Source organism: Prionailurus viverrinus, unplaced genomic scaffold, assembly GCF_022837055.1.
Source record: "Prionailurus viverrinus isolate Anna unplaced genomic scaffold, UM_Priviv_1.0 scaffold_40, whole genome shotgun sequence".
NCBI classification, from domain to species: domain Eukaryota; kingdom Metazoa; phylum Chordata; class Mammalia; order Carnivora; family Felidae; genus Prionailurus; species Prionailurus viverrinus.
This window is the reverse complement of record NW_025927608.1, coordinates 4370712-4513999: the sequence shown is the minus strand read 5'-3', so window position 1 is coordinate 4513999 and position 143288 is coordinate 4370712. Positions and strand designations below refer to the sequence as shown.

General features: G+C 48.4%; 3 protein-coding genes across 9 annotated transcripts; 2 read left to right on the top strand and 1 right to left on the bottom strand.

The window, feature by feature from the left end:
• The first annotated feature begins 45567 nt into the window (after positions 1–45567).
• Positions 45568–63820, top strand: CHRNB4 (cholinergic receptor nicotinic beta 4 subunit). Of its 3 annotated transcripts, none has more exons than XR_007149639.1 (6): positions 45568–45726; positions 49871–50019; positions 56299–56343; positions 56446–56555; positions 58871–60692; positions 62711–62836. XR_007149639.1 is itself a non-coding variant. In XM_047846760.1 (6 exons), the coding sequence occupies exons 1-6, from the start codon at positions 45672–45674 to the stop codon at positions 62849–62851; spliced, it is 1449 nt and encodes a 482-aa protein (XP_047702716.1). In that variant the 5' UTR covers positions 45568–45671; the 3' UTR covers positions 62852–63820. The 3 variants fall into 3 exon arrangements, 2 of the variants coding, with proteins under 2 accessions (XP_047702716.1, XP_047702717.1); XM_047846760.1 differs by having other exon boundaries at positions 58871–59819; positions 62711–63820; XM_047846761.1 differs by lacking the exon at positions 45568–45726 and adding an exon at positions 46941–47156 and having other exon boundaries at positions 58871–59819; positions 62711–63820.
• Positions 63821–65536: 1716 nt separating this feature from the next.
• On the top strand, positions 65537–80806 carry CHRNA3 (cholinergic receptor nicotinic alpha 3 subunit). The gene is made up of 6 exons (XM_047846699.1): positions 65537–65694; positions 67109–67248; positions 67362–67406; positions 68511–68620; positions 73617–74628; positions 80383–80806. Exons 1-6 carry the CDS (start codon positions 65598–65600, stop codon positions 80509–80511), a joined length of 1533 nt encoding a protein of 510 aa, XP_047702655.1. The 5' UTR covers positions 65537–65597; the 3' UTR covers positions 80512–80806.
• Positions 80807–82088: 1282 nt separating this feature from the next.
• CHRNA5 (cholinergic receptor nicotinic alpha 5 subunit) lies at positions 82089–137760 on the bottom strand. 5 transcript variants are annotated; one of them, XR_007149626.1, is made up of 7 exons: positions 134084–137760; positions 96120–96271; positions 90602–90646; positions 89389–89498; positions 86715–87546; positions 83874–84413; positions 82089–83323 (listed from the first exon to the last, which is right to left on the bottom strand). XR_007149626.1 is itself a non-coding variant. In XM_047846701.1 (7 exons), exons 1-7 carry the CDS (start codon positions 134208–134210, stop codon positions 84070–84072), a joined length of 1329 nt encoding a protein of 442 aa, XP_047702657.1. In that variant the 5' UTR covers positions 134211–137760; the 3' UTR covers positions 82089–84069. The 5 variants fall into 5 exon arrangements, 4 of the variants coding, with proteins under 4 accessions (XP_047702657.1, XP_047702659.1, XP_047702656.1 ...); XM_047846701.1 differs by having other exon boundaries at positions 82089–84102; positions 84384–84413; XM_047846703.1 differs by lacking the exon at positions 134084–137760 and adding exons at positions 131699–131791; positions 133422–134072 and having other exon boundaries at positions 82089–84413.
• Between the last annotated feature and the right edge of the window lie 5528 nt (positions 137761–143288).

Below are 143288 nucleotides of genomic sequence, written 5' to 3'. Positions count from 1 at the left end.
TTCTTCTTCTTCTTCTTCTTCTTCTCTCTCTCTCTCTCTCTCTCTCTCTCTCTCTCTCTCTGGATGGAGCTAAACAGATAATAAATGCCATGAGAGATCAGAGGAGAGGACCCACTCCTGGTGTCCATGGTGATGGAAATCCTTGAAGACAGGGAGGGTCAGAACAGGCAGAGGAGGGATTAGAAAGATCCCAAGGGTGCCTGGGTGGTTCAGTAGGTTGAGCGTCCAACTCTTGATTTTGGTTCAGGTTATGATTCCAAGGTCATGGGATTGAGCCCCACATCAGGCTCCATGCTGAGCATGGGGCCTGCTTAGGATTCTCTCTCTCTCTTCCCCTCTCCCCCACTCGTGCTCTCTCTCTCTAAATATAAAAAATTAAACAGAGAGAAAGAAAGAAAGAAAGAAAGAAAGAAAGAAAGAAAGAAAGAAAGAAAGAAAGAAAAGATCCCAGAAGTGAGATCATAAAGGCATGTTGGGGGTGATGAGAAAGCCAGTCTGGCCAAAGCAGAGGTTCCCCAGAAAAACAAGAAAAGACCATATTTGCAAACTGGAGAGAAGATTTGCTGTTGCCAGTCCCAAAGGCAGAGGATGGTCTTGGTAACCTTTTGACATAATGATTCAAAACTGATAGTAAGCACCAAGCCTTTACAACGAAACCTCCGGGGCAGCTCCATGGGTCAAAAAGCATGATGGGACACAAGGAGTCACGTGAGTCATGTATATTACTGAACCCTTAAGACACTGTCACGAAGTACAGATGATTATTGTCAGCCCTACAACTCATTAACATCAACAACTTAGGCAACAATAGATATTGGCGAAGATGCAGAGAAACGGGATCTTTTGCACTGCTGGTGGGAATGCAAGCTGGTGCAGCCGCTCTGGAAAACAGTATGGAGTTTCCTCAAAAAATTAAAAATAGAACTAACCTACGACCCAGCAATTGCACTACTAGGTATTTATCCAAGAGATACAGGTATACTGTTTTGAACAGGCACATGCACCCCAATGTTTATAGCAGCACTATCAACAATAGCCAAAATATGGAAAGAGCCCAAATGTCCATCGATGGATGAATGAATAAAGAAAATGTGGTGTATGTATATATATACATATATATATACATATATATACATACGTATATATACATACACATATACATATATACACACACACACACAATGAAGTATTACTCAGCAATCAAAAAGAATGAAATCTTGCCATTTGCAACTATATGGATGGAAATAGAGGATATTATGCTAAGCGAAATTAGTCAGTCAGAGAAAGACATATCCTATGACTTCACTCATATGAGGACTTTAAGATACAAAACAGATGAACACAAGGGAAGGGAAACAAAAAGAAAACAGGGAGCAAATAAAAACAGGGAGGGAGACAAAAACATAAGAGACTCTTAAATATGGAGAACAAACTGAGGGTAGCTGGAGGGGTTGTGGGAGAGGGGATGGGCTAAATGGGTAAGGGGCATTAAGGAATCTACTCCTGAAATCATTGTTGCACTATATGCTAACTAACTTGGATGTAAATTAAAAAATAAATGCATTAAAAATGTTTTTAAAAAGGAAATAAGACAGAAAGAAAAGTGTGCTTATGGCATGTGAATCATATCTCAATAAAGCTATTATTTAGGGGCGCTTGGGTGGCTCAGTCGGTTGAGCGTCCGACTTTGGCTCAGGTCATGGTCTCACAGCTCGTGAGTTTGAGCCCTGTGTTGGGCTCTGTGCTGACAGCTCGGAGCCTGGAGCCCGCTTCGGATTCTGTGTCTCCCTCTCTCTCTGCCCCTAACCCACTCACATTCTGTCTCTGTCTCTCAAAAATAAATAAACATTTTTTAAAAAGCTATTATTTAAAAAAAATAAAGGAAAAATTAAAATGAAATACAGTACACTACAATACAACACAACACAACACAAGACAATGTGAAGTGATCTGGTCCAACCACCTTGTCTGGCATAAGGAGCAACTGAGGCCAAGAGAAGGGAAGGCAACTGAACAGCGGAGGAAGGACCAGGGCTCAGAGCTCCTGAGACACATGCCTCCCTGCTAACTGCTTTGTCTGGGGACGGCCGGGGGCAGGACCGGCTTCCTTGGTCTTTTCCCACAGGGTCATGACACAAACCCCACAGTCCCGACAAACACTTGAGGTGGTTTCAGCTACATTCTGTCCATCTCGAGTGTATCTGACCCACGGTCACAGTGGGCATCATAGAATCCTTGAATGCCTGCCGGGAGCCGGACCTGAGACAGAGGGAAGTCTTTGGAGAGAAGAGGAGGGCCGGGCCTGGAGAAGCTCCAGCTGCTGGTGAGGGAGCTGGCCTGTGGCAGGTGGCCGAGGAGAGGGCCTCCTTCCCACATCCGGGTGGGCTGAGAGGACCACCTCCCATCAGGCCTTTTCCGAGGAGACTTTGACTTCCTCTCCCAGCTCTGAGCTTGTCTCTGCCTTTACAAACGATAAAACTGCATTCCTCTCACAGTGATCAGCCAGCAGAGAGAAACAGCAGTTTACGAAGGAAAGGCTGGCAGAGGGGATGTAGCACTGACCCATGCAAAGACCGAGGTCCTTTTTGAGGCCTTGGAGGTCCCTGGTGTCTGACTGACAGAGACAGTGCAAAGATTTAGGAATGAAGGGCTGTGTTCCCGTGGCGACACCACCACCATGCTGCTGTGTGACTCTGGGCAAACCATTCAACCTCTCTGAACCTCAGTTTCCTCATGTATAAATTGGAGAGAAGGCCACCATCCTCTCTGGGCTTGGGGGAGGGTCGTATGAAAGTCCAACTCTAGAAAGTTCCACTTACTGCCTCTCAGCTCCTCAGCTCCTGGGGCCAGAGATGAAAGAACAACCAGGAAGCAGCTGGGGCCTGGGTCGCAGAATTATGGGCCATGAACAACAGCTAGGGTTCTCAGTAATGGAGGAGAAGGACAGGAAGGAGGGGAAAGAAGGAACGGAGGAGGGCGGAATCCACTCGTTCGGCTCTGGTTAATGGGGCCTACTGTGTACCCAGCACCACAGCGGGCCCTGGGACTCAGGTGAACAGGAGTCTCATCGCTGCTTAAGCAAACAGTGGTTGAAGGACGTATGTGAAGATGCCAGGCCCTGAGATGGCCCAGGATGGAGGGGCGCAGGTGGGCGACAAGCGACTGGACACAGGGACGGGATTTCACGGGGTGCCCTGGGTGCAGAGGGAGGCAAAGGGCATTACAGACAGAGGCCTCCTGCTCTGGGGCTGCAAGGAATTCTGTGAACCCAGAGGGGAGGCAGAAAAGGCCGAGAAAAACCCTGAGAGCCTCCAACACTCCGGGCTCCACGGACACAGGGAGCCACTGAGTGCCTTTGCAGAAAGGAAAGATCAACTTGGTTGCTACGTGGCACGTGGCCTGGACTGGGGGTAAAACGAAGAACGAGGGAGGAAGGGAGGGAGCAGACAGCTATGGCAGTGAGTGTTCACTGAAATGTGCAGAGGGGCCTGGGCAGGGCGGGGGGCGGATGGGGGCAACCCAACATGCACAGCACATGGACATGCACAGCAGGCCGACCAAAACCTGAGACACCAACCGGAAATCCCCAGCACATAATCCACATTTCTCGGTCCGGGCTGCCTGTTCCAGCCTCTCGGGGGAGCTTATTAAGCACACAGGCTCCCTGCATCAGAACACCTGGGAGTGGGGCCCACCAGTGAATATGCTGTAGTCGGTATTTCCAGCTTTGGGGGTCGTGTTGGGGTCCCCGAGACCAGCCACAGGTTCAGTGATTTGCCAGCATGATTCAAAGGACTCAGAAAAGCTATAATCCCCATGGTCACGGCTTATTACAATAAAAACATACAGATTGAAAGCAGCCACGGGGAAGGCAGCATGGGACGAAAGGAGAAACCAGGTACCCCTTCCTCCCAGCACAATCGCAAGGACGAGAATTCTTCTCCCAGCAGTGATGCACAGGCTAAGCGCTGTTGACAGCCAGGGTAGGGGGCGGGGGTCATGTGAGCACGAGGCTCCTGGGTGACTAACGTTAACTACTCCACCTCCAGCCCCTGGACAAGTCCGACTGGTCCAGCACGGCCCAGGGCCCCAGCCATACAAGCACCCTTAACAAGCAGGATATTCCAAGGCTCAGAGAGGCTTCCTCCCCAGAGGTGGTCAAGGGCCAGGCCTTTCTTTGGAATGTGCAGTCTGAGCACCCCAGACCCGCTGAGCCCTTCCTGCCCAGTGGCCTATATTAGAATGTCCTAGAGGGCTCTCAGAATGCTCACTGCTCAGGCTGTGCCCCAGACCAATTACTCAAAATCTCTGCAGGGTCCTGCCGAGGTTGAGACCCATTGCCACAGACAGGAACAGGCACCAAAGGAGGGAAAAAGCTTATTCCAGGGGATATGAGGAGAAAGAACAAGATGGCCAAGGAGAGGGGGCTGAGAGCTTGCAGACCACAGGGAGAAAGGCTCACAAGGGCAGGAGCAGCTGGAGAGACAGGCAGAGAACCAGGACCCCCAGTGTCTGCACAGCCAGCACAGAGAGCCAGTCGCTGAGTCACACAGGTGGTCTGGGAGGGACCGGTCAGGCCCAGGGGGAGGGGTCATGGCTCCAGGAGGGGCTGAAAGTTCCCTGGGCCTGGCCATCCACTCACCCCCTCCCTCTTCTTCAAGCTCAGGCTCTCCACCCCCCTCTTTGAGGCTTTCCCTACAGATCAGAAGGGGGTACCTGAGTTGGCCTGGATTGTCCAGACTGTGGGGCCGTGGGGTGGGGGGAAGGGGTCACCTCTGCAGGCCCTCCCAGCTCTGCCTTTCCACGTTCTATAGTTGTGACTGGATCTCCAGGCTGAATTTCAACCTTCAGTGGTCCAAAGACTGAAGGTATTATGGTACTTCTCTCCAGGAAGGAATTAAAAAAAACAAAAAAAACAAAAAAAACAACTATAAACCATAAAACACACAATTTATATGTGTGCTGAAAACAAAATGGCTTCCTTCTAAATTTTCCAACTGCAAAAGTCTGAAGAAATAGTTGAAAGCTAAACGTCTTTGCCCTTTCTTGGAGGGTTTACTGGTTTTGCAGTTACCCTAAGCCTGCCTTGGTTCAACCGTTTACTGGGTCACACCGCCCTGTGGACCGTTGGGCCCCAAGCCCTCCAGGACCCCCATGCATACCCAGGGTTGGGAAAGCCTGTAGGAGTCTCTGATGCCCTTCCTGGAACACACTGATTCCTCTGCCCCCTCAACAGATCCATCCTCTGAGAAGGGCTTCGATGTATTATTCAGAGCTCGCCGGGCCGGCCCTCAGCTGAGCACAGGGGGACACCCAGGTGAACGGAAGCCATCCTGGCGGGGACTGGGAGCAGGGGAAGGGGAGACCCTCCCAACTGCGGTCTTGTGGCTGGCCATCCCAGGGACTCCAGGACTCTCCAAATGGGCCACCAACGCCAGCGCAGCCCAAGCCAAGGGCCCCAGACACACAGACCACACAGCACACGGTGGCAGCTGGGGACAGGGAGGGACATCAGGACAGGGCTGTACCTGGCATGTGGGAAGAGATCAAAAATCAACAGTGGAACCAAATTCCTACCAGCAGACCCCACTGGGGTCACTAAAGAGCCTCCTGTCATACTGATGCTGAAGATCTGAAGCCAACACACAGAGCATCGGCGGTTGGTGCCCTCCTTCCTGGGCCTTCCTGGCCTGGCGTCCCGCAGCACCCCCGGGAAGCCCTCGGCGTTTGCGTAATCCAGCTTCCTCTGCTTTCAGTGTGGGCCTGGGGGCTGCACTGGCCCCACAGTGTGAGCTTGGCCAGGGAAGCTGCTTGCCTGGACTCTGACTCCAGGTCTCGGTACAGCACAAACCATGAGTCTCGGGCCCAGCTACTTAATCCCTCTGAGCCCCAATTTCCTCATCCACAAAATGGGGACTAATAATAGCGCCTATTGTTAGATCATAAAGAGCCACTGCGAGGTGCTAGCGAGGAGAGAAGTGCCTGGCTCGTGAAGAGCACTAACTCTACACAAACTGGATGAGTGAATGAACGAACGAACGCAGTGAACGAACGCAGTGGGGCCTTCCTAGGCACTGCCTAGGGAAGCGTCTCCTGGTTCCTCAGCAGAAGGGTCTGGGCCAAACCCTCCCCACCACTCAGAAGGCAGCAGGGCCCGTGGGTGAGGGCACAGGGGACAGTGACAGCGAGGCGAACCCCTCCAGGCCGGGAGGGGTCTGTGGGGGGTTTGCTGGCTCCAGGCAGTGCGAGAGAAGTGGGTTAAAGGCGGAGCCATCCCAGGACTAGATGAGTCATCACAAGATGGAATTGCAGGCGCCCAATTTACATGATAAAGCTGCTTTTGGAAGGACCGGGAATAACTTTGGTTTTACCAAATGATTTAGCCATGAAGGAAAACGTGGAGAGACAAAAATAAATGTGAATGCCCGTCCAAATTCACTCCCCTCAGAAAAGGGCCCAACTCCCTGGCAGCTGGTGCTTTAGAAGGCTCTTCCCTGACTCCCACCCAGACCCTGCCCCAGAGGGTCTCGCGGCCCCAGGAGAGGAGAGGTGGCCAGTTCCAAGTGCTGCCCAAGCAACCCCGAAAGGGAAGTTCTTTGGCTTAACCTTCATTATCGGGTCTCTCCGCCCCAGCTCTTCCAGACTCCGTGGTCCCATGGCCAGGGGGTTACATCGAGAAAGCAGAAACTGGCTTGGGGGACCCTAGGAGATTTTACTGACATGGTGGGATATGGACTGCTCTCATGGCAGAGGCCAGCCTGATTTGACCCACTGTTATCTGCCAGCCTCCGTTCTACGGTTCTTAGTTCCTTCGTTTGTAAGTTGGAGACAATAACTGTACCTACCTGATAGGGTTGTTGTGGGAGTTAAGTGGGTTACTGTGTCACGTGCCTTACCCATAATAAGCAGCCCGTGTTCGTTGTGGTCGATGTGGTTGTTCAGATAAGAATGCAGAAGGAGCTCACATTAACTTAGCACCTACTATGCACACAGTAGGGCTGGGTCTTTAAAGGACAAGACATCATTTTGTTATTTTTATTAATCACTTAACAAATATATCTCATGTTGGCGTAGAGTTTTGTGCATTTGGCCCATTAGCTCATTTCATGCTCGTGATGACTCTCTGGGGCGAGTGTTCCAGATCAGGAAGCCAGGCCTAAGTTCAGTGTGCCAGGGGGAGCAGAGGCAAGACTTGGCCATCTTATTCCAAAAGCTGTGTTCTCATCCAGGTACTGCCCACCCCTTCCCCAGTCCTCACTCCTACCTGGGAGATTTGAAATGTCTGGGGGGTGTCGAGGGGGTGACATTACTGAATGGACAGACACCACAGCAGTTTAGGGTCCTGCGGTGGGCAGGGCAGCCAATAAAAGAGAAGATGATCAATGCGAACATCAGTAGTGACCCATGGGGCAGCCCTGCTCTACATCCTGCCTCCCAGACCAGCCCACGGTCCTACGGGGGAGAGGGGTGAGTGGTAAGGCAGCAGGGGGCGCATTCAGAGCTTCTGGGGGAGGAGAGGACAGGCGGTGTGACATGTGACATTTTAAGCCGGGTAGATTCTTTTAGGCTCCCCCTGACTCTGAGCCCCCCCCCCCCCCCCCGTAGCCTCACGGCTATAAAATGAGTAGCAGGAGGACACTTGGTTGTCAGGGGCCGAGAGCACTGGTGTGACCACAGGCCGGCTGTGTGCCAAGGCTACTGACCTCACCTCTCTGCGCTTCATGTCCTCAGTGTGAGATGAAAAGCATGGCCAGTGTCCGTCCCCAGGCAGGGCCGTAGACAGGACCAGATGAACAAGAGAGGGAAAGTGCAAAGCTCTGTACAAAGGGAAAGCATTTTATTAAGTGGATCCTAAAGCAATTGTCAACAACATTTAGCTCTTGCCTTTTAAGATGTGAATTTGGCTTCCAAAGTCCCTGTGGGGGGTTATCTAACAGCCCAGATGCAGGCTGGCCACCAGCTGCCCCTCCTGCCCAACAAATAGAGATTTAACTCCGATTGCATCTCCAGCAAAAGCAGCCAGCATGAAAAATGAGCCCAGGAAAGACCAACTGTGCTTTCCGTTGGCCGTAACTCCCAGAATCACGGAGAAGCCGTCCGTCCATACCCCCACCAGATGTTGAGCCAGAGAACGGGCTGGGACAGCCTGACGGGGTCACCTGCCGGTCAGGCTCCACAAGCTGTTCTCCCCTGGGGGGCGGGGGTGGTTAATAGTTCCTTTGGTCAAAATGTCAAGTTAGAATTAGTCTATATAAATGTCAAGCCTGCTCTGTAAGCAACAATGAGGAAGTTCATCATTGCAGAAAGCCTGTCCCCGTGACAAGGTGCAGACGTCTCATCTACAAAGCTCAGAGCCCATCTGGGCCCCCTGCCTCTTCAGCTCTAGCCAGGCGTGGTTCCGGCCCTGCACCCGCACACCCTCCAAAGCCTTTCCCAAGCGGTCTACAGAGGTCTGACGGCTGCAGCTCATGGCCTCTCCTCCTAAAACCTGCCTCCCCTTTGGGTTTGGTCAATTAGCTGAGAGACTCAACTCTTCTCTACTTCTAGGGGGAAAAAAAAAAAAAAGGCCAGAAAAACAGCTCCAAAAGGATCCCAGAGAGGGAGAGAGAAGTTGAGAACATTTCCCCTGTCAGCACAGCAGTCAACCTTGTTTTGCAGAAAAGAGGTTTTGGACTCAACCTTCTTGAGCTGGAACACAAACTCCCTCACTTGCTAATGGGGTGACCGCAGGAACTCACTCAACCATTGGGTCCATTACTTTCGTCTGTAAAGTGGGGCTACAATTCTGAATGGTAAAGGGTTGCTGTGGGTACGAAGTTAGTCATGTAAATGGCAGGCACAAAATGCCTGCCCATTTCAGTGAGAACTCTTTTGTCCATAAATAGGTTTAAGTAAAAGGAATGTGTAGGCTGACAGAATGGCAAAGTCTGGCGATCAGGCAGACTTCAGGCAGAGTTTGATCAGGGTCCTGGCACTGTCTCTTGGCGTTCCCCGGGCTCTGCTCTCATCTGTGTGATTCCCTTTTCTGTCCATCATCCCTCATGGCTATAAAATGCTTGTGTCCCAGATCTCACAGCTACCCTCACAGCCTCCAGAGGAAGAAAGTTTCTCTTTCTTTGACCATCAAACAAGAGTCCTATATTTTACTCTGAGGATAACACTTGGGATCAAACACCCACTTCCGAATAATCGCTGTGGCTAGAGACTCTGCCCTGACTGGCCTGGGCCCAGGTGGCACAAGGGTGTGATTCCCTTCAGTACCCTAAGGTCTAGGCTCATTCATGTCGGATCCTGCCTTCTTCATACTTACGTCCCCAAAGCCTGGTACATTTGACACAAGGGGTGCTCAGTGAGAGCTTGTGGAGGGAAGAGGACGGCTGAGTGAGGTTATAAAACCTGAGAGAGTTGTGTGTGGTTAAAACGGGTCAGGGGCGCCTGGGTGGCTCAGTGGGTTAAGCGTCCGACTTCGGCTGAGGTCATGATCTCACGGTTCATGAGTTCGAGCCCCATATCGGGCTCTGTGCTGACAGCTCGGAGCCTGGAGCCTGTTCCAGATTCTGTGTCCCCCTCTGTCTGTGCCCCTCCCCCGCTCTCTTTCTCAAAAATAAACATTTTTTTTAAAAAAGGGTCACCGTTCTCTGAATGGTTGCCCAGGAAGTGGTAATTTCCCAGATTCTCCCTCCAGTAAAATCACAAATTACAGATGTTGGCCTGCACCTTTCCCAGAGAACAGCTTGCTTCTGCCAGGAACGCCGGTGAAAGCCTGAAGGCCGCCCCCCACTCTGCACCACACTCTGCACAACTCACGTCCGCAGGGAGCATGAAAATCAAAAGCCCAGTTCCATTTTTTACCAACTGGCTTCAATAAAGAATATTAAATTTACCTTTAAATGACTTTTGTTTTGCTTAATGGAAATGAGGAAGAAATTGAAATTTGAAAGTATTGGGCTTTTTTTTTTTTTTTTATGAGAATGTAGAGACCAAACCCCCTGAGGGATACTCTCTGCAGCTCAGAGAGCCCCTGGCTGGGTGAGAGCACAGAGTCTCAGGGAACACAGCAACAGTGCCAGGCCCTGGCGGGTGACAGAGTAGGGTGAGAGCTGGGCCCACCCCTCAGACATCCCCTGCCTCCTGCCTAGCCCACCCCACACCCAGCACGGGAGGCAAGGGGAAGGAGTCCAGCCAGGGGACGCAGCTTTCAGACCGGGCTGCCCCGGTGCCTCCCGGGCCAAGACCACGGAGCAGCATGCCCACTCCCCAGCACCTGCCCTCTAGGAAGGTGGGGGCTCGAACAGGTGACAGAGCAGCTCCACTCTACGCCTTCTGACCCCGCGTCCAGGGCCGTTTCTCCTCCACTTCCTTGGCAAGGCAGCTCCGAGTGGTGAACCCTCTGGAAACACATCTGTCCTCTGCTTTACTGGAAGGGTCCTTGAGTCCAAAGCCAGAGGGCAGAGCACACACCTGGGATCGCTGATCCGCGCTTGTCCATCACGCCCAGCCCCTGCCTTCCCCGTGCCCACTGGGAACAGGGCCCGGGTTCACGAGTCAGCAGGTCTACATAATTTCCTGAATGTCACCAACGGCATCTGTCGCCCCCAGCTTCCCAAAGGGCACCCAGGGAGGCTCTGAGCCATCTGGCCGGGGAGCCCCGCTGTGGAATCCCATTACCCCATTCAGCTAATTGGCTTCAAGGCAGCAAAGTAATTAGGGAGGGGGCCGCACACCTGTGTCCTCACGGGGACATGGGAGCACACTGGGCAGACGGGCTCTGATGGTGCCCTCATCTCTCTCCCCACGGGGAACTCCTCTCTTTCTAAATGCCTCCGGCCTCCTGCGGACTCGGCTGCCGTGGCCGAAGGGCAGCACCAGGAAGGATCCACACGCAGACGCACAGACAACTGTGGCAGGGAGCACATTTCGAGATGTTGACTCATGTTTCTGTCTCCCCTATTCCCCCATCATCCATGGGAGGGGTCTGGCAGAGTGGAGGACGAGCCCCCAACTTGCCTCTTCCACGGCCACACTGGGCTTGCCACGCACAGAAACGATGGACAGGTCTCGGTGGCAAACCGGGCGGAAAGGTGACTAAGGATAGATAGGTGTCTCCCCACCCAAGCCCCCTGACCTCACAACAGACCTCAAGACAGGGATGGGAAGTTGAGCTGTAGAACTCAAAGGCTGCCTTTGCGAAGATAAAGGCCAGTGATACTCTTGAGCACCTGAGACCTGGACTGGGATTCAAGGCCCATTGGGGAGCACCTACTGGGACCAGGGCCTTGTGTGAAGAGCTTCACATCCATTCTTAGTCCTCCCAGCAGCCCCCATGGCACTGATGGGTCCAAGGCCACAGTGAAGTGACGATGACGAAGGAGAAGCAGGCACCTGGAGCTGGAGGCTGGGCTGGGATCAGGCCAAGGACCTGTTCTGAGAGCCTCCCTCCCTCCCTCCTCCAAGGGCAGCACCAACCAGCATCCAAGAAGCCACCGCTGGCCATGGGCCAGAGCTGGAAGAGTGGACACACAATCACACGCCCTCCCCGGGTTCTGCGCCCTTGCCGGAAACTTCCCTTTGGAGGGAATTTTGTACCAAGTGCTTCTCCCGCGCTGGGCCTGACAGCACTTTCACTGGCCGTACCCTGCGATCATCACACCGGCTTCAAGGATCAGGCCCACTTTCCAGTGTGTGCAGGGCAGACTTCGAGAAGATGTAGGAGCTCAGGCCCCGCGGAGCCCAAGGGGAGGGGTGTGAGGAGAGCCTCTGTTGAAGGCTGGCTGCCTCAGCGGGAGGATCAGGACCCAACTTCAAACAGGACCCTCTGAATGGGGCCACCCATCCAGGAGACCCCAGGGCTAGGAGAACAGAGCTGCAGGTCAGAGAGGTGATTTGAGAGCCTCCCACTGTAGAAGGTCTTACAAAATGGTCAAGTCAACCCACAAAACAGGAAACCCAATACTCAGCTAATAAAGCAGAGACGAAACGTGCCAAAGACGTCTGTCCCTGAGTAATTCAAATGGAGCCAGGCCAACACATTACTTAAAAAAAAAGACAAAATCTCACTGCAAAAGCCCTGAAATGGAACATGAACCATCAGTGGTGGTATCTCGGGGCTGTGGAGAAGGGGCTTTCGCAGCCCTTACATAATGGGACAAATGTCCCCACGCACCCTCCAAGCACTTGTCCCTCCAATGTGTCCCTCCTGTCCTTGCCCAAATCCCTGTTCCAGTTTTCTCTTGCTCCTTCCACACCCTGAGGCTGAAGCCCGCCCTTCCCCTCTCCCTCCCAGGGAGCCCCCTCCTCCCTCCAGGGGCTTCCCCATCCTTCCCCACGTGCATCCATGACTCTGCCTCTCGACCCTTCTCCCTTCATTACACAACTTTCCCAGGTGACCAAAAGCCCACAAGGGACCCTCCCTTTAGAGAGGGGCTGGAGGCAGTAGGGGGGGGGGGGGGTGACTATAGATACATGGTTGTAACTGTCTTCCTTGACAATCCTTTTTACACAGGCAGCACCGAGCCCCGCCTCGTCCTGCAAAGATCCAGGGCCGGCTCCTGGGGGGAGAGCACAGGGACAAGCAAGGAGGGCCAGGGAGCCTTTGATGAGGACCTTGGCACCCCATTCTGCAGCCCAGCCATGCCCTGACCACTGTGCCTCCCTGTGCCCCCTCAGGCATTCCCTGTGTTGGCCTGCCCAGGGAGTGAAAAGAACAGCTTTAAATCCAAATGACAGCCCTGCCTTAGTTTAAAGCTAAAGTTCTCTTTTCTGCTTATTATGGATCTTTGATAAGAAATACAATTGCTGAGAAGTCTGTTTTGCTTGCTGTTTGCTACGAGCATTGTGAGGCCTTTCCTGAATGTAACCCGCTGTGTAGTAGAATGGGTTGTAAACCTTCCTAAATGTGGTCCGATATGTGATGGAATGAGTGATTGTACATAAACTAACCGGCATTTCTCGCTTCTGTAAACCTGCTTGCTTAGCACATTCCTCACCTACCCCCTTCCCCCTTCCCCCTTTTTCCTCCCACCACAAGTAACGGACAAAGCCTTCCCACCAAAGGACAGACAAAGGACAAAGGACGCCCAAAGGACGTCCTTACTTTAAAATCAACTAATCAGGCCCCTCATAATTTGAAACCTCCCCTGTGCTATTTGTCTCTGTCTATAAAAACGCTGTACCAACCCTGATCGTGGCCTCTTGCGTCACCGGCGACGAGTGCGCAGAGGACCAGGTTCGAACCTGCAATAAACGACCCTTGCCGCTTGGCTTTGACTTACGACTCTGGTGGACTTTTGTGGGAGGTTTCGGAACTTCGGGCATTACAGGAGACCACTGCTGGAGGCCCCCGGAAGGCTCATCCGGAGCAGGCCTTACGACAGGAGATGGCTGGGCTTTGGGACCAGCCAGGAAGCTGATGTGGATGGGGTTGGCTCAGGGCTGAACGGTGGCCAAGCAGGCCGGGCCTGGAGCCCTCAGCGGTTCCCGCTCCCCATTCCTGCTTCCTCCTAGCATCTGGCCCCTAGGATCCCCCCTGCACAGGGCTGGGTCAATGGACTTCCGTGAGGGCGCTAGATGAGAGGTGCAGGGGCCTGGAGGTCATTGATGGGGTCCAACTTCTGTGCCTCAAGATGGAGATGCGGAGGCCCAAAGAGAGTCAGGGACTCTCAGAAGTCACAGAGCTTCTGACGGAAGGAGCTAGAACCTAGGTCTCCTGGCTGCCGGGCTTAGTGGTTTCTGCACAACACAAAGGTATTCCGTGATTTCTACACTGGAGGGCGATGGGGAGCCGGTGTGTTGGAATGAATGAAGTTGAAAATGGAATTGCAGGTTCTCTTACAGTTATGTGCATTTTAAGTGGAACTCCAAGATGGGCAGACCCTTGGGGACTGAGCCAGGACAGTGGTCGCCAGGGCCTCGGGGAAGGCGGCGGTGGCTCAGGACACGGCGAAGGTATGTAATGCCACGAAACTGTACATGTTAAAATGGCTAAGATGGTCAATTTTATGCGGCGTGTATTTTACTATAATTAACAAAATCTCTACTTGGCAGCGATAAACAGAACCTAAGGCGAGGACAGCCAGGACCTTGTCTGGCTTCCTCCCTTCCCTTCTCCAGCCCTCCGGCGCCCGCCCTGTGCTGGGAGCCTCCCAGGCTGAGGGGCCACCGCGGTAAACAAAGGGAATTTCCCCGAGGATCCTACGCTAAGAAACAAACGGAAGGAAATGACAAAAGGAGGTGTTCCAGAAAAACCAGGAACAGGGGAGACGGCAGAAGTCAGACAAGCGGAGGGGGCCTGTGAGCCCCTGACGGCCAAGTGGGGACCGTGGCTCAGTGTGGAGACCAGCAAGGACTGCCCCACAGCCTCACAGCTACCCGGGAGCAGGCCACTCTGCCTGCGCCCCCTGGCCCTCCCCTGCTCACCCCTGTACTTCCCAGCCATTCCCCTCTCTCCTCACCTCCTGAAGGCACTGCTTCCTCCTTCCTCACCAGCCCCGAAATAGAAAAACACCAGGAGCACGAAGCCTTTCACACATCTACTTGTTCTCTGTAAAGGTTTTCCTGGCAATTTCCCTCATCTTCTCAACTCCTTTAAATGGCAAATATTCCTGTGGAGCCGGGGAGGGTGGGAGGGGTGCTTTTCTATTTAATCCCCTCACCGAACTGCCCACAGCGCCCAGACCGTGTCCCGCACAAGCCGGGTGTGGGGGCTCTGAACCCCGCCCAGCCTGCTGAAATTGAGGCACCAGTGCAGGCAGAGGCCCCTCGTCACCCCCAAGCCGACCTCAGGGAAGCTCTGAAAATACCCCACAGGAAGGACTCCATCTGGGGGAAGGAGGGCATGGGGTGATAGGTTTAATCCTTCCAGCTACGCTGGCCATCAGCTCTGGAGATCGGGGCCCTGAAGGCACGGGCAGGGCAGGGAGGCGGGGTGTGCACATCACCCCCAAAGCTACTATTTATTGGCTTTGCCAAGTCCTGGCCTCAAAGGCACTGATGTCCCCCCACCCCAGTCGGTGGGGCATTTTCTCCCTGAGACTCAGAGACGCACAGCATACGAAGTTGGGGGAGGGGTCTGAGGCCCAAGAGGGGAAGGAACAGGCCGCGGCCCCCCCAGCAAGCAGCCTGGCCCCCAAGGGTCTGTTTGCAGGACCGGTTCAGGGCAGTGCTGAGCCACCAAGGCCCCTCTGCTGCCCTGTGCACCTGCTGTCGAGGTCTGGGGATTCTGCAGCCAACAACTCTCAGCCCTGGAGATGGTGTATGAGTGTCCTGTGGGTGCTGTAACAAATTAGCACAAACTTGAAACAACAGAAACTTGCTTACCATTCTGGAGGCCAGAGTCTGAAATCAAGGTGTCAGGACCACATTCCCTCCTGTGAGATAATAGGAAACATACGTGTCGGTTTCTGCCCCCAGCTCCCCACACAGGACTCCTGGAACCCTTGTGCTGTCCTGGGTGACAGGAGTGCCTTTTATTCTAGCGAGATGACCCTGCTGGGCTCTGGATGGCTCCCGGTCACCGGAAATAGCGAGCCTTGGTCACAAGTTGGGAATTTTCCGTCCTTCCTCCAAAAGGCTGGAAATGAAGGCTCCATAAAAAAAATCCCACTAGGGTGGCGTTCGGAGCACTTCCAGGTTGGTGAACACACCCGTGTACCATGTACACCCCAAGTCCACAGGGATGGAAGCTCCTGTGCCCGGGACCCTCCCAGACCCCGCCCTCTGCCCTCCACCTCTCTGCATCTGGCAGTTCACCTGCACCCTTCGGCACACCCCTTAATAAACTGGTGAAAGTAAGTGTGGGAGCCGACCTAGCGAATAACCGAATTGAGGAGCAGGAGGCTATGGGAACACCCGATCTGCAGCGAGACAACAGCAGTTGTGGGGAACCTGGGGACCGCTGCTTGGACTGGTGTCTGAAGTGGGGACTGTGGCAGGAATGAGCCTCGGCCTGCGGGGGTGGTGCTCTCTCCAGGTAGGCGGTGTCAGGGGTTACTTGCAGGCCACCTGGCGGGCGGAAACTCCCCACATATGGTGACCAGAAATGGAATGCTCTGCATGCAAGTACAGGAGGGAAAGGAGAGTCTCCCCCAATACGCCCTGAAGGACTTCTGGCTTCGGGCCGCCCTTGGCTTGTGGCTACATTACTCATGGTCATGTCGGTCATCTCGCTTTCCCTGTGTCTCTCAGGAGACTTTGGATTTAGGGCCCGCCTGGATAACCGAGGATGATTCCATGGGGAGATCCTCAACTACCTGTGCAAAGCCCCCCTTTCCAAATAAGGTCACATTCACAGGCTCTGGGGCTGGGGAGGGGACGTGTCTCTGGGAGCCACCACGGAACCCACTACATGTGCCACTGGGTTACCCGGTCCCCAAACTGCCAACCGGCCCCTGCTGTTTGCTCACTTTCAGTAGTAACAGCAATACTAACAGATAACATTTACTGAGGGCTGACTAAGTTCCGGGCACCATGACACTAACTCTTAATTGTCACTGCAACCTTTTGAAGCACGTGCTATCATCTTGAATTACAGATGGGAAGACTGAGGGTCTTCTAGGAGCACGCCGTAGATGACAGGCTGATCCAGCACGCAACCCCGGGGCTCCCTGAGGCCAGAGCGGACACAGAGAAGGGTAACAGAGTGGCTGCCCCCCTGTGCCGGACAGGGTGGGGAGCAGAGCAGGGTGTGGAGGGACTCTGGCAGACAATGTTCGGTCCCTCCAGCTGTGCTATCCCAGGCGGGGTCCTGGCTGACTTTGTGACCTTGAGAGTGGCTCTCCCTCGCTCAGCCAGCCATGGCTCAAGGACACTGGTCTTAACCCTAGATGCACATTAGGATCCCTTGGGACCTTTTAAAACTCCTGAGGTCCAGACCGCCCCCGGCCAAGTACTGCAGCGTCTCTTGGAGGTGGGATCCAGGCATGGGTGGCCTTCACAGCCAAGGTGATTCCACCAGGCATCCGGGTTCAGAACCACTCCTCCAGTCTGTTCTGTCTCTGGTTCACCACGTCCACCAGGGACAAAGCTCCCCGTGACCTAGAAGTTCCGGGTGCAGGCGAGGGACACTTGGAAGCAGTAGAATGGATGGGGTGGGGAGGGAGAATGTGAAATGGGTCCCTTGGGGTGGCGATGGATGCCTGTCAGACCCCTGGTGTGAGCTCAGTTCCTATGGGCTTTTTGGGCTAGTCCCAGGAAGGGAAGCCTGAAGGCCTCACACATGACAAGTGTGAGGTCTCAGAGGGCAGGCAGGACACAGGACTCCCACCATGTGACCTCTGTGGTGAGGGGCAGACAGGAAACCCTGGGAGGATTCATGCTGATCGAGACCAGCCCTGACTGACCTGATCACTCAGGGCCACAGGGACACCAGCCTGTCCACAGAAGCTCTGACAGGTCTGCAGGCCGACTCCCAGAAAACGCTGGCCCTGAGAATCTGTGTTGGGACTCGGTGGTGGGGGGGGGGGGGGGGAGGTGCAGCCTCACCAGACACAACTGACCCCCCAGCTCCATCCAGGACTGGACTTCTATGCCCAGTGATGAGGTTTTGGGGGTGATAGTGGGCTTTGTGGGGTCTGGAACGGACGGCCAAGAATTCTTGAAGAGGTCTTTGGTACGAAAAGGTGATTTTTTTAAGCATGGGGATAGGACCCGTGGGCAGGAAATGCTGCCCCAGGACCATGAGGAGAGCCTGGGGGAGGCAAAGTCCAGGGGAAGTTTCCAGTGAGATTTTCATGTGCTACAGAAGATTCCCAGGATACTGGAGGCCTGGCCGTTGTCAAGGGAAGGTTGTTTTCCCTCCAGCAAAGCATTAGCACTAGCATCAACATTAGCAGGGAGTTCCTGGAGGAAGTTGACCCTGCCAGCCTCAAGTATCTGTTAATGGGCTGCAGGGTATAAGGAAACTTAATTCTATCTGCCATTTCCTTCTGCCTTGTTCCTCACATCACTACGGAGGGTGATGGAGACTCATGTCCTGGAGACTTAAATGCTGCGGGACTATGATCTCTAGCAGTTAACCATTTGGGTTTTTTGCCCCCTTTCCTTGTTTTTGGGCGGCCAGGAGTGCCTGAGGAATATCACACATAACCCACCTGGGGGTGGGGGTGGGTGTTTGTGGCCCGTCAGCTTGCCTTGTGCTCCGTCATCACCTGGGTTCCACTCTTCTCCAGAGGAAGTGCGGGCCCCCTCTGACTGGCTGGGAGCTGGGTTTGAGCCCAGGTTAGGGACTCTCTGTGAGAAAACAGAATGAAGGTTCTGATGCCGACAGTCACTAAAAGATAATAAAATTCAACACAGAAGGAAAGAAAGGCGCTCCTCGTCCTCCACCTGAGAGCCTCTACCCAGCTGTCCTCTCAAGGACATGCTCGACCTTCCCCTCCCCAGCCACTGGCTGCACATCTGCCCTCCCCTGGTCCCTGTGACTGCCTCCACCTCTCTGGGGGACCTGTCTGCCTCCCCCTGCCCTCCATCTCTGTGTGCCCACCTCTTACGGGCTCCTTTTCTGTTCTCCTTCCCCGTCTCCCGTCTGAATCTCCTCTCCCCTCTTCAGATACCACTTTGCAGTGAATCTGTGGCTTCAGTGTCTCTCTCTCAGTCTCTCCGTCTTTCTTCCTGTTTCCCTAAGTTTGTCTATTTGGCTCACCGCCCTGCTCTGTCTCACTGTCTCTCTCTCTGCTGTTCCTCTGTGTTTCTGTTTTCTCTGTGTCTCTCGGCCTCACTCTCTGACTCCGTGTCACTGTGTCTGGCACCAAACTGCCACCCATTGCTGGAGGTCAGGATCATCGGTGCCCCCTCTGGCCGGCAGAGGCCCAGCGCCACGCGGTGCGCTGCCCTTCCAGCCAGGGTCACAGCCTCCAGGCCCTCGGCTCCGCCCTTCCAAGTCTTGTTTCTGGGAAGCCAGATTGAATTAGCTGCTAGACCCATCTGGCCAGCCCTTGGCCTAATACCATTTGGCAGATCATACCTCAATGCCAAACCCAGCCCGTGGCCTCACGGCCAGAAATCCAATTTGCCACAGCTTAATTGAGCCCTGGACTCCCGGAGGCACTGGTCCTCGGGAGCAGCAGATTTCCCGGTGATTAGAAGGAGGAAAAAAAAAACCAGCAGGAGCCAATCTAATTTCAATTACCCTCATTTTTCCCCTGGAGCAGCACAGACCCCTGGCTAAGTGCGTGTTTTTGTCCGCTGCAGTGGATGCTGGTAAGTGTTAAGTATTTTGAGCACTCGGGGTGCCCCAGACACCTCGCATTTACCTGCTAACTCTGTTCAGAGAGCTGACTGTGTCCCACCTGTTGACCCTCAGTATTTGGTCCCATTCTACAGAGCCCAGAGAAGCGAGCTCAGAGATGCCATCGACGCCCAAGCTGCTCTAGACCCGGGTTTGCCACAGTCGCAGGCCTGTGTCTGCTCCTGGTGGAACCAAAGACTGGGCTCCGGTAAGATTTTCCGACTCTGCTGCGAATCACCCCTCTCCCCCCACCCCACCCCCACCCTCCTGGGAGCTCGGCCAGAACAGCCACCTCTCCCAAGCTGGTCTCTTAGAAAGGAACGAGCTTGGCAGGAGACAGCCGCCTTTCCTATGCCTGGAGATGCCTAGGTCCACACTGGGTCCCAAACTGTGCCCAGAGCTGCACTCTGTCAGTCCAACACTGAGGCCCAGAGACTGGAGGCCAGTTGTCCGAGGTCACACAGCAAGTCGGCGTGATTCCAGTGTTACTCCCCGTCTGACTGGGGAGCTAGCTGCTCCTGGGTGGGTCCCGCCCTCTCCGTGTGCTCACTCGCCAGTCTCTGGGAGGAGTGGGCTCCAATGAGGGGCAACCTCCGTGTCAGACCAGGTCCACATATCCTAGCAGGTGGCTGCTTCCTGAACTCAGGAGCTAACAGGAACCTCCACGTGCAGCTGTGGGGCCTCAGCGTCCACGCAGACACTCGCCATCTGCCAGGGTGGCCACTGGGCTCTGAGCACAACGACAAACACCAGGAGCCTCAATCGGGAGTCCAGGAGGGTTCCAGAAGTGCAGCCCACGAGATTTTGAGGCCAAACCAATGGAGAGAGGGAGCTGCCCGCAGGGCGGCAGCACGCGGACCAGAGGCCCAAGTCGCCAGCTGCCGGGTCCCCGGGGCTCCCGCCCCTTCCAGCCCAGAATGGATGGGGGCAGATTGGGATGACTGTCCATCCTGGGCCTGGGGAGAGGGGCTCTGTCAGCATCTGGTCCAGGGCCCGGGAAAGGAAGTAGGGCCTGAGAACAACATCAGGACAAGAGGAGGAGACAGGGGACACTTTGGCCACAGGTGCCACCTGACTCCTACCCACTGAGAGCGCTGGTGGGAGGCTGAAGAAGGTAATGAAATCTACCCTGTGTCTGAACCTGCCAGGACTGGCCCAGACCCCAGCTTCATCAGGCTGCCTCTGGTCTGACAGTGGGCCAGGGGGCCTGGATCTTCAACAACAGGTGGGCCTGGCTGGAGCATCCTCCCCCACCCACAGCGGGTCCCCTGACCACCACCTCTGAGAGACCCCAAGGCAGCTGTCTCTCCCACAGGAAGACAGGCCAGCCCCAGGCGGCAGTGGTGCACTAAAAAATTACCGAGGATTTCACATGTGGAATCTAAAAAAGCCAAACTCAGAGAAACAGTCAGTAGAGTGGTGGCCACCAGGGGTGGAGGGTGGGAGACGTGGGTCAAAGGGTACCAACCTCCAGGTACAAGACTAAGGAGTTTTGTGTATCTGATGTACAGCAAGGTAACTGTAGCTAATAATACTGTATCATCTACTTGAATGTTGCTAAGAGAGTAGATGCTAAATGTTCTCCCCACGAAAAAGAATGGTAATGATGTGACAGGATGGAGACATTGGCCAATGCTACAGTGATAATCACTTTGTAATATACAAATGTATCAAATCAATACGTTGTATACCTTAAACTTATACAATATTATATGTCAATTATATATCAAAAAATCTGGGGGAAAAAACAATCGATTACAAAGAGGTTTTGTTTCTAAGGGATATTTCTGTTGATATTTACCATTTTCAATATTAAAACTGGTAAGTATTTGGGGCAGCTCAGTCAGTTGAGCATTGGACTCTTGGTTTCAGCTCAGGTCATGATCTCATAGCTGTGAGATTGAGCCCGGCATGGAGACTACTTGGGATTTTCTCTCTCTCCTTCTACCCCTCTCCCCCACCTTCACTCTCTCTAAAATTAAAAAAAAAAAAAACTAGGGGCACCTGGGTGGCCCAGTCAGTTAACTCTTCAATTTTGGCTCAGGTCACGATCTCGCGGTTCGTGAGTTCGAGCGCCAAGTTGGGCTCTGTGCTGACGGCTCAGAGCCTGGAGCCTGCTTCGGATCCTGTGTCTCTGTCTCTGTCTGCCCAACTCCTGCTCACTCACTCTCTCTCAAAAGTAAATAAACGTTAAAACATTAAAAAAAATAACAAACCACTATATGTGAATATAAAACGTATTCTTATGCAAGCGTATTTTCCAAAACAAGGACTGCCAGCTGTTTCCTGGAAAACAGTGGAGGCCACCCAACTTAAGCGCGGGCAGCCCTGAAGCACACGGCACATGGAGGCACCCAGCGTTGCCCCCGGCCCAGCCTGTGGCAGACGTATTTCGGACACGGACCCAACGCAGGGAGATGCCGTCCCATATGCAGCCTGTTTTTCGGGTGTTTTTAGCACATCCACACAAATGGGTTCTCTGCGCCTTTCTACGAGGTACGTGTGCAATTCTGGGCACACAGAGCAGGTCACCAAGATGTCCTGGTGGGAGACAATCCATCTGGCTTCTAGGACAGGATCAGTTACAGGGGACCAGGGAGACCCCTCCTCTGGTGATAGGACTATAGGCATCTGGAGTCTTGGGAACAAAGGCCCACCTGAGAGGGGAGGGAGGGAGGAGGACCGCCTGCTAACCAGCCTTCCTTGGCCCCGAGCAGGTGGGGGGGGGGGGGGGGGGCGGGGAGCCAAGAGGATGAAGGACTTGCCAGCTGCCTGGGGACCAGCACTGCTGCCTCCAGGCCAGGAGGGAGCTTGGACACCCGGCCTGCTGGAAGGGCTGAACGTGGGCTGTGCAGAAAGGAGCACGTACAGCCTGGGCTTGTTCTGACCTGTCCCTCCGCAGGCTCTGTGTGTTATCGGAGTGGGGTTGGGGGCTGGGGTGGCCCAGGAAACTGTGACACCATCCACGGACATTCTATGCCAGGTACGAGGGGACTTCCCGAATCATAGCTCATGAAACAAGAAAAGACTGTGCTAAGGGTACAGGTGATCATGGAGGACAGAGGAGGGAGCAAACCCAGCCTGGCCGGCACTAAACGCTTTCCAGAAGAGGTGACCCCACGGGGAAGAGCTCCCAGAAGAGCTGCCCCGGGGAAGTGGGTCATGAGGAGATGAGAGTCCTTCCACATTGAAGGAAGCACCAAGAGGGGACAGGAGTGTCCCTCCCCCAGCAGACGAATTTGAACCCTCTGGGAATAGAAGGGGCGAGACCGCACGGCTCACTGAGAAGCTGCAAAGACGTGAGGCTGGAGACACAGCGGAGTCCAGCTCACAAGGGCCTTGAGTGTCCCCTAAGCATCGCAGATTTGATCCTGCTGGCCCTAAAGGTCAACTGAGGAGTTCACGCAGGGAAGCGCCACGTTCAGATCCCTTTGGGAAGGTCACTCTGGCTGTGGCAGCGTGTGGTGGGGGAGGAGGGGCTGGGGGACAGAGCAGTGAGGCTGAGTGAGGGCAGTGGCTGTGGGAACGGGGGTGGGGGGCGGGGAGGCTAGAGGGCCCAACAGGTGGAGTCCCAGGAGGTACACAGGGAGTGGCCTCATGGAGCGGCCTGGTGATTGGCTGCTCAGGGGTTCAAAGCCGAGGCTAGTGTGGATCCCACCCCCGTGACAACTGGACGAGAGGTGGATAAGGTCTCAGGACAGTCAGGGTCCAGTTCCAGGCACTGAGAAGTCACCTCATTCAAATGATGGATCAATGACCAAAAGGTTTAAACCCACAGCAACCAAAAGGACAGGAGGGGGCCAGAAGCCCACAAGTGATCTCAGCACGGTTCTGGAAGATGGAGAGTAGGTGGGGGCCTTTGGGACAGAGGACGGGGAGCAGAAGTCCAGAAGCAGAGCCTCCGAGACCAGCATCACAGAGGGCCAGGAGGGAAGCAGGCTGGGCCAGACAGAGCTCATGAAGCTCCAAGAGCGGAGCTAATGCTGCCCCCACCCCCACTCGTGACACAGCCAGGTACTTACCCCCGAGGAAGAAATTCCCAGCTTCCTCTCTAAATAATTGAATAGGCTGCCTGGTGAGAGTGGGTATAGTGCTCTGGAAAACGTCCTCTGCGTGCTAGCATTTAGGGGCTCCCGGGTGTAACAACTGCCTCCCATCTGCTCACACTACCCCTGCCCACACGCACTAAACCCCAGGCCTCCCTGTTCAAATAAGAAGGGACACCTGATAGCCCCACACATTTGACAAAAGCTTCCAACATGAAGGAGAAAGGAAAAGGAGTCCTCAGAAAAAACTCAGGGAATAAAAGATAACTTTAAAAAGAAAGAAAGGAAATCAGTGCCCCCAGGAGAGCTCAAGAAAATACTGCATCGGAGAAAAAACAGGAGCTTAAGAAAAAAGGGAGCAATTAGAGAAATAACTTTTTAAAAACTGTGGTAAAATATTCATACTACCAAATTTACCATCTTAGCCATTTTTAAGCACACAGTTCAGTGGCATTACATACTTTCCTACTGCTGTAAAACCATCACCCCCACCCCCCACCAGAACTCTTTCCATCTTGCAAAATGCAACTCTGTATCCAACAAACACTTGCTCTCCATCCCCTCAGCCCTGGCACCGCCATCGGCTTTCGGTCTGCAGGAACCTGACGACTCAGGCAAGTGGAGAGTGTCACAGCATTGGTCCTTTTGTGACTGGCTTGTTCCTCGACCCTAATGTCTTCCAGCTTCATCCATGTTGTAGCAAGTGTCAGAATGCGCTACGGTTTTAAGACTGAAAAACATTCCATTGACTCTATGTGCCATATTGCTGATGGACACTTGGGTTATTTCTACCTTTTGGCTACTGTGCATAATGCTGTGCTGAACATGGATGTACAAATATAAAACAAATAATTTTTGAAATTAAAAAATAAACTTGTCACTGTAACTTTTAAGAGATGGTTTGGAAAATAAAGTTGGTGAAATCTCCAGAATGTGGAACAAAATATCCAAAAGCAAAATACATGAGAGGAAAGATAATACTTAGAGGAATAATTCAAGAAGCTCAACATCCAATCAGTTGGAAATCTGGAAAGAGAGCAAAGGAAAATGAAGGGGATGGGTTATTGAAGGAGTGACAAAGCAAACTTCCTAGAGCCATTGTTGGCCACGTGGAGGCCCGATGTACATTACGAATCATGCGGACCCTAGGGCTAAAAGTGACACAGTCCTAGCTCATGGCCTTGAGGACCCTGGAGAAGAGAGAGGGAGGGAGAAACCGAGCAGCTGCACAAATTGATGTACAATTGCAACCTCTGGCATATGCCATGAAGGAGGCCGTGGAAGCTGAGATAGGGCAGGGCTTCTGAGACAGGGACGTGTCAGCCTAGAAGTAAGCAGGCAGGAGGGTTGGCAAAGGGAGTAAAGCCAAGGGGAACGCAATGAGGATCTAAAAGAAGGCCCTGAATACTATATGACCTCTTCTTCCTAACGCCATTACTGATCTCAGGAGCAGGAAACATAATGGGTTTTTCTACCACAGAGAAGAAGGCACAGACTTAGACAAAACGTGAAGACAGACGAATTCGTCCCAAATGAAAGAACACGATACGGTCAGGGCCAGAGATCTAAGTGAAACAGATATAAGTAATATGCCTGACGCAGAACTTAAAGCAATAACGCTAAGGATACTGCTGGGCTTGAGAAAAGAACAAAAGATTTCAGGGAGGTCTTTAACACAGAGGTAACAGAGTAAAAGACAATCAGGTGGGGCACGTGGGTGGCTCAGTCAGCTGAGTGTCTGACTCTTGATTTCGGCTCATCGGGTCATGATCCCAGGATTGTAGGATAGAACTGCATGTCAGGCTCCGTGCTGAGTGTGGAGCCTGCTTAAACTTTCTCTCTCTCTCTCTCTCTCTCTCTCTCTCTCTCTCTCTCTCTCTCTCTCTCTGCCCCTCTTCCCCACTTGTGTGCACGCTCTCTGTCTCTCTCTCTCTCTCAAATTAAAAAAAAAAAAGACAATCGGGCAGAAATGAAAAATGTAATAAGTGAGATTTGAAACCAACTGGATGCAATGAACACAAGGATGGAAGAATAAGAGGAACAAATACTTGATACAGAAGATAAACTGTTGAAAAATAATGAACAAAAGAGAGAAAGAACTATGGATCATGAGAATAGACTTAGGAAACCCAGTGATTCCATCAAACGTAATAACATTCATATCCTAGGAGTCCCAGAAGAAGAGAGAGTAAAGAGGGCAGGTTAATTTGAGAAAATAATAGCTGAAAACTTCCCTATTTTGGAGAAGGAAACAAACATCCATATCCAGGAGGCACAGAAAATTCCCATCAAAATCAACAAAAGCAGGCCAACACCAAAACATATTGCCATTAAATTTGCAAAATATATCCATAAAGAAAAAATCCTACAAGCAGCAAGACAAAAGAAGTCCCCAACTTACAAGAGGAGACTCATAAGGCTGGCTGGAGATTTCTCAACAGAAACTCAGCAGGCCAGAAGGAGTGGCATGATATATTCAGTGTGCTGAATGGGAAAAATATGCAGTCAAGAATATTCTACCCAGCAAGGCTATCTTTCAGAATAGTAGGAGAGATAAAGAGTTTCCCAGACAAACAAAAACTTAAGGACTTTGTGACCACTAAACCAGCCCTGCAAGAAATCTTAAAGGTGGCTCTTTGAGTGGAAAGAAAAGACCAAAAGTAGCAGAGAGCAAGAAAGGAATGAGAGGGGCCTGTGTGGCTCAGTTGGTTAAGCATCTGACTCTTGATTTCAGCTCAGGTCATGATCTCACAGTTCGTGGGTTTGAGCCCTGTGCCTGGCTCTTCACTGACAGTGTGAAGCCTAATTGGGATTCTCTCTCTCCCTTCCCCTCCCTCACATACTCTCCCTCTCTTTCTCTCAAAATAAATAAATAAACTTTAAAAAAGAAGAAAAAGAAAGGAATAGAGAAAATCTCCAGAAACAATGACAAAACAAGTAATAAAATGGCACTAAATACATATCTAGCAATAATCACTCTGAATGTAAATGGACTAAATGCTCCAATCAAAAGACAGAGGGTGTCAGAATGGATTAAAAAAAAAAAAAAGACCCATCTATATGCTGCCTATAAGAGACTCATTTTAGATATATAGATACCTGCAGATTGAAAGTGGGGGGATGGGGATACATTTATCATGCAAACAGATGTCAAAAAAGGAGGTGGAGTAGCAATATTTACATCAGACAAATAAGATTTTATACCCAAGACTAACAAGAGATGAAGAAGGGCATTATATCATAATAAAGGGTTCTATCCAACAAGATCTAACAACTGTAAATATGTATGCACCCAACATGGAACACCTGAATATATAAATCAATTTATAACAAACATAAAGAAACTCATTGATAATAATACAGTAATAGTAGGGGGCTTTAACACCCCACTTACAACAATAGACAGATTGTCTAAGCAGAAAATCAACAAGGAAACCATGGCTTTGAATGACACTTTGGACCAGATGGACTTAACAGATATATTCAGAACATTTCATTGTAAAGCAGAAGAATATACATCCTTTTTATGTCCACATGGAACATTCCCCAGAACAGATCACGTAATGGGTCACAAATCAGCTCTCAACAGGTACAAAAAGATCGAGACCATAGCATGCATATTTTCAGACCACAATACTATGAAATTTGAAGACAACCACAAGAACAAATTTGGGAAGCCCCCAAATACATGGAGGTTAAAGAACATCTTATGAAAGAATGAATGGGAGGAGCACCTGGGTGGCTCAGTCTGTTAAGCATCTGACTCTTGATTTTAGCTCAGGTCATGATCTCATGGTTGGTGAGTTCAAGCTCCATGTCAGGCTCTGCACTGGCAGTGGAGACCCTGCGTGAGATTCTCTGTCTCCCTCCCTCTCTGCCTCTCCCCTGCTCACTCTCTATCTTTCTGTCTCAAAATAAATAAAGAAACATTTAAAAAAGAATGAATGGGATAACCAGAAGATCAAAGAACACACTTTTAAAAATACATGGAAACAAATGAAAAGGAAAACACAACCATCCAAAAACTTCAGCATGCAGCAAAAGCAGTTCTAAGAGCCAAGTATATAGCAGTATAGGCCTACATAAAGAAACAAGAAAAATCTCAAATAAACAACCTAACCTTACACCTAAAGGAGCTAGAAGAACAACAACAAATGAAGCCTAAAGCCAGCAGAATGAGGGAAATAACAAAGATTAGGGCAGAAATAAATGATATAGTAACAGCAGCAGCAAAAACAATCAGTAGAACAGATCAATTTTCAAAACCAGCAGATTTTGATCTGATCTGATACCAAAACCAGACAAAGATTCCACTAAAAAAAAGAACTACAGGCTAATATCCCTGATGAACACGGATGCAAAAATTCTCAATAAAATACTAGCAAACCGAACCCAACAATACATTAAAAGAATCATTCACCATGATCAAATGGGATTTATTCCTGGGTTGCAAGGGTCGTGCAAGACTCACAAATCAGCAAACATAATACACCACATGAGGAAAAGAAAAGAACCATATGATCCTTTCAACAGGTTCAAAAAAAGCATTTGACAAAAGTTTAAAATCCATTCATGATAAAAACCCTCAACACAGTAGGGTTAGAGGCAACATACTTCCACATAATAAAGGCCATATACAAAAGCCACAGCTAATATCATCCTCAATGGGGATAGGAGCTTTTCCTCTATGCTCATGAACAAGACGGATGTCCACTCTCACCACTGTTATTTAACACAGAACCGCAAGTCCTAGCCTCAGCAGACAACACAAAGAAATAAAAGGCATCCAAATCAGCAAGGAAGAAGTCAAACTTTCCCTATTTGCAGATGACACAATACTCTATATAGAAAACCCAGAAGACTCCACCTCAAAATTGCCGGGATTGATAGACAAATTCAGTCAAGTCTCAGGATACAAACTCAATGTACAGAAATCTGTAGCATATTTGAATAATGAAGCAGCAGAAAGATTAATCAAGGAAATCAATCTTTTACAATTGCACCAAAACCCACAAGATACCTAGGAATCAACCTAACCAAAGAGGTGAAAGGTCTGTACTCCGAAACCTGTAAAATACTGATGAAAGAGATTGAAGGAGACACAAAGAAATGGAAAAACATTCCATGCTCATGGGTTGGAAGAACAAATATTATTAAAATGTCTATATTACCCAATGAAATCTACACATTGAATGAAACTCCTATCAAAATACCAACAGCATTTTTTAAATGGTTTATTGTCACATTAGCTAACATACAGTGTATACAGTGTAGTCTTGGTTTTGGGAGTAGATTCCCATGATTCATCACCTACATACCCACCCAGTGCTCATCCCAACGAGTGCCCTCCTCAATGCCCATCTCCCATTTTCCTTGCCCCCCAACCCCCAACCCCCATCAACCCTCAGTTTCTTCTCTGTATATAAGCGTCTCTTATGGTTTGCTTCCCTCTCTGTTCCAACAGCATTTTTTACAGAGCTAGAACAAACAATCCTAAAACTTGTATGGAACCACAAAAGACCGCAAATAGCCAAAGCAATCTTGAAAAACAAAAGCAAAGCTGGAGGCATCCAATTCCAGGCTTCAATTTATATCACAAAGTTGTAGTGATCAAGACAATATAGTATTGGCACAAAAAGAGACACATAGATCAACAGAACAGAATAGAAAACCCAGAAGTGAACTCACAACTGTACGGTCAACCTATCTTTGACAAAGCAGGAAGGAATATCCAGTAGAAAACAGACAGTCTCTTCAGCAAATGCCAGTGTTGGGAAAACTGGACAGCAACATGCAAAAGAATGAAATCGGACCACTGTCTTACACCATACACAAAAATAAATTTAAGATGGATTAAAGACCTAAATGTGAAATAAGAAACCATTAAAATCCTAGAGGAGAACACAGGCAGCAACCTCTTTGACCTCAGCCACAGGGAACTTCTGCAGAGGCAAGGGAAATAAAAGCAAAGATAAACTACTGACACTTCATCAAAATAAAAAGCTTTGCACAGTGAAAAAAACAATCAAGAAAACTAAAAGACAACCTACGGAATAGGAGAAGATATTTGCAAATGACATATAGGATAAAGGGTTAGTATCCAAAGTATATAAAGAACTTATAAAACTCAACACCCAAAAAAACAATCCAGTTAAAAAATGGACAGAAGACATGAATAGACATTTTTCCAAAGAAGATAGACAGATGCCAACAGACACATGAAGACATGCTCAACATCACTCATCATCAGGGACATGCAAATCAAAACCACAATGAGATATCACCTCACACCTGTCAGAATGGCTAAAATAAACAACACAGGAACCAACAGATGTTGGCAAGCATGCGGAGAAAGGGGAACCCTCTTGCACTGTTGGTGGGAATGCAGACTGGTCAGCCACTGTGGAAAAGAGTATGGAGGTGCCTCAAAAAGTTAAAAATAGAACTACCCTATGATTCAGCACCTGCACTACGTAGTAAATACTACTAGGTATTTACCCAAAGGATACAAAAATACTAACTCGAAGGGATACTTGCACCCCAATGTTTATAGCAGCAGTAGCAACAATAGCCTAATTATGGAAAGACCCTAAATGTCCACCAAATGATGAATGAATGAAGAATATTCCATACAATGGAATATTATTCATCCATCAAAAAGAATGAAACCTTGCCATTTGCGATGACATCGATGGAGCTAGAGGGTATAATGCTAAGTGAAATAAGTCAGTCAGAGGAAGACAAATATCATATGATTTCACTCATATGTGGAATTTAACAAGCAAAAACAAATGAACAGGGGGGAACAGAGAAGAGAGGAAAAACAAGAAACAGCCTCTTAACTGGAGAATACACTGATGGTCATGGACTAGATGGGTGATGGGGGTCAAGGAGGGCACGTGTTGTGATGAGTCCTGGGTGTAACGGAGTGATAAATCACTAAATTCTACACACACCTGAAACCAATATTACACTGTATGTAATTTAATACATTACACTGTAATGTAACATACACAGTATGTTATTTAAATAACTGGAATTTAAATAAAAACTTGGGAATGAAGGAAGGAGATGGATGATAGATAGATAGATAGATACATAGATGAAGGCTGGGGTAGTTGGAGCTACTAAGAGGCTTCCCAGTGGTGTGGGGGTAAGGGGTGAGCAGCCCACATGGGGGGCTCTGAGGGCCCAAGGGCAGCCAGAGGCCAGGTCTTCGAAACAAAGCAAGCCCCTGGGGAGACAGGAAATGCTTCCTATTCCTTCTGGACACCAGGACCATGAGAGAAAGCATGAGGGAACCCTCAGCAGCTGCCTGCTCCCTCTGGTCCTGGTAGGCATGCCCAGCTCTAAGGGAAGGCCCTGCGGTCCACAGCTCTGGCGGCTGCCCCCCTACAGGGAATCACAGCCCTAAGCCTAAAAGCCTCAGGAACTGACTGGGGACGTGGAGGGGCATGTGCGCTCACGGACCCACGTCTGGCCAGCTGTCATTCCCCACGCGTGAGTGCCACTGCCATGCATACGCAGCCTTGTGTTCCATCCGCACACCCAATCATTTCTTCAGGGTCAGTTTCGAGAAATGGAATTTCTGGTGCAAACAGATGGAAGGTTTTCAGGACTCTTGCCTGACAGACGGCTGTACAAAGTCACAGCCCCGGGCAGCAGTGTCGGTGTCTGTAAACCCACACTCTCCCTGCCCAGCTGTGACTTAGAAAAATGTCTTTCTAATCGGTTGCCAGTTCGGCTGGCAAAAAGAGGTCCCTGGTGGTTTTTGCTGCATTTCTTTCCTTCTTTCTTTCTTTCTTTCTTTCTTTCTTTCTTTCTTTCTTTCTTTCTTTTTCCTTCTTTCTTTTTCTTTCTTTTTTTTCTTTCTTTCTTTCTTTCTTTCTTTCTCTTCTTTCTTTCTTTCTTTTTCTTTCTTTTTCTTTCTTTCTTTCTTTCTTTCTTTTTCTTTCTTTCTTTCTTTCTTTCTCTTTCTTTCTTTCTTTCTTTCTTTTTCTTTCTTTCTTTCTCTTTCTTTCTTTTTCTTTCTTTCTTTTTCTTTCTTTATTTCTTTCTTTTTCTTTCTTTCTTTCTTTCTTTTTTAAATCTTTTCTCATGTTTATTTATTTTTTAGAGAGATAGAGTGTGAGCAGGGGAGGGGCAGAGAGAGACGGAGACCCAGAATCTGAAGCAGCCTCCAGGCTCAGATACTCGACCTACTGAGCCACCCAGGCGCCCCTAGCTGAATTTCTCTTATTACCATCATCATTACGAATGCTTACACAGGCTCATTTGTATTTGCTTTTAAATTCCTGTCCGCGCCATGCCCACGCCCTTCTGGGATGTCTTCTTCCTATTGACTGCAACATTATTAACCCTTCCTCAGACATACACTGTGTTCTACCAATTTATCATTTGCTTATAACTTCATGATATTTTTTGATGCACAAAACCTTTTTGCTATCACATCTTGCTGGTTTCTGCTTTCAGTATCAAACTTAGAATGGCCTCCCCAACATTGACATTATATAAATATTTTCCTCTACTTTGTTATCTTTTTGGTATCATTTATTACTTTTAACTCTCTATCCCGTTTGGAATTTGTGTTAGTATGTCGTTTGGGGGAAAACAAAATCCTTAATTTTCTCAGCCATATTTATTCACTTCCTACCTCCTTTGAAATGCCACCATGTTATATTCTAAATAAAGTATATTTGGGACTACTGGCCTTTTTATTATATTACATTGGCATGTCTTTTATAAGTATCATAGCCTCCTACAATATATCCTTTTTCTTTCTTCCAATGTTTGACTATTTTCTCCCAGCTATGAGTGATGTTTACAATGGATTTATCAAGTTCACTACTACCCTCCTCCCCACAAACAATTCCTTTAGGTACAGATCAGAACTTACAGACTAACTTGAAGATAACTTCCCATTCACAGATACGTTCTCTCTCAGACTCTGATGCCCCAATTAGACCACATTAGAAAGATCCAAGGTCACGTTAGAAAGATCCAGTGGGCTCCTGGCCTTGCTGGGAGTCCAGCTTCCCTGTTCCCCGGCCCCAGGAGCTGAAAGGCCTGATAGGAGGAAGCCATTCATCTGTCTTCATTACCCCCTGTGCCTTGTGGGCCAGGCCAGAGTCCTAGAGAGTAAAAGTAGGAAGGGCCTCTCCTCGGCTCTCCCCGCTCCACCACAGTCCCGCAGCAACAGGCCGCCTCCACCCTGGCGCAAGGTTGCAGAGAGAGGGAAGGAGCCAGCTGGCTGGCACTCTGGAGTCCTAACTTCGGGGCTGGGCTTCTCTGGACAGGACAGGAACACGGATGTCCTGATGCTCAGGAAACTCTCTTTATATCATTGGCAGGACACAGAGAGAGATTAAGAAAGGTTTCTAAAGACAATTCACAAGAGTAGACGAGAAACACAAGTAGAACCGGAAAGAGATGGTGAGAATGAGCCCAAAGACGCCACAGCACAGCCACCCAGACCTCAGCCCTCGCTCCCCCCACTCACTCCCACGGCCACGGCTCCCTCCTTGCCCCCGCCCTGCTCCCACGGCCACGGCTCCCTCTCCCCCTCCCCACCTGCTCCCACGGCCACAGCTCCCTCTCTTCCCCCCACCCCACCTGCTCCCACGGCCACGGCTCCCTCTCTTCCCCCCACCTGCTCCCATGGCCACGGCTCCCTCTCCCCCCCCTTGTCCCACGGCCATGGCTCCCTCTCCTTACCCCCTGCTCCCACGGCCATGGCTCCCTCTCCCCCGCCCCACCACTCCCACGGCCACAGCTCCCTCTCTTCCCCCCACCCCACCTGCTCCCATGGCCACGGCTCCCTCTCCCCCACCCCTTGTCTCACATGGCTCCCTCTCCCCACACCCTGCTCCCAAGGCCACAGCTCTCTCTCCCCCCACCCCGCCCTGCTCCCACGGCCACGGCTCCCTCTCTTCCCCCCGCCCCACCTGCTCCCACGGCCACGGCTCCCTCAAAAGTGTGACAGGTGGATCAGCAGCATCCACATCACCTGGGAACTTGTTAGAAATCAGAAACCTGGACCCCACTTGGGTTGTGCTGAGTCAGAACCTGCATTTTAACAGAATCCCCAGGTGATTCACAAGTGGTCTGCAATAGCATGGAGGGGAGGTGCTACGATGGGACTCCCCTGAGGCATCTCAGTGACACCTCTACGAAGATCCCCGTTTCCAAAAAAGGTCACATTCCCAGGTCCCGGGTGGTGTCAAACGTGAGGCCGAATGCCACTTAAAGTGGTAAGAACAGACTCTTCGGTTATAACCATCGCAATGGGACAAGGAGCCCCAACTCAGTGCCAATCTGCAGAGGTGACAGGCATTTTATGGCATGAGCCAGGGTTCCAGCAGAGACTGGGTTTGTTAACTGGTGCTTACGGAGGAGAAGAGAACCTCCAGGACAGGACAGAGTAAAGCAAGGTGCACACTGGCTGGGAGGGAAAAGGGTTATTTCCCTGAAGGTCTCCATTTCGAAGACACAGCTCTCAGGCCCTGGAGAAGGGGTTCTGGGAAGTGGAAGATCCGCGCTTCAGAGGGTTAGAGAGAAGGTTTACAACTGCAAGCTTTCTGACGGAACGTCCCCGGGGGACGGGGGAGGCTCCGGAGGCCTGTCCATTACCAGGTTCCGGCTGGAACACACAGCGGACCTCCTGGCAGCCTGGAGCTCTCTCGGGCAGGCACTTGAAGCGGAGCTGGGTTCATGTTAGGCACGTGGCCTTGTGCTGTTAGAAACTCTTAGGGGTGCCTGGGTGGCGCAGTCGGTTAAGCGTCCGACTTCGGCTCAGGTCACGATCTCGCGGTCCGTGAGTTCACGATCTCGCGAGATCTCGAGTGATCTCGCGTGAGTTCGAGCCCCGCGCCGGGCTCTGGGCTGACGGCTCGGAGCCTGGAGCCTGTTTCCGATTCTGTGTCTCCCTCTCTCTCTGCCCCTCCCCCGTTCATGCTCTGTCTCTCCCTGTCCCAAAAATAAATAAACGTTGAAAAAAAAAATTAAAAAAAAAAAAAAAAAGAATTCATGAGACGGGGCGCCTGGGTGGCACAGTCGGTTAAGCGTCCGACTTCAGCCAGGTCACGATCTCACGGTCCGTGAGTTCAAGCCCCGCGTCAGGCTCTGGGCTGACGGCTCGGAGCCTGGAGCCTGTTTCCGATTCTGTGTCTCCCTCTCTCTCTGCCCCTCCCCCGTTCATGCTCTGTCTCTCCCTGTCCCAAAAATAAATAAACGTTGAAAAAAAAATTAAAAAAAAAAAAAAAAAAAGAAACTCCTAGAAGCTACTCCAGCTGCTAGCCTGTGTTCCAGTCTGTCGGTGTCGGGGTAGGGGGGTAGGGGTGGGCAAAATCGTTCAGGCTGAATCTTCAGTTTTTCTGGCCTAGTTGAGAGAGGCCTCGGAGGAGTCTGGGTGAACATGAATTTGGGGGGGTGTCGTCCAACCCAGCACACCCCGCAGCTCTCCCATGTCACTGAGTGAGTCGTTCACCCAGTTCACACCGAGGGGTCGTCCTTGACCCTCCCTGCCTCCTCACCTCCCCCGCACATCTGTCCTCCAACCTCCAGCAGCTGCGTTTCCGGCGTGGACATTGCTCTCCGTCTCCACCTCTCCCAGCCAGGCCCGAGCCACCATCACCTCCAGCTGGTCCCCTGCTACCACTTGGATGCCCAGACTGTCGTCTTTATCCAGCGGCCAGGACGAGCCAACTACAGCAACCACGTCACGACACTCCCCTGCTTAAAACCCTCTGGAAGAAAATCTAAACCCCCGGCTCGACTGCAAGGCCTTAACTGAGGTGCTTCCTGTCCGCTCTCCCGACGCTGGACGGTTCTCCCCCTTGCTCACACCATGCCAGCCGCCCGTGCCATGTCTGCTCTTCTGTGCAGAGGGGCCATCTTCTGCCCCTCTGCCTGGATCAGCCTTTTCCCGGAGTCCCCCCCCCCCCCCCCGTCTCCCTCACAGAGCCAGCACCCCCCACCCCCCATCATGCCACTCTCCTCTTCATCTGTGTCTTCACTTGTTCATTGTCCCCCGCCCCCCCCAAACCTGAACAAGAGTAAAACTTCACCTTCTCCCTTACTATATCCCTGAGACTTAACACCAGCTGGGACACAGTAAGTGTGCAGTCGACACTTGCAAACAAAAAGAGGAAAGACAGGCTTCCTCTCGGCCCTCGTGAGGCTTCTGTGTAGAACCTTCCTGTTGGACTGTTCCGGAGACTGGCTGTTCACCACACCAACCACCCCAAAGCAGGAGTTACGTCACCTCCAGACGAACACGTGAATTTCCAGGGGAGGCCTGGAGAATCTTTATGTGCAGACCACCGTCTTGGATGACCAAGGGCTGGTTCAGGTCAGGGTCCCAGGAGAGAGGCACGTCCCCCCAGTCCTGTGGCTGACTGTATGTGCTCTCAGAAGGACATTAACAGCCGTATGCAATCTTCGTTCATCCGGTTATCAATGCCTGGCATGCAGGGTGCACTTAAGAACCATTAGTTGGAAGGAAAATGAAATTTGTACTTGGCAGTCACATCTTTCCTGGTGGGGGCTGGACACAGTCTGGGAACCTGGATAACTAGGTTTGCACCCCAACATTGCTGCTTTCTCGTCTATAATCAGAGAGTCATAGTACTTAGACCACGGGGTTGTTCTCTTTGCTCAATCACGGACGCGTTCCTTCAAATGAATGTTGGTACCGTCTGCATTCCAGGACTGAGCACAGGTGACACGGAAATGAAAAGGCAGCGGCCATCACAGGGAATAATGACACATGTGTCCCCGGCAACAGAAATGCCCCCCGCCTGTCCCTGCTGGTCGCTGCGGTCTTGCTGAGGCCCCAGAGTGATGCAGCTCAGGCACGCAGAGCTCCGTGGAGCTTTGTTTGAGCCGTGATGCCTCCAGCACTGTGGGAACAGGCCTGGGACTTCCCAAGCCAGCTCACTGAGGCAGCTTCCCTGGAAGCTGCAGGCCAAGAAAGACCACTTTCTAGACCACAGGCCTTCACTCACTCATCCTTACAGCGAGTGCTTGTTGGGAACCCCCTGTTACCCCTCTTGGGAGCTGTAAAGGGAGCACAGGATACGAAACAGCCTTGAGGGGAAGTAGAAGTTCGGCTCTGAGGGTGCCGCATTGGGGGGCGCTGTGGGGGGCACGTGCCTGGAGCCAGGGGAAGTCTCTGGGGGTTCCGGGGTCTCGGGCTCCTTGCTGTGCTCACTCACCGGCAGGGAGCTACCCAGCGTGGCCGCATCCACAGGCTGAGGTACGGCTGGCAGACGCCGGCCACGGGAGGCGGGCAGCTAACTGCACCCTTGTCGCTTAGAGATCTGAGCACCGTGGGAGCCGCGCCACACGGGAAGAAACACACGCAGCACCTGCCTGCCCTGCTCGCAGCACCGTTGGAGACACAGGATCTGGCTAGCATCTACGCCCCAGAGGCCTAGTGTCTGAAGAAGAAATGACCATCTTTGCCTGGGTGCCCAGGAACACCTGGGGGAGAGGGTGGCACGTGGGATCAGATATAAAGAATCAAATGCTGACTGAGGAGGACCGTCAGGAGCTGAGACCATAAAGACTGGGAGTAATCAGGGCAGGCTTCCTGGAGGGGACGTTGGAGGGGAGCCCTGAATGCCCAGACACGTCTGATAAACGGGAAGTGCAGAGGAGACCATTGAGGACAAAACAGGGCAGACACTTTAGACTTAAACCAAGGGTTAAAAGAGTTTGATTTCCTGCCTCCCTCAGAACTCCGAGACACAAACCCACATCATTAGTTATGACCCTGAGGGTTGAAGAAGCGAAAGTCAGGATTACTTCTTAGAAGGATAATCCAACTACTAAGCACCTACTGGGTGCCTGCAGACTATGCAAGAGACAGAGGAAAGAAGAGGGAGGAGGCTGTGTGCTGCCTTCTGAGCCCTTCACAGCCATCATGACCCCGACCAGCCCTGCAGGGAGCAGCTGTGATTATCATCCTCTCTCTGCACATAGAAAAGCCAGGACCCAGAAAGAGAGCTCACCCACAGCTGGTGAGCTTACCTGGGTAAGTTGCCCACCACAGCTGCTAAGTAGCCACACTGGGATCTGAGCCCACGTCAGACCGACCAAACATTCTTGCGCCTTTCCCAAGCTATAGATGCCCCCCCCGCCCCCCCTCCCCCCGGGGCATCACTCCCAAGCACTAAGTGCCCAGTCGCTGTGCTCACCCTTGTCCCTCACACAGCTATCGGGACAGTCCTACGAGGACAGGAGAAAGTAACCAGGGGGCAGGTAGCTCCCGAGTAGCAGAGCAGGATGGGAAGCCCTGTCTGCCGACCCCACAGCCTTAACCACCACCCTACAGTCTGAAAGCCCCAGAGCCTGGGCCTGGAAGGACAATGGAGACCCGGCGAGGTGTCAAGCTAGCAGCGGGCACCGAGGTGGCACGGGGCCCGAGGCGAGCCCTCAGAGATGCCTGGGTCGGGGCGGCTGGAGGGGAAGGACCAGCAGCCGGTCCTTGTGGCTGCGCATGTGAGGTCTCAGTCTGAGTCTGTGCCCCCAGGCCCGACTGTGTCCCCGAGCCCCAGCTGCAGAGCCAGGAGCATTGCTGGCTCTGCCCCCACACCGAACGGGGCTGCAGGAGAGAGGGAGCAGGTGGAAGGAAGAGGGAAGCGGGGAGCAGCTGGGTCCGGGAGCGGGCCGTGGGGCCCGGAGGCCAGGCATGGACGGATCAGGACTCCACTTCTCACGCCGGCTGTGGACACGTGGAGGGGCCATGGGCTCGTGCCTGGTAGTCCTGAGGCCACACACCAGCTCCAGAAACCACCCTCCCCTTAGTTTGCTGTAAAACGGGACAGCCAATTCTTGTGAGGACAAAACGAGAGAATTGATCACAAAGCACCTAGCACTAGGGTGCCTGGGGGGCTCAGTCGGTTGAGCGTCCGACTTCCGCTCGGGTCATGATCTCACAGTTCATGAGTTCAAGCCCGTGTCGGGCTCTGTGCTCTGTGCTTGGAGCCTGGAGCCGCTTCAGATTCCGTGTCTCCCCGCCTCTCTCTCTGTTCCTCCCCTGCTTGTTCTCTTTCTCTCTCTCTCAAAAAAAATTTTTTTAATAAAGATTAAAAACAAAATAAAACAAAACCAAAAACAAACGTAGCACCTCACAGAGGTCTGGCACGTTGTGGCTTCCTCCCCCACCTACCCCAAGAAACGAGGATCAAAGAAGCCCATCTGTCTGTCCGGGAGCCCTTTCAGACTGGTAGGGGGAACAAACAATCCCACCAAGGGGGCCTCTGGAGCCAGTCTCCCCGTGGAGCTGCTGAGGGACAGAGGGGAGGACGGAATATTCTAGCAGAGTGCTGGCCACTTCCACCTGCCCGGAGGGAGTGTCAGGGTGCCACCAGGGAAGAAACAGGCCACCAGGAGGGATGGGCCAAGGGATTTAGAGTAGGAAGTAGACCGCACGCAGCCGTGGTAGCGCGGGGACACAGAGGTGCCGGACCATCGGAGACAAGGTCACCAAGAGGTCAGTCGGAGAAGCCAAGTCCAGCCACCCTAGTGGGAAGCCCAAAGGGAAGCCCCGAAGGGGTCTGTGGGCGGCTGTGACTCCCCACTGTGAGCTGGGGAGCTCCCACACCTGCGGGTCTGCCCCGAAGCATCTGCTGGTGGCCTGGGGCCAGCGCCCGCCAGCAGGGCCAGCAGTCAGGAAGAAGAGCCGGACGCCCAGGGCACCACTCCGCCTACCACTGGACATCAGCACGGCCGCCTGCAGTAGCAACGACCGCCTCCTCTCCCTTCCAAACCTCATGCAGATCCCTCTCTTGGCCCGCTCCGCCCAGAGCCAAACAGGGAAGGGGATTCTGGAAAATTCAGTTCCAGCTCAGCCACACTGACACAGGATAAACCACACAGAGGACGAGTGCACCTAACAAGCCACTTTAGTGCGTGCAATTCATGGTATTTGGTGCATTCACAGTTCGTGCAACCATCGCCCCCACCTACCCTGCCCACTGTCCCACTGTCACCACTGTCACCACTGTCGTCATGGTCATCACGGTCACCACTGTCACCACTGTCACCACTGTCGTCATGGTCATCGCGGTCACCACTGTCGTCATGGTCATCACGGTCACTGTCACCACTGTCGTCATGGTCATCGCGGTCATCACTGTCACCACTGTCGTCATGGTCATCACTGTCACCACTGTCATCACTGACATCATGATCACCACTGTCACCACTGTCGTCATGGTCATCACTGACATCACAGTCACCACAGTGACCACTGTCATCATGGTCATGGTCACCACTGTCACCACTGTCATCACTGACATCATGGTCACCACTGTCACCACTGTCATGGTCATCACGGTCATCACTGTCACCACTGTTGTCATGGTCACCACTGTCATCACTGGCACTGCCGTCATTGTTATCATCAGTGTCATTGCTGTCACCACTGTCATCATCACCATGGTCACCACGGTCACCACTGTCACTACTGTCATCACTGTCACCACTGTCATCACTGACATCATGATCACCACTGTCACCACTGTCGTCATGGTCATTACTGACATCACAGTCACCACAGAGACCACTGTCATCATGGTCATCATGGTCACCACTGTCACCACTGTCATCACTGACATCATGGTCACCACTGTCACCACTGTCATGGTCATCACAGTCATCACTGTCACCACTGTTGTCATGGTCACCACTGTCATCACTGGCACTGCTGTCATCAGTGTCACCACTGTTATCACTGTCATCACTGCAGCAGAACCCCCCCCCCCCCAGTAAGGAGTCCCCAGTAAGACAATTTTAAGTAGAGATAAAATACAGGTGGGGGGGTGGGGCCTGGGCGGCTCAGTCAGCTGAGCATCCAACTCTTGGTTTCAGCTAGGGTCACGATCTCATGGTTCGAGATTTCGAGCCCCGCATGGGGCTCTGTGCTTGAGATTCTTTCTCTCTTCCTCTCTTTCTGACCCTCCCCCCACTCTCAAAATAAATAAATAGAACTTTAAAAAAATATAAAGGTGGTGTTAAATGTGTTTTATATTATTTTTTTAATGGGCCATTACCCTGAACACCTATTCCTTTATATTCCAAAGAAGGAAATTCAAAACAACATTCTTTTTTTTAAGTTTATTTATTTATTTTGAGAGACAGAGATAAAGAGTGAGAAGGGGAGGGGCAGGCAGAAAGAGAGAGAGAGAGAGAGAGAGAGAGAGAGAGAGAGAGAGAGAGAGAGAATCCCAAGCAGGCTCCTCATTGTCAGTGCAGCCCTGACATAGGGCTCGATCTCACGACCCCGGCATCATGACCTGAGCCAATATCAAAAGTTGAAGGTTTAACCGACTGATCCACCCAGGCACCCCCAAAATGGCACTCTTAAAATGATTTATTTAAAATTTCAGCTCCAAGCCTTTCCCCCTTGAATTTAAGAAGAGTAGGACAGGGGCGCCTGGGTGGCTCAGTCGGTTAAGCAGCCGACTTCAGCTCAGGTCACGATCTCGCGGTCCGTGAGTTCGAGCCCCGCGTCGGGCTCTGGGCTGATGGCTCAGAGCCTGGAGCCTGCTTCCCATTCTGTGTCTCTCTCTCTCTGCCCCTCCCCCGCTCATGCTCTGTCTCTCTCTGTCTCAAAAATAAATAAAAACGTTAAAAAAAAAAAAAGGAAGAGTAGGACAGGGAGGGAGGTGATTATTCATCTGACTTCTTATAAAACAAGAAGAGAATTGGGGCACCTGGGTGGCTCAGTCAGTTGAGCATCTGACTTCAGTTCAGGTCATGATCTCGCAGTTTGCAGGTTCGAGCCCCACATCAAGCTCTGTGCTGACAGCTCAGAGCCTGGAACCTACTTCGGATTCTGTGTCTCCCTCTCTTTCTGCCCCTCCCCTGCTCGCACTCTGTTTCTCTCTCTCAGAAATAAACATGATGAAGAAGGAGGAGGAGGAGGAGGAGGAAGAGGAGGAGAAGGGAACCAAGTGTGACCTTCCTTGAGATAAGTTGTTAAATCAAATCCAGAACACCGGTCAAATCTGAGTTTCAAATAAACAATGAATAAATATGTCCCCATGCTTATATCTGGGGCATATTTTGCTAGATTTGACAACCTCACATGGGTTGTGTGGAGAATCTCTCGAGATGCCAGGAAACACAGCGTTTCTAAGTTTTGGTGCTTGTGGGGAGACAGCCTTGGGATGCTGCTTCTATGCCCCAGAGCAGCACCCTCCTCCTGTCCTAAGACTGGACCAGCACTAGACCCATCCCCCTGTCCCCCACCCCACCCCTGGCCTGGGGACTGCAGAGAAGTCACAAATGCTGGAGAATGCTTTAAGACTCTGCATGGCCTTCCCAGAGTTTTGTCCTGATCTTTCCCTGCTTCCTTTCATGCATCCCCAGCAGTGGTTGATCAGGTCTGGTTTAGAGGTGGTTTTCCTTTCCTTAATTTGTGCTGGTTGCTTATCACCTTTTTTCCCCAAAATTTTAGTATACACAATTCCAAACAAAAGAAAAGTTGACACAACTTGCAGTTTCAAAAGAAGACAGTACCCATCCACATCCTATCACGAATGCGGCCAAAACCCCTTGACCAAAGACAGAGAGAAGGCAGACTGGCCAGGACCCTGGGTTTTCCTTCCGCCTGCTACACGCCCAGCTTGGAGCTAGAGAGGCCAGCAACTCGGAAACACCACTGGGCACAGACAGAAAAGTCTAACCACAAGGCTGTTCTCTGTAAGCACACGATGGGGAAAGGCACAGCCCTGCAAGACAGAAAGATAAACAGTGTCTGTGTTCCAGCCTCACACACCTGCCATCCTTGCACCCCCGCTGGGGAGGGTGACGGCTGGGGTCACTGACGAAGAGTCTCCTCTCCCCCTCCCACCTTCCCAGCCAGACTGAGGTCAACCCTGCGGGCGGGCACCTGGGCGTCCACCCACCTAGCACGAAGACGCACACTGAAATAAACTCCAGAGTTTCAAAACAACGCATGCGAATGTCCAGAACAAACCTAACACTCCCCCCCACACACACACCCCTGTTGTACAAGCACCAGGAAGAATACACTGTGAATGACAGAGACCAAAGATGCCGGGGCACCGAGCTGACACGGATGTCTTACCATTCTCTCATCACGACTATCAAACAGCCTCACAAAATGTTTCAACCGTGTTTCGACTGTGCTTGAAGCAAATATAAAAGAAAAGTTAAACCATTTCTCGGTGAACCGCAAACTTACCCATCACTAGAGTCACGATTAACCTCTCACGGCTCTTACTTCCTCGCCTCTCAACCCATCTGTCTGTCTGTCCAGCACATCTCTGTGTCCCACCCGGAGCCTCGGGGGCAGGGAGACTTACAAGCCTCCACAGATGAGCTGTCCTTGGAGTGGGGATGGGCGAGCAGGCCTCTCGTGGCTGGATGGTACCCAAGAACACGTGTGCGCGAGTGTATGTGCACGCGTGTGTGCTGATGTGCACGTGTGCGGGCGGGCGTGTGCAGGTGTTCTGTGTGTGCATGCTTGTGCGCAGTGTTTCTTTCTCCATAAGAAGGAAAGGCTCCTCCACGTGGGGACCAGCACTGACGGGAAAGGCAGTGCAGGACGGGGGTGAAAAGGCAGGAATTTGGAGCCCAACCAGCTCACCACTATGACCTGGGGCTGGGGCCCACACCAGCAGCCACAGGCCTCGGGACCGACCCCAGACCCGGGGAGACTCGGCTGGAAGAATCCATGCGGACCATGAAACCCAGCACGTCACTGCAGATGGAGGAACCAGCCCTGGGTCTTGCTACAGGTTCGTGGCAGATCCCACACTGCTACGCTGTCGCTCTGGCCACAGCCTCCGCAGCCGGGCCTCAGCTGTGAGCCACCCAACCTCACCCACTGCCAAGGCGACTGCAGAGGGAGCATGTGGCGGTCGTGGGCAGAGTCCTGGGCCAGGACGTCAGCCTGTCTGGACCATGGACGACTGCTCAGCCTGCAGCTGGGGCCAGGCCGTCTGAGGGACCAGGCATTCAGCAGGAGGGCCCTGCCACGTCCACGAGTCATTGTTCTCCTGGGCCCCACTCACCAAAAGCCACTCCTTTGACAAAAGACTTCAAATATACATAAATCTGTAGGAAATCCTATAATGAACACCTGGGTACCACTATCTGGCTTTATCAGAACTTACTAACATTTAGCCATAATTGCCATAGACCTTCTTTTCTTAAAGAGATAAAGCATTTTCTTTTTCTTTCCATATTAAAATTTTTTTTAATTCCGGGGCACCTGGGTGGCTCAGTTGGTTAAGCGTCCGACTTCAGCTCAGGTCATGATCTCGTGGTTCATGGGTTCAAGCCCTACCCTTGGGCTCTATGCTGACAGCTCGGAGCCTGGAGCCTGTTTCAGATTCTGTGTCTCCCTCTCTCTCTCTGCCCCTCCCCCACTCATGCTTTCTCTCACTCTCTCTCAAAAATAAATAAAAATAAATAAAATTTTAAAAATAATTCCAATATAGTTAACATATTCTATTACTTTCAGGTGTACAAGATAGTGATTTAAGAATTCTGTACATCGGGGTCAGTAGAACAAGCATCTGACTCTTGATTTAGGCTCAGGTCATGATCTCAGGGTTGTGAGATGAAGCCCCATGTCAAGAATTCCCTCACTCTCCCTCTGCCCCTCTCCCCAGCTCGCTCATTCTTGCTCTTGCTCCCTCTCTCTCTCAAATAAATTTTTTAAAAAGGAATTAAGTATGTTATTAACATAACTCTAGATCAGGAGTCAGCAAACATTTTTGTAGAAAGGTAGATAGTAAGTATTTTAGGCTTTGCTACATTTGGTCTCTTGCTGCATATTCTTTGTTTTGCTTGTATTGTTATTTTGATTTTTACAGCCCTTTAATAATGTAAAACCCATTCTTCTCAGCTCGGACCTGTGCAAAACCAGGCCATGGGCCAGCCTGGGCTCTAGGTCATATTCTAATGTATGAATATCCCACAGTTCATGCCTCCATGTTCCTACAGATGAACATTCCAGAGGCTCCCAACTTTTCACCATCACACACAGGACCATGTTCCCTTCTAAAAGTTTTTAGTTTTTCATTTCACAGCTAGATCTTTAAACAACCTGGCCATTTATCTTTGATATGATGTGAGCTAGGGATCTAACTGTATTTACTTTTCACATGGATGATCCCCTGTCCCAATACTGTTCACGACAATTCCATCCTTCCCCACTGATCTACAAGGCAACCCCTGTCCATTTCAAGTGTCCACGTGTCCTGGGTCCATTGCTGTGTTCTCATTCTCTTTCCATGGTCTATTTGTTCATCCCCTTGACAACACTTCACTGTCTTCACTTCTGTGGCATTGTATCTAACTACTAACTGCGTCTTAATAAGCTCCATTACCCACGGCCCCCATGTCACCTTTATTGCTTAAAAATGGATTCATTTGGGTTCCCCTAGATGCCGAGCCTGAGACAAGGATTTGGCTGCAAGGATTTTCTATAGAAAGTGATCTAGATGGACACACAAGAAGGTGGGGTAGTGAGACAGTGTAGGGCTGGGGGCCAGGGTGGGCCACGGGCTACAGGAATCACCCGAGGCCCTTTTAGATCCCGGACTCAAGCACCAATTCTGGCCAAGTCCACAGGTAGGGTTGGCTGCCCTGGTGGTCATGCCTGTCCCGTGAAGTCCCGAACCCCCAGGAAGGATCCCAACACCTGATGAGGACCACCAGGCTGGAGGAGAGAGTGTTTGCCCCCTTGAGTCACCTGAGCTGCCTCAGGTCAGGTCAGGTTGCAAGGCCGAGGCGGGAAGGGGAGGGGACACAGGCAGCCCACCCCGGGCTTTCCCAGCTCCCCAAGCTAGGTCAGGGGGCCCTGAGCTATTTCACCCTCCCCAATGGCACACACTTTTCCTGAGCGCCCCTCCCCCCCTCCCCCCCCCCCCCCCCCCCCCCCCCCCCGCCGCCGCCGCCCGCGTCTGCAGAGAGCTGAGCCCCACTCCCGCCAGCTCACTCTCTACTCCCGGCAACGCTCCTTCCTTCCGGCAAACCCCAGGGGTAGGACCCTCCTGGACCCACAACCACATTCCCCAACAACGCAGGGACCCCGCGCAAACGTCCCCTGGTCTCCCCACCGCACCAGCGGGGCGGGCGGAGTCCGACCCGCCTCGCGCGGGGAAGGCTACGCCGCGGGCGCTGCGGGGAGCCGGGCGGGGGGCGACCCCCCGCGGCCGCAGGTCCAGGAGCGCGAGCCGGCCCCGCCCCTCCCGGGTGGGCGGGGCTCGGCCGGGCTCTCCGCTGGGTCCTAGTGCCCGCCGGCGGCGCCGTCAGACTCCGAGGCCGGCACCCGCGCTCCCTCGCTGCTCGCGGCTCTCCCGCGCCCGAGTGGTCCGACAGCTGGGCTCGCCGAGGCTGCCTCTCGGCCCCCGCCCGCCATGAGGAGTGCGCAGCCCCTGGTCCTTTTCTCCCTGGTTGCCCTTTGCCGGCGCGGTGAGTCTTTTTCGGGAAAGGAGGGAGGGGCGCCCGGGTCCTATGGCCACAGGTGGGAGGAAGGGGAGGGTGCGGGCGCCCGGGGGAGCGGCCGGAGGTCGTCCCGGCCGGACGGGAGCCCGGGCGGGGTGAGCCCACTGGCCGAGGCCTCGGGGGCGGGCCAGGGCGGTGGGTCTGTGAGGTGCGGGGCGGGGCGGGGGGGGGGGGGGTTGTGCACCTGCCCGGGCAGCCTCCGCGGCGAGTACCTTTGGGCTGAGCCGGGACCGAGTGGCACGGGCCCTGCACCAGCGCGAGGGGAGGCTGCGGGCCACCGATTTCAGGTCCCAGCAGGCTCGTCGCTTGCCAGGTGTAGACGCCAGGGAGCACACCCCGCTGCTCGGCCTTGAGAGGGGCTCCCTGCCGGTAGGGTAGAGATCGGGGAAACTCAGCCCAGGCGGGAAGGGACTTGCCCAAATCTCCAGTTTTGCAGTTGCGGGGAGGGTCTCCCAAGAAACACACTTTTAAGACACCACCGTTCCTGGTTACCGACCCTTGGGGCTGGGCTGGCTTGGATTGGACAGGGTCAGGCTGGGTCAGGCTGGCAAAGTGGACGGGTCCTCTCCAGTCTCTGACGCCTGAAGGGGAGACCCAAACAGCCCTTCCCAGGCAGAGTCCAGATGTGATTTGGACTGCCTTCTCTGGGCCTCAGTTCCCCCACCTGAGTTCCAACGACTCTTTCAGCTCCTATCGCCCCACCCAAGCTTGTCCTCTGAGCCCTAGTTAGCCTAGAAAACCAGGACTACACCTTCCTCGGACAGAGACACCCCACTGGGGTGCGGTGGGGAGAGGACACACAAGCTCCTATAAGGAAACGAAGTTCTCGCCAAAGGTGGTGTCGCCCCTCAATGTGTCTGTCTGAGCTCCGTCACCACTTGGTGATTGATCCCATGCCATTCCCTTCTCTGGGCCTCAGTTTCCCCATCTGTTCTTTTTTTTTTTAATTTTTTTCAACGTTTATTTATTTTTGGGACAGAGAGAGACAGAGCATGAACGGGGGAGGGCCAGAGAGAGAGGGAGACACAGAATCGGAAACAGGCTCCAGGCTCTGAGCCATCAGCCCAGAGCCCGACGCGGGGCTCGAACTCACAGACCGCGAGATCGCGACCTGGCTGAAGTCGGACGCTTAACCGACTGCGCCACCCAGGCGCCCCTCCCCATCTGTTCTATAGGGATAATACACCTTGCCTACATACTTGAGGACTCGGGTGTGTCAGCTACTTCTTAAGGATGGTCCTGGGGCCACCTGCATCAGAATTACCCCGTGCAGATTCTTGGGCCCCACCCTAGCCTCACAGCATCAGAATCTCTGGAAATGGAGGCAGGGAACCTGCCTTTATACAAGCATCCAGGTGATTCTTACACATGACTGGAGAAGCTACTGATAATATATGGTGAGCTTTTTGTAAAAGGTAAAAACTTCGATCTTTTTTAAAAAAATCTATAGCCACGTTTTAAAAATACAAATCTCTTGTTCCTTTCGTCACTTAAGACCACACGCCCCAAACTGAAAATCACTCTGCCTTTTGGATGCCAACATGCCAAGGGTATGCTGTTGGTCTTTTCTTCCTTCCCTAGTTTGTATCCAAACGGTAGGTGTTATCTTTTCAGTTTTCCTATATTAGATTTTTAAATCATGCTTTTTCGACCTGTATACACATTCAACAGAGTCTGGAATTCTAGCTACAGCTTCCTCTCAGACTTTAAGTCCCTTTCTGCTCTGGATCAGTGTTTCCAGGAAAGGCCTCGGAAGGCCAGGCCCTGGACAGAGACAGGTCAGGCCTCGACTCATCAGAATCACTGGGTCATGACCGACCCCTAGTGGTGGCTTCTCTGGTTAACAGGGTATGCCCCAGGGCTGGGAGGTGACCCCCCCCAATGGTGCCCTGGAGGCTTCCACTCATTCTGGACCACCATTGTCATGTAGGGGTGAGAGGTCAGTCCCTTGTCTTTTGAACTCAGAGGCAGAAAAGAACAGAGTGGAAAACCTAAATATGTGTTGTTCTGGGCTCCCACAGACTTTTGGGGAGTACAGTCCAGCCCACAGCAGCCCTGCTGGTCATTCCCACCCCCTCCTACACACTCACACATACAAGCGCAAACACAGGCATGGGCATGAACACACACTCGGCTTTGGTTACCAATAGGGCCTCTGCAGGGGCAGTCTCCTTTGGGGGGAATTAGCGAGGGCAGGAAAGAAGGCACTGGGGGCAGGGAGGCCCCCTTCTCTGAAAGAGGCTCAGAGACCTGGCTCTGCCTCTGACTTGCTGGGGCTTCCCCTCCGTGGTCTTAGTTTCCCCAGCTGAGAACCAGGGAATTGGACTAAATGCTCTAAGGTGTTCAAAACCTTTAGCCCATCCTCAAGACTGAGGAGGGTCTTTCAGGCCAGCTGAATGCCCAGGAGGCAACACAGCCCCAAAGGGGAGCAGCCGGAATGTCCCAACTGGGCTCAGAGCTGGAATACAAGCCCCCACAGCCCACAGAGCAGCGCTGGCCTGTCAGGAACCCGGTGGACCAGCCTCCTGGGGCTGCAGAGATGTGGGTTCCAGCGTCCCCATCCTGTAGGACCTGGAGCTGCAGATTCTGACCCCAGAACTGCCTCAGAAATGCCAGATGGGCTTAAGCAAGTGATACCCCCCCCCCCAGCTTTCTGAAATGACAGGTCAGCCCAAAGATACATACTAAAGAGGGGCTCTGGGAGGGACCGAGCTTTAGCCTGGGGCTACAGACTGGCTTCCAGGGTATTCAAACAGCTGGCCTCTGGGAGGGGTCAAGGGTTTGAGAGGCAGAGCTCAGAATCTAGGCCAAGCATCCAGAGGACCCCCTCTGGACAGCCCCAGGCAGTCTGGGGGAGGGATGGCGGGTAGCAGGTGCACCCGGGAGCATCTTTCACGAGGCACTAAATATTGCATGTGCTCCAGATAGGCAGCGACTTGGAAAGTGCACAGAGCAGACTGGAGTGGCGGCTGCTCCCCAGGCCACGTGTCCAGCCCAACCCCCACCCAGGAGTCCACCTCAGACTTGCTTAGCGGGCAATTCACACCACGGGCCCACGGGCCCCACCCAGAGGGAGGGATTTGGCAAAAAGCCAGCAGGCCCTGCAGAGAAGGATGTAATCTGAATCCCACCCTGAGGAGACCCAGCCCCTCCTGGAAGCCTCACTCCCACCTCCTTAGCCTCCCAGTTCCCCAGTCCTCCTCCCACCTGCCCTCCTGCCCCTACTCTGCTTCCTCTGCACAACTCCTCCTCTTTCCCTGCTGCTCTCCTGCTCCAGTGTCCTTGACCTTCCTCAGAGTCTCTTTCCAGGGCACCACCCCCACCTCGGCCCAGTGCTGACACATTCTCCCAGATGCCACAGTAAACAAGACCAAGTCCTGGAACCTCACCTTCACTCCCAGACGTGTGAAGGAGTTGGGACAAAGACCCACATACCGCTTGGCAAGAGATCTAGGGCCGCGGGGGCTCAGGGGGGCCCATGGATAGGCCAGGCTTCCTGCAGGAGGCTGCATTCCCCGCGTCTTAATTACGGCTCTGAACCCAGGCCTCTCCTTTAAGCTCCCGACCAGGAGCCAAAGGGACCCCGACATTCGCTGTTTTAAAGGCACTTTGCACCCTGAAGGTCTGAACTCAGGAAATATCCCGTAGTCAGCCCTGCTCTCTCCGTGTGAAGGCACCACCATCCACCACACTCTGCACATAGAGCCCATAGTAACATCTCCCCTCCACTGCGCTGGAAACTGGAGGGAGTCATTTCTGGTTTTCTGCTTGCTGTTACGGAGGCACGTAACATGGTACCTGGCACAAGACAGGAGGGGCGGGCGGGGAGGATGGACGCTTGGAGGCACCTAGTTTCTGGACTAACCATCTGCGTGCGGGCTGCCATTCATCCCAGAGGGAGGTGGGAGAGGAAGAGGCAGCTCACGGGGGACAGAGCTGAGCTCCACCTTGGATGCACGGGGTCCCGTGGAGGGGCGGGCCTGCCAGCACCTTGCTGCTTTGGCCAGCCCGGAGGGCACCTGCATGCCCTGGCCCAGAGCTGGCCCCTTCACCGCCAGGACAGGCATCAGCACGCTCAGGGCCCAGCAGGGCTGACTGTGTGTCTTCCCAGGGGACTGCCGCATGGCCAATGCAGAGGAGAAGCTCGTGGACGACCTTCTGAACAAGACCCGCTACAATAACCTGATCCGCCCGGCCACCAGCTCTGCCCAGCTCATCTCCATCCAGCTCCAGCTCTCCCTGGCCCAGCTCATCAGCGTGGTAGGTGCCCACAGCGATGGCTCCACAGCCCCGGCTCCAGGCACAGGAGGGACGCGGGGGGCAGAGCCGAGCCAGAGGGTGCAGGGTTTCACCTCCAGCTCTCCCAGACTCGTAGACAAGCTCAGATTATTCATCCGCTCCTATTCCACATGCATAAATTAAGGAATCTGCCTAAACTCAGAAGGTCCCGACTGCCTCTAAGTCATGACTTTTTTGTTCCAGTCTGTGCCTTTGTGTGTGTTCTTTCTGCTGGGCGTGCCCTGCCCGTCTGTGCACACTAGTCCACAGCTTGGAGCCACCTGCTAGCCCATGATCTCTATATTGATGACAGTGCCTTAACTCCCCAGTCACAGGACATCCGAGTACAAGTGGCTAAAACAGTAAGGACAACCCAAGAAAAGAGCAGGCCAATGGTGTCAATGTCAGTGTCAGAACCCGAGGCTGCTGTCCGTGATGGCAGGATTCTGTGATTCCGCTTCTCCCCCATGATCGTAAGATTGTGGCCACCGCTCCAAACAGAAGATCCTCACATGATAACATCTGTGGCGGATCCTTTCTTGGGTGTCGTTTTCAGTCTGAGGAAAACGGTCCCAGAGACCTGCCCTGTAGGCATCCGGGGCTACAGCTCATGCCTGGGCCTTACCCAGAGTTGGCTAAGACTTGTGGATACATGGCAAGGAGGCTGGAGAAGGGTCCGTGAAGCTCATGAGTGTCCAACATCTAACAAAGTCATGGTTTTGTTAACAAAGGAGATGTGGAGGGGGAACGACCGTTGGGTAGACCGCGAACGGGCTTGCCATTAGCAGGTGGGCCTCCAGCATGGCCAGAAACTCCTCCTCGTCCTCGAAGCTCTACCCTATTATCGCCTCCCCTGGCCTGTTCAATAGATGACCTCACATTCCCCCACTTGTTGGGGGAGGTGGGAGCTGGGCTGTGGGAACTGCCTGCAGAGGCCCAGGTGGGACAGGACCAGCTGCTGTATGGGCCCAGCCAAGTGGGCGAGAGTCCGGACAGAGGAGGGCAGCTGTGCAGCCCTGGAAAGGAGGAACGGGTTGCAGAGTTCACAAGTAGGTTGTCAGCTCTTGATGTGTGGGTGTGGGGCAGGCGTAGGGGTGCTGAGGAGGCTGAGGTATCAGGGAGCTCCCCTTCCCCGCCCCCCCGGCCTCTGAGCTGGGGGTGTCCAAAGGAACCATGGTCCACAGTTAACCTTCCCTGTGTGGCCCTTCCCGCGTCCCCACCCACGGGCTTGGACCCTGTCCCGAGCAGTAGCTCTGAGGGGAGCATTGTAAGGCGCTGTGTCCGGTCATGGGAAGGAGATAATCGAGGGGCTGAACCTCCTGGGGACAGGTGGCTGCCTTCTCTCTCCCGAGCACAACCGGCCCCCACAAACCCGGCCCCTCCAAGCAGAGCCCCGGGAGGAAGCACAGCCCGAGAATGGGGGAAGGACAGAAAGCCTCTCTGTCCTTCTTCCCTCTGCAGGCCGACTGAAAAGAATAAGGGCTTCAGGCCAGGCCCAGGCTGGTGTCTGTTACTGTCCAGCCAAGGGCTTTTTGCGTAATGGGGTGAGCCCAGCTGCCACCTTGCAGCTGTTGCCCTGGTTAGGGGAAGCAGGCAGGTGGCTCTGGTCATGCCTCCAGGCTAAGGCTGCCCCCTGCCAAATCTACTCCGTGGGCCCTGTGACATAACAGAAGTTACCAGAAGGAGGGAACACAGCCTCCAGCCCTACGCCTGGGAGTGTCCCCCTGTGTGCTGTTATCACCCTGAAAGCTGTGCACAGAACGAATATTCAGTTCTAGGGGTTTTACCTTCTGTATTCCAGGGTCAGGCTTTCGAGGAGGGAGGATTATGGGCACGACCAGTTTAAAGACGGCAGTTTCTAGATGGAAAGCAAGGAGTATGTGTTGGGTGAGGCGGGCAAGTCCTCAGAAGCAGCTCCCTGGGGTGGCCGGGGTCTTGGGCTGGTATCCTCAGGTGTGTTCAGCAGCCACTGGGGAGTGAACGGGAGTGAGGGACAGGAAGAGGTCCACGACCACTTTCTGAGTGATACGGCTTGAAAGGAGACGGGCTGTGTGGGTAATATGTTTGTTAAAAGTCATCGCACTGTACACTTAAGACCTGTGCGTTTCACGGTGTGTAAATTATGCCTCAACTTCAAACAAAAATGTTTTAAAAGACACCTTGTCCGTGAGAACAACTAGAAAAGCTGTACAAAGATGCCTCCCCCTGCAAAAAACCGTCTGAAGTTCTTGAGAGCTCAGCCAGGACTTGAGGAACCAGGCTCTGGGAGGTGACCCTTCGGTCTCTGGTACTTTTCCCCACATACGAAGAGTGGTAAACAGCCCAGGGCTGAGGGGCTAAGAGGTTGGAAGCCAAGCTGAATGTCTGGTGCTCTCACAGGGCTGGGGGACACATGCCAGAGTTTGAGCCCCATGAGATGGGGAGATGAGGCCTTGGTGGAGACCCTGCAAAGACCACCCATAAGAGTACAAATGAATCAAAAATAGACCAGACCTCGCAAAAACTAACCCTGCTTTGAACCAGCTCAGTCACAAACTAGATTAAGGTGACCTACTCCTCCTGTTACTGCCTGCCAATAAGCCAAAGTCAGTACTCCCTGGAGGCATATAAAGTCAGATAAAAATGGACCAGGTACACAAAAAGACAAGATGAAATAAGAAAAGACAGAAAAAAGAAGATAATGGAAACAGACCCACAGACGATTCAGATATTGGGCTGATCAAGCACAGACTTTAAAACAACTCCCATTAGCACGGCAAATTTTATGTTATGTGTATTTTACCACTATTAAAAATAAATAATAAAGGAATTTAATAATAGGTTAATTTTTCTAAGTAAATAAATATTCTTAAAAGGAAAATAATACTTATACCTTCAAGAAAATTATAATATGGAGAATTTAAAATTCATTACGGGGTTTTTTTTTTCTTAAAGATTTTGTTATCTTTAAGTAATCTCTACACCCAACATGTAGAATTACTTAATCTGAAACTTACAACTCCAAGATCAGGAGTCGCACACTCCACCGACTGAGAGCCAGGCACCCCCATTGGATGAGTTTAATGGGGGTAATGTAGCACAGGAGAAGGTTAATGAACTGGAGGAGAGGCAAATAGCAAATAAATCAACAAATGACAGAAAAAAAGGATGGAAAACACAGAAAAGAATATAATGTAGTACACGACAAAAGGGTCAGTTCTGTCACATGTATTTGGAGTTACAGGAGAAGTGAAAATAAAAAATAAGACAGGGGCGCCTGGGTGGCTCAGTCGGTTAAGCGTCCGACTTCAGCCAGGTCAGGATCTCGCGGTCAGTGAGTTCGAGCCCCGCGTCGGGCTCTGGGCTGATGGCTCAGAGCCTGGAGCCGGTTTCCGACTCTGTGTCTCCCTCTCTCTCTGCCCCTCCCCCGTTCATGCTCTGTCTCTCTCTGTCCCAAAAATAAATAAACGTTGAAAAAAAAATTAAAAAAAAAAAAAAGACAGAAACAGTGTGTGAGTGACGCTGGCAGAATTTTCCAAAACTGGCCAAGGACATGAGGCTACAGATTCAAGAGTCTCTGTGAACCCCATGAGGGATAAATGTAAAGAAAACCATGCCCAGGTTCATCTTACTCCAACTCCCAACAACCAAAGACAAAGAGAAAAACATAAAAGTGGTCCCCGCAGGGAGGATGGGGGCAGGGTGGGGGCAATAATAACACCAACAGACAAAATCGGAAGCCAGGAAACTGAATGACATCTTAAAAGTGTTGCGAGAAAAAAAACTGCATGCCTAGAAGTGGATACCCAGTAAGAACTTCAAAAATGAGGGTTAAGTAAAGATGTTTTCTGAGCAAAAAATAGAGAATTTAACATAAGAAGACCCAATATAAAGGAGGCATTAACCATAAAGGAAAATGACCCCAGAAGGAAACACAGGAATGTAGGGAAGGATGAGCACAACAGAAAGTGTACATGTATGGGCAAATTTAAGTTAATATTGACAGTATAAAACAATAACTCACAAGGTTGTAATTAAATACAGAAATTAAATAATGACAACATTGACCCACAAGTCAGAAGGGGACAGATGGAGCTGAAATGTTCTAAAGTTCTTGCCCCTGTTCTGGAAGTGGTAATCACTAATCTATATTAGATTCTAACACATCAGGTATATGTGTATTGTAGTCACCAGGGTAACTACTAAGAGTCATGGAGTGCCTGGGTGGCTCAGTCGGTTAAGCGTCCGACTCCGGCTCAGGTCAGGTTCCTGTGGTTCATGAGTTCGAGCCCCACGTCAGTCTGTGTGCCAACAGCTCAGAGCCTGGAGCCTGCCTAGGATTCTGTGTCTCCCTCTCTCTCTCTGCCCCTCCCCTGCTCGCACTCTGTCTCTCTTTCTCTCAAAAATAAATAAAAACATATACAAAATTAAAAAAAAATAAGAGTCATGTTAATATACAGAGAAAATGGCATAATAAAATAATTAAAATACAGCAAGAAAAAGAAAAGGGAATGTACAGGAAATAGATGGTAGGCTTAAACCCAAATATAATCAGCACTACATTAAACGTAAATGGTCTAAATACTCTAAGTAAAACAAGACAACTGGCACGCATCCTTCTCTTGCTTCTTCCCACCTCTGGAATGTGGACACAATGGTTGGAGCTCTAGCAGCCATGCACTGGACCATGCCTGGACCATGCACTCTAGGTGTGGTAGAGAAGAGAGTTGGAAGGAACATGGGTATCTAAGGATTCTGTAGAGCAAAACCACTATATATGTCCAAACTGTAAACTTTCTCTAAGCCAGTGTTACCCTGGGTCTCTGTTAGTCACAGTTGAAACTCATCCTACTGATATCTTTACCCAGGTGGGGGTTCAGGAAAGGCCCTTTGTGGAAGTGACTCCCAAGCTGAGATCAAGGTGCTAGAAGTTATCTTGGTGAAGAGAAGGCAGGGAAAATGGTATAGACTGTAAACACATTCACAGGGGGAAGGAAGGCCAGGGGGTGGGCAGAGCACAGAATAAAGGGGCATGGGGAGGTGAAAGGGGGCCGAGACAGTTGGCAAGGCCTTGCAGACCCTCTGGAGGAGTTATATTCTTATTATGTATGTGAAGAAAGCCACAGAAGTGACTCGAGCAGGGACAGGATTGAGAGGGAAAGTTTACCTGGCTACACAGGGAGGACGGATGTTGGGAGTGCGGGGTGCAGAATAGACACAGACTACTTGGGAGGGTCTTACGGTGGTCTAGGTGAGAGATGGATTATGGTGGTCTGAATTACTGTGGTAGGACTCTTATGCCCTTCAGAAAATATTCATCAAGTATCTGACACATCCCAGGCAGCCCTCCAGGTGCCCTCTGTCCTCAAGGAACTTAAATTCTATGGCAGAGAGCACACACATAGATGGCATCCAGCAGCCATGGTGTCCAGAGCCATGAAGAAAAATAAAGCAGGGTAAGAGGGAGAGAGACAAGGTTCTGTGTTGTGCAGGAAGGTCAGGGAGGACCTGAAGAAAGTGAGGACATTAGCTGCCTGGGTTTCCAGAAAGAGGGAACAGCAGGAGCAAAGAAAGAAGCTGAAGCAGAATGAGCAGATGGGAGGGCATGAGGTTCTAGAGCTGAGGGAGGAGGGCGGGGAGGCAGACGGAGCAGGGCCATGGGGCCCTGAGCAGGACGTTGGCTTTTACTTTGGGTGGGATGGGAGGGAGTGCAGGGTTTCAGTGGAACAACATAGTCTGAGACGTCGAGAAGAACCTTTTAAAAGCATCACCCTGGGGGCACCTGGGTGGCTCACTCAGTTAAGTGTCCGACTCTTGATCTCTGCTCAGGTTGTAGTCTCGGGGCCATGAGTTCAAGCCCCGCGTTGGGCTCCATGCTGGGCATGAGGCCTACTTAAAGAAGAATAAAAATAAGAATAAAAAGGATCGCCCCGGCTGCTGAGTAGAGGCTAAAGGCAGGCTGGGGCAGAGCAGGAGGACCAGAGGGAGGCCACTAGAGTAGTCCAGGTGACAGATGGTGGTGGCAGCCAAGACAGGAAGAAGCGGACCAGTCTGGCTTGTGGGGGTCATGGCTGGGGGTGCCATTCACGGGGAAGGCAGTGCCAGTGGACGACCGGATCTGGGTGACCGTCACAAGCTTTGTCTCAGACGCGCTGGGTGTGAAACCCTTCTGAGCCACCAGAGAGGTGGTGCGGCTGGGGGCAGGGGGGGTGGTGCTCACACAGCCCTGGAGCGAGCGTGAGGCCCCTACCGGCGAACTCACAGCCCCGTTTCCCTCCCCAGAATGAGCGGGAACAGATCATGACCACCAACGTCTGGCTGAAACAGGTAAGTGTCCTCCAGGCCCCGCAGCGCGGGGGGCGTTTCCTCCAGGGCCGCCCCTCGGTGGCTCCGGACCTCCAAGTGACAGGGCCTTGCCTGTCTGCCCAGGAGTGGACCGACTACCGCCTGGCCTGGAACAGCTCCCGCTACGAAGGCGTGAACATCCTGAGGATCCCTGCAAAGCGCATCTGGCTGCCGGACATCGTGCTTTACAACAAGTGAGTGGCAGGGTTGCCGAGGCGGCGAGGGCCAGGCCGGGGCAGCAGCCCCAGCCCCTGGGGGTCGGCAGGTCGTGAGTCAGCCCCGGGCCTCAGCTGTGCTTGCCTCGCTCCTCTAGGCTGTGAGGCTGGAAGAGGAATTAGAATGAGCAGAGCCGGCACCCTCTGTCACCAGCGGGGAATTGGAGGCCCAGAGAAGGGGAGGGCCTCGCTCGCTCATCCAGCACAGCTGGGGGGCCAGGGCTGGCATCTGCACCCCACCCCAGGGCTCTCCCTGCCCTCCATACTGTCTCGTTGACCCTCAGTTGCTTTGTCAACGTTGGGCATTGGTAGCATTGGCTGACGATGCATAAATAGCGTACAGGGAGCAAGAGACTGTTGTGAGGTCAGTGTTACCAGTGGAAGCACGAAACACGTTTGTGGTCTGGGGACAACAGACCTGAGTTCGGATCCTAGCTGGTAGTCTCACTTCACTTCCCTGAGCCTCGGTTTTCCCATCTGTAAAATGGGGTAACCACAAAACCCAGCTCCTTGCTGTGAGGCTCACTAAGGTCATGCACGTGAAGACCCCAGCCAGGGGTGGGGAGTGACGGGGGTGGGGGGGGTGGGGAGTGACGGGGATGGGGGGGGTGGGGGAGGTGGGGAGTGACGGGGGTGGGGGGATGGGGGTGGGGGGTGACGGGGGTGGGGGGGTGGGGGGATGGGGAGTGACGGGGGTGGGGGGTGACGGGGGTGGGGGGTGGGGTGGGGAGTGACAGGGGGTGGGGGGTGATGGGGGTGGGAGGGTGGGGGGTGACGGGGGTGGGGGGGTGGGGGGATGGGGAGTGACGGGGGGGGTGACGGGGGTGGGGGGTGGGGGGGTGGGGGGTGGGGAGTGACAGGGATGGGGGGTGATGGGGGTGGGGGGTGACGGGGGTGGGGGGTGACGGGTGTGGGGGGGTGGGGAGTGACGGGGATGGGGGGGGTGGGGGAGGTGGGGAGTGACGGGGGTGGGGGGATGGGGGTGGGGGGTGACGGGGGTGGGGGGGTGGGGGGATGGGGAGTGACGGGGGTGGGGGGTGACGGGGGTGGGGGGTGGGGTGGGGAGTGACAGGGGGTGGGGGGTGACGGGGGTGGGGGGTGACGGGGGTGGGGGTGTGGGGAGGCACGGGGGTGGGGGGGTGGGGGGTGGGGAGTGACGGGGATGGGGGGTGATGGGGGTGGGGGGGTGGGGAGTGACGGGGGTGGGGGGTCACGGGGGTGGGGGGGTGGGGGGATGGGGAGTGATGGGGGTGGGGGGTGACGGGGGTGGGGGGTGACGGGGGTGGGGGGGTGGGGAGTGACGGGGGTGGGGGGTCACGGGGGTGGGGGGGTGGGGGGATGGGGAGTGATGTGGCTGGGGAGTGACGGGGGTGGGGGGGTGGGGAGTGACGGGGGTTGGGGGGTGGGGAGTGATGGGGGTGGGGAGTGACGGGGATGGGGGGTGATGGGGGTGGGAGGGTGGGGGGTGACGGGGGTGGGGGGGTGGGGGGATGGGGAGTGACGGGGGGGGGTGACGGGGGTGGGGGGTGGGGTGGGGAGTGACAGGGGTTGGGGGGTGGGGGGGTGGGGGGGTGGGGGGTGGGGAGTGACAGGGATGGGGGGTGATGGGGGTGGGGGGGTGGGGAGTGACGGGGGTGGGGGGTCACGGGGGTGGGGGGGTGGGGGGATGGGGAGTGATGGGGGTGGGGGGTGACGGGGGTGGGGGGTGACGGGTGTGGGGGGGTGGGGAGTGACGGGGGTGGGGGGTGACGGGGGTGGGGGGTGACGGGGGTGGGGGGGTGGGGAGTGATGGGGGTGGGGGGTGGGGGCTGGGGAGGGACGGGGGTGGGGGGTGACGGGGGTGGCGGGTGACGCGGGTGGGGGGGTGGGGAGTGACGGGGGTTGGGGGGTGGGGAGTGATGGGGGTGGGGAGTGACGGGGATGGGGGGTGATGGGGGTGGGAGGGTGGGGGGTGACGGGGGTGGGGGGGTGGGGGGATGGGGAGTGACGGGGGTGGGGGGTGACGGGGGTGGGGGGGTGGGGCGATGGGGAGTGATGGGGGTGGGGGGTGACGGGGGTGGGGGGTGACGGGGGTGGGGGGGGTGGGGAGTGACGGGGGTGGGGGGTGACGGGGGTGGGGGGTGACGGGGGTGGGGGGGTGGGGAGGGCCTTCTGGAAGGCGGCCTTTTCGGTGAGGGCACCAGAGGCTGGAAGGAAGGATGACCGGTGAGAAACGATCCTCAGGGCCTGCTGGCGAGTTCTGAGAGAAGGCCAGGCCTGCGGACTTCACGCCGTTCTCCTGTCCACGCCTCTAGCGCCGACGGGACCTACGAGGTGTCCCTGTACACCAACGTGGTGGTCCGCTCCAACGGCAGCATCTTCTGGCTGCCGCCCGCCATCTACAAGAGCGCCTGCAAGATCGAGGTGAAGCACTTCCCCTTCGACCAGCAGAACTGCACCCTCAAGTTCCGTTCCTGGACCTACGACCACACGGAGATCGACATGGTTCTCAAGTCGCCCACGGCCAGCATGGACGACTTCACCCCCAGCGGCGAGTGGGACATCGTGGCGCTGCCGGGGCGAAGGACGGTGAACCCGCGGGACCCCAGCTACGTGGACGTCACCTACGACTTCATCATCAAGCGCAAGCCCCTCTTCTACACCATCAACCTCATCGTCCCCTGCGTGCTCATCACCTCGCTGGCCATCCTCGTCTTCTACCTGCCGTCCGACTGCGGCGAGAAGATGACGCTGTGCATCTCCGTGCTGCTGGCGCTCACCGTCTTCCTGCTGCTCATCTCCAAGATCGTGCCGCCCACCTCGCTGGACGTGCCGCTCATCGGCAAGTACCTCATGTTCACCATGGTGCTGGTCACCTTCTCCATCGTCACCAGCGTGTGCGTGCTCAACGTGCACCACCGCTCGCCCGGCACCCACACCATGGCGCCCTGGGTCCGCCGCTGCTTCCTACGCCAGCTGCCCACCTTCCTGTTCATGAAGCGCCCGGACAGCAGCCCTGCGAGGGCCCCCCGGCCCGGCCAGCTTCGCCTGACCGGGCTCGAGGCCGCCAGCACCTCCAGCCTCTGCGGGAGCTCCACGTGCTCTGCGGCTCCCCAGTCCCCGGGCGGCTCCGGCTCCCGCACCGCAGGCCTCCAGGATTTCCGGCCAAGGTCTTCCGGGAGGTTCCAGCAGGATGTGCAGGAGGCCTTGGAGGGCGTCAGCTTTATTGCCCAGCACATGAAGAGTGATGACCGAGACCAGAGTGTAAGTCCCTAGCCCGGTCCCCGTCCCCGCCGGTTCCCCACTCCCCACAGCACACTCACAGGGGACGAGAGCCCCATCTCTGGGCTGGAGTACGGAGTCCCAAACTGGCCTGAGTTTTATTGCAGCTCCGTGCGTTGGGAAAGAGGAAGGAAGTACCAGGGCTCCCTTTTTGTTTCGGGGTCCCCAAAAGCAGACACTGAGGTGAGGGCCTGGACACACGTTACCTGAGAAGTGAGCTCAGGAAGCACAGTGAGGAGGAGAGAGACTGCGGAGGGCGGGCCGGTCACTGGTGACTGCCCCGGGCTCTGGGGGCTCAGTCCACGGGAGGCCCTCTTAGGGGGCATCAGCACCCACCCCTAGGGCTGAGGGTGGCCCCCGGGCATCAACTCCCCATCGCTTCCAGGCTGTGCAGCCAGCAGCCCCGTGCTGGAGAAAGCCCCGGGACAGAGGAGAGGCAGGAGCCCCAAGTCAGCCCCTTAGGGACGAGGGCGGGACGGACACCGAGGGCACCGGCTCCCATCCTCGTCCGGCTGGCCCAGAACCCCTACAAACACGAGGGCTTTCAGGAGTACAGAAACATCGATTAGAACGTTATCATCGCTCCGTTAATAATGTAACGATGTCAGGTAGGGCGATGACAGTTACAGATTTTAAAAGGAGGTGAAGTTGACTTTCACAGGACAAAGCAACAGGCGCTAAAGCGTAGGCGTCTCAAGTGATGGCTCTGAACAAACGACACTTCACGGGATGACCCTGTGATAACCGAACGCAGAACACGATGGCGACGGCTGGAGGTTGTCACACATCCCCACACATCCCACGGTGCTGGGAACATTCTCACTTCAACACCTTCTCAGACCAGCCTCTGAACAGGTCTGTACAACAGGCACACGGCTGCACAAACACAGAGGGCACATCCTAGTCTCACCTCCCACTAGCCGCACGCTCAAGGGACACGCTGGTCTCCAGTAGCACGAGGAGACAGGAGCGGGCCGGGAAAGCTCCAAAATCACACTGTGAGACAGAAAAGAGAGAATCGTAAGCAACAGAAAGCGGGACGTGAGCGCGAGCGGCTCGGCCTGGGGTCCTGGGCGTGAGAAACGCAGCCCCGGCCCCGCTGGCACAGAGCTGCGTGTTCACCGGATCCCACAAGGCCACGAGGCCACGAGGCGCACAGCCCGGTGCCTAAAGCTCCAGAGGAGCATCAGATTTCGCCTCCTCAAAAATTAATTTGATTGCGCTTCCTTTAAGACCACTGGGTGGCTCAGCATCACCTGATTTATTGGGTCCCAGATGTGAATACGCAGCAGGGGGCCCTGCTGGCTAAGTGAGAACCTCTGGGTGACTTTTCACAATTCGGGGCCACCCCCCACCCGGAGCCACGCTCTGAGTGAGCCAGGGCCTGTGCGGGAGGCACCCGGAGCCGGCATTTTAAAGCAGACCCCCAGGGATCCCGGTGTACGTGCAAGTCAAGCAGCACTGGTCTCCCGTGCACCCGCCCTGAGTGCTCTCTTCTGAAGGTCTCGCCACCCCTGTGACACTCAGGGCCCTCTGGCCATTTCTAATTCAATTAATTAAAAGTCTCTTGTGGGGAGCAGCCAGGCAGGACCCCCCCCCCCACCATCATCGCGGGTCACTGAGCTGCAAGCACACACGAGGGGCCCTGCCAGGACCTGACAGGATCCCTTGGAAGTGGCACGTACTCCGACCTCATTTCACAAGGGGGAAAGCCGGGTTCAGAGAGGCTCACTGACTTGCCCAGGGTCACACAGCCGGCACGGGGCGGAGCCAGGCTCCGCATGCAGATCTTTCTGACGTCCTTCAACTTCCCTCCCCTGCACTGAGCACACGTGCACTTACTGGGTGGTCGACGTTCTCATGCTGGGCTTTCTCCCCCCACCGCCGAGCACGGCCACCCCAAAGCCGGCCCAGGCTGCACACCTCGTGCTCAGCACTCCTACCCGCCTGGTGACCAACTGGTCACTATAAATAGCACACAAATATAAAAAGAGGGGAAAACACGCACACACTGAAAAAGAAGTCATCCGAAATTAGGGCTGTCAAAACGAAACCCAAGCAAGCCAGAGAGAGCCCACCTGGAGAGCCGCTGCTGTTGGGGACAGGCGGTGTGAGTGTGGCTGGGGTGTGGGGGCTGCCTGACACAGGACTATTCTGCAGGGTAGACGCACACCCCTGAGGCACCCGGACAAACTGGGTCACTGACGTCAGCTTGTCCGCTGCTGCCCACATTTCCAATCCCAGAGCCTCTGCTGGGTTCTCATCAGGCCGCTTTCCAGCAGGGAAGACAGGCCGAGTGGCCACACGGGCAGCTGTGAGCTTGGGGCCGGGGGGGGGGGGGGGGGGGGCGGGGGGGGCGTTCCGGGGTGACAGAGCAGGCCCCGGGTCCCCCAGGCAAAGGTGGCGGTGCCTCTGGAGGCCAGCAGGGTTCACAGCAGGCCCCACACCCCACAGCGGCCTGAGGAGATTCAGTGGAGGCGGAGGCTGGGCCCCAGTCACAGGAACTAGCGAGCAGATTAAGCAGCAGGGCATCCAGGGGTCCTGCAGGCCCCACTGCCTGCCCCCCACGCAGCTCAGGGTGAACATAAGAGAGGGGGCCTTGCGTTCCCGGGCCGCGTCCCTCTTATTTGCAACAGATTTGGGCTCTCGAGTCACAACGTGTGGTATTAATAACCTTTCTAGCCCAGGCTTCCTGGACAGTCGGGGGCCCTGCCATGCTGGGGGGAGGGGATTGAGGACCTGAGAGGCACAGAGGTGACTCCGGCTGCGGGGGGGGGGGGGGGCCTTGCCCGATAGTGAGGGCCCAACTTGAACGAAGGAGTGGAAGCAGGGAGGTCTGGGCACCTGTAACCAGCCCCTCTGTCTGCCCACAGGTCGTTGAGGACTGGAAATACGTGGCCATGGTGGTGGACCGGCTGTTCCTGTGGGTCTTTGTGGTTGTGTGTGTGCTCGGCACAGTGGGGCTCTTCCTACCTCCCCTCTTCCAGACCCACACACCCTCTGAGGGGCCCTAAGCTGCCCTGCGTGCCCCGGGGCCCCGGGGTCGTGGGGTGAGGTGACATGAGCAGCCACGTGGGCACTTTCCTGCTTCCTCCTGAGTGACGGCTGAGGAGACCCCAAGTACCTGAGTCCATCAGCCATCAGCCCCTTCAAACAGCCACGGCCGGGGGAGGACAGATGGGAGCCCTGGACCGTCCTCTCCAAAGGCCTTGGAGGAGCCCCAGCAAAGTGCGGCAGAAGGAGCTCGGCCAGGCTCCGTCCCCGCGCACGGGGCATGGGGACGCCACCACTGCAGCACCCGCTGTGTACCAGGAATCTTGCCATATCCCGCCCACCTGTCCACCCCCCCCCCCATCACCCTCCACTCCGCCAGCCCTCGAGGCTCGCTGGTCTTCTCTCAGACCCTCCCGGCTCAAAGCCCTTGCATTTGCTGGACCTTCTACCCAGACCTTCCTCCCCCGGTGCCTCCCAAGCTCCGGCGGTGGCTGCACCGTCCCGGGCTCTGCTCCGATCCACCCCCAGGTGCCTCGAGCCCTCCTCAGCTCATTGTCCACGCGTCACCCGCTAGAGCATGAGCTCTGTCAGAGCAGGAACCTGGACCTTCGTTTGCGTGCACCATCCCCAGGGCCTCGGACGCGGCTCCGCACGCAGCAGGTGCTTAATAAATGTCTGTTGAGTGAATGGATGACTCCTATTCCTCCTTCAAGCTCCGATGCCCCTCCCCTGAGCAGCCACCCCTGGCTCCCCTCCTGAAACAACGGCCCTCCCCACAGCTCTGGTCCCGTTCCGCTTTCTATCAAGGCCAGGTTCAGGGGTCTCGCTCCCAGATGCTCTGACTGGTCCTTCCACATACTGCTTTTGCCCAGTGCCTGGCACGTGACAGGCTCTTAAAGTATCCGTGGAATAGAGGAGGACTTTTAAAGATTCCATTTCTTAAATTACATAATAAAAGTGACTTTCTACGTATCGTTCTCTGAGTGCTAACACGTGTATAGATTCGTGTAATCAGGCCGCAGGAGGGCCCCATCACCCAGACGCCTCCCTCCCTGCCAAGCCCCTAGCGACCACTGACGCCTCTCCTGTCCCTGGGGCTTGGTCCTTCCGAGAATGCCACTCCGATGAGTCATACGTGCGTAACCTCTAGAGAGTAAGCAGCTTCTGTCCCCCGGCATCATGGCCTCTTTGAGACTCAACCATGCTGCTGAGGGTAGCAAGGGTTTGTCCCTTCGTCTTGCGGAGCAGCACTCACTCCGTCCCGTGAGGGCCGAAGCACCAGCTTTTGGCAACTGCGAAAGAGCCGCTATAAACATTCACACGTGTGGGAGTTTGTGTGAAGCGGCGTTCTCATTCAAGATAAATACCCAGGAGTGTGATCGCTGGGCTATATGGGGACGTACATCTAACTGTCACTCTGTCACACAACCTTCTGGAGCAGCCGCGCCAGTTGGCGTTCCCCCCAGCGAGGTGTGAGAGAGGCTGCTCTGGACCCTGGTCTGCCCTCCGTTTTGATTTATTTTCGCCATCGCAGTGGCTGCACACTGGTGCATCAGCCAGGTTTCCATTTGCTTTTCCCTAATGGCTGATACCGACCGGCTTTTCATGTGATCTATTTTATTTATTTAGCCTATGTATATCCTCTTTGGTGAAGTGTCCAATTCTTTTTTTGCTTATGGGCTTTAGTTATTTTAGTGTTGAGATTTTAAAACAACTTTATTAAGGTATAACGTACATATTATAAAATTTGCCCATTTTAAGTGTGCAATTCAAGGAGTTTTAGAACATTTGCACCCCCACCAAGACCCTCATGCCTATCTGTTCTTACTTCTGAGTTTTGAGGGCTCTTTATATCTACTGGGTACAAATCCCTGGTTGTATATCTGATTCGCAACCTTTTCCAAATGAAGGGGATTTTGCCCAGAGAATGAGAACGCTCCAAATGGGGGCCTGAGACATTGGCCCCAATTCTTATGTTCTGAGTCCCGTAGGATGTCTCCTTTTGTTTGGTTTTAATGTGGGTAAGCAACCCATTCTGGACTCACCTGCAGGTGCCGGAGGTGGTTCGGCCCTGGGGGGTGGTCCGGAGGCCTGCTCACCGCAAGCCCTGGGGCAGCGCAGTGTCGACACGGAGGAGGCTCTGCAAGCCCCGCGCGCAGTGTAGACGCGGAGAAGGAGGCTCTGCAGGGAGCGGGGCGGGAGCGCAGGTGCCGCTCTGACGGCTCCATTTCGAAGCCTCATTTGTGTGTGTGTGTGTCTCTCCTTTCTCTTTACCGTTCATCAAGGAACATTCCAAACGTATTCGAAAGCAGCGTGGCCTAAGAACCCGCAGGCGCCCCGCGTCGACCCTCCACTATCACCAACTCAGGGCCGACACTGCTTCCGACGCCCCCTCCCCCTCCTAAACTACCGCCGAAACACGAACCCCAGGATCGCACCCAATACACCTGGCACTTACTGAACGGCGGCGTCGGAGCGCGGAGGCCTCGTTCGGAGGGCGTGTCCGCGCGCAGCTGCGGGAGGGGGTGGGGGCGCGACCCCGCGGGAGGCGGACCGAGCCCGCCCCCCGCGCGCGCGCGCCCCGCCCCCCACCCGCCTCCTCCGCGGAGCGCAGCCCGCGAGCCTCGGGCGCCCACGCCGGCGGGAGGGGCCAGGGCCGCGCCCCGCGCCCCGCGTCCGCGTCCGCGTCCGGCTCCGAGCGGGCGGGCTGCGCCGGGAGCCGCCGGGGAGTCCGCCTCCGCCGGGCCGCGCCCGCCCCCCGCGAGCATGGGCGCCCACCCGCGCGCTGCCGTGGTCGCGGGGCTCCCGCCGCCCCGAGCGCTGCCGCTGCCTCTGCTCCTGCTCCTGCTGCTGTCGCCGCCAGGTACGGGCGCGGGGCCGGAGGGCCGGAGGGGCGAGGCTGCGGGGGGGACGGGAGGGAGGGCAGAGAAGGGGCGCAGGCCGGGCGGTGCGGGGTCGGGGAGGCCCGTCTCCCCTCCGGCCCCCCCTCCCCGGGTCGTCTGGGTGCGAGCCGGCAGGGCCGTCGGTTCCGCTGTCTGCATCCCGCCCACCCCCTCGTCCTATGAATAGATGGCGAAACTGAGGCCGGAGAGGGCTGAAGACTGGGCGGGTGTCACCGTCGGGAGAGGGGCGTCGCTTCGCGGCTGGCGGGCCGGCGCGCCCGCCTCTCCGCGCTCCCGGCGGCGCCTCCCTCCGGGTGTCGGGTCTCGGAGAGGGGCGCGTCCCGGACGAGCCTGCCCTGACCCTGCCGGAAGGCCTGCTGGCGGTCTGGGAGGGCGGCAGACACCGAGGGGCCCGGGATTTGGCTGCGAGGGGAGCCTGTCGGGAGAGCGCGGTTTCTGACCCCTGGACGCTGAGGACCCCACCACCGCTCACGCAGCTTCTGCCTGTGGCCTCTCCCGGGTGTGGGAGGGGGGAGCGGGCAAGACCCCATTTCAAGATTAACCCTACTTCCCTGAGGATTCCCCTCATCTCCCCCCCCCCCCGCCCGCCCCAGTTTATCCTCAGTTCTGTAACTGGGAAGGCACACAGCTGACTCACGTGGCCTGGGGTGTGGCTAATGAACAAAGGGGGTCCCCCAAGGTTTCAGAGAGGTAAGGTCTTTGATCAGGCTGTAAAGACACACTCAGCAGGAACCACGGGTCTCAGTTCAAGATCATGGGAGCCATGTAGACACCCAGTTTCTCAGAGCGTTGGTGCCCAAACGTCCATGGGGTCCCAGGCAGATGAAGGAGAGCCCCAGACCTGGGCTGCAGAACATCTGGCCCTGGGTGACCCTGGGCGGCCCTGGCGCGCAGAGTGGACTGGCCATCTCTCCATCATGGAGGTAGCAAGTGGCTGGGCCAAAGCTGGCTGCGTTTGCATCCCACCATGCCCGTAGTGACGTTGAAGGTAAGGGTGGTGCCTGAGCTCTTACGGGGTGCTAGCACTGAGAACTTCACTTAGAACAACGCTGTGAGGTGGATGCATTTTTCTAGGCAAAGACAGTGAGGCTCAGAGAGGTTAAACCCCTTGCCTGAGCTCACACAGCTTTCAAGTAGTTTGGCAGGATTTGCACCAGATCTTTCTAAATTCCAGCTCAGGCTTGTGACCACAGTTTCTCCCTGGAGGAGTGTGACCTCATGTGTCTTTTGGCCTCAGTTTCCCAGCCCGTAACTTGAGGGAGTGGGGCTCGTCTGGGAGTCCGGAGCTCCACAGAGTACCCCCAGCACGTGGTAAGGAGGCTATAGGTGGGTGGTGTCCCTGGTGAGGGGTAAAGTGACCATTACTTCCTGCAGTGGCCATCGCCTCCGAGGCTGAGCACCGTCTGTTTGAGAGGCTGTTCGAAGATTACAACGAGATCATCCGACCTGTAGCCAATGTGTCTGACCCCGTCATCATCCAGTTTGAGGTGTCCATGTCTCAGCTGGTGAAGGTGGTGAGTGCTGGCACCGCAGGCCATGGCCATGGGGTGCGGGGCTTCTGGAAGAGGCTTCCCCAGAACCAGCCTCCGGTTTGAATTCACTGTGCACTTTTTATCTCTCCTTCTAGGACGAAGTAAACCAGATCATGGAGACCAACCTGTGGCTCAAACAAGTAAGTGAGCGGACCCTGGGCGCTGCTGCCCCCTGGTGGTGTCTTTTGTATTTGCTGTGCGGGACCCACAAAGAGCCCAAACAGCCAGCTTCACTCTGGTGAACCCAGATTGGGGTGACTGGCTAGTGTGTCTCTTCCTGGGCTTGGAGTCACATGCACTACTCCATGCTCCCCCTGGAAGTCAGCCCCCCAAGTCACAGATGACAGATCGCAGCTTGGAGGGAGAGACCTCCTCAGCAACACAGCAAATTAGGACAGACCTGGGCCTGGAGCGCAGCCCCTGACTTTGGGCTGGTGCCTGAGGCCACCTCCTTCCCTTCTTGCCAAAAATTTGCCCTTCAGTTCAAATCAGATGCTGTTGCTTTCTTTGGTAGAGTGGGAGCAGAGGCTCTGGATTTTCCTGTTCAGATTGAGGCCAAAGAAACAGGCTTCCACATGCCCCCCCCCACCCCCCCACCCAGGGAGACTTTGCCCAGATCTAGGCAGATACCTCCCTGGACCAGTGTGACCCTTCGCCAGCCCACACAGCCTTTCCACACCCAGAAGGCTGGAAAACCAGGAGGGCACAGTGCCCATTCAGCACTCTGTCCACAGGCTCACCTGTCTCTCCTCCCATCTCCCAGCCTCTATTCCCACACACTTCTCAGGCCCTGGTGGGACCATGGCTCCTTCCCCAGAACCCTTCAGACACCAGCCCGGCTTAACCTGGAGGTGGAAGAGGGCTGTGTCATTAGCACCCTGCTCCTGCCAGTGGGGAACACGTCTGAAAAAGCTCCCGGAGAGCTGTTTCAGGGACGTAAATGGCAGGTGCTTACAGCATGCACCTGGCCAGCACCAGCACTGACTGGAGGAAGCACTAGTGACCCTCACTGGTTGGTGAGGCGCTGGGCTTGCCCAACCACGGAGGCAGTGTCTCCGGGTAGCCGGGAAGCAGCTTGCACACCCAGCCCAGTGCCATCTCCCCCACAGGCGCCCACGTGAGAAGTGGGGCTCCTGGGGTCTGCAGCGTGGAGGTGGGGGCTTCCCCAGAACAGCTGGTTTCCAGGAAGGGGACCGTGCTGTCCTTCCGCTGCCGCCTCCTCTCTCCCTGCCTGCTCCCCGCAGATTTGGAATGACTACAAGCTGAAGTGGGACCCCTCTGAGTATGATGGGGCGGAGTTCATGCGTGTCCCTGCACAGAAGATCTGGAAGCCGGACATTGTGCTGTATAACAAGTAAGGGACTGCCTGGCCTTCCTGGGACCTTTCCCAAGAGGGCTTCATTGAGATGTTAATTCCACAGGTGTTTACTGAGCACCTGCTATAGGCCAGATGCCGGAGAGCCACCCTGACTCCAGGACTTTACCACACACCAGGGGACAGGCATGAACTGTGATATCCAAATGTGCAGTAACAGACCGGATGGGGGGGTGGGGGGAGGAAGGGCAGTCTGCTGCCAGGGCCCTCACTGGCACTTGCCCTTCCCTGTAGGTCAGGACCACGGACCACTTGGTTCCTCTGCCCCCGGTGACTGAGCCCGCAGTTTCAGGAAGCCTCTCCGCTGTATCTCACAGCGTCTTCCTCTGCCAGGCTCAGCTGCCCATCATGGCACCTCCTAAACTGGCCTCTTTCCACATTTAAGCGTTGTTATTCGGCAAACATAAAATTTAATGGATGTTTTACAGTATGTACTAGTTTGTTCTCTGGGTATTGAAAAACATCATTTTTATACCTGTGCTTTATCTCTAAGGTTATGTTTTAACCATTAAGCATTTATCAGCAGAGCACTTCCTATAGAATTAATCTGATTTTAACGATTGAAAGCATTTCCGTGTTTAGGTTTTTATGCCATATTTTTTTTTCAACATTTATTTATTTTTGGGACAGAGAGAGACAGAGCATGAACGGGGGAGGGGCAGAGAGAGAGGGAGACACAGAATCGGAAACAGGCTCCAGGCTCTGAGCCATCAGCCCAGAGCCCGATGCGGGACTCGAACTCACCGACAGCGAGATCGTGACCTGGCTGAAGTCGAACGCTTAACCGACTGCGCCACCCAGGCGCCCCTTTTATGCCATATTAGTACAAACTCATATGCTTTAACTATTAGGACTGCAGAAGCTATGTTTTTGGCTGAGTCCCACTTTCTGGTCACTGACTAAAAGAAGGGTCTTTAGCCACTCCAAAGATGGGCCGTGTTTTATTTATTGGCTTTCCAAGGAAATACATCATTCATAAAGGTTTCTTTCAGGCAACTTGTATTTGTAAATTTAGTCCTCACAGAACTGGGACAAGGTAAACTCAAGTGGTTTGCAAAACATGAGCAGTCTTACCAGTCTTCTGATCCACAGGCTCTTAGGGAACTGGGCAGAGTGTTGAGAATTTTAGCTAAGCTAGAATTAAGAAAATGTGCAAAAATTTTAATGTCATGATTTGAATTTTTTTTAATGTTTATTTATTTTTGAGACAGAGAGAGACAGAACATGAACAGGGGAGGGGCAGAGAGAGAGGGAGACACAGAACCGGAAGCAGGCTCCAGGCTCTGAGCCATCAGCCCAGAGCCCGACGCGGGGCTCGAACTCACGGACCGCGAGATCGTGACCTGAGCTGAAGTCGGATGCCTAACCGACTGAGCCACCCAGGCTCCCCGTGTCATGATTTGAATTTTATAGCTGTTTTCTAGCCGGCAATCTTGAGTGAACAGCTGGAGGACTTTAGGCTGTGAGTTTAACGGTGCTGCGTCACAGTGAAAGGATTCAAACTGAGTGTGGTGAGGAGCAAATATCATAAGGAATTTCCTTTGAGTCTGAAACTGAAGATAGGTTGTAAAGAAAGTCACCCAACCCCTCCAAGTTAGAAGTCATTTCTCGGGACTGATCCTCCGTTGAGAGTCTCTTCATGTTGACAGGAGAAACACCTTTTACGTCCTCGTGCCAAAGCTTCCCCTATGGTTTGTTTTCTCAAGTTCATTCTCTACTAGGATCCTCCGAAAGTGCTCATGGGCACAAGATGCCTTCTGTTCTTACATGTTTATAATTCACTGCAGCCTTTTTAGAGAATATGTTCAGGTTACTTAGCTGGATAGAGAAACTCCTTGGCTGAAATCTTCCTTCATGAAAATCTTCTAAAAATGCCGACTGCTCCAGTATGAAGTGTCGCTGTCAAAATCTGATGCCAGTCAAATTGGGTGGCATTGGAAGACAAGGGGGACTCTGCCGATTAGCATGTGGGGACCACAAAGTGAACCAGCTCTGTCCTGGGCGAACCGGGAGGCACAATCCTGGCAGGGGGTGTTCTTTCAGCTCAGGCACCCAAAGGCTTCTTCCTTCATCTGGAAAGTCAGCTGTTTGACTCTGTGCCACAGATGTGACACGTCTTTACTCCAGGAAAGCTGGTTTCAAGTTCTGGGTCTTAGGATTTGTTCTTTTGCTTTGGCTTTTCTCTCCAGGAACTCCATCTTCATGTACATCAGAACTTCACCTACATTCTCTGTTCTTCTTGCTCAAGTTCTTGTTTCTGTTTGATGTAAAACTTGCCCTCTCTTTCTCTCTGGTTTCATTCCTGTGACTGCGCTTTCTCTGGCACCTTGTTTCTTTTAGCCGTTGCGTCTAAGATGGTTTTTGACTCTTTCCTAAGGTGTCGGCTCTTGATACACCTGCTGTTGTCTGGCCAGGTTATTTAACATTTTCTGATTATGCTGCCCCTTCATGGCTTCCAGAGATCACTTAGCACTTCTTAATCTGTAATCCCAGGTAGGTTGTCACTGTCACCCGTTCTGGGCCTGTCCTGTTGGGGTATGGCTTCTCTGCTTGTGATTCAGATATTCATCTTCACGCATTTCTTACAATACAATCTAATCCTTTTCCACTGCTCTTGTTGAAATAGGTGGCCTTTGCCAAACGTTTAGGACAGGCTCCCAGAGGGAACAGGGTGGGTGGGGGTCTCTTTTCATCAGCTTGAGGGTCCCTGGGAAGGCAGGCTTCTGGGCCTGAGCCCAGCCGCTGCTGGATGCCTGCTTCTCCAGCTTGTAACCCATATTTCTCTTCTCAGCCTGTTTCTGACCTGGTTTAACTTGGGTCCTACCCTAAGCAGTGTTTTTCTGGGCGGGTCTCAGTCCTTCCAGAAGGGAGTCTGGGCGGGGCGGGGGGGAACCCTCGAGCCCACACCAGCCCCCGAAGGCCTTCCCTGCAGACCGCCAGTGGGCCCCACCACCTTTTTGGTTCCCTCCCTGAAACTGGAAGCTGTAAGGCCTGTTTCACTGTCCCCTTGCTGAGGAGTCAACGCAGACTGAGGTCCTCTTTTCTGAGGGACAGATGCTTCTTGGTGGCTTCTGTGCCTGGGGCTCTTTCCCTGGCGGCCACCACCTCCAGCTGATCCTGCATGGTCCAGGCAGGCTGCCCTGGGGTTGCTCACTGGACCCCACCCGCTCGTGGGAGGCTGCATGTAACCTGACTGTGATGACATGGTCACAGGCTTTTCTTTGCTGGGAACTTGGAGAATGTTCACACCACTCACCACCCTTGCCTCCCCCGAAGCTCAGTCTCCCTTAGAACGAGCCCTCAGCCGGTTGTGTGCACCCTCCTGGGCGTCTCTTTTTTGACAGCCTCGCACATGGGCTCCTGGACCCCTCCCACCCCCACTGGCTCTTACTGCCGACCATCCCCTGGACACCCCAAGGGTGAGACCATGGATTTTCTGGTCATTCTTTTTAGTCCACAAGACCCACCAGGTGCCCTGTCTGTGGCTGAGGCTGTGCCGCACCCCAGGGCCCAGCGGGGTCTTGGCCTTGCCCGTCTACCAGTGGCAGAGAGCAGAGGCCCTGCGCTCTGACCTTTTGATCCCTGGTCAGTAAAGCGAGGGGCTGGACTAAGGCAGGTGCCGGCGTGGGGCTCCTGTGAAGGACTGGGTCAGTGTTTTACATCTGTGGGCCGGCCTCTGCCTCTGAAAGCAGCCTCCCTGTAAATGTCGTCACAGAAGGGGCAGGCCTGCGGGCCGCACTAAGAGGTCCCCTTCTGTCCTGACGTTTTGTTGACCCAGGACACTGTCTTCCAAGGCAGTGAGGGCTGCGTGGGCCCTCCCCGCACCCCTCCCCTTACCATGTGAGGACAGAGGGCACAGCAGGACTGTTGTGAGGACCGAACACGAACAAAGCCAGCAGGGCCCCTCTGGACAAACCGGCCGACCAGACAAGAGGGAGGCGGCAGCCTGGGGTCTTAACTGGTAGCAACTGTCCTGCTCCACGGAGGCACAGGAAGGGGAGGGCCAGACAGCAGATGGAGGACATGGGCAGGACACGTCCCCTCCTGTCTCCACGTGTTACTAAATCACGGCAGGAACCCACGGAGATCCCTGCATGTTTGGGTCTGTCACGTGCGTCAGCTCTTCAGGCAGATGGGTGGTGGCTCCTTCTAAAGGGTCTGAACTCTATGCTGCCAGCAGAGCTGACCCAGGGACATGTGTGGAGCCTGCCCCAGGCAAGGCCACCACTTGAGGGCCGGCTGCTCTGACTCTCAGATGCAGGACTTGGTACATCGGTCTCTGCACAAAAGGAGAGTGCGGGTATTGCAGGGAGACGAGACATGGGGAGAAACCAGGGAAAGATCAGGAAACTGAAGGCACGGGAGCCCGTTGTGCTGGATTTGAAAGACAAGGCATCAGAAAACATGATTGTTCAACCCAAGGCGGTGGGGGGTGGGGAACACAGGGTCACAGTTCAGGTCTGGTGGGAGCCCATCTGCCAGGGCTCAGTATGGTGGGAGTGGGCTCCCCACAGCTGGGCCTCACACACGTGTGTGCACGTACACAGGAGGTGCCCACGCGGAGACTGAACGAGGCTTTAACGGGATCCAGACCGCAGCAGCAGGAGGGCCAGATATCCCCAAAGGTTTCCTGCCTCGAGGACAACATTCATCTCATTTCTTTAAAGGGGGAAAAATCCCTTTCTGGCATTTGAGACGGTCTGTCGATATCAAGGCCAAGTTATATTGAAAACAAACCAGTGACATGCCAGGGGTGGGGGAAGCATGTCAGATTGTTGCAGGAATGGAGCCTCGGGCCTCAGTGTCCCCGTCGGTCAGTGGGGAGGTGAACCGGGTGACCGTGCATGGCACAGGGGGCTCTCCCGTTCTGTGGTTTTATAAGCCACCACTTGCTGCCTACTGCGGGTGGTGTGAGAAGCTGGCCCGGGCGACCGCGTGGTAACGACTGTGTGTCATTTGCCACCTGTCTCTGCAGTGCTGTTGGGGACTTCCAGGTGGACGACAAGACCAAAGCTTTACTCAAGTACACAGGGGAGGTGACTTGGATGCCCCCCGCCATCTTTAAGAGCTCGTGCAAAATCGACGTGACCTACTTTCCATTTGATTACCAGAACTGCACCATGAAGTTCGGCTCCTGGTCCTACGACAAGGCAAAAATCGACCTGGTCTTGATCGGCTCTTCCATGAACCTCAAGGAGTACTGGGAGAGCGGCGAGTGGGCAGTCATCAAAGCCCCAGGCTACAAGCACGACATCAAGTACAACTGCTGTGAGGAGATCTACCCCGACATCACGTACTCGCTCTACATCCGACGCCTGCCCCTCTTCTACACCATCAACCTCATCATCCCCTGCCTGCTCATCTCCTTCCTGACCGTGCTGGTCTTCTACCTGCCTTCCGACTGCGGCGAGAAGGTGACCCTCTGCATCTCGGTCCTCCTCTCGCTGACCGTGTTTCTCCTGGTCATCACCGAGACAATCCCTTCCACCTCGCTGGTGATTCCCCTCATTGGCGAGTACCTCCTGTTCACCATGATTTTCGTGACCCTGTCCATCGTCATCACCGTCTTCGTGCTCAACGTGCACTACAGAACCCCGACCACGCACACCATGCCCGCATGGGTGAAGACTGTTTTTCTGCACGTGCTTCCCAGGGTCATGTTCATGACCAGGCCCGCGAGCAGCGAAGGCCACACCCAGAGGCCAAGGCCCTCCTACAGTGCTGAGCTCTCAAATCTGAACTGCTTCAGCCGCACGGAGTCCAGAGGCTGCAAGGAAGGCTGTCCCTGCCAGGACGGGATGTGTGGCCACTGCCACCACCGCAGAATAAAAATCTCAAACTTCGGTGCCAACCTCCCGAGAAGCTCCAGTTCTGAGTCTGTCAACGCTGTGTTGTCCCTATCTGCTCTGTCACCGGAAATCAAAGACGCCATCCAGAGTGTCAAGTATATTGCCGAAAATATGAAAGCACAAAATGAAGCCAAAGAGGTAAGGATGTGTTATTACATCAGTCGTTTGTTCATTTGACAAACATCTGAGGTGGGTCAGGAGTCAGCAGCCTGTGCTTGGACCGGCCCCTCCATTTACCAGGTAGGGGTCCCTGGACGTGTGCCTCGCTTACCGGAGCCAGTCCCCTCATGTACACGGTGGAACGACAGAGCCCGTCAGTGTGCCCTGTCATTGGCCCCTGAGCTGCCAGCCGTCTGGGCCATCAGGACAGTGCCAACACACTCGGTCAGGAGATGAGCCGGAAAAGGGCACGAGACCAGCCGGTTTGACAGCTTTTACTTTCCGATTGTGTTTTTTCCCTTACTGAGGTATAAAGTGTATGCCTGTTAAGTGTACACGTCTTCACATTAGGTGTTCTCCCATGTAACCCTGCGTGCAGCAAGCACGTGGGATGTGTCCCGTGCTCCTTCCCAGGCAGCAGCCCCTCCCCCTTGCTAACCACTGATCTGACTTCCTCGATTGGTTAGTTTTACCTCTTCTTGAACCTCATGTAGATGGAACTCCATAGTACAGACCCTTTCACATCTGACCTCTTTCATTCAACAAAATGCCTTGAGGCTTATCATCTTCGTGGTTTTTTACTGGTGGATAGTATTCTACGCTAGGGCTGCGCCACCTTCTGTTTGTTTATTCTACAGTTGTTGGACATGGGCTGTTTCTAGTTTGGGGCTATTGTGAGGAAAGCTTCCATAAATATTCTTACACGTCTTTTGGTGAACACATATACTCATTTCCCCCGAATGTACACCTAGGGGTGGGATTGCTGGATCACTGGAGAGATGTATTTTTAACTTCAGTGGCTACTGTAAGGTTTCCGAAGTGTCTGAGGCGTTGATACCCCACCCTGGGCAATGTTTGAGAGTCCACTTGCCGCACATCCTCACCCACATGTGTGAAGTGGTACCTCGTCGCTGTTTAATTAGCTTTTCCCTGTTGAGTAACGATTAGGAATCTTCTTCCTATGCTTACTGGCCATTTGTACATCTTCTTTTGTGAATTATCTAGTCAAACTCTTTTGCTCATTTATTTTAATTGGGTGAACTTAGATTTCCTCCAAAGATCTCATGCTAGATAGAATTAATGTCAAGTATTAGGAATAGGGAAGTTTTACACTTAATAATATCAAATGTCTGGCTGCTCCCTGACCCTGTTTACCCCCAAGGTTATCAGAATCAGATCTGATAATTTTATGAGAAGTTTTGCTTTAAAATTAATTGGCTCTGCCTTAAGCTGCTTATTAGCAAAGAGCTAATTAACTGATCATTTCAGCTCCTCACACACTGTAGGTGATTACCGTTGACAGGGAATGACTGGGGCCTCTTTTATTATACCCTGAATGGCACATGAAAGTGAAGGAAACAGGAGGGAGAGAGCAACAGCTGTCTGTCCATGCACCCCACCCACCGGCACAGTTGTGAGCCCACCATGTGACTCTACAAAGGCAGAGCCTCCTGCTGAGCCTGTAATTTAGCCAACAAGTCAGGCACACCTTTCACTTCAGCTGAAGCAACCGTTGGAGCATAAGTAAATGATCCGTGAACATCTCTCGTTTGTGTAACACTGACAACGTTTGCAGGTGCTCTCTACCCCTTTCTTTATCCATCTTGAAAAGAATCATTTCAGGTAGCAAAAATTTAATAAAGATTGAGATCTAAATACTGAAGACTCCATCAAGTTATTAGAAATTAACTCTATTTCAAAAATTACTTACTAGGCACCTGACAAAGTGTTAGTTTCACGAGGGTCTAAGACCTATTGTACAAAAGGACATTTTAAAGATTGTTACTAAAAGGGAAGTCACAACCAAAATGCCAAGAAGATACATTAGTGGCAAACTGTGGCAAGTGGTTCATCTCAAGGGGCAACCACTGCTCATCTCTGGTCATCTGTCACCACAGGGGACTTGGGCCCAGTCATAGCTCTCCCATTTTTCCAGAAATAGAAATTGGCCCACAGGCCAGCAGAGCACAACCTGTCCATGCTGAGAAGACTCGAGCTGTCGGAAGAAGGTCTTCTTTGCCTGTGTTGTGTGACTGCCACACCACCAACACGGTTTTCCAGAGGCTTTACCTTCCTAGGTCTACAGCTCAGCATGGCTGGTTCGCACTGTGCGTGGCCCCCAGGGACCTCACTGAAGGGCTGCTTTCCCAGGCCGCCTCCTGAGGGTGTGGGGAGCCTGTGTGTGACTACGGTGGCCCTCCCGGCAGGGGAACACCATGGTGGCTGCCTGCCTTGGCTGTTCCCTTCTCCAGGCTGTTCGTGTGGGTCACTGCTTGCTCACGTTTGGCCGTATTAGTAAGAAGTTTAATTACTGTTAATACGCAAACTTGGGGTCGCACGGAAGCGCTTTGTTGGCGGTATGTCTTTCACCCTGGGGTCGGCTCCACCATGCGAGCAGTTCTCTCAGTCTTGGAGGTGTGCCCAGGCCAGAGCCACGGTCTTCTGAGCTGACAGTCTGAGATAGCTGGCTTCCTGTTGGGCTGAGACACACATGCATAGACACACACAGATACGTCTCTGCGTGTATACATCTGTATATAGGTGTGCACGTGTATCTCTACGCGCATATTTTCATTCCTTCCAGAGTCTGACTTTTGATCAGCGATTTGGGAGTTTCCATTTGTTGTAACTACTGTTTGATCAAGGCTAAATTTCTGTCATCTTATTGCATGTTTCCCGACTTATTTTTCTTCTTTGCCTCACTTCGTGCTGAGCACTGGGAAGTCTGAATTGTTTCTGCTGGCTGGAAAGCCATGTGTTCCGTTTCTGTTCTGGAAGCTGTGCCTCAGTGACTTAGACCCACATGCGAGCTCTTCCAGATCCGTCTCCTCACTCCTTTGCATCTTGCCCCTGACCCCACTGTCCTCCCCTCTGGTCTTCCTTACTGCCTGGCCACACTGGATATGACCAGAGCTTTAGTTGTGGATTTGGGGGAATACAGCTTTGGGTTTTGCCAACCCTTTCTCTAGTCTATATCATTTTTTTTTTTTTTAATGTCATCTTCACTAAACCACTGACTTACCCCCCTGCCCTCCTGGCTTTCTCTCCACACTGACCCACCTTGATCCCAAGTGTTCATGGTTAAACCTTCTGAGGCCTGTAGGCTTAAAAGTGTAAAAACTCATTTTTAAGGCAGTTTAGCTGGATACAAAATTCTAGAAGTTCTTTTTCTTAAATACTTAAAAAACCCTCCTCCGTTGCCTTTTTGCTTCAGTATCATTAATGAAGTTTTAAGTTAATCTGAATGCTGTTTCTTTGCGATGAATCGATTCTATCTAGAAGCTACTGGAATTTGTAGAGAAATCCAGTGACCTCAAACACAGTGTGTTGGTGTGGATCTCTCCTAAACTGTTCGGCATCCTTAGGAGCCATTTTATCCTGTGGTTTTTCATCTTTGGTTCTGAGGGAATCGAGGTTTCCTCCGTGAAGATTTCCCATCCCCATGTCTCTCCCTGAACTACACACGTCTGCTTCCAGCCCCCCACCTCTTCCTTCCTGCCACCCTCACCCCTCCTCACGGGTTCCTTTCTGCCAGCTGTCCCCATCCTGAGTCTTTTCCTCCGCTTTTCTGTCACATTTTTACTTGGTTCTTCTGTGACATTGCTTCATGTTCCCTATGCTCTCTCTGATCTCTGGGGATATCCTCTGTAGTTTAAACCCTTAACCTGTCTGTTCTGTGAATTTCCTTCCAGATAGTTATGTTTGTGTTCTGAGACCTGTAAACTCACTTTTTCAGGGGCATCAGCCTTGCCGGATGGTATTTGGGGAGGCTCCACAAGGCAGGAGGCCCATGTTGCCAGACTAGACTAGGCCTCCCTTCAAAGGTGCTTCCTTCCCTCCAGGTGACCTCGTGCCTCAAGGGATGTCTCTCAACCTCCCAGCTTTTCACCTCAGCCAGGCTGTCCTCACTCACACGTTACCTGCATCTCTGGGCTGGGACCAGGCAGGGAGCAAAGAGGCAGAGCCGTAGGGGTGAGACCAGCACAGCCCAAATCTCCCCCACCCCCTCCCTGTCCCTGAGGCCCTCCTCTGGCCCCCTAGTGGAACCCGGCCGGTGCCACAGCCTCTAACATATGGGCTCCCCTTGCTTCTGGGACATCTCTAGGGCCGGGCGAGGAGAAGGAGCTAAGAGTTGCACTAGTTCACCGTTTTGCCTGACGCTTCTCTGTTATCATTAGTCCCAAAGTTTCCGGGCCCATATGATGCCTTCAGGACTTTCAGAGTTAGACACAAATTGTCACCCAGCTGTGTTTGTGCAGTACATTTGTGCTCACGTGGAAAACTCGAGTCCCGTCTGTGTTCACCAGGCAAAGCCGTGCAAATTGCTGTCAGAGGAAGATCTGTGGTTGGATGAGGGTCATCTTTTTTTTTTTTTTAATCAGTGTGACTATCGATAGATACTATTCATTAAGGACTCTGTGCCAGAACATTATTTCACTTAATCCTCATCATAACCCTCTGAGGGGAGTACTGTTCTTATCTGCATTTCACAGATGGGGAAATTGAGGCAAAGAGAGGTCACGTAACTTATCCAGGTTCTCAGACGCTGCGATGAAAATCAAAGTCTACCTGCTACAGCCTTAGGAGGGTTAGCTGGTAGGGGTGAGTGGGAACCACAGGTTCATTGTGTGTTTGAGGCACTTAGAAACCAGTCTTAGGAATCCACACAAAGTACTAGCGTTATAATTCTAATTTTAGCCAAATTCCTTAGTATCTTCAGGAGGACACATCTCCAGTTCATGGCAGTAGAAGAAAATCCTTATCTCCCAGTCCCATTTCAGTGTACTTAATTAAATCACTAAATCACATGCTGCCTCTTTTTTATGTGATTATTTCTTCAAAATCAGTTGATTCATTGGTTCTCTCTTCCTCAATTCAATTACAGTTTCCTTGTCTTCCCAGTTGTCTAGGAGTGTAATTAACATACAATTCTCCTTCCTATTTCAAGCCTGAATTAGGGCTGTATTATAGACAATTAGTCTTGCTCTTTCTACCGTCTTTTACTTTATTGTCAGCAATTATTTCTGATTTTCAGCCTGTCCTCTCACTGTCCAGAGTTCCACGATACTTTGGCCTTAGTGTTGAAGAAGATACTTGGTTAGCTGGGCAGGGCCAGGGGGCAGAGGGAGAGAGATGACGGCCTTGCCCTGCTTTACTTATTTCCTTTTGGAACAGATGTTAAATGGAAATTAGTATCTAACACTGGATAAGAACCAGCACTTTGAAGCAATAGTAAACGATGGTTGGATTGTATTAGTTACTCTAACAAAGTCCAGGAGTCCACAAGTCAAGTAACTGGTTTTCCTAACTTTATAAATTAGAATTCAGTTTAGAAAAAAATAGGTTATGTATACATGAAGACATTTCTGGTTGTTTCATTTTTTGTTTATTTTTAAGTAAGCTGTATGCCCAACTCAGGGCTTGAACTCACAGCCCTGAGATCAAGAGCTGTTACACCCTACCGCCTGAGCCAGCCAGGCGCCCCAAGAAATTTCTGATTCAAAACAGACCGAATGTGAATATTTTATACCTGCCTCTTGTAATGCATAAAGGGGGACTTGAGAACAGTGTTTCCTCAGACTCTATTAGGAAACAGGGCTTCTTGCAGAATGGCTTCTGCTGCCGCGACATATTTATTCGGTATTCAGTTCTGAAAATGTGTCCACTCTGCCCTTCCCTTCCTGCTTTACGTTTTCCTCTTTCACAATTTTTGTTTTTGTTTTTGTTTTCCAGATTCAAGATGATTGGAAGTATGTCGCCATGGTTATTGATCGAATTTTTCTGTGGGTTTTCATCCTGGTGTGCATTCTAGGGACAGCAGGATTGTTTCTGCAACCTTTGATGGCAAGGGATGACGCTTAAGCACCAAACTGTGTTTGCCAGAGGCTTCCTGGCATGCAGAGGGGGACTCGTTTGTTTTTATTGTGTAAAATACACTTGGCCATAAAATGTACCATCTTCACCATGTTCAGGCCCACAGCTCGGTGGTGTTAGTCATCGTTGTGCAGCCGCCACCGCCATCTCCAGGACTCTTCGTCTTGTAAGACCGCATCTCCGCACCCACTGAACACTAACTCCCTGTCCCCTCTCCCCCTGAAACCCACATTATACTGTTTTGACTACTTTAAGTACCTCATATAAGCAGAAGTGCACACTATTTGTCTTTCTGTGATCGGCCAGTTTCATTCAGCGTCATGTCCTCGGGGCTCACCCATGTTGGAGCAGGCGTCAGAATCTCCTTTCTTTTTAAGGCTCAGCCGTGTTCCATTGCACGTCTATTCATGTTGCTTATCTGCTCATCTGGCAGGGGACACTGGGGCGGCCCCCACGTTTTGGCTGTTACAGATACGTGTGCATCCATGTTCACAGCAACATTATCTGTTTGAGACCCTGCTCTCGATTCATTAGGATATATCCCCAGAGGCGGAATTGTTGGGTCCTGTAGTAATTCTATTTTCAACTTTCTGAGGAACAACCGTACTGTTTTCCAGGATGGCTGCACCAGTTTGCATTCCCACAGGGGCTCTAATTCTCTGCATCCTCATCAACATTTGTATTCTGTTTTTTTTTTTTTTTATAATAGTCATCCTAACAGGTGTGAGGTGGTATCTCATTGTGGTTTTGATGTGCATTTATGTAACGATTAGTGATGCGAAGCATCTTCTCCTGTGCTTATTGGCCGTTTGCGTGTCTCTTTGGAGAGGTGTCTGTTCAGGTCCTTTTCCACTTTTTTTTTTTTTTTTTTTTAAGTTTATTTTAAAGAGCACAAGCAGGTGAGGGGCAGAGAGGGAGGAGACAGGATTTGAAGCCAGCTCTGCGCTGACAGCAGAGAGCTCAATGTGGGGCTCAAACTCACAAGCCAAGCTATTGAGATCACGACCTGAGCTGAAGTCAGACGCTCAACTGACTGAGCCACCCAGGCGCCCTTTCTTTTCCACTTCTCAATTGTGGTTTTTAGTTAAGTTTTAGGAGTTCTCTATATGTTCCAGATATTAATCTCCTATCAGAAACAAGATTTGCAAATATTTTCTCCCACTCTCTGGTGTGCCTTTTCACTCTGTTGATAGTGTCTTCTGATGCACAAAATTTTTAACTTTCCATTAAGTCCAGTTTATCAACTTTTTGTTAGCTGTGTTCTTCTGTGTCATATCTGAGAAATCACTACCAAATCCAGTCTTGTAAAGAATCTGTCCTGTTTTCTTCCAGGAGTTTTACTGCTTAACTCTTACATTTAGGCTCTTTCTCACACTTTCTATCATCAAGCTACTGGCACTGTTTTTAGCATTTCAAGGTTTACTTATTTATCCAGTTGTCTTGGTTTTTATCAAAAGAGATTCGTGCAAGAAAAAAGTCAAGAGTACTTATTATAGATAACTGAACATTTAACCAGCCTTTTTGGTAAGGTAGAGAAACATCAAAATATAGTTCTGCAGTGTGAAGTAATATACTCTACTAAAGAATATGTAAATATGGGCTAAATATGAAAACGTTTTCCCCTTTGTGCTGGTTGAGGCATAATTGGACAGGAAAACTTGCTGCTCACAAATGTGGAAATCCATCTGGTTCAGTATCACAACAGATTTCCCAAGGGTTTTCTTACTTGGCCTGTGATCTCCTTGAAGTTTTGTACCATTTCAGCAATGCCCTACCTACTACCATTTCCTCCCATGTTCACTCCTTGTCCCACTCCTTGTTCATCGTTGGTTTCCAAGAGTCTGAGGGCCGTGCCTCCTTCACAGAACGCCTCAGCCTTTATCTCGCATCATCCTAAGGAACTATGCTACGAAAAGGTATGCCCAGTCTTGCTAGTAAACCGTTGGAGCAGCATTTCTCAACCTTGGCACTATTGGCATTTGTGGCCAGATAACTCTGTGCTGGGGAGACATTGTAGGATTTTTAGCCTCCATCTGGCCTCCACCCACTAGATGCCAAGAACATACCCCCGGGTCCCTTGCCAGTTATAACAACCAAAAACGTCTCCAAAAATTAAGTGGCCCCTCAAGCACAAAACTGTGCCCGATTGAGAACCACTGCTGTAGACAGATTATTAAGAAGACAGTATTCCAGTATGGAGTACTGCAGTTCTGAATCTGAATAGGTAGGAGATGAGGGTTTACAGAGACCATTTTGATCTTCTCACTAGTCATTTTGATGTTTTGGCTTTGCAAAAATAAAACTGACAAAATCGCAGCCAACTGTGACTCATGTTTTGGTAAGTCGAAGATTTCTACAAAATTTACTCACCTATAGAAATTTTAAGTAACAGTAACAGAGGTAGAAGAAGAATCAGGGATATATACGTGCTAAGAGATCTAACAGGCATTTAAACTCATCAAACCAGACTTTCACTCATTAAATGACATTAAACATGTACCTACAATAAAATACAAATGAGACAGGACCCCCTCTGCCTTCCAAAGAGTGTTGACCTGACCTTAGATGGGTTACTTACTATAAATAAGGCATTTGTTCTCTCAAGGGCTAAGAGTTCCAGATAAAATGCAGAGCTTCAACAGTGTTTTATTCCTGATCGTAGCTGAATCAGGGCATTCAGAGATGGAATCTCACTTGTTTACCTGTGACGCATGCCACTACGGTCCTGAATGAGCAGTAATCGGTGAGACTGCACCACACCTAGAGGCCCTGCAACTCTATGGCTCCAGTACTGTGACTGCTGGAAAGAAGGAGATGGAACTATACGTGACAGCCATGTGACAATGAGCTTCCACCTAATTAGAAACCATCTTTAATCTTAGAAGATGGTTTTTCACAGTATGATTTGGTGGCATCCATGGACGTGTTTTTAAAATGGGATTCACTTAATTGTAGAGGACGCCTTCTAAGATGAAGGGTACAGAAATGCTACGGTTTATATAGAAGATGGTTAATTGTGGAAAATGTGGATAAGGGGGTTGAAATTAATGTTAAGAAGATACTAGTGCATGTCCACAAGTTACCTATTGTGTGATTTTACAATTGAAGGTAAGCTACAAAAACAGTTAATACAATAATTGTTCAGTTTAAGCATCTAAGAAATAAAGTAAGCTTTAAAGGAATTCCCATTTTTCATTTTTTACAATGTTGGTTATAGAAAAGCAGCATCACATTAAATTGTTATCATACCAAGGAGTTAGCTTATTTAACATAGCAGTGTAATATTATGCTAGAGATTAGCTGTTACTCCGTGGATACAGGACAGAAAGAAAGAAACTTAAAATGTGTACCTTTACCAAATGCAGAAAAAGTCCTGAAATCAGTCTTCAAATACAACAGGAACTTTCCAATACAATCAAAAGATGAGCTTCACGTTGATTACGAATTGGTACTGTTTGCCAGGACACCAACATTAGGTTTTCACTAGTACAGTTCAGATAACATTTTGCTGCTATTTTTAGCTCAAATGCTGAGTCAGCTATCACTTCAGTCATGCAGGTAAAATGTTCTCAGGGCAGTCTATTAAGATAAACCAAAGTTAGCAACTGTTAATCTGACAAAGCTTGCTTCAAATTTTAAACACAATTTACATTTTCTAATTTTAAGGGTGCCAGAGGCATAGGTGCCTTTGGTAACTAAATTCCTACGATGACACCACTACGGAAGGATCACTTATTTGCATCTCCAATATGAACCGGTACTATTATATTTGCCCACTTATAAATAACAGGAACGAAAAGCCCAAGAGATCCAACAATTGAAACCAGAAGAAAAGTCCATAGAAACATCCGATCAAGCACCTGTGCTATGAATTTCCAATCTTCAACCACCTGTTGCAATAAAAAAAAAAAAACATTTTAAATACATAATTTAAAATTGTGTAATTACTTTAAGATATTACACACTGAGTCAGAGGCCAGATCACTTTCTGCCTCCCGCTACTGCCTCACAACATAAGTGACCCTGTACTCAGAGCTCAGGGACAGACACTCCCCTGACAATCTAGAACATAGAGCCTCCACAAGCTTTCAGAGACGCTACACAATCTATTAATGTACTTCTTGACTTGTAATATATTACAAGTGACATTTTTTATAGACTTTTAATAAAATTAGAATATTTATACTACCTGGATATTTTATAATAAACTAAAAAAATCACTTTTATTCATATTACATACAGTTATTTCTGTCATTTTTCCTTGTCCAGCAGTGCTTACTTATTTTAATTTCTAAAGAGAATCCAGCCTGGGATTAATCTCAAGCCAAATTAACAACTGGTTCAGAATGATTAGAGGGCACCTGGGTGGCTCAGTCGGTTAAGTGTCCGACTCTTGATTTCGGCTCATGATCTCACAGTTCATGAAATCTGACAGTGGAAAGCCTGCTTGGGATTCTCTCTCTCTCTCCCCCCCCAAAATAAATAAACTTTAAAAAAAAAAAAAGGATAATATGCATTAGCTATTAATCTTCTCACCCCACAATGTGCATTAGTTTTGGATTCCCCAGGGGCTATTTAATTCAGATCTGCTGGTTGGACCTCATTTCAACCCCCGTTTTGCAGCCTAAGCAGGGAGCTAGCTCAGCAGTTCCAAGTGACCTCAAAGAAAGGGCAGGCTGAGACAGGCCCCTGAACACCAGAGGCTCCCCTCATAGGGCCTTCCCTGGCCCCTGCCTTTACGGTGCACGAGGTCCCCCACAAGAACTCTGCCCCCTCAGCTATGAGAGAATGTGGACTTTAGGTAGCTGTCAACACTCTACTGCTTTTCTAAGTAGCCCCCTGAAGACAAATACCATTTACTGGCCCTAGGGGGATGAGCCCTGGCCCTTCTGCACAATACTTTGCAGACATTTATTAATCCAGATATTATATAATCCAGATCATTATTTAACTAATATCTATATTTTAAAGACTCCATCGATAGCTTCAGACCTTATATACTAATCATACTACCATGAAATAGAAATTTTACAAATCCACACATTTAAAGTCTTTCAGAAATCTGTTATATGTTCTTTCTGTGAGGAGGACTGTAATTTTACCAGACTCACTTTGCTTCCCAAACCTGCTAGAAATTTTTCCATTTAAAAAAGGTTTGGAAATGAGAATTCATACAATTGTAATGGGGACTATTCAAAGCAAATTCAAGTATGAAAATACTACTATAGTCCTAGCTTTAAAAATATCACATAGTAGGGGGCGTGTGGGTGGCTCAGTGGGTTAAGCCTCAAACTTCAGCTCAAGTCATGACCTCACAGTTCATGGGTTCAAGCCCCGCGTTGGGCTCTGTGCTGACAGCTCAGAGCCTGCTTCAGATCCTCTGTCCCATTCTCTCTCTGTCCCTCCCTGCTCTCTCTCTCACACTCTCAAAAATGAACATTTTTTAAAAATTTTAATAAAAATATTACGCAATAGAAATATAGTGACAAGATTAAAATTTGAACATGAATACATTTTACTAATGTGTATTCATGTTCAATTCTTACATTGTAAATATTGATCTTAAGCCAATGAGAGTTATTTTTCTATAATAAAGTTTTAAGCAAATTTTTGGTTTTAAGCAAATTAAGCATATTACTAAGCACTATTTCTAACTTTCACATGAACACTTTGACATATGATATATAACATCCAAGAATATCTTACTGCTTTCAATTTCACTGACATTCTCTTATAAATGAACAAGAAAAAGACATATTCTAGAAAAAATACCCCGGCTGAAATTTATAGAGCCTATATTAGGCTCATTTTTTAAAAAATAAAATAGCTTTTGATAAATTATAATGCCCATTGTGCCTACAGATTACGACAGAATTCAGAAACAAAGTTACAGAAGACAGAATTAAAATAATAATGTCAGAGTCAAAAAAACAAATGGCAGTATTACTACTCTTTAGAGTAACAACAGTCGGCACAAGGCAAAGTTGCTAAGGGGAATGGAGAGGTGAGATCTGCACAGATGCCCGCTGGCAGATGTTTTAACTGAAACAAATTTTGGTAAAGATCTTCCACCGAACAATGTGTCAGCATTTCTGGCCCTCAACCCACACTGAGTCTCAAGGGCCATGCTGATTACTCCCAAACTCAGAATGGAAGCGGATGAGCATTTGTAAACACAACATGTCACAAACCTCACGGACGTCATTCTCCTTCATGACGTGTCTTGTAATGTAGCGGATGGAATCAAGCGCAGCTTCCAATGTGTTTCTAGAAGACTCTGGTCTACTACCGCCCTCAGTTTCCTCTTTCTGAGCGAAGTACCTGTCTACGTGACTCCTCATGCACAGCAGTTTGGGAAGCTTGTGGAGAAATACCTTGCGGACCCAAGGTGCCATTGCATCGTGTGTTGAGGAAGAACGATGATGGATATTGATAGCGAAGACGGTCACCATGATTGAGAGCGTCACAAAAATCATGGTGAACACCAGATACTCTCCAATCAGAGGTATTACTTTGGAAGACGAGGGTATGATCTCTTCAATAACCAGAAGGAAGACAGTCAGAGAGACCAGGACTGACGTGCAGAGACTGAGCTTCTCACCTTCGTTTGAGGGGAGATAGAAGACAAGCACGGTTAAAAACGAGAGCCCGATACAGGGTATAATAAGGAACAAGGTGTAAAAGAGAGGCAGACGCTTAATTACAAATGAGTAGGTGACATAAGGGTACCAGCAGGAGCCATCCGTTCTGTTTCCTTTGCTTCCCGTTGCACTCACAATCTCCCATTCTCCATTGTCAAAAAAATCTCTCCTGTCCACGTCTTGGTCCTCTAAAATTATATCAACCTGTGATCCATCGTAAGTCCAAGAACCAAATTTCATGGAGCAGTTTTGGAGATCGAATGGGAAAAACGTGACATCTATGGTGCAAGAACTTTTGTAGTTTGCCGGTGGAGTCCAGGTGACAGTGCCATCATACCTGATGACCGCTTTCGTGCTGGCCCCTTCAAAACGTCCATCTGCACTGAAATAAACACATGCACATAACAATGCAGAGACTACACAACCCAGGCCTTCACAAGCCTGAGATGAGAGAAAGTCGACACCATGGCATGAGATACTTTTTAAACTATTATGCTTGAGATATACCTGCTATGTGTAGGGGACTCTGTTTTAAGGACATCTTATATAAATAGCCGACTTTACTAGAACTGAACTCCTTCCACATCTACTCCAGGACTGACAGTTGATCTCTATTTCACAGAATCCTGAGATTTTAGAGGCTGAAAGATTTCCCTTTACATACAAAATATAATTAGGCTATTGAAACAATAAAATATTGACCAGAACCGGAATCCACATTTCTAGGCTCTCCACACAGTGCTCTTCTCCTCCATCACAAATACTGGACAGTTACTACAGGGGCAGGAAGGAACATTAGCTCTAAGCTGTGCCTCTCGAGTTCTGCCACCATGTGAGCTCCTGTACTGGAAAAGTCTAGTAGGAACATAAGATTTCTATAAAATACTGTTTTTTATCTTAAAACTCATGTGACTTTTGCACACTACTCTTTTATACACTCATGTTTATGTAAAAATGTTTTTCAGAGACTGGGGCGCCTCAATGGCTCAAGTCAGTTAAGCGTTGGGCTCTTGATTTCAGCTCAGGTCAGGATCTCCCAATGCGCAAGCTCAAGCCCTGCATCAGGCTCTGCACTGACAGTGCAAAGCCTGCTTGGGATTCTCTCTCTCCCTCTCTCTCTCTCTCTGCCCCTGCCCCACTCACATGTGTGCGCTCTCTCAAAACAAATAAATAAACTTAAAAAAAAAAAATGTTTACTACGACCTAGAGTAAAATGGTGCTCTGGGAAGCTATATCCTGCTACCTTATAGTTTTGTTTCCTCTTTACCTATTGAGAAACATGGAGGAAAAAGGTGTTTAGAGACTAATATTTTTCACACAGCATTTGCTCTGTCTTCATGCCAAATGCCTGCTTGCAAATAATACAAAATGCTTTAGGATAAGCACAAATTCCCAAGATTTACCCTGGGTTTGTCCTAGAAAAAAATGAAACTCACACCCAGAATCATCCTTTCCCCAAGTTAAAAACCATCCTCAAAGTACACCTAGGTAGGGTGCCTATAAAGATGAGTTCACTCAACATTCCTCATCATGGGATAATCATAATACAGTATTTAAGCAAAATTAGAAGGATGCACCTTTGAACATAAAGTATGACTTCAACTATTTTTTAAACACCCCCAAAATCTTGAAGGCAATCTGCCAAATATACAGTCTATTAAATAGGAGGATAAATAGGGATGTCGGGCTGCCCTAGTGTGAACCCCACCCTGCCACATGCAAACTGTGCGACCTTGGACAAGGTTATAATGCCCTCACCTGTTGGACAAGGTTATAATGCCCTCACCTGTTTCCTCATCTGTCAGAAATGCCATTTTAAAGGTACTGTTGGGAATCAAATGAATAAAGCAGAAAGGTACTGCCCATGCGGCCAGGCACAGCGTAAGTTCTATGTGTGAGCTCGTGCAAATGGCTGCCTCTAATGCTGGAATGAATAATGGGACTGATTATAGGTGACACCCCTCCCCCAATTTTACACCTTTCTAGACTTCCCAAATGTTTTACACGTTTTGTAAAGCAAAGAACACTTTTATGATCAGGAAACAAGACACCAAAAACAGGAGAGGACCCAAAGAACCTACTTGGAGGTTCACAACAGAACACAGATCAAGTCTTTTGATTTTATACGTAAACAATTTTCAGAAGGAAGAAAAATGACTAGTGGCTAATATACAAGCATTTTCTTTTGAAAACATAAAGTAATATTTAGTAAATAAAAACTTACTTATCAAACAAAACAATGTCTGGGGTCCAGAGAGAGTCCGAAGGGACGCGTATAACTTTTATTCCGCCATAGTCGCCAGGGCGCCATCTTAACTTTACATCTATCCACTCCTGCAGAGCAAAGACAACAGGCTCAGTTTCGATGAAATTGAGTCATAAGTCATAAAAACTATACTCTTTATGCCAAGTCCAGAAATCCTAGACATAAAATCATCTCTACTCGCCACAGAGAAAATTCACCTCCAAGTCCTTCTTAAGAGTACAGAAGCATAGCCCTGCCCCCGTGTGGTGACTCCAGCCCCGGTCCTCCTGAGACACAGGTGTGCGCCATGGGTGTGTTCACAGCTCTGTTCAGCACCTCCTCTCACACCAACTGGCCACACCCAGGAGCCAAAGCCAGGGGCATCTAAGGTCCAGGTTTAAGGCCTTAAACCTTTTCCATTGTCTTTTCCAGGTGCATTGTCATTGGCTGGACTGGTGCCTGCCAGGGGAATTGGATTTATTACATAGTCCACATTTAAACACCTTGTCCACGCTCCACATAGTGACAATTCTGTGATCGCGTCAAGTTAGGACTCGCACACCAAGAAAACCATACAAGCCTTGTAGGAGTTAGAGTCAGGGAACTGGCAGCAGGTACTAAAATTAGGGATGATAAAGAAAGAGCAAAGGGAAGCACATAACAGCAGCTGAGGACAAAGCTATGATGGCATCGAAGAAAAAGCAGTCTTTTCTAAAAAGGGGCTACGAATGTAAAACTAATTCATCGCCCATTCCCATCCAGCTCCAAGTAAACACCACAATCCTCACAGAGGCCTAGATGCTCGCTACACCGCTGGCTTGCCACTGCTTCTCTGACCTCATCTACACACCCCTGCTCACCTCTACCCACACCGAATGTGTTCTTCTCCAAGCCTGTCTACTTCCGAGGTACTGTAACAGCTTACCTGTTCCTCTTCCCAACTCGAATGAAGTTCTTGCCAGCGGGGACTTCTGTCCGTTTTGTTGCCTGTTTCCCCAGTGCCCAGAACAGCGTCTGGCAGACGGCAGCCACTCCAGCATTGCCTGAACGAATACGAGAACCCCACCCACCCTCAACCCTCTGCATCCTGCCAATCCACCAAGACCACATGCTCGTGTTTCTTTGCGCTGCAAACCCTACAGGCACAACAGCACCCGTGATCAGTCAGGTGCCTTCTGAGCTTCATACATACCTGTTTCAACCAGACATTCGTTGTCATTAACTGATTTTTCTCATCCTGTGAAACAAAAATTTAAATAAGGCTGATTATTTCAAGGACAGAAGCAATACTTCTTCAAATACGAATTTTCACAGTTTTACACAAACATGCCTGTCCATATAGTACCTATATCCTGTTCATAGGTGCAGCTCTCTGGAAACGCAGGATCATTTTTCCAGCCTAATTTCACATTATCCCTTTCCAGATGCTCTGAATTTCAGCTGAACCGCCCTGCAGTACACCGCTGGCATTAGATCTAACATTCATACACTCCCACTCTACATCCTGAAATCTAAGATACAATCTAAGAAACAGGCGCGCACATTAGTTTATGTACTTGGCACTAAGAAAGGAAAAGGCTGACAATGAATTTTAAGTTGCCATTAATTATAATACACATCTTGATTTCAGAAGTGCTGAAATGTGGAAGAGTGTGCACATCAGAATGAGAGATACACTGTTTCTGTGCCTTCCTGCAGGACTGTAACTTGCAGTTATGTTCCTCTGCTGAGGCAGGGATTTGAATCTCTGAGGAGCTGCTATGTAGAAAAAAAATACTGGGGCCACTGTCCGGAGTGGCAGCTTCATAAGCTTTCACAGCCTGCTTTTCTAGAAAACTGGGGTCTTTGATATTTGCTACTTACACCTTTCTGCCATTGTATCTTTGCTAAGACCAGTTTTTCACTGAATTCTCAAGGCCTAATTAAAGAGACAGCTCAGGACGCCTGGGGGGCTCAGTCGGTTAAGCGTCCGACTTCGGCTCAGGTCATGATCTCACGGTTCATGGGTTCGAGCCCCGTGTCGGGCTCTGTGCTGACAGCTCAAAGCCTGGAGCCTGCTTCAGACTCTGTGTCTCCCCTCTCTCTCTGCCCCTCCCCCACTCATTCTCTCTCTCTCTCTCTCTCTCTCTCTCTCTCTCTCTCTCTGTCAAAAATAAACATTAAAAAATAAAAATTAAAAAAAAAAAAGATAGCTCTTCCATTACATTTTACTGAAATATCATGGAGCCAATTGGACCAGTACAAGACCATCATGATGACCAAACACAATTCCACCGTGGGCAGGACAGACCCACAGAAGGATGAGGCAATCCCCATAGCCGGGGACAGAGGACAGAGGTTTAGATGGCTCATTCCAAAACACATAAGTGGCCCAGGAGAAAGAAGGAAGACGGAGGAAGCACATCCCTTGAGATAAAGACATCTGTGACATCCCTACATGGGAACAATTACTAGGAAATACAGCATGGCCATCACTCTTACACTGTGGTTCCAAAGGGCAATTGTCCTTGAGTAAAACACTAGAGCTGAAAAGGACCTATAGATCTCATCTACTTAAATCATTCATTCTGCAAAAAGAAACTAGCACAATGAGGCAACTTGCCTAAAATCACTCCACCAATTGGTAGTAGAACTAATGTTAGACTTCAAAGCTCCTGAGTTTAAACTCTGTGCCACCAGCTCTACTGTCTATCCCAAAGGCACACGCCATCCAGAGAAAGTGCTGACCTCTGCATCAGAATATTCCTAGTAGGCAAAAGTTCTAAGCAGAGGCATTAACAATTAGGAAAGTTCCGGTATGCTTATTACCTGTGACGCTGTAAGGCAATAGGTCATCTTTGAGAAGCTCATGAAAATTATACACCTTTTCCCCAGAAAAATGTGAACACACATAAATTTTGCACTATGGAGTAGGACCCAGTCAATACTTAGTATCCTCAACAGGAACACAGATACAAGAACAATACCTAAGTTCACAACTGGCCCCAGATGTGAGGGTTAGCCACTACCTTAGGGGATACAGCCTAACTTAAGGTGACCTCAGGTGTCTCCCAAGCACCTATAATGTGCTCAGCACAATGCAGGATGCAAAAAAACAAAACCAAAACAAAACCTAGGACGAAGGACAAACGCAGGACTGCACCCAAGAGGACGAGGCACATTAACACAGAGATGTGCCCACACGTAAGTAGAGCAGAAAAGTTTTAGGGGTTTTTTTAAACCCCGAATAGATTTTTTAACCTGACCATAAAACTAGCATCCAACAAGCAAGCCAGCGTGGGGATTTGAGAGACAGAGAGAGTTCGAACATGTAGGAAATGAGGCAGGAATCTGAGCGAACTTTGAGGAGGAGCCCCCAAACATGACCACAAGCCAGAGGGGTAAGAGCTTCACAATTAAAGGGACATGAAGCTTCTACTCTCCACGTCCAGGGCCCTCGCCTCCTCTCCCTCTGCTCTTGTCCTCTTTCTCTCTCATCGTCACTGACCTTAACATGTCCTGGACTCTTCTCACAGGAAGCAACCCATCCCCGACTTCTGTTCTGGGCTCATCCTTCCTTCACCACCTTCTGTGAATGTTCCTCGGGGATCAACTTGCCTGCATTCCCTGCTCACTTTAAAACTCCTCAGTCCAAAGTTTTCGATGCTCAGCTGGGCCAGGGTCTCCACACTGACACCCTCAGCTCCTCTCCGCCCACAGAGCCAGCACTGACTTTCCAAGGGCCTCAGGAATGTGGCACAATCACCTGCCATCACAGCGGAGAGCATCATCTTCCCTGTCCTACCCCACAGCAACTGATTCCATCTTCCAGATCCGTCACTCTTCTCTTCTAACCACTCAGGCTTCAAAATCTGACGCCTCCCTCGGTGCTCATTGGTCACGACCTGCTCCTGCTTCTGCCTGGCCTTCTAACCAGCCTCCGAAGCTCCTCTCTCTCTCACTCCTCAAAGCCATGTATTTAACTGACCTGCAGCCCTTCCTAAAGCACTGCTGTGACCACATCTGTTGCCTGTCACATCTGCCACTCACTCAGCAACTGCCATGTGCCAGGAACCACTCTGGGCTCTGGGACAGAAGCAAGGGATGAAGCTTAGCCTGCTCTGAGGGTGCCATGCCAGGGCACACAGGTGCCAGCAGTGCAAAGGGCTACGTGAACAGAGGAGACTGTCTTAGGAACTCTGGAAAGATTTCACAAAGAGTCAGACAAATAAATTGGGCCTTGAAGGATAAGTGACTTCTTCCAAGAGGTAAAACTCTCCAGTCGAAAAATGGCAGGAGAGAAAGCACAGTGCAGGCCCCTCCACCGCCCATCAGATGATCCCAGGGAGTGGCTTCCAACAGTGACCTTCTGATCCCAACAGCTGAACAGAAAGGCTCCGTCTCACTGCTCAGCCTAGATCATAGTGCTCCTTGTTACCCTCCTCTCCACGTGTCCGATCCTACACTCCAGACAAGGCCAGCCCGAGGGCCTCCGCCTGTGTTCTTTAGTGACCTAAATATTCGAAGTCTGAATCCCCAGATTTTTGTGGTATCACAATTTAGTCCTGCAATGTCCTATAGTCACTCCACTTACTTGCTGATAGTCCCAACTGGAAAGACAGGTCTTTGAGAGGGAGCCCCACTCATCCTCCTACTTCCCTACTTGCACTTATATTGAAAACCTCCCAGCAGAGGGTGAAGGACACAACACAGTCCATATTCACGGATCTTTCTGGAGGCAATTAAGGTGGCATCATCAACACACTAGACTTTTTAAAATGTATATCCTTTGGGGTGCCTGCCTGGCTCCTTGGTCAGAGCAGAGGACTCCAAGCCTCATGTTGGGCATAGAGCTTACTTTAAAAAAATAAAAATAAAAAAGTATATCTTTTGATTCATTAACTGCCTTTCTTAAAGAAAGGAGAAAATCAGACATTTGTGTACAAATATATTCATCATTGTCATTTATAATAGGAAATCCTGGGAATTAACTTCTGCCAACAAGAGAATATTTAAATAAATTATAAATGGGATATCATATAGCCATTAAAATTATATTTGAAGATTACATAATGACATAGGGAAATGTTCTTCATTTAACAACAGGAGAGAAAATGAGCACTAATACATAGAAGTGTTGGATCACTATATATTGTATACCTGAAACTAGCACTGTATGTCAACTGGAATTAAAATTTTTCAATTTTGGAAAAGAAACTGAAGGGAAAAGATTCTTCATTACGTCTAAATACTCCAATTTTAACTTTTTTTTTCAACGTTTATTGATTTTTGGGACAGAGAGAGACAGAGCATGAACGGGGGAGGGGCAGAGAGAGAGGGAGACACAGAATCAGAAACAGGCTCCAGGCTCTGAGCCATCAGCCCAGAGCCCGACGCGGGGCTCGAACTCACGGACCGCGAGATCGTGACCTGGCTGAAGTCGGACGCTTAACCGACTGCGCCACCCAGGCGCCCCATAAATACTCCAATTTTAAAACATACACACAAAGAAAAAACCGGAAGAGAAACAGCAGAATGTTATCATTAGGCATCTTTGGGTGGTAGAATTGCAGTCAATTTTTATTTCCTTATTTGTATTTATTTGCACTTTCCAAATTCTCTACAAAAATTATGTAGAAAATAAAGGCATGCCTGTAAGTGTTATTGTACAATCTTTCTCTCTCTCTCTCTCTCTCTCACACACACACACACACACACACACACACTGTTTTGGGAACTCAGCAGGGAAATAACTATTGACTGACATGATCAGAACAAGAAGGAACTAATTTAACAATTAGCATGAACTTTTTAGTTTAAATAGAAAGGATCTCTTGACAGTCAGAACGAGTTACAAGGGAACTGATACTCCCTGGGGGATGTCATACTGAAAAATCTCTGGTATAGTTTAAGTGTGATATTGAAACAATGATCTGAGATACTTTTTGGTCCTAAAAATCTACAAATCTACTCTTGGACTTTTTCTCTTTAAAATGTTGACTTTTTATCATATCTTTAAACAAATTTAATAAGAAACTTCCATATAAAATGTTTAATATCAGGGCGCCTGGGTGGCTCAGTCGGTTGAGTGACCAACTTCAGCTCAGGTCATGATCTCTCACGGTTTGTGAGTTCGAGCCCCACGTCGGGCTCTGTGCTAACTCTGTGTCTCCCTCTCTCTCTCTGCCCCTCCCCCACTCATGCTCTGTCTCTCTGTCTCAGAAATAAACATTAAAAAAAATTTTTTTAAATAAAATATTTAATATATTTCAACTTATTAAAAATAAACTTATTACTTGGGGCACCTGGGTGGTTCAGTTGGTTGAGCATCCAACTCCAGCTCAGGTTGTGATCTCACGGTTTGTGGGTTTGAGCCCCACATCAGGCTTTGCAATGACAGTGCAGAGCCTACTTGGGATTCTCTGTCTCCCTCTCTCTCTGCCCCTCCCCTGCTTGTGTGAGCTCTCTCTCAAAAATACATAAATATTTTTTGAAAAATTTTTTAAATTGACCTATTACCAAGTAAATGATTTCTAATATACAATGTTATATAAAAAGTATATTTCTATGTCTATTGAGTAATAATTATCCTTCCCTGCTGAGTTCCTTTAGGAAAATGACTATGTCTCATTCTCCTTTGTAATCCGTGCCTCCCAACACAGTGCCTAGGCACCCATGATGCTCTCAGGAAGCCTGTATGAAATTGAGTATGTAATGATATGCACACCTACCACATCCACTAATTGAGATATTGCCAGGCCAAACTTTATTTTTATTTTGTCATTCAGGTGTTCCACAGGACGAACCCATCTTTCGTAGTCTTGAAATAAATCCTTTAACAAACTATCTTCATGTTTTGCAACAAAGGATGGTTCAGCTAACCCTGTACAACAAATTTTGAAAAGTTAGTGTATCAACTTCTCTCCCACCAAATACCCCTACTTTAAAAAATGTTTGGCTTTATCAATGAACCAAACTATTATTTAGGTTATTAATGGAGCTCTTAAAATAAAACATCGATACAAATGTTTATGACCAATAAGGGACACTGTGGTTCAGATAGATTTCTTAGTTAAATCAGATTACTCACATGGAAGTACACTGAGTTCCTTAGGAAACATTCAGTACTTAATACAGAGTACTGTAATAAAAGATTTTAACCTTTTAAATAAGTTACCAGGGCTAGAGGGGTTGCTTGTCATAAAATTCCAAACCTAGAAAATAGATATGTTCCAGTAAAGTTCATTTATCAACTGTAAATATAAAATACATAAGTTTTAATTTACATGATTTTAATATACAAACATACAAATACTGAATGAATTATTCAGATTTGTCATATCTTTGTTTGCTATCCATTTGTATAAAATTACCTTAGGACCTAACACTTAAAAGAAAGAGAAACAAAATTTTAAAAATTTTAGATGCCATAGCCAAAGACTGGTTAGATTTATGGGTCACAGTTATGTTCAGACTTCTATGGAGCTTAGTTAAACATCTCTGAAGAAATGAGAGTTTCAGTGTTGAATCGGTTGGAGTCTGTTAGGATACCTGAAATGTGTGAAATTCAAGCATGACGTTGACTCAAGACTCATGATTTTACAAAGAAAAAACATTTACTTGAACCAAAATATCACTGGCTTATTTATCATAAAGTCCACATGCAGGGATTTATAGCTCATTACGGTCCTTCCCCAACCTCAACAAAATGGTCTGACAGAGAATTAGCACTTTCACAGAATCTTCTCTCTTTATTCTAACAGACCATGTTTTCTATGTGCAGCTATCAAAGAGCATCTCATTCCTCCAGCCAGAGGAAATGCCTATTTCTCCATCAGGAATGCAGCTTATTCCTAGAGCTTATGTCTTGCTCCCCTGGGCAATTTAGGATACTTGATTTAATCCCTAAATACCATAGATTTTGCACCATGCCTCCCATAAAAGACTCCTTATGTTAAAATGCACAGCGTTGGTGGGGTGCCTGGGTGACTCAGTTGGTTAAGCGTCCGACTTTAACTCCGGTCATGATCTCACGGTTCATGGGTTCAAGCCCCTCCTCAGTGTCAGGCTCTGTGCTGACAGCTCAGAGCCTGGAACCTGCTTCAGATTCTGTGTCCCCCTTTCTCCCTGCCCCTCCTCTGCTCTCACTCTGTCTCTCTCTCTCTCAAAAATGAATAAACGTTAAAAAACATTTTTTTTTAATGCACAGTGTTGGAGAGATTTCAATTCAACTAGAATGTTTGTATTAGAGAGTCATTCTTTTTAATGTTTAATAGCAATTAATTTTAGACCTTCATGTTAAAATAGCATCACTGGGGTACCTGGCTGGCTCAGTGGGTACACCATGTGACTCTTGATCTTGGGGTTCTGAGTTCAAACCCCACGTTGGGTGTGGAGCCTACTTAAAATTTTTAAAATTTTTAAATAAAATAGAATTACTGAAACATTTCTCCTTTCCTAATCCTGTTTAAAAATTTTATGGACTCTGAAAAAAAATTATAGCCTCTGAAACACCAAAAGTTTGAGGTTGTTTGAAGGATAAAAATAACAAATAATATGTATTTTCATAGCACCTAAGAACCTTTTGCCTTAGGGGAAAAGATACTAGCTTGAATAGCCACTTCAAATCTTCTTTGGAAAAAAGAAGATAGGACATAAATAAATTGATAAATTAATCCCAACATTCTACTAATGATAACCCTTAAGATACTGCCTTGTAAATATCTTCTTAGTACATTCAATATTATAAATGTCATTTTTAAAACAGTTTTACACAAATGGCAGATACTAATGTCTGGTATTTTAGCACAAAACCTTAATCATGCATTCAATTGTTAGAGAATTTTCAGCTGGCTCTAAATGTTTTAGGCTTATGCTGCTCATAAACCTCAGAATGTTAAGAAGGAGAAGATCCAATTCATTCCCCTCACTTCAAAACAAGGATATATGACCAAAACTGCCAGGACTAGAGAGCTGGTTAACGGCGGAGCTGGGAAGGGCACCCAGGGCTCCCCTCCGCCTCTTGCTCTTTCGGCCCTAACATCTTCCACCTGTGACAACTCTGTAAAAGTGCTTAACTGGTGCTGCACTCTCTGAGAGCTCCAGCCCATACTGATTTTTGCTCATTCCACAAATATTTATCGGGCACGTGCCTCATATTAGGCACTGTGCCAAGTACTGGGAACACATGGATAAACAAAGACAGTAGGAAAGACTGACAAAGTGTATGTGATACGGTATGTAAGCTACATTCTATAGAAACTGAATCAGGGGCCTGGGTGGCTCAGTCAGTTAAGCATCCAACTTTTGGTTTCAGCTCAGGTCATTATCTCACAGTACATGCTTGGAATTCTCTCTCCCTCTCTTTCTCTGCCCTCTCCCACTCACTCTCTCTCTCTCTCTCAAAATAAATAAACAAAAAAAAATTTTTTTAAAGAAACTGAATCAAACGGAAATAGTCTTTTTAAAAACTTGTTTTGAAGAGTTAACATTTGCTCCTTCTACTCAAAATAAATGACTTAAATCAGTTACTTTTGAACCTCGGTTCCTTAGAGTCCCAGGGCATTTCTTTTTCACACTATTTTTGACCAAGATTGTATACTATTCAGCATATACCGTTCTATGCTGTTTTCCAATTATATCACATAAGTCTTGGATCTCCAAAGAAACCAATGTCCTAAAAGGTAAAAATCATTTCTATACTTTAGCGTTTCTACAGCCCTAAGTATAATGCTGATCACAATAGTTCCCTTAATACATTTTAGTTTTCCTTCCCTTACTGACTTAAAAAGAGAGAACTAGGATTTGCAATCATTTATATAAGGGACGTATATCTAGAATACATAAAGGACCATTACAAACCAATAATAAAAAGATGAAATAACCCAATTTTAAAATGAGTAAGGGATCTGAATAGACATTTATCCAAAGAGGAACAGCCAGTGAGTATCTGAAAAGATATCCAACACCTTTACCATCAGAAAAATGCAAATCAAAGCTACCATTTCCCCCCCAGTAGGAGGGCTGCAGTCAAACACTGAGACAGCAACAAGTGTTGGAGAGGGTGTGGAGACACTGGGACCCTTATACACTCCTGATGGGAATGTAAAATGGTGCAGTTGCTTTGGAAAACATTTGGCAGTTCCTTAAAAAGTTAAATACAGGGTCACAATACCTAGCAATTCCATTCCTGGTACCCACCCCAGACAAATGAAAACAGCTGTCCACACAAAACTTGTACCTGACTGTTCACAGCATTATTCATAAGAGCCAAAAAGTGGAAACAACCCAAATGTCCATCAAATGATAAATGGATAAAATGTGGAATATCCAATGGAATATTAATTTGCCATTAAAATTAGTGAATTAATGATACATGATACAGGTGAACTTTTTAAGTATTAAGTATTATGCTAAGTAAAAGAAGCCAGTCACAAAGACTATATATTATATTATATGATTCCATTTACATGAACTATCCAGAATAGGCAAAGAGGATGGTTTGGGGGAAGAGGGAGGAAAAAAATGTTCAAATGTCAATTTTGAAGACAGTCACACTAGCCTGAATATACTAAAAATCAGTGAATCATGCACTTTAAATAGGTGAACTAAATGCTGTGGGAATTATATATGGATAATGCTGTTACTAAAAAGAGAAACTTACAGCACTTTGGTGGCTCAGCCAGTTAAGTAGCCTACTCTTTATTTTGGCTCAGGTTGTGATCTCACGGTTTGTGAGTTCAAGCCCCACGCTGGGCTCTGCACTGATAACGCAGAACTTGCTTTGGATTCTCTCTCTCTGCTCTTTCCCTGCTTGTATTCTCTCTAAATAAATAAATAAACTTTAAAAAAAAATATATATATATATAAAGAGAACCTCTTTATGACTGAATTATGACTAGGAAATACGTGTACAATACAGCAGTGAATCACAGTTGAGAACATGTAACAAGCAATATAGCTATAACCTTTGGAAAAATTTTATTTGAATAGTTACCCCACAAGTTTTCCTTTGCAAATAATAAAAATAAAACCAAATGTGCAATGCCACTGCACTTATTTTCTTTATTTCTTTCTAATATTTTATACCTTTCCTAGTAATAGTCTATTTTTTTTTAATTAAGACTTTATTCCTCTAAACAAACACTGGTGAATTCTACCAAACATTCAAAGAAGAATTAACACTAACCCTTCTCAAATTCTTTCAAAATACAAAAGAGGAATAAACACTTTCAAATTCATTTTCCCAGGCCAGCATCACCCTGATACCAAAACCAGACAAGGACTCCACAGAAAAGAAAATCCAATCCAATCCAAAGGTCAATATCCCTGATAAACACATATGCAATAAGCCTCAACAAAACATATTAGCAAATTGAATCAACAACACATTAAAAGGATCATACACCATGAATGGGTGGGATTTATTCAAGGGATGCTACATGGTTCAATATCAACAAGATCCACAAATCAATATAATAAACCACACTTAAAAAATGAAAGATAAAAACCATCCGATCATCTCAACAGATGCAAAAAAAGAATCTTTTTTTTCAACATCCATTCAACATCCATTCATGATAAAAAAAAAAAAAAAAAAAACCTTTCAACAAAGTGAGTACAGAGGAAACATACTCAATATAAGAAAGTTCGTATAAAGGAGAGCCTGGGTGGGTCAGTCAGTTAGGCATCTGACTCCTGATTTTGGCTCAGTTTATAATCTCATGGTCTGTGAGTTCGAGCCCCATGTCAGGCTCTGTACTGACAGTGTAGAGCCTGCTTGGGATTCTCTCTCTCTCTCTCTCTCTCTCTCTCTCTCTCTCTCTCAAAATAAGCTTTTAAAAATGAAAGGCCATATATGACAAGCCTACAGTTAACACCATACTCAAAAGTAAAAAGCTGAAAGTTTTTTTCTCTAGGATCAGGAAAAAGACAAGGATGTCCACCCTCACCACTTTTATCCAAAACAGTACTGGAAGTCCTAGCCACAGCGATGAGGCAACAATAAGGAATAAAATGTATGTAAATCAGGAAGAAGTAAAACTCACTATTTACAGATGACATGATGCTATATATAGAAAACCCTAAAGACTCCATCAAAAAATGGTTAGGGGGCACGTGGGTGGTTCAGTTGGTTAGGCATCCGACTCTTGGTTGCAGCTCAGGTCAGGATCTCAACAGTTTTTGGGTTCAAGCACCACATTGGGTTCTGCACTGACAGCACAAAGCCAGCTTGGGATTCTGTCTCTCTCCCTCTCTTTCCACCTCCCTTTCTCACTTTCTCTCTCAAAATAAATTAATAAACATTTTTTTAAAAAATGGTTAGAACAAATTCAATAAATCAATATATAAAAATCTGCTGCATTTCAATACTGAACTGATAATGAACTATCAGAAAGAGAAACAAGTAAATAATCCCACTTACAACTGCATTAAATTATAGTTATAAACTTAATCAAGGAAGTGAAAGATGTGTACACTGAAAACTATAAGATATTAATGGAAGAAGTTGAAGATGATACAAATAAATGGAAAGATATTCCATGCTCATGGATTGTAAGAATCAGTATTGTTAAAATGTCCAAACTATCCAAAGCAACCTACAGGTTCAATGTAATCCCTATCAAAATTCCAATGGTCTTTTTCCACAGAAATAGTATAAATAATTGTAAAATTTGTATGAAACTACAAAATACTCTGAATAGCCAAATCAATCTTGAGAAAGAACAAAAAAGCTGGAGGCATCATGCTCCTTGATTTCAAACTATATCACAAAGCTACAGTAAAATATAATCAAAACAGTGTGGTTTAGGTATATAAACAAACATAGATATCAATGGGACGGAATATAAAGCACAGAAATAAATACATGCAAATATGATCAATTAATTTATGACAAAGAAGCCAACCCAAAAATATACAATGGGAAAAGCACAATCCTTCAGAAATTGTGTTTGGAGAACTGGACAGCCACATGCATAAGAATGCTACTGGACCACTATGTTACCCCATACACAAAATTAACTCAAAATGGATTAAAGATTTGAATGTAAGACTTGAAACCATAAAACTCCGAGAAGAAAACATAGGTAATAAGCTCCTTGTCATTGATCTTGGCGATGATTTTGTGAACTCAACGCCAAAAGCAAAGGCAACAAAAGCAAAAATAAACAAGTGGAACTACATTAAACCAAAATTCTTCTGCTCAGCAAGGGAAACCATTAACAAAATGAAAAGGCAACTACTGAATGGGAGAAAATATTTGCAAATCATATATCTGTAAAGGGGTTAATGTCCAAAATTTAATTTAAGGAACTCCTACAGCTCACTAGCAAAACAATCCAATTTAAAAATGGGCAGAGAATATGAATAGACATTTTTCCAAAGAAGACATATGGATCACCAACAGCTACGTGAAAAGGTGCTCAACATCACTGATGATCAGGGAAACGCAAATCAGAACAACAATGAGATACCACCTCACACCTGTTAGAATGGCTACCATTAAAAAAGTCAAGAAAAAGACAAGCGTTGGCAAGGATGTGGAGAAAGAGAAACCCTCATGCACTGTTGGTGTGAATGTAAATTAGTGCAGCCATTCTGGAAAACAGTATACAGATTCCTCAAAAAATTAATAATAGAACCACCATATGATCCAGCAATCCCACTTCTAGGCCCAGACGAGCCACACCACCCCATAGGTATTTATCCGAAGAAAATGAAAACGCTGATTCAACACTAACCCAACTCAGCTCCAAAGAAGGAAATCTTGCCATTTCTGACATCATGAATGGACCTTCAGGGAATTACACTAACTGAAATAAGTCAAAGACAGACAATGTATGACCTCACTTATATATGGAATATTTATTTTTAAAAGGTCACAAATGCAGAAAACAGATTGATGGTTAACAGAGGCGAGGGTGGAACGGCTGGACAAAATGCACAAAGGGGATCAAAAGTACAAGGCTTCAGATATAAAGTAAAATGCCATAGTGATACAATACACAGCATGGTGACTGTAGGTAATAATACTGTGTTGCATATTTGAAAGATGCTGAGACAGTAGACCTTGAAAATTCTCATCAGAAGAAAAAAATTGAAAGTGTGCATGGTAAAGGATGTTAATTAGACTTATTGTGGTGATCGTAAAAAATAATTTAAAAACTGTTTTTAAGAGATTATTTTGTAGAGCAGTTTAAGGTTCATAGCAAATTTGAGGGAAAGGGATAGAGATTTCCTACATATTCCCTGCCCCCCAACACGCACAGCCTTCCCGTTACCAACATCCCCCACCCGAGTGGCACATTTGTTACAAATGATGAACCAACACTAATACATCATTATCACCCAAAGTCCATGATTCACACTATGGTTCAGCCTTAGTCTTATATACTCTATGGGTCTGGACAATGTATAATGGCATGCATCCATCATTACCATATCAGAGTGAGTATTTTCACCGCCTTAAAAATCCTGTGTTCTGCCTATTCGGCCATCCTCACCACAACCCCTGGCAACCACTGATCTTTTTTACTGTCTCCATAGTTTTATCTCTAACAGTCTATTTTTGAGGACTATTTTGACAAATAGAAAATGACATTTGCTATGGTCTGAATGTTTGTGTCCCCCCCCCCCCAATTCAGGTTGAAATCATCACCCTCAAAGGTGATGGTATGAGTAGGTAGGGCCTTTGAGAGGTGCCTAGGTCATGAGGAAGGATGGAGCTCTCATGACTGGAATAGTGCCTCATAAAAAAGTCTCCAGAGAGCTTCCCAGCCCCTTCTGCCATGTGAGGGCACAAGACGTGTCCTGGAAGAGGACCCTCATCTCAGACTCCCAGCCTCCAGAAGTGTGAGAGATACATCCCTGTAGTTTACAAGCTGCCCAGTCTGTTACACTGTGTTACAGCAGAACCAACTGAGACAGCATAGGAGTCCCGAAAATGTCATCTGCACATTCAACATCAACAGCAAAAGCGCAGACACCCTTCATAAGTGAGCAGGCTGAAGTGTGAGAGGTTGCCCAGGATCGTACACCAAAAGGCTGGGAGGCTGACTTGTCATCAGGCTGCGAAGCCAGATTTGTCACCAAAGCCCATGTTTTTCCACATCAACTGATTGCACCTGCTTAGGTTAAGTGCCAGTTAATAGAACTCTGCCACTCAGGTCAGTCCTCTTTCCTCTTAGGTTTCCTGAGATTATAGAAATTTTACAATAGGGATTCTTTATGCATTTAAATGTTAAGCACTAACATATATAATGACATAGAGAAATATCTTTATGTTTTTTAGCCATAGATGTGATCCCTCCCCTGGGAGAGGCCTTCCTGATGCCAATTGTCCCAGAATTACATAAAGAAGAATAAATACTATTGCTCTCAAACATTAGTGGTACAAACGAAAGTGTTACTGCCTCTTTGAAAAATAATCTTGTAATATTTTAATCTTGCAAAATTTATCAGAAAGTATATATCCCTCTGACCCAGCAACCCCACACCTGACTCCCAAAGCAATAAAAGCACCGATACATTGGGACATGCTTACATCAAAGTTTACCTCCATGAACATTACAGCAAATACCTGGAAACAACACAACCAAAGAGAGTGGGGTTTGTCCATGACATACATGATGCAGTTGTTAAAAGGCTTACAATGGTGTCAAGACCACTCATAATGGGGAAAGGACAGTTTCTTCAACAAATAGTATTGGGAAAACTGATACCCACACACAAAAGAAGCTAGACCCTTACCTTACACCATATATAAAAATCAAAATGGATTTAGTTACATTTAAATGTAAGAACTAAAACCATAAAACTCCCAGAAGAGGGGCACCCAGGTGGTTGGTTAAGCCTGATTTCAGCACAGGTCATCCACCACCATGAGACTGAGCCCCATATGAGCTCCGCGCTGAGCATGGAGCCTGCCTGGGATTCATTCATTCTCATTCTCATTCTCATTCTCATTCTCATTCTCATTCTCATTCTCATTCTCATTCTCATTCTCTCTCTCTCCCTCCCTCCCTCCCTCCCTCCCTCCATCCCTCCCTCTCTCTCTCTCTCCTCTCTCTCCCTCTCTCTGCCTCTCCCTCTCTCCCTCCCTCTGCCTCTCCCTCTCTCCCTCCCTCCGTCCCTCTCTCTCTCTGTCTCTCTCTCTCCTTCCCTCCCTCCCTCCGTCCCTCCCTCTCTCTCTCTCTCCTCTCTCTCCCTCTCTCTGCCTCTCCCTCTCTCCCTCTCTCTCTCTTTACCCCTCCCACACTCTCTCTCTCTCTGCCCCTCCCCTGCTGGTGCATGCGCTCTCGCTCTCTCTCAATCAATCAGTAAGTTTTTTTAATTTATTAAAAAAAAAAAACTCCTGGAAGAAAACACAGGGCAAAAGCTTCATGACACTGGACTTTGTGATGATTTCTTGGTTATGACAACAAAAGCACAAGCAACAAAAACAAAAAAAGACAAATGGGACACCTCTAACTCAAAAACTTGTGCACATCAGTGGGGGGATAAGACTGATAGTGCTCAAGGGTACAAACTTGTAACAAGCAGTAAATAAGCCATAGAGATCCAAAGTAAGATATGACCTATATAGACGATAGTACTATACAGTAATTTTGTCAAGTGATAAATATTGCTTATTACAACATATAAATGTATCATAGTAACACCTGTACATCCTCAGTTTATACAATGTTAAATGTCAGACCCACTCAGTTAAAATAAATATCTTTTTTAAAGTTTCAAAATAAAACTACATCAAAGGACACAATCAACAGAGTGAAAAGGCAACCTACGGGATGGGAGAAAATGTTTGCAAATCATGTATCCAATAAGGGTTAATATCTAGACTACAAAAAAAACTCCAACTCAACAACCAAAAAAACACAAATAATCTAATTTAAAGATGAGCAAATAGACATTTGAACAGACACCTCTCCAAAGATGACATTAAAAAGGGAAACAAGGGGTGCCTGGGTGACTCAGTCGGTTACGTGTCCAACTTCAACTCAGGTCATTTTCTCACGGTCCGTGGGTCTGAGCCCCAGGTCCTGCTCTGGTTGACAGCTCAGAGCCTGCTTTGGATTCTGTCTCCCTCTCTCTGCCCCTCCCCCTTCTCAAAAATAAACATTACAATTTTTTTAAATGGTGGGCAAGCATGTGAACAGATGCTCAATATCACTGATCATTAGAGAAATGCAAATCGAAATCACAAGGTATCACCTCTATCAAAAAATAAAGAAAGAAAAAAAGAAAGAAAAACGTGTGGGAGAGAACTGGAGAAGTTGGAGCCCCAGTGCCCCATTAGTGGGAAAGTGAAATGATGCAACAATGTGGAAAATAGTATGGAAGTTTCTCAAAAAATTAAAAACGGAATTACAATAGCATCCACAAACCCCACTTGGGCATATATATCCCAAAGAACTGAAAGCCAATCTTGAGATAACTTGCACACCCACGTGTACAGCAGCACTAGTCACAACAGCCACGTGACGGAAGCCACCCAAATGTCCATCTGCAGATGAAGAGATGCACAGAATGTGGGACATACGACACACTGGAGTATCATTCAGCCTTAAAAAGGAAGGAAATACGGACACCTGCCACAATGCGGATGAATCCTGAGGACATTATGCTCAGTGAAACAGGCCAGTCACAAAAAGACAAATACTGCATGATTCTACTTATATGAGGCATCTGAAGCAGTCAAACTCATAGACACAGAAAGTAGGATGTGGTCACCGGGGGCAAGGAGCGGGAGAAACGGAGACTTTTTGTTCAGTAAGTACAGAGCTTCCATTTTGCAAGATAAAAAAGTTCTGGAGATCCATAGCACAATGTGAGTATACTTAACACGCAGTACTGAACCATATATTTAAAAATGGTTATGATGATAAATCTTATGCTATATGGGTTTTTTTTACAACTAAATACTTTTTTTTTTTAATTTTTTTTCAACGTTTATTTATTTTTGGGACAGAGAGAGACAGAGCATGAACGGGGGAGGGGCAGAGAGAGAGGGAGACACAGAATCGGAAACAGGCTCCAGCCTCTGAGCCGTCAGCACAGAGCCCGACGCGGGGCTCGAACTCGCAGACGGCGAGATCGTGACCTGGCTGAAGTCGGACGCTTAACCGACTGCGCCACCCAGGCGCCCCCTAAATACTTTTTTAAACTCTTTTTTAAAAACTCTAATTGAAACTATCACCCACACAAAAGACATCTCAAATTTCAAATGCAAAAAAAGTTTGTAATAAGCCGCGTCAAATAAAAAAATGACAAAGCGCAACAAAAGGCCGATATGAATTTCCATGAGGTACTGCTACAGAGAAAAAGGTACAGAAAAGACTTGTAAAGCAATCAGTGATTAAAATCTACCTAGCTCTATGATTCTACATGCCTGAAGAAAAAGGAGGGAGACAGAAGAGGTGGGGAGGGGAGAATACAAACAAGAAAGGGGGAAAATACTGCACTAAATTAAAAACATAATTCTCAAGCAGTCACTCTTCCCATAAGCTACAAGTTTCTTAAACTTTCCCACACCTTCATATGTGCTCAGCACACAGGCAAAGTGCTAAGTTTAGGTAAATTTTAGGTATCAGTTATTAGCAGAAAAGTGAAGCAGAACTTTTACTTAAGAACCGGACCTTAGGAATGAGCGGATGGCCCCTCCCTCTCACATGCCCAGCTTTATAAAGGTGGTTTGAGCCACGGGTCAGGCTTCTGCTTAACGAATACCCTTTCCTACATTTCATTTCCTCTAAGAAACTTCCAACTCATAACTACGTGTTACCAGGAACAGAAGCAAGTGGTGGTAGGTGTGGAAATTCAACTCAGGTCCCTGAAGAATTCTCTGAGCCTGCATGACGCTTAGATTGGCTGTCATCCCAGCGTCCCCCCAGCCCAGGGCCTGCACTCTCCTCTCGCTCTCTTCTCTCCTCCGTCTTTTCCTCCGCTCAGCAAGGGAATTATTTTCTCCTACCAAGTAGCAGCTTTGTTCTGATGAGTAGTGAAAGGGTTAACAAACAGCACGCAGGGACAGACAGGGGCCCCGGGGAGGCGCACTGGCTGTGGCTGTGGGTGGGGGGCTGCAGGGCAGCAGGTTTGGGGGAAGGAAAAAAAAGGATAAATTCCACAGACCTGCCTGTGCTGTGTGCCATGAACAGTCTCACAAACTGTTATCCAGTTCCTGATAAGGTCCCCAAAAAAAGGGACAAAAATCCTTGGCATCAGCCCAGTGGGGACCCCTGTAACTCTCAGAGTTTTGTGCTTTCGCTCAATAAACTCTGCCGCTTTGCTCACTCTCTGCTGTCCCAAGATTCACTCCTCGACCCCAGAGACAGGGACCAGCGTCTCTCCCACCCTCCTGTAACACTGCCATTATAGCGTGTACCAAGTCCCTTCTGTTCCCCATGGCGGACTAGGTTTTAGAAACTTAAAAAAAAAAAAAAAAAGGCAAATTTTAACTCCTTATGTCTGTTTGCTGTCACATCCTGCTTCATCTCAAGTATGAGCACAGTACTACCTGACTGGAGCAGGTAGGAGGAAGGGCCAAAGCGTAAAAACAAACAAACAAACAAACAAACAAACAAACACCAAAAAAAAAAAACCCAGGAACAACATAAAAGGGGCATTTCATATTTCAAAAATATTATCTGGTCACACTGATCTCCTCAAAACTAAAAATCACATTTTGCCCCTCGAATACCCAGCTCTACCTATCAAGAAATGACTGGATCAGTGAGCTATGCTACTTCCAACATTTGAAACCAGAAACACGGCTTCGTCAGTGTCATGAAGAAATGTCTCTCTCAAATCCCCCAAGTTTAAGAGCTGGCGTGTGCACTTTCCCCTGGAGAGTCGGGGTACCTCCATGTGGAAAGCAGAGGCTTGCAACAGCGCCCGCCTCTTCCTGCAGCAGTGACGGACACACTTGGTGCCTGTGATTTGACCTTACTTTCAGTGCCTTATTGTCTCCAACTCGGTCAAAATCAGGAAGCACACCGTTTCCACCGGCTGCTACCTGCGAGTGACGGCGCACGGACGGGCATTCCCGCGCAGCCACCTCCTCGTCCAACAACACCCTTCCCTGCTGCCCACAGAGCCACTCTCAACACTTTTCCAGTCTACACCAGCGATCACAAACAACCCTAACTAAAATCAAAATCTCTTATTCTAGGAGTTCTTACTGATAAAAATAAAATGCTGTCAGGCACACCTCCTTCGTGTACCATGAACAAGCCAGAAAGTGATTCACACTCTACATTACTGGTTTTGTCTGACCAAAAAGCAAAAAACTAGAACACACGCGTGACAGTAATAGCTCTCTGTCATAGCATGCTAATATGATATCCAACATGCCACTTAATAGAGGAATTTTGTCATTAGTCACTCCTGCTTTCTTTTCAAGGAGAATAACTTTGTGCCTGGGTTTATGACCTTCTTACCTACAGTAGGCCTTAAACCCAATTTTGTCACACAGAATTCATTCTACTTTGAATGACGTCTCTGGGATCTTGGTCTCTCTTCTTGCTTTGGTAACAAAATTCATCAATTTTATATTATTTATTCAAGAAAAGAATTGGTTCACCGGAGAGGGCACTGTCTTTTGCAAACATCATAAATGCTTTCTGGGCTGCCATTATTTGACAAAGTTTCACAGTAAAATAACCCTAGGGTACTGGGGAATGGATTATTGATATGGTTAAATCTGATTTTCAGATAATCATGGTTTTGCTTTCCTTTTTGGGGAGTACATGTGACATCGCTATACTTGCAGACTGATTTATCTGATCACATACAGACTTACACTCTGTATGCACACTACCTTTATGGCAAAATTATGAATTGTACATTACTATTTATTTTCACTGTGTTAACCACAGATCCTTCTTATAAAAGGGGATATATGCAAAACGATAGTAACAAAAAAAGCAAACTAAGCTAATGTCAATAATAATCTTTAAATTACATGAAGTCTAGCTAAACTCCACACCATTAACGTGTTAGGTAAGACAGTCAATTCACTAAACGCACATTCCTTAAGAAGGCAAATACTAAGAACACAAAAAGGGAAAAACCATAGCTAATCTTACATTTCAAGTTTGTGAGTGGTTTGCAAAAAACTCTAATTCCAGTGCTGACCTTCGGACAGACCTCAGAAACGCCGATCCAGCTACAGTCTCCCGGAAGCTGCTGGCACGGGTGCCTCCAACCCTTACTTACAGAGACTTTTGTTTCAAGGTACCCAACAATTACTTGCAGAAATGTTTTAGGAGGCCTGTAAAATCGCACTCAGCAATGGAGATCCTAAGAATTCTACTCTAGCTCTCCATTTATTTATAACAGAGAATCCCAAAAGGTCATTTCCAAGGATACTGCAACTAAAATGAACTTAAGGAAAGACCACTCATGAGGCACCTGTGTCTCCGACACAGAGCGCTCCTCTGAGTCCACACCTGAATGTCCATTTCTCATTCAAGATAGTGAAACCACATATAGTTTCAAAGAAATGTAACCTTGCTCCCTCATTTTAGTGTGGTCAAGAGGGAGGGGTGCTGCAAAGCCGAAAACCTTAATCTGCACACTCGGCACCGCTGAATCACCCGTTAACCTCCATTTACCACAATTCTCTAATCTGTGTGAAACGGGGACATGGTAAAGGGACCACAGACTCAACGTGCACATAACCAAATACACGACCTTCCCTGTCCTGCCCGTTGCAGTGAATGGTTCCACCGTCTGCCGAGTTACAACTTTAAAACCTAGGAGTTGTCCTTTACATGACCTTCTCCCTCACGCGCATATCCAACCCATCAGGAAACCGTTGGTTTCACCTCTAAATGTTTCTCAGATCCGTGCATGTCTTCTCACCCCACTGCCGCTGTCCTAGCAGCGACAGCACGAGCTGTCTGCGTCTCTCATCAGGGCCAGAGCAAGCCTACTGCCCGAAGCAGGCTCCTCGCAGCTTCTCAACCCCCGCAGTCAGTTCTCCATGCAGACAGCCAAGCGATCTTTCCAAACACAGATCTGACGGTACCTCCTTGCTTAAAACCCTTCTGTGGTTTTCATTAAGGCAAACCAAATCCTTAAGGCCACATCCCACCCGGTCTGTCCCCACCAGCCTCTCCTGGCGTGACTCTCCCCTGTGCTCTCTGCTCGAACCCACCACGGGCTTCCCTCCAGCAAGCAGTGTGCTTCTTCCCTGTCAGAGACACTCTCCCTCCCCCTCACCTACCTAACTCCCACTTGGCCTGCAGGTGCTAGCCCAGGCATCACTTCCTCAGGGAACTTCCCTGCCCCCAAAGTCTCCATTAGGATCCTCTGCATAAACCATGTTCCTTACCTGGGGTGCACTTATACAATCCTGCATGTGTTTGATCAATGTCTGTCTTCCCCACTATGGTGTAAATTGGTGGCAATGGGTGTTTTATTCATCATATCCCCAGCACCTGACAACATAGTGGTACATAATAGGTGCTCAGTGTGTTGAATATATGATTGAATAAATGAATCAGCACCATCTGACAATTCCCATTAATCTCTAATGATTCAGCAACGATTACACAGCTACACAAATTTGCTCTTAACCACTGAGTCCCTAGACATAGCTTCTCGAAGTTAGAGATCCCACAATCACTGATTTCTACCTAAAACTTCCTCAATACCCCAACAAAGATGATCTTCCTGCAGACTACTCTAGGCAGTAAAACCTTGCAAAAGCAGAAGGAAGCAGTTTTCTGTGCATTGAGCACTCTAGACACAGTGCAATGACAGTTCAATTAGAAGCTTTCCTCAAATCTATATGCTGTAAAGCTAGTAATAATAATTAGAAAATCAGGGGCACCTGGGTGGCTCAGTCAGTTGAACATCCAACTTGATTTCAGCTCATGTCATGATTTCACAGTACATGGGTTTGAGCCCCATGTTGGGCTCCTGGACAGAGCCTGCTTGGGATTCACTCTCTCTCCATATCTCTCTCTCTCTCTCTCTCTCTCTCTCTCTCTCTCTCTCTGTCTCAAAATAAATAAATAAACTTAAAAAAACAAAAAGAATCTTCTTCCCCCCCCAGAAAAAAAAGAAAAGAAAACAAAAGAAAAGAAAAGAAAAGAAAAGAAAAGAAAAGAAAAGAAAAGGAAAGGAAATCAACCTATGTAAAGATCCTAAGTCACATCTCAGAAAAACAAAGGGAACCAAGGAGTGAAGCACACTAAAAATAAGATAAGAACAACAAAACACAAATGGAGCGACTCTTCCAAAGTAAAGATACAACTAGTAAGGGAAAAACTAAATTGAATACCTAAAAAGTACAAATATGGATAATGTAACATTCTGAAGGATTTAAATTTGGGTTTTACAAATTCAGTTTTAACTCTGAACATCATTACTCCAGTATTGTCTCAAGTTGGAGGAATTATGAGAATGTCTTACCAAAAGAATTTCACTTTCAAGTTACCTAACGAAACCACATACATTTTCAAAAAAACGTAACCTTTCTCCTTAATTTTTAGTCGGATGAATAGGAAAGGACACAGAACTTCAAAGCTGAAAGACTTAGTCTACATACTTGACACTAATTATCTGTTAACCTCCATATGTCACAATTTTCTAAAATAAGGATATCTGTTGGCAGAATGTCAATAATTGTTAAAAGTGTATGGTGGCATGCCTGGGAGGCTCAGTCAGTTGAGCGCCTGACTTGGTTTGGGATCAGGTCACGATATCACAGTTTGTGAATTTGAGACCTGTGTTGGGCTCCATGCTGATGGCACGGAGCCTGCTTGGGATTCTCTCTCTCCTCCTCTCTCTCTCACTCTGCCCCTCCCCTGCTCACATGCTCTCTCTCAAAATAAATAAATAAACTTAAGAAAAGAAAGTGTGTGGCAAAAACTCTTCAATCCATTATTCTTCAATATTCTTGTGTATTTTTCAGCTTTTCCACTATAAAACATTATAAAAAGAATACCTTCTGCTTTGCTGCCTCACTGTTACGCAGATAAAGTAAAATAACGTACATTATTTTACAAAGTCAGGCAGTGTCTACAGTTTAAAATGTTTTTAAGGGGCACCTGACTCACTCAGTTGGAAGAGCATGCAACTCTTGATCTTGAAGTCATGAGTTCGAGCCCCATATCGGGTGTGGAGATTACTTTAAAAATAAAAATAAATTAAAAATAAATTAAAATAAAATGATTTTTAAAAGTCTTCACTAAATTCAGTATGCAGCCAAAAGATATCTAAGGCTAATGATTAAAAAAAATTTTTTTTGGCGGGGGGTCGGGTGGGGTGCCTGGGTGGCTCAGTTGGTTGAGCAACCGACTTTGGCTCAGGTCATGATCTCATGGTTTGTGAGTTCGAGCCCCACGTCAGGGTCTGTGCTGATAGCTCGGAGCCTGGAGCCTGCTTCGGATTCTGTGTCTCCCTCTCTCTCTCTCTGCCCCTCCCCCACTCGCACTCTGTCTCAGAAATAAACATTAAAAAAAATTTTTTTAATATTTTCTAAGTTTATTTTGAGAGAGTGCAAGCTTGAGAGGGGGAGTGGTGGGGTGGGGGAGAAGTTAGAACTCATGAACCTCGAGATCATGACCTGCGCCAAAATCAAGAGTTGGACACAACCAACTGAGCCACCCAGGCGACCCTAGATAGCTAGGGACTTTTAAAACCGATTCTATGGCTTCCCAGGGGAGTTCTACCAGACGTTTAAAGCAGAGATAATACCTATCCTTCTCAAGCTATTCCAAGAAATAGAAAGGGAAGGAAAACTTCCAGACTCATTCTATGAAGCCAGTATTACTCTGATTCCTAAACCAGACAGAGACCCAGTAAAAAAAGAGAACTACAGGCCAATATCCCTGATGAATATGGATGCAAAAATTCTCAATAAGATACTAGCAAATCAAATTCAACGGCATATAAAAAAAATTATTCACCATGATCAAGTGGGATTCATTCCTGGGATGCAGGGCTGGTTCAACATTCGCAAATCAATCAACGTGATACATCACATTAACAAAAAAAAAGAGAAGAACCATATGATCCTGTCAATCGATGCAGAAAAGGCCTTTGACAAAATCCAGCACCCTTTCTTAATAAAAACCCTTGAGAAAGTCGGGATAGAAGGAACATACTTAAAGATCATAAAAGCCATTTATGAAAAGCCCACAGCTAACATCATCCTCAACGGGGAAAAACTGAGAGCTTTTTCCCTGAGATCAGGAACACGACAGGGATGCCCACTCTCACCGCTGTTGTTTAACATAGTTCTGGAAGTTCTAGCATCAGCAATCAGACAACAAAGGGAAATCAAAGGCATCAAAATTGGCAAAGATGAAGTCAAGCTTTCGCTTTTTGCAGATGACATGATATTATACATGGAAAATCCGATAGACTCCACCAAAAGTCTGCTAGAACTGATACATGAATTCAGCAAAGTTGCAGGATACAAAATCAATGTACAGAAATCAGTTGCATTCTTATACCCTAACAATGAAGCAACAGAAAGACAAATAAAGAAACTGATCCCACTCATAATTGCACCAAGAAGCATAAAATACCTAGGAATAAATCTAACCAAAGATGTAAAAGATCTGTATGCTGAAAACTATAGAAAGCTCATGAAGGTAATTGAAGAAGATATAAAGAAATGGAAAGACATTCCCTGCTCATGGATTGGAAGAATAAATATTGTCAAAATGTCAATACCACCCAAAGCTATCTACACATTCAATGCAATCCCAATCAAAATTGCACCAGCATTCTTCTCGAAACTAGAACAAGCAATCCTAAAATTCATATGGAACCACAAAAGGCCCCAAATAGCCAAAGGAATTTTGAAGAAGAAGACCAAAGCAGGAGGCATCACAATCCCAGACTTTAGCCTCTACTACAAAGCTGTAATCATCAAGACAGCATGGTATTGGCACAAAAACAGACACATAGACCAATGGAATAGAATAGAAACCCCAGAACTAGACCCACAAACGTATGGCCAACTCATCTTTGACAAAGCAGGAAAACATCCAATGGAAAAAAGACAGTCTCTTTAACAAATGGTGCTGGGAGAACTGGACAGCAACATGCAGAAGGTTGAAACTAGACCACTTTCTCACACCATTCACAAAAATAAACTCAAAATGGATAAAGGGCCTGAATGTGAGACAGGAAACCATCAAAACCTTAGAGGAGAAAGCAGGAAAAGACCTCTCTGACCTCAGCCGTAGCAATCTCTTACTCGACACATCCCCAAAGGCAAGGGAATTAAAAGCAAAAATGAACTACTGGGACCTTATGAAGATAAAAAGCTTCTGCACAGCAAAGGAAACAACCAACAAAACTAAAAGGCAACCAACGGAATGGGAAAAGATATTTGCAAATGACATATTGGACAAAGGGCTAGTATCCAAAATCTATAAAGAGCTCACCAAACTCCACACCCGAAAAACAAGGAATCCAGTGAAGAAATGGGCAGAAAACATGAATAGACACTTCTCTAAAGAAGACATCCGGATGGCCAACAGGCACATGAAAAGATGTTCAACGTCGCTCCTTATCAGGGAAATACAAATCAAAACCACACTCAGGTATCACCTCACGCCAGTCAGAGTGGCCAAAATGAACAAATCAGGAGACTATAGATGCTGGAGAGGATGTGGAGAAACGGGAACCCTCTTGCACTGTTGGTGGGAATGCAAACTGGTGCAGCCGCTCTGGAAAGCAGTGTGGAGGTTCCTCAGAAAATTAAAAATAGACCTACCCTATGACCCAGCAATAGCACTGCTAGGAATTTATCCAAGGGATACAGGAGTGCTGATGCATAGGGGCACTTGTACCCCAATGTTTATAGCAGCACTCTCAACAATAGCCAAGTTATGGAAAGAGCCTAAATGTCCATCAACTGATGAATGGATAAAGAAATTGTGGTTTATATACACAATGGAATACTACGTGGCAATGAGAAAGAATGAAATATGGCCCTTTGTAGCAACACGGATGGAACTGGAGAGTGTGATGCTAAGTGAAATAAGCCATACGGAGAAAGACAGATAACCATATGTGTTCATTCTTATGTGGATCCTGAGAAACTTAACAGAAACCCATGGGGGAAGGGAAGGAAAAAAAAAAAAAAAAAAAAAAGAGGTTAGAGTGGGAGAGAGCCAAAACATAAGAGACTGTTAAAAACTGAGAACAAACTGAGGGTTGATGGGGGGTGGGAGGGAGGGGAGGGTGGGTGATGGGTATTGAGGAGGGCACCTTTTAGGATGAGCACTGGGTGTTGTATGGAAACTAATTTGACAATAAATTTCATATATTAAAAAAAATAATAATAGAAAAAAAAAATAAAACCAATTCTAGGGGCGCCTGGGTGGCTCAGGTGGTTAAGCGTCCGAATTCGGCTCAGGTCACGATCTCACTGTTCGTGAGTTCGAGCCCCGCGTTGGGCTCTGTGCTGACAGCTCAGAGCCTGGAGCCTGTTTCAGATTCTGTGTCTCCCTCTCTCTCTGACCCTCCCCCGTTCATGCTCTGTCTCTCGCTGTCTCAAAAATAAATAAAAATAAACGTTAAAAAAAAATTAAACCGATTCTAGAAAGATAAGACATAATAGTGTCCTTTACTGACATTCTTTCATGAGGAAACATGATTTTCTTATCAAAAAGCGTTGGGAAAAGTGAACCAAGGTGTTCTACAGCTACATATGTATATTAGCAGTATTTGTCAATCCTCAACTGAAGATAAATTAGCAGACATCATCTGCTATAATTTTAAGTTTCTCCTTAAATTCTTAAATCTTCAGCATCTGCTCCAACCTGAGTATAATAGAGCCTATGTGGGAGATCTAGTTAAATTCCTTCATACATGTGGCTGCTTAATGTGCCAGCCTCTGGGCGAGGTGCTAAGGATAAAGCAGAAAACTCCAGTGCCTGCCCCCTGGGGTACAAATTTGCATGTTCATTTTTCATTTGATAATAACTACAACGTTGCATGGTGTGCAGAGATTTCCTCACAGTGTGAATGGCATTCCCTGATACGGCCAGAGGCACAATCTGCATACCTGAACATGGCTGTAGCCCTGCAGTCTGACACAGGATTTCTTAACTCAGTACCTCCCACATTTGGAGCTGGGTAATTCTTCGTTACGGAGGGGCTGTCCTCTGCACTACTGCACTGCGGGAGGTTTGGCAGCATCCCTGGCTTCTACCCGCTACATACCCCTCTTGACAACGTGACAACCAGAAATGTCTCCAGACGATGCCAAATGTCGGATGAATGGCGAAGGTGTGTTGCGAAACTACCCCAGATGAGAATCATTGGTCAAACACAACTAGCAGGGGTAGAACTAGGACCCAGTTTGTTTTCGATTTTCTCAAGATAGTACTTTAATTACAAAAGTAATATATGATCATTGTCAAGATTCAAACCTGAAGCACATAACAAGTAGAAATTCTCATCCTCCTCCCCATATCCCTTCTTCCAAGGGTAAACACTGTTAAGTTTGATGTGTACACTTTAAAAAAAAATTTTAATATTTTTGAGAGAGAATGAGAAAGAGAGAGGGGAAGAGAGAGAGAGACAGACAGTATGAGTGGAGGAGGGGCAAAGAGAGCGGGAGACACAGATTCCAAAGCAGACTCCAGGTTCTGAGTTGTTAGCACAGAGCCTGGCACGGGGCTCGAACTCACAAACCTAGAGACCATGACCTGAGCCAAAGTCGCACACCCAACCAAGTGAGCCACCCAGGCGCCCCTGTACACACATTTTTAAATACACACACAAAAGAGCAAATGTTTTCCTCTTTTTAAGTCCTGTGACTTGCTGTTTTCATCCAGTATTATACATCAATATAATCCTTCTCCACTCTTCCTTCTCCACTCCACTCTTCTCCACTCTTCTCCACCCTTCCTTCATAAGCTGCAAAGCAGTGTGCATTGTGAGTGTATCATAATTTATTTAAGCTTTCACCATTGATGGGCATCTATGTAGTCTTCAATTTCCGGTTATTTCGAATAACACTCCAATGGGAAAAATGCTGTGTTGGCATCCTTGTACATCTATTTTTCCACACTTATATAAGGGTTTCTATGGCATTGACTTCTTAGAAGCAGAACTGCTGAGTCAGGGGTATACACATTTTAAATTTTGCGGAGTACTGCCAACGGCATCCCTTTCTTCTTCACAGGCAGCCACAAGATTGAAATACGATAATGCCCCTAAAGAGGCTTATAGAAGTGACGTACAATGTATTTACACATCCCTAGTTCATGGTTAAACCATTGCTGGGGCAGTTAATCCACTTTTCCAGGCTCCTTGTATTGTTTAACTTAACAAAAAGTGACTTGTATTCCTTTAAAAAAAAAAAAAAAAAAACAATAAACCTCTTTACAGCAGTCCTAGGAGGGTTATTTTAAGCAATATCAAGATAAAGCAGTGAACATAATCAATCATTTTGTAAATGAGAAGAAATGTGTGCTGTATCCAACATTCTCAAGTAAGTATGACAAGTAAGTATGCTTACCAATCACTATTTTAAGGATTACAGATGAAATGCAGAGGATTTTTTTCACTCCAGGAATTTCATTACATTTTCTATTGATTCTTATAACAGAATTATAGGATAAAGTTTCTCTGTAACTGGTAAGCTTTAATAAACCTAATTTAACACATTTCCCTGACTCTCGGAAAACGTGCAGTAAGAAAATGCCCTTAGACAGTGTTAAATTTAGGTCCAGTCAATAGTTCTCAAGGAGAGAACACACTTTCACACAAAAAAGAAAGTTCGAACATCATCAGATCAAGTAAACGCAGAGTTCACTGTCTTAATTTGATACCCTAAACCTCTCAACAGGCAAAGATGTGTATTATGAGCTAGTGTGTTTACAGTATTATAAATTATAGCACCTGGTGGTATATGAGTTGCCTCAGTTTGCTACAGTCTAGATGACCTTGACTTGATTCTTGCAAATCTCCTCCTCAGAGCTCTCTAATTGTGAATGAACATTGAGGGCCAGAAGAAAACAGGGAAAAGTGAAGGCAGCTGCTATTTGTTAGGATGGAGAGATAGTGCTTGTTTTCTTGGTTTCCATTGGTCTTATGTTGTTTGGGCTATAGTTTACTCTAAATTCACTATTTCCATAATTATTGTCATCGGATCCTCTTGAAAATTCACTCAATTGAGATGAATGGAAAGCTATCTGCGAGCTTGCTAATCGGTGTGGAAATCTGACCAGCAGCACCACATCCCCTGAGTGCTCGTTAGAGATGCGAATCTCGGGCCTGCCTCCACCTACCGAACCAGCATCTGCATTCTCTCTTTTTTTGTTTGTTTTTGTTTCAGTTTTTATTTAAATTCTAGTTAGTTAATATACGGTGTAATATTGGTTTCAGGAGTAGAACTTAGTGATTCATCACTTCCATACAACACCCAGTGCTCATCCCAACAGTGCCCTCCTTATTGCCCATCTCCCACCTAGCCCATCCCCCACCCATCTCTCTCCCTCAACCCTCAGTTTGTTCTCTATTGTTAGAGTCTCTTATGGTTTGCTTCCCTATTTTTAGTTTCTTCCCCTATGTTCACCTGTTTTGTTTCTTAAATTCCATGAGTGAAATTACATAGTATATCTTTAACTTATTTCACTTAGCATAATACACTCTAGTTCCATCCATTTCATTGCAAATGGCAAGCTTTCACTCTTTTTTATGGAGATATATATATACGTTTATATACATACACACACACACACACACACACACACACACACACACACACACACACACACATATATATAATCACATCTTCTTTATCCATTCATCCGTCAGTGGACATAGGGGATTCCAGTGCACATTGTTTGGGAAGCCATAGTCTGCAAGACTTACAGCAGTGATTCTCAAAGGGTAGGGGTGAGGTGAACAATTTTGTCCCTTAAGGCACATTTAACTATATCTGGAGACATTTTTTGGTGGGTGCTACAGGCATCTTGTGGATAGAGGCCAGAAATGCCACCTCACAATTTACAATGCACAGGATTATCTCCCATAAAAAAGAGACTCTGACTTAAGAAAAAAAAGTTTTGCCCAATTCCATATGTACACTGTTGATCGTAAAATAAAGAGAAATAAAAATATCAAGGGTTCATACTGTGAGGTTCCAGTTCACGATAGTGATGTAGGAAGATCCTGCACTCACCTCCTCCCACAGACATACTGAGTCTACAGCTGGATATGGGACAATTTCTTCCGAAATAAACCTAAAGGCTGGCTGAGTTATGACTATACATAAGGCAAATGAGAAGAAAACCACATCCGAGAAGGCAAGACAGCCTGGGACACGATCTTGCCATCAACCCCAACCCTGCAGAGCAACCCATAACCAGGAGAAAACTCAAAACCCAGAGCTTCCCCACAAGGAGCAAAGGATTCAAATCCCACATCGAGCACCTTAACATTTAGACCCTGCAACTGAGAAATGAGCCCCCAAACATCTAACTTTGAAAACCAAGAGGCCTCACACACTGGACCCACAAGACTGTAACAATTTGGAAGACAGCTCTCATCAGGGCCTGTGCAAGCAGACTTACCCAGTCCAGGGAGCAGCTCAGAGGCAGCCCATTGCCCAGACTTAAAGTGAAGGAGCCTCACTGGCTTAAAGCACTGTTCTGATGGGTAGGCATCTGATGTAACACATGCACCCGGAGTCTACTGGAATACTCTCCAGGGATGCAGACTGCCAGGGGCCATCTTTGAGCTCTCCTGTTGTCGTGATGCAGAGCAACAGTACTCTCATGCGTGCACGCATCTGGTCTCTGTGGCTGCCACCCAGGGGACGCTTCTAGACTGCCTGGCTCTAAAGGCCAGTGGAGCCTGCTCTCCTGGTCCCGTGGGGCTGTAACAATTGGTGCCACCCAAAAAGTAGTTCATACTCCTGTCTGATAACCCTGATTTTTGCAGCTACTGACAAGGGACATCTGTTCATCACCTGGCTCTGGTGGCCAGTGGGGCTTGTGCTGGTGGGTCCTGCAGGACTGTAAACGCTTGAAAAAGAGTTCTCAAACAGCTACGACCCCCAAGCCATAGCAAGAGCCGACAGAACCGTGAGCTTAGTCTTCCTGTGAAAGAAGCCTACTAGCTAACCACCACGGCTATGGCCTGAGAGGCAGATTTCTCATTAAACACTCATCTAAGGGCTGACTGTGAACTCTTCCAGAGACCTCAGAGGGGAGGCACTATCTTTGCTCTCTCCCTCTGTTGCACTCCAGAGGACCAGTGTCTCATCTCCTGGAAGGAAGCTCTACATATGGCTGGTGACCTTATACAGCTGGTGCCCAGTTTTTGCAGCTGCTGCCCAGAGGATGCCCCATGATCACATGGCTCTGGGCGAGGGAAGAGGTGAAGAGTGTTGCATTCCTGGGTCTCATGGGACCATGGCAATGGAAGAGACAGTTCTTGGCAGACCACCACCCCTAGGGCACTGCCCAGACAGCAGACAGACAGAAAGACAACATGTTCCCCCAGTCTTTCTGTAAAGGAGGCCTCTTTGCCTCTCCCAGAGCTTTACTGTAAAAGACAGGCTTCAGGCTTAGCATACACCTAGTGGACTATGGATGCTCTTAAGGAACACTGGCTATGTACAACATCTTGGTTCTCTCCCTCTGCCTTGCTCCAGATGGCCAACATCTCCCAGAAAAGAGCTGGTACACTCATATGGAGCCCTGGTTTTTACAACTGTCACCCAGGGAATACTGCCAGATCACCTGGCTAAAGGGGCTAACTCTTGTGGTCCCACAGGACTATATATATTAGCATGCTTTTAAAAGCTGCTACCTGAGAGGCACTTGGCTGGCTCAATTGGTAGAGCCTGTGACTCTTGATCATGAGTTCAAACCCCACAATGGGCATATAGCTTACTTTAAATAACTGAATAAACAAATTAGTTAAATAATTAAATTAAATTAAATTAAATTAAATTAAATTAAATTAAATTAAATTAAATTCTGCTACCTGAGGGTCTGGCTACCAAACACTCTGAATGTAGGTACTAAGATCCTCCCCTTAGGTATGCTGACAGGTCTTGGGCACATCTTCACCTACTGGAAGCTATTAAAAATATAACAGGCTGCTGGGGCACCTGGGTGGCTCAGTCAGTTAAGTGTCCAACTCTCGATCTTGGCTCAGGTCTTGATCTCAGGGTCGTGAGTTCAAGCCCCATGCTGGGCTCCCCACTGGGCATGAAGCCTACTGAAAAATAAAAAACAGTGGCTGTAAACTCCCCTAACCTGGGGAAGGAAACAGACATCCCAATCCAGGAAGCCCAGAGAGTCCCAAACAAGCCCCAGCAGATTTTTCAGCAGAAACTTTGCAGGCCAGAAGGGAATGGCATGACATATTCCAAGTGCTGAAAGGAAAAAATTTCCAACCAAGAATATGCTACCCAGGAGATTTATCATTCAGAATTAAAGGAGAGATAAAGAGTTTTCCTGACAAGCAAAAGCTAAAGAAGTTCATGACCACTATATCAGCCTTACAAGAAATGTTAAAGGGACCTCTTTAAGCTGAAAAGAAAGACCACTCATTAGTAACAAAAAATATATGGAAGAATAAATCTCACTGGAAAGATAAATATGTAGTAAAAATAGTGGATTAATTACTTACAAAGCTAGTATGAAAGTTACAAGACAAAAATAGTAAAAATAGCAATGTTTACAATAACTAATTAAGGGAAACCCAACATAAAAAATTGTGAAATGTAAAACATGGGCCAGGGAAAGAGTGAAAATATTGAGCTTTGGAATGGGATCAAACTTAAGTTGTTATCAATTTAAAATAGACTGTTATACACATAAGTTGTTTTATGTAAGCCTCATGGTAACCACAAAGCAAAAACCTATTATAAATATACAAATGGTAAAGAGAAAGGAATATAATATACCACTAAAGAAAATCATCAAACCACAGAGGAAGATAGCAAAAACAGAGAGGAACTACAAAACAATCAAATACGATTGTTACCTAATGATAAAGAGTACAATCCAAAAAAGGATGTAACATTTATTAATATTTATTCACCCAACTTTGGAGGACCTAAATATATAAAGCTAATATTAACAGATCTAAAGGGAGAAATAGATAGCAACACAATAATAGTAAGAGATTTTAATATCCCACTTACATAAATGGATACATCATCTAGACATAAACCAAGAAAATATCAGCATTAAAGGATTCATTAGATCAGATTGACTTAGATATGTACAGAACATTCCATCCAGAGCAACAGAATACATATTCTTCTCAAATGCACATGGAACATTTTCCAGGATAGATCACATAGTAGACCACAAATCAAGTCTTAATAAATTTAAGAGGATTACAATCACCTCAAGCATCTTTACCAATACAACAGCATGAAACTGGAAATTAATTACATGAGTAAAACTGGAAAATTCAGATATGCAGATATTAAACAGCATGCTACCAAAAAGCCAACGAGTCAAAGAAGCAATCAAAAGAGAAATAAAAAAATATCCTGAGACAAATGAAAATGGAAATATAAATATCAAAATTTATGGGATGCAGCAAAAACAGTTTTAAAAGGGAAGTTCATAGCTATAAACGTCTACCTCAAGAAACAAGAAAAGTCTAAAAAAAACAACCTAACTTTACACTTCAAGGAGCTAGACAGGGTGCCTAGTTGGCTCAGGCAGTTGAACATCAATCAGACTCTTGACTTCCTCTCAGGTCATGAAATCAGGGTTGTGGGATCAAGCCCTGCATTGGGCTCCATGCTGAGCATGGAACCTGTTTAAGATTCTCCCTCTCTCTTTCTCTCTCTCTCTCTCTCTCTCTCTCTCTCTCCCTCCCTCCCTCCCTCCCTTCCTCCCTCCCTCCCTCCCTCTGCCCCTCTCCCCTGTTTGTGCTCTCTCTCTCTAAAATAAAAAACAAAAATAATTTAAAATTTAAAAAAATGAGCTAGAAAAAGATGAACAAAGCCCAATAATGAAGCTTAGAGAAGAAATAAATGAAATAATAAAACTAAAAAATAAAACAAAGACCAATGAAACTAAGAGCTGATTCTCTGTAAGATAAAACTGACAAACTCTTAGCTAGACTCACCAAGAAAAAAAAGGGAACCCAAATAAATAAAATCAGAATTAAACAAGAGATGTTACAAATGATACCACAGAAATACAAAGGATCACAAAAGACTGTTTTGAACAGTTATATGCCAACAAATTGGACAACCTAGATTAGATAAATTCCTACCAACATACAATTTACCAAGACTGAATCATGATGAAATAGAAAATCTGAGCTGACTGATAACTAGTAAGGAGATTGAATCAGTAATTAAAAGCTTCCCAAAGAAGAAAAACCCAGAACCAGATGGCTTCACTGGTGAATTCTACCAAATATTCAAAGAAGAATTAATACCAATTGTTCTCAAACTCTTCAAAAAAAAAAAAAAAATAGAAGGAGAAGGAACACTTTCAAATTCATCCTATGAGGCCAGTATTACCCCAATACCAAAACCATACAAGGATGCCATAGAAAGGAAAATTACAGGCCAATATTCCTAATAAACATAGATGCAATAACCCTCAACAAAATATGTGAGCAAACTGAATCACTAACACCTTAAAAGGATCACTCAACATGATCAAGTGGGATTTATTCCATGGGTGCAAGGATAGTTTAAAATCCACAAACCAGAGGTGCCTGGGTGGTTCAGTCAGTTAAGCACCCAGCTCTTGATTTCAGTTCAGGTCATGATCTAGTGGTTTTCAAGACTGACCCCCATCAGGCTCTGTGCTGATGGTGTGGAGCCTGCTTGGGATTCTCTCTCTCTCTCTCTCTCTCTCTCTCTCTCTCTCTCTCTCTCTGCCTCTCCCCTGCTCATGCTCTCTCACTCAAAATAAATAAATAAACTGTGTTTAAAAACCCACAATCCAGTAAGGGTGCCTGGGTGGCTCAGTTGGTTGAGCATCCGACTTCAGCATAGGTCATGATATCGTTGTTCATGGGTTCAAGCCCCACATCGGGTTCTGCACTGTTGGTGCAGAGCCTGCTTGGGATTCTCGCTCTCTTCTCTCTCTGACCCTCCCCCACTAGTGCTTTCTCTCTCTCTCTCAAAATAAATTAAAAAAAAAAATCCACAATCTAGTCAATGTGATATACCACATTAACAAATTAAAGGATAAAAATCACATGATCATCTGAATGCAGAAAAGCACTTGACAAAATTCAATGTTCATTCATGATAAAAACTCGTACAAAGTGGACACTGAGAAAATCTACCTCAACATCATAAAGGTCATATATGACAAGCCCACAGCTAACACAAAACTCAATAATGAAAAGCTGAAAGCTTTTCCTAAGATCAAGAACAAGACAAGGATGCCCACTCTCACCACTTTTATTCAACATAGTATTGAAAGTCTTAGCCAGAGCAATAAAGCAAGAATAAGAAATAATGGGCGCCTAGGTGGCTCAGTCAGTTAAGCACTGAACTTCGGCTCAGGACACGATCTCACATTTATGAGTTCAAGCCCCACATCGGATGAGTTTGAGCCCTGCATTGGGTGAGCTTAAGCCCCACACTGGGTGAGCATAAGCCCTGATGCGGGTGAGCCCCACTTCTCCCTCTCTCTCTACCCCTCACTCATTTGTTTTCTCTCTCTGTCTCTCTCTCTCTCTCTCTCTCTCTCTCTCTCTCTCAAAAAAAAAAAAAAAAGAATAAGAAATAAAAGGTATCCACATTGGTAAGGAAGAAGTAAAACTGTCACTATTTGCAGATGACATGTTATATATAAAGACTCCACCAAAAAAACTGTTAAAGTTAAGATTTAAAATCAGTTAGATTTAGTTAAGCTGCAGGATACAAAATCAACACACACAAAAACATGTGCTGCATTTCTACATACTAACAGCAAACTATCAGAAAGAGAATTTTTTTAAAAAGTCTCATTTACAACTGCATCAAAAAGAATAAAATACCCAGGAATAGATTTAACCAAGGAGATGAAACACCCATATTGAAAACTACATGACATTAAAGAAATTGAAGACAATAGAAATAAATGGAAAGATATTCCATGCTCATGGATTGAACACATTGTCAAAATGTCTATACTACCCAAAACAATCTGCAGATTCAACACAATCCCTATCAAAATTCTAATAGCATTTTTCAAAGAAATAGAACAAATAATACTAAAAAAAACATTAAAAAAAAAAAAAACCCAAATAGCCAACGCAACCTTGAGAAAGAAGAACAAAGCTGGAGTCATCATGTTCCCTGGATTCAAACTATATTACAAATCTATAGTAATTAAAACAGTATGGAATTGCCATAAAAACAGACACACAGATCAATGGAACAGAATAAAGAGCTCAAAAATAAACTCATGCTTACATGGTCAATTAATTTATGACAAAAAAGCCAAGAATATACAAGGAGGAAAGGACAGTCTAATAAATGATGTTGGTAACGGGCCCCTGGGTGTCTCAGTCTGTTGAGTGTCTGACTCTTGATTTCCACTCAGGTCATGCTCCCAGGTTCTTGCGATCCAGCCCCATGTCAGGCTCTACACAGAGAGCGTAGAGCCTGCTTAAGATTCTCTTTCTCCCTCTGTCTCTGCCATTCTCCCATGCCTGTGTTCATGCATGTGCTTGCTTGCTCTCTCTCTCTCTCTCTCAAAATACATAAACATCTGGGGGGTGGGAGGGGGTATGGGTGATGGGTACTGAGGAAGGCACCTGTTGGGATAAGCACTGTGTGTTGTATAGAAACCAATTTGACAATAAATTTCATTTAAAAAAAATAAACATCTAAAAATAAATAAATAAATGGTGTTGGGAAAACTAGACAGCTAGATGCAAAGGAATGAAACTGGACCACTTCCTTATACCATGCACAAAAACTACCTCAAAATGGTTTAAAGACTTGGATGTAAAAGCTGAAAACCATGGGGCGCCTGGGTGGCTCGGTCGGTTAAGCGTCCGACTTCGGCTCAGGTCATGATCTCACAGCTCGTGGGTTTCAGCCCCACATCACGCTCTGTGCTCACAGCTCAGAGCCTGGAGCCTGCTTTGGATTCTGTGTCTCCCTCTCTCTCTCTGCCCCTCCCCTGCTCACGTTCTGTCTCTCTCTCTCTCAAAAATAAACAAATGTTAAAAAAAAAATTTTAAATAAATGTTAAGAAAAAAAATGGGGGGGCATCCAGGTGGCTCAGTTGGTTAAGCCTCCAACTTCGGCTCAGGTTATGATCTCACAGCGCATGGGTTCGAGCCCCACGTCGGGCTCTGTGTTGACAGCTCAGAGTCTGGAACCTGCTTCGGATTCTGTGTCTCCCTCCCTCTCTGCCCCTCTCCCATTCGTGCTCTGTCTCTCTCTCTCAAAAATAAATAAACATTAAAAATAATTTTTTTAATCTGAAACCACAAAACTCCTAGAAGAAAATGTTGGTGGTAAGCTCCCTGACACAGGTCTTGGTGATAATTTTCTGAATCTGACACCAAAAGCAAAATTAACATAAGCAAAAATACATAGAGCTACACAATACTTGAAAGCTTGTGCACAGCAAAGGGAACCACACATGCATAGAGAAAAATATGAATGGACTAATACCAAATTGTTAGCAGTTACTAGCTGGCACTTGCAGGTGTTGGTGTACGAGGGCAAACTTTCCAATTTCTTTTTTTTTTTTTTTGCATTAAACATGTTAAACTCCTTGGGAATGCAAGCTGGCGCAGCCATTCTGGAAAACAGTATGGAGGTTCCTCAAAAAACTAAAAATAGAACTACCCTACGACCCAGCAACTGCATGACTAGGTATTTATCCAAGGGATACAGGTGTGCTGTTTCAAAGGGACACATGCCCCCCAATGTTTATAGCAGCACTATCAACAATAGCCAAAGTATGGAAAGAGCCCAATGTCCATCGATGGATGAATGGATAAAGATGTGGTGTGTGTGCGTGTGTGCGTGTGTGTATACACACACACACGCACACACGCACACACGCACACACGCACACACACACACACACACACACACACACACACAATGGAATATTACTCGGCGATCAAAAAGAACGAAATCTTGCCATCTGCAACTACGTGGATGGAACTAGAGGGCATTATGCTAAGTGAAATTAGTCAGAGAAAAACAAATATCATATGACTTCACTCACATGAGGACTTTAAGATACAAAAGAGATGAACATAAGGGAAAAAATAATATAAAAACAGGGAAGGGGACAAAACAGAAGAGACTCATAAATATGGAGAACAAACAGAGGGCTACTGGAGGGGGTGTGGGAAGGGGGATGGGCTAAATGGGGAAGGGGCATTAAGGAATCTACTCCTGAAATCATTGTTGTACTATATGCTAACTAATTTGGATGTAAATTTTTAAAAAATAAAATTAAAAAAATAAAATAATATAAAAGGTTGTTTGGAATCAAAATGTAAAATGAACTGTAGCATGCTTTGGATTTATCCTATAGACATGAACTTTAAATAAACAAAAAGAAGAAGGGGAAGAAAGGGAAGAAGACGAAGACAAAGAAGAAGAAAAGGAAAAGGAGGAGGAGGAGGAGGGGAGAGGGAGGAGGAGGGGGGGAGAGGGAGGAGGAGGGGGAGGAGAAAGGGCAGAAGGAGGAGAAAAAGAAGGAGAAGAAACAGAAGAAGAGATAAAAGGAGAAGGGGAGGAGGAGGAAGAAGAAGAAGAAGAAGGAGAAGGAGGAGGAGGAGGAGGAGGAGGAGGAGGAGGAGGAGGAGGACAAGAAAAACCAGAAGAAGAAGGAAGGAAGAAGGAAAGAATACTAAGGGTTCTGCTAATATTGTTAGAACTATTAAGTACTAATTTCAAAGAGGTTTGAAAATTCACAATTTATCATTTTAATTCTGTTCACTTGAATATTTCATGTGTATTTTATGTTGTATAAATTTGTATTTTCAAATTCAAAAACTTTCACACTTTCTATGTTATATGTTCTGGTTCTAAAATAAGTCAATGCTGATTCAAAGAATAAAAAGTCCATACTATGCCTTAGGAAAAAAAAAAAAACAAAAAAACATGTAAACTCCTACTAGAAAAGAATACTCTTTTCAAAAGTGAGAAAAACAAAAGGTAATGGTGTGGATGTAGCAATAGAGTACTAGCATACCCACATTCCAGGCTCCACCATATATAAAAATGGGGCAAAAAGCAGCATTTGAGAGGGCTACAGAGAAGTCTGTTCGAGGTGAGCCAGGCTGCTAAGACCTAGAGGTGGAGACAATGTTTTGTAGAATCCTGACCTCACTTTCCTTTGAGACTGTTATGCCTGGCATGTTTCTACTAAAGCCCCTACCACACTTTGGTGCAAATGTTTGTTTATGTAACTGTCAAAACATATTAGATTACACTCCTCAAAAAAAAAGTCCACGCTATGCTTTTTGTCAAAATTCAAATATTCATATTTAATTCCTATTTTTACTGGTAAAAGGCTTTATTTTATAATTCTACTTAAGAAAAAAAGAGTATACATTTTCTGAATTAAACACAGGAGAGATAAGATCATGCTTCCCTAAAATGGAAACTGACCATTTAAATTAAAATTTTAGTTAAAGACAGAAAAGGATCATTAAAATAACCTCTTCTATCCTACTGTCATTATAAAACTATACCTATCCTATTCTGGGGAGCAAACTTCTAATCAAACAAGTTATAAGCTTTTTTTTTTCAAAAACTATTCCAATATTTACCAACTCGCATTGTCAAGACATGCTTATTTACTATTAAATTTAAAATTACATCTGAAAAAAATTAATTTCAATTCTTAAGGGAGAAGAATAATATTATTAGAAGAAAAATGTTCTGTCCTAAAATTACTATACTAAAAACCCATATCCTAATTATAAAAAATTACCTGCTAGATCTAATTTGTAGATTATAAATGGAAAAAAGCCCATTCTGACAAATGACTGAAAACTTTCAAAGCAACATTAATAGACTACATTAATAAACTCAGCCACATCAGGAAATGTACAGACAACCCTACCTTCCAGGCATTCGCACTCTAGCTCATAGAGCATGTTCAGTATTTGCAAGGAAACCAAAATAATTTTTAATTATAAATAGTATGAAAAGTTTGCCTAACGACCTGAGGCACCTAGAGACTCTTTTGGAAGTAATCACAAAAGTAGAGATGACAGCCACTATGTGTGTTTCTGTTAGCTTCTGAAAATATTAATGAAAATAACTACAGATGAGAAGAAAAAAAATCTTTCATAGCTCTCATTTTCTACTAAATAGTTATTTTAGTTCCCTCTTAATGACAGAACTCAGTTACCATACACACTAAAAATATAGTTTCAACCATTTAAAATGTCACACAGCTAAGAAATATAACTAATGACTATTTTCCATAAATCATTGTCCCAACCATGGTCAGGTCAATTTAAAAGGCTTGTATTACCTTAATGCATAATTATTCTTTTTTTTTTTTTTTAACTTCTTTTATTTTTAGTAATCTCTACTCCCAAAATGGGGGGCTCGAACTCATGACCCCAAAAGCAAGAGTTGCATGCTCTTCTGACTGAGCCAGCCAGGCGCCCCACTAATTATTCTTTAATATAGACAAAATTGCCCTTGAGCCACTTTCAAACTCTGCAATCTTCCATTACCCATGTAAGTATGGCTGCTGGCAGACAAGACATTTTTTTTTCCCCGAGGACTGGCTCACATAAAACCGTAAGAGTGACTACTAAAACTCTAAGATAAATATAAAAACAACAAAATGTAATTATAAAACTAATTATGACTGAAAGGACAAAAGCGTCTACTACCACCTTCTCATTTTAAAGAGGGAGAAATAAAAAAATCAGCAAGGTCAAGCTACCTGCCCAAGGAAACAGCAAGCTAGTGGGCAGGTCTCCAGATAGTACTTTCTGCCACCCTACATTCAAAGGCGGTTACACACACATCCTATCAACATTTAGGAGCAAGTGTGCAATTCCATCATCCACTTAATATCACTGTGTCCACAAATGATCACTGACTAAGAGCACACAGAATCTTGGAACGTTAGAGCTAGTGCTGGGGAGCCATTAATGATCCCTCATCTTACACATGAGTAAACTAATACCCAGAGAGAGATTTTTACTGCTGCGTTTTCATCCACAAGCATTTACGGGACTCCTACAACAAGCCAGCTCTTGGAGACACGAAGATAAACAGGGTAAGATCCCAGTTCGCACTCTTAACTATAGAGAACAAACTGATGGTGACCAGAGGGAGGTGGGGGGAACAGGTGAAATAGAGGAAGGGGACTAAGGGTATACTTACGATGAGCACCGACTAATCACCTAATTCTTGAATCACTCTATTGTGCATCTGACGCTAATGCAGTGTGGTACGTCAACTATGCTGGAATTAAAACTGAAAAAGAAAGATCCCAGCTCTTAAGGAGCTCGTGTGGGGAAAAGGGAAAAGAGAACATAAAAGTAATACGGCATGAAAGCTACTTTAAAAGAGACATTTGCTAAGTAGAGTAGGGGCAGAAGGGAGGGCTTAATCAGCCCTGATTGTTTGACGATAGCACTGAACACCAGGCAGGAACACATAGCTACTGGCCCTGGCTAATGCTTGGCTGCAATGTTTCATATTAAAACGGGTAAGGGGCGCCTGGGCGGCTCAGCCGGGTAAGCATGGGACTTCGGCTCAGGTCATGATCTCGTGGTTCCTGGGTTCCAGCCCCGCGTCGGGCTCTGTGCTGACAGCTGGGAGTCTGGGGCCTGCTTTGGGTTCTGTGTCTCCCTCTCTCGCTGCCCCTCCCCTGCTCGAGCTCTGTCTCTCAAAAATAAAAATAAATAAACATTATTAAAAAAAAAAAAAACTTTAAAAAGCATAGGAAAAGTTCCACTTTCACCAAAAGATGCAGGGAAGCACCATTTTCTGGAACTGTCAGGCACAGCACCCGGCATTTCACACATATTACTTAATTCTGAAGACGACTCAGAGGTAAGCGATATTATCCCCATTTTTTGCAAAGGAAGCCAACCAAAACAAACAATACACCGGTCATAATCTGAGCCCAGGTTTGTCTGGCTCCAAAATTTTTGTATTTTTTTTTAAATGTTTATTTATTTATTTGGAGGGACAGCCTGGGCAAGCAGGGGAGGGGCAGGGGGGGGGGGGGGTAGAGAGAATCCCAAGCAGGCTCCGCACTGTCCGCGCAGCGCCCAACGCGGCCGAACCTACAAACTGGAGACGTGACTGATCTGAAACCAAGAGCCAGACGCTTAACGCCCTGAGCCCCGCAGGCGCCCCAGCCCAGGGGCTTCTCCAAACGTTTCAATCACCTCCACGTTCTCTCTCGTCAGTCTAGGGAGGCAGTACGTCCTGCAACGAACAATGCTCATCTTCCAGATCATGACTTCCTAGAACCAGAAATCAGCTTAAAAAGCTTAAGACAGGGGCGCCTGGGTGGCTCAGTCGGTTAAGGGTCCGACTTCGGCTCGGGTCAGGATCTCGCGGTCCGTGAGTTCGAGCCCCGCGTCGGGCTCTGTGCTGACGGCTCAGAGCCTGGAGCCTGTTTCCGACTCTGTGTCTCCCTCTCTCTCTGCCCCTCCCCCGTTCATGCTCTGTCTCTCTCTGTCCCAAAAATAAATAAACGTTGAAAAAAAAAATTAAAAAAAAAAAAAAAAAAGAATTCATGAGACGGGGCGCCTGGGTGGCACAGTCGGTTAAGCGTCCGACTTCAGCCAGGTCACGATCTCACGGTCCGTGAGTTCAAGCCCCGCGTCAGGCTCTGGGCTGATGGCTCGGAGCCTGGAGCCTGTTTCCGATTCTGTGTCTCCCTCTCTCTCTGCCCCTCCCCCGTTCATGCTCTGTCTCTCTCTCTGTCTCAAAAATAAATCAACGCTAAAAAAAAAAAAAAAAAAAAAAAAGCTTAAGACAAGAAAAGCCTCTCCCCGTACCCAAACAACGGCTCCTCCAAGAAACCAACGCCTAAAAACCGAAACACTGGTGTGAACGTCGGCGTTCATCTCCCCCAGGAGATCCCTACCTTTCGTGTGTTTAGACCGCATCACAGGCGCTGCATCAACGGTCGTATTTTTCTCGAAGACACTGCCAGGACCCTGAAGGGTTCTGAAGCACTTGGAATCTGAACACGTACTAAGTATTTTCTTTTGTCGTTTCTACCGTCCAAAGGGTCCGAACACGCGCGACGCTCTGAGGGGCTAACAGGACCTCAGGGTGCGGGGGAGGGGGGGCGGCGGGGGCCGGCCGCCGCGCCTTCCACAACGGACGCCTGCCACCCTCGTGCGAGCCGCCGGGACGAGCGCGGGAGGAGGACGGCGGCGAGGGCGGGACGACCAAATCTCACCGCCCGGGGCCACCCCGCAGACCTGCCGTGGACAAAGTCACAACGTGGGAAGCCCGGCCGAAAGCCCGAGGGGAACGATGGCATCTGTCCCTGAGAAAGTTGTGCCGCGGCGTTCGCTGTGCACCCCGCAGTCCGCCGTGATGCGGGTCAGGGAACAAAACCCAAAGTGGCCTTGTCGGCATCTAAGTGGACGCATCTGGCCATTTAAACGGAAACTTCACTCAAGCCCCGGGAGAAGACCGCGCTCTGCGACCACGTCTTTCGGCCCCGCGCCGCCCCGCGACCGCCGGCCGCCCCCGGGACCCTGCTCTGAGGGCCGCCCTCCCGACGCCCAGGCTCACCTCCAGGCGCGCCGCCCCCCGCGCCGGCCGGGCGCCAGCGCCCCGCGACCAGCTGAAACAGGAGGAGGAGGCGGAGCGGGCGGGACGCGAGACCCAGGACCGCGGGCGATGAGCCCCACGCCGACATCGCCGGGACCCGCGCGGGAACGCGGGCACACGCCTCACGACGGCCGCGCGGGAAACGAACGCGGGCTCCGGAGGGTCGGAGCCGGGAGGCGGGCGGGAGCCGAGGGAGAGCGGACGCCGCCGAGGAGGGGCCGCTCGGCTCCTCAGACCCCGGCCGGCGAGGCCACCTCAGCCGCGAAGATTCCGGCGGGCTCGGGGCGCGCGAGGAGGCTCGCGCGCCCGGCCCCGCCCCTTCGCCCTGGCCCCGCCCCGCCTGCTCGGAGTCCCGCCTCCCTCCTCCCGGTCCCGCCTTTGGCCTCGCTCAGCTTCGAGCTAGAGCCCCGCCTTTTCCGCCCCTGGCCCCGCCCCTGGCCGGCTCCGCCCCCGGGCCCGAAAGCCCGCCGAGAGGGTCCTGCGTTCAGGCCCAGGAAAACAGAAGACGAGAGGACCGTGCAGCTAGCTGGTCGGCCGGCCGGTGAGACGTCTGGCCTCCGGCGACCCGGGCAGGCCCCCGCCTCCCTGTGTTCACCACCATCAACTAACGTCTGCGTTGTGCTCACCACCCGGGGAAAGCAGACGAACAGACTGCGCCCAGCCGACTGGAGGAAGTTTCTGCCCCAGAACAGAGCTCTTGGCTGAAGCTCGAAGCGGGGGGGGGGGGGGGGGGGGCTCTTCCCCTGCTCGCTCCCTCGACTGTGAAGCGAGGCGGGGGGACCAGAGGGCCCAGCCCAGACCCTCCTTCAGACGTCCCAAAAAATGAAGTGCAGCTCCTCAGCACAGGCCGTGCCCACCACCCCCACCCCCGTGTGGCCAGCAGTGAACATCTGTAACCATTGCCCGCCCCCCAGCCCCCGCAGTGTGGCCAGCAGTGAAGGTCTATAAAGATTGGTGGCTCCATCCACCAGACACGAAGCCACTTGGAAGGTGATTGGGGCTGACGGCTGGAGGACTGTCTCTAATCTCTGCAGACCCCAACGTTTCATCCTCTCTGTTCGTAATTGATTCGAAAGCTTCATTTGGCTGAAGAGATTCAGGCAAATTAACTTTAAACTTCCGTGGCAGAGCGTTTCACTGATTCTTCACAGAAAGCTTTATGGAGCTGACACCTCTAACACTCCTTGTGAGCAGGAATTTGACACCAAGCTCCAGACTCAGTAAATCTGTTTAAAAACCTGGTTGTAAAGAATGCAAATGATAAAATTTAGGTAGGACTTTCTTCCTATGTCTAAGTACAACCAGGAACATGAAAACCATATCCAATGAAGCAGCTCTGCCTAAGCCAAAGGGGCCACAGAAAAGGGATCCATAAGATGATAAGCAGGTTAGTCATTAATTACACTCCTGCATAGGAAGGAAGTCGTTGTCTCCTCACTGCAACTTTCTCTTTTGCTATGAACAATATATGGGGCATACAGACACTTATGCAATTCATCCTAACAGTGTTTGAGAAAGTGTTATTCTACTTTTACAGCTGGGGGACTTGAAACAGAGTGGTTGGATAATTGCTGAAGGTCACAGTACCTGTCAGTGGAAAAACCAGAATTAAAAGGTTGTTAGCTCAGCCACAGCAAGCATAATTGCAACTCCTGGACCTCCCTGGGGTATCCTATCAATAACCACAAGAACAATGGTTATTTACATAATCTGTGAAAAGGACTACTAGTTGTGAAAGCAAAGTGAGTAATTTGTTGGGCGCTTTAAAATCCAAGCAAATAATTATGGAATATAACGTATGCTTTTTGGATGGCTTTTTCTAGAAGGATATGCCAATTACCCCCAGTTGCCGGACGCAGTGGCTGCACCTGACTCGGATGAGAGGCATCTTCACACTGCTAGGAGATGTGGCTGACAAAAGGCATTAATACCGCAGCTACTGCAGCCACTAAGTCCCCTGACGTGGCATCTGTCTGCCAGATTTCTGAGCTTTGACCCAAGGGACTGCTGCACAGTCATCACAGTGCACCTGCCTCCCAGACACACTTCCTCTGATTTGTGTGGGATTTGTATTACACTTCCCTGCCTTCGTCCATCCTCCTCCTCCCCTTCTCTGAACATCCACACCCACCCTTTCTTCCAGACCCGCCTCAAACGCCGCTCACCCCATGAAGCATAGCCGGGTCCCCCAGCCACAGCCACATCCGTCAAGTCCCTGAACACTTCGCTTTTATTTCTCTGACAACACTTCCTACTTCCCATCTTCTTCTCTATTTCTCCATAAATCTTCTGTCCTCTACTAGGTAATGAGCTCCTGGGACTAGAATCTAGGTTTATTCATGGTTACAATATGCACTACCAGTCAGTGCCTTGCCATAGAAAGTGGAGCTTAATCATTGTCCTATTAACCTCGCCAAGCAGCAGGGAAATGTAATAATTGAAGCACTTTTTAAATACACTTGTGCACTCGTTCTCAGGCAGGACAACAAGGGCAGTGTGTGTATTACCCTTGTCTGCCCTCTCCTCAGTCCTCTTAGCAGGCTCCCTCTCTTTCACTGCATGCTGGGAACTCCACAGTCGCGCATCTGGGACCAATTTTCTTGTGTGCACACCCCACTCCCTGTGATCTTATGCATGTAGATATCTTCCACATGCTGACAATAACCAGATGCACAGGTGCTGATCTCACCACTGAGCTCCAGCATGTCCCGCTGGGTATGTGACGAACATGTCACTTAGTATGTCCCAAACCATTGTCTCTTCTTTGTCTTCCTATCTCACTCAGTGCCATCACCATCCAACTAGTGACTCAAGCTGAAAACCTGGACAGCATCCTTGGTTCATGGCCCTGCTTCACTCAGCACGTCTAATCCCCTTTCCTTTCGTGCTGCTCACCTTGGCTACACCTTGACTCACGCCCGACTCCTCCTTCCTACTACTGTGGTAATGTCCATGCTTGATCTCCAGCTGAGACTGCTGCCCTGCACTCTCTAGCACATTCTGCAGACGGCGGCCTGAGTGATCGCCCCAACACAGAAGCCAAAGCCCAAATCCGTGCCAGGGTCCCCGAGTAGCCCCCGCTGCCCTCACCAGCTCCACACCACGCTCCTCCCCCTTGCAGGAACCACCCAGCGGTGTCCCCTCAAGGCCCTTCCCATAACTGCTCTCTCTGCCTGCCCTTCTCTCCCTACCCCCCACCTCCCCTGCTCTGCCTAATTCCTACTCCTCCAAGAGTGAGCAGAACTGTCACCACTTGAGAGACAAAAGCAGCCTATGTAAGTTGGGTCCTCCGCTCCCTCTGCCTGTTACTCTCTACACTTCCCCTCAGCACCCAGCACAGTTTGTAATTACACACACTTCACTATGCGATTCCTCCAATAGAAAATTAGTTCCCAAAGGGCAGCGGCTGTGTCTGTGGTGTTCACTAGTGTGTGCCCCGTACATGGAGCACACATAGATGCTCAAGATGCTTACTGGTTTAATAAATGAATGTTGGGTAGTTTGCCCAAGATCTCAGAGCAGGGACTCAAGCCCAGGTGACTGGCTTCAGACACAACCATTCTACATGAAATTTCTCCTTCTGGGCCCCCCTTTTAAGTGGTGCCTTAAAACCTGGAGGCAGAAAAGGAAGCCTGTAGGGGCTCAGCCACTGGCCCAGTGTCCAGTAGCTGGCAGCCGTTACCTTTTATGGGGCAATTATTCTCTGACGTGCTTTTGCACTCACAAAACGCTTAAGCAAAGGGCTGTTGGTGCTTTGCAGGGAAAAAAGAGCACCTAGGAAGGGAACCAGGAGTCAGACAGGCCTTGTCATCTGCAAGTGGACTGACCCGATGAGTCGTCTTGCACACCGATGTTGTTGTCGACTTCCTTTCTTATAATGGGGTCAACTGAGCTAAATGCAAGGCCAGGCAGATTCTCTAAATCTCCCATTCAGCATTTCCACTGCAGTTTGGTGATAAATTCTGCTATGAGCCTTTAAGATGAAAGCCAAACTGAAAAGTTAATTAAAGATAAAAATGGATGCTGTCAATTTTCCTGCTGAAATTAAATGTTTTCACAGATTAAAGCAAAAAAAGCAAGTATTGATAGGGTATTAATATTCAATCCTTCAAAAGAAATGATACAAAAATAAAAGTTCCTTTTCAGGGGCTATTTCAATGGCTGTAATCAAAATGTAAAAGGGCAGACATATTTTAATATATGGAGCTTTAAGAAAGAAAAGTAATTGGCCATATTTTATTAGATTGTAATAGCTGAATAGTAGTGCATAAAATCACATATCACAAAAATATAAACCATATATATAACTGAGCTGTCTCAATAGACTTTAATAATAGCGCGCGCGTGCGCGCGCACACACACACACACACACACACACACATTAAGGTACCCTGGACAAATATCAGCTCTTGTTACAAATAAAAATACTGTTTTCCACCTAAAGAAAGTGCAGTACAATTACCCATGCCCCCTAAATGTCGTAACTTTTACATGTGGGAGTGATGAATCACATCATGAAAGAATTTTTCATTTAAAACAATCATAAACAAGGGGTGCCTGGGGGGCTCAGTCGGTTGAGTGTCTGACTTCGGCTCAGGTCATGATCTCACGGTTAGTAAGTTCGAGCCCTGCGTCAGGCTCTGTGCTGACAGCTCAGAGCCTGGGTCATGCTTGGGATTCTGTGTCTCCCTCTCTCTCTCTGCCCTTCCTTGCTTGTACTCTGTCTCTGTCTCTCTCTTTCAGACATAAATAAACATTTAAAAAAATTTAAAAACATAAATACAAAAGGATATATCCTAATTAAATCCTCTCAACACACACAATGGTAACCATGTAGAGGTTCTAGATAGGTTACTTAGCTTCATCGTGGTGATCATTTCACAATGTATACATTTATTAAACATCAAGTTGGGTGCCATAGATACTATTATTATATGTCAATGCTATGTCAATAAAGCTGCTAAAAAATAAAAATTTCTACAGTGAAAAAATACAAATATGGATTTCTGTAGATAAATTTCTTCAGCAGATTTGCAATTAGTTAAATATACCTAAGCTCAACATTTGTATACTAAATAAGCACAACCCATTATATATAAATATTTATTGCATTAAGTGACCTCTTCTTCATAGGTGGCATATTAGTATAAATTTATAAAATAAAATAAATAAATTTATAAATATATAAAATTTATATATAAATAAATTTATAAAATAAATAAATTTATGCCCTATTTTATTTTTATTTTTTAGGACAGTGTCTTTATTTTTTTTATTAAAAAAAATTTTTTTTTCACGTTTATTTATTTTTGAGACAGAGAGAGACAGACCATGAACAGGGGAGGAGCAGAGAGAGAGGGAGACACAGAATCTGAAACAGGCTCCAGGCTCTGCACAGAGCCCGACGCGGGGCTCGAACTCACAGACCGTGAGATCATGACCTGAGCCGAAGTCGTACGCTTAACCAACCAAGCCACCCAGGCGCCCCTGTCTTTATTTTTTTTAATGTTTATTTATTTTTGAGAGAGAGAGCAAGTGGGGGAGGGGCAGAGGTAAAGGGAGAGAGAGAGAGAGAGAGAGAGAGAGAGAGAGAGAATCCCAAGCAGACTTCCTACTGTCAGCGCAGAGTCTAACGCGGAGCTCAAACCCACGAACTGTGAGATCATGACCTGAGCCGAAATCAAGAGTCGGACGCTCAACTGGACTGAGCCACCCAGGTGCCCCTATGCCCCTATTTTAATGTCTGCAAGATACAATTGTAAATGTTCAATTCTGTGCAAAAGGTAGAATTTAACTATTCTTACCAAACATACAACCTGTATGTCACTCACTTTCTATTCAGGAACTGAGAGATCTTTATAGACACTGCTACATATATCAAAAATAAGTTCACAGGACAAATTATACTGCAGGTATAGACCACAAATGCTCCAGAAATTTGTGGCTACAACACCAACCAGGAGAACTGCCATCTTAGAATTTAGTTTAATGCTTGCCGATTTAATTGTTCCAGATTATTCCCACTCCAATCAAGGGATATTATGACATTCTGAAACTCAAAAGCACACAAAAAATTCAAAATTAAATAGATTTCACTTTCATTTGTAATTTGCAAACTGCCATATCAGGCTTTTAGGGAAATGAGAATAAAAGGAAACCAAAATGGAGCAGTTTCTAGAATATGTTTGGGGATCTGCTCTAATTATGCACCCATATTTATTTAGCAAGGGTGGACTTTCCCATCCAGCTTCATTTCCCAGACAATGCCAACTGATGTCAAGTTTTTGTATATGGAGGAGAAGCAAGACCAGATGAGCATCTTTCGGCAATTCAAAAAGCTCCCTCTGAAGGTTAGAGTAATGTATGACATGATTGTCCCAGAGAATTGATTATCTTTAACCTAATTCTAAGCCACCTGATCCAAGTCTCCGACAATCAGTTATCATTTGGTAACTTCCAGTTCCACAGCTGTCTCACCTGAGATGCAATCTTTCCTTGTTCTTCTAGAACATGCCTGATTAATTTTAGGTGTTTTCAATTTTTTGAAAACTAAAGAATACTTGAAGCCACCTGCATGCCAAAGGAAATTTGGATCCTTGATTACATATGATCTTCTCAGTCACTCCCCAGTGCTCTGGGATAACAGACAGGAAACACAGAAAAATGGTGGCGTATTGGGAAGTGCACAGCCTTTGGTCTTTGATATCAAATAAACATGAGTTTGGATTCTCGCTCTGTCACTTCCTAGCTATTTTTTCAACAGATATTTGGGAATCAACCACATGCCCAGTTTTGGGGATAATGTAGTGAACAAGACAGATACGTCCCTGCTTTCAGGGAACTTAGTGCTTAGGGGAGGAAGGCAGAAAATAAAATAATTTCAGAATTTGCTCGGGGCGCCTGGGTGGCGCAGTAGGTTAAGCGTCCGACTTCAGCCAGGTCACGTTCTCGCGGTCTGGGAGTTCGAGCCCCGCGTCAGGCTCTGGGCTGATGGCTCAGAGCCTGGAGCCTGTTTCCCATTCTGTGTCTCCCTCTCTCTCTGCCCCTCCCCCGTTCATGCTCTGTCTCTCTCTGTCCCAAAAATAAATAAATGTTGAAAAAAAATTAAAAAAAAAAAGAATTTGCTAAGAATTCTTGAGGGAATAAATAGAAAGTGATGGGGTTGGGGTGAGGGGTCTGGGGAGGTGGCCTCAGCTAGGAGACAGAGAAAACATCAGTCATGTCCGGTGCGTGTTGGGCGGGGGGACATTCCAGATAAAGGGGCAGCTTGGGCGAGGCCCTAAGGTAGAAGAGAACTTGGTGTGAGGGCAGGACAGAGGTGAATCATCAAGATGGGGGAGTGAGGAGAGGTCAGAATGAAGAGAATGGGTTTCCTTCTTGGGACAACGGAGAGCAGTGGTGACCCAGGTTCATACTGAAAATTATCATATTGTTTGGGTGGGAGTCCTCTTAAAGCAAAAGAATACAATAGTATAAATATACACTTGGGCATGAAATTGGATATTTAATTAGAATTTTAAAAGACTCAATAAACTACACATCTTTAAAAAGTTGGCAAATATTGCAGTGCCTAGAAAGCTACTGGGTTTGATGAACTGACACACCTATATTGCAATTTTTCTTCTGTTTTGCACTGAGAACTGAATCCTCAGCCTATAGTTCTGCACATCTGAACACTGGAAGAGTTTGCCATGCACTAGATTCTGACGCCAGCCGTCCAGCCTTGTTTCTCTCCCCCCGTCCAGACACTTCCAATGACGGACATCACAGAAGAGGCTGTTCATGTGGCGACATCTTCCCGTCATGATGCTGAGTAGGCTGGCATAGAGGTTGGCAGGAAATGCCCTGGAGCCGTTTCTACACTGGGATGATTAGCAAAAGTGAGAATACATAGATTCCTTTATGGCCTTGACCACTGCAAAGACTGCAAAAAGGAGGGGAAGTTTGGAAATAGACAGTGGCACTCATCAATTGCAGTTAAAAGATCTCACTTTTGCAAACTTCATAAGCAGGTCAGCATGAGAACACATTGTTAGGGTCCTTCCCTGGGGCCTTGGAAGGGGCACACAAGTGAGGGGCTCCAGGGCTTAAGCTTCATTTGTATCCCTGTAAATTTGTGAAGTTCTCTGATGGGAAACCAGTGAAAGGGTCATGGCATGCGCTCTGTGCTCTGTCACATGAAGGTCACTCTACCAGTGAAGGCGGACAGACGTGAGAGGCACCACGGAAGCCCAGGCCAGGATGGCAGGGACAGCCTGGGGGCACTGGAGCTGTGTGGGGGCACAAGTCACTGTCCTTTTCCGAGCTTTCGTTTTCTCAGCTACGTAATAGAAAGACTGCCCCTAAATCACCAAGCATGTCGTGGGCCCTCAATAACTGAGTGCTGTAATTAAAATAAATGTTTTATAAGGTTATTATGAGAATTAGCAAATATAAGGTAACTGACACATACTGTTTACTTCACAAACGATACTTTCTGCTGTGGTATACAGAAAGGGTTTTCCGAGATAAGACGAGATCGGGCGCGTTCAGGATGGTATGTCCGTAGACCAGAAAGGGTTTTCTAAGACTTCAAAATACTTTCGAAGACCAGTGAGAAGGAAAAAAAACATATTTTAATTTCTTCTTTGAGACTATTTTTTTTTGGAGACTATTTTTAAATAGATGGCCTGTAATTTGCCACAGTCCACCAGTACACTTACTCAGCATCTAAACTGGACCAGTGAGAGAGTTAACAGTGGCTAACCCTAAGGAAGATCATAAGGGTGATTTCTATTCAATCTGTTGTGTATTTTCCAAAGCGAGCATATTATAATCAGAAAAGTTAGTCATTAGATTGCTCAGGACTCAGAAGACAATTTACCCTGGATTCTCTCATTCTGTATGATTCAGAATTTTTCAGAGAATGTTATTACATAAGGCTCTCGGTACAGAATCAAAGACTTGGCCCTTCCTAGTGTTAGGTATAAAGGAACTTAGAGAAGAAATTCTTCCTGCCAACATGAAAGGAATCAAAAGTCCTCTCCAACCGCGAGACCTACTTCAACAGTAACTAACAAATTCATATGCATTCACTCAAGAGTCAGTCCAGCTTCCATTTATATGGGGCTCTTATAGGTGAAAATAGGGGAAGGCAGACTCCTTTTAAATGTGAATCACTAATGTG

Bases quoted from the DNA above. Each gene is read 5' to 3' on its own strand.
- CHRNB4 (XM_047846760.1), top strand. From the start codon at position 45,672: ATGAGGAGTGCGCAGCCCCTGGTCCTTTTCTCCCTGGTTGCCCTTTGC. The intron at 56,556-58,870 runs GTGAGTGGCAGG...CCACGCCTCTAG, and splicing joins GACATCGTGCTTTACAACAA to CGCCGACGGGACCTACGAGG. The intron at 59,820-62,710 runs GTAAGTCCCTAG...GTCTGCCCACAG, and splicing joins GTGATGACCGAGACCAGAGT to GTCGTTGAGGACTGGAAATA.
- CHRNA3 (XM_047846699.1), top strand. From the start codon at position 65,598: ATGGGCGCCCACCCGCGCGCTGCCGTGGTCGCGGGGCTCCCGCCGCCC. The intron at 67,249-67,361 runs GTGAGTGCTGGC...CTCTCCTTCTAG, and splicing joins TGTCTCAGCTGGTGAAGGTG to GACGAAGTAAACCAGATCAT. The intron at 74,629-80,382 runs GTAAGGATGTGT...TTTGTTTTCCAG, and splicing joins CACAAAATGAAGCCAAAGAG to ATTCAAGATGATTGGAAGTA.
- CHRNA5 (XM_047846700.1), bottom strand. From the start codon at position 134,210: ATGTCGGCGTGGGGCTCATCGCCCGCGGTCCTGGGTCTCGCGTCCCGC. The intron at 96,272-134,083 runs GTGAGCCTGGGC...TTTGTTGTACAG, and splicing joins GGGGGGCGGCGCGCCTGGAG to GGTTAGCTGAACCATCCTTT. The intron at 84,414-86,714 runs GTTTGTGACATG...TTATTGCAACAG, and splicing joins AGGAGAATGACGTCCGTGAG to GTGGTTGAAGATTGGAAATT.